This window comes from Melanostigma gelatinosum (assembly GCF_949748355.1).
Source record: "Melanostigma gelatinosum genome assembly, chromosome: 10".
NCBI classification, from domain to species: Eukaryota; Metazoa; Chordata; class Actinopteri; order Perciformes; family Zoarcidae; genus Melanostigma; species Melanostigma gelatinosum.
This window is the reverse complement of record NC_136643.1, coordinates 11052422-11174317: the sequence shown is the minus strand read 5'-3', so window position 1 is coordinate 11174317 and position 121896 is coordinate 11052422. Positions and strand designations below refer to the sequence as shown.

At 44.1% G+C, this 121896-nt stretch overlaps 10 protein-coding genes across 12 annotated transcripts; 5 read left to right on the top strand and 5 right to left on the bottom strand.

Annotated features, from left to right (window-relative positions):
• Positions 1-2931: 2931 nt before the first annotated feature.
• LOC306783292 (uncharacterized protein) lies at positions 2932-6757 on the bottom strand. Its single transcript, XM_079276878.1, has 4 exons — positions 6734-6757; positions 5686-5732; positions 4963-5534; positions 2932-4025 (listed from the first exon to the last, which is right to left on the bottom strand). The coding sequence occupies exons 3-4, from the start codon at positions 5370-5372 to the stop codon at positions 3986-3988; spliced, it is 450 nt and encodes a 149-aa protein (XP_079133004.1). The 5' UTR covers positions 5373-5534; positions 5686-5732; positions 6734-6757; the 3' UTR covers positions 2932-3985.
• A 3874-nt stretch (positions 6758-10631) lies between these two features.
• lss (lanosterol synthase (2,3-oxidosqualene-lanosterol cyclase)) lies at positions 10632-21079 on the bottom strand. The gene is made up of 22 exons (XM_079277042.1): positions 21036-21079; positions 19619-19796; positions 19147-19285; positions 18338-18446; positions 18038-18159; positions 17760-17856; positions 17193-17328; positions 16478-16586; positions 16026-16144; positions 15731-15828; positions 15543-15570; positions 15122-15178; positions 14573-14644; positions 14031-14081; positions 13747-13896; positions 13557-13653; positions 12539-12644; positions 12177-12242; positions 12010-12090; positions 11690-11860; positions 11341-11419; positions 10632-11184 (listed from the first exon to the last, which is right to left on the bottom strand). Exons 1-22 carry the CDS (start codon positions 21047-21049, stop codon positions 11047-11049), a joined length of 2217 nt encoding a protein of 738 aa, XP_079133168.1. The 5' UTR covers positions 21050-21079; the 3' UTR covers positions 10632-11046.
• A 2683-nt stretch (positions 21080-23762) lies between these two features.
• mcm3ap (minichromosome maintenance complex component 3 associated protein) lies at positions 23763-38080 on the bottom strand. Its single transcript, XM_079277605.1, has 28 exons — positions 36196-38080; positions 35538-35773; positions 35087-35168; positions 34758-34896; positions 34462-34655; positions 34108-34247; positions 33635-33832; positions 33133-33401; positions 32791-32953; positions 31950-32107; positions 31298-31521; positions 30719-30966; positions 29690-29790; positions 29406-29537; positions 28960-29073; positions 28662-28814; positions 27895-28092; positions 27734-27802; positions 27501-27635; positions 27182-27335; positions 26544-26808; positions 26211-26308; positions 25708-26098; positions 25287-25571; positions 25033-25162; positions 24706-24891; positions 24416-24551; positions 23763-24222 (listed from the first exon to the last, which is right to left on the bottom strand). The coding sequence occupies exons 1-28, from the start codon at positions 37751-37753 to the stop codon at positions 24055-24057; spliced, it is 6324 nt and encodes a 2107-aa protein (XP_079133731.1). The 5' UTR covers positions 37754-38080; the 3' UTR covers positions 23763-24054.
• Positions 38081-38200: 120 nt separating this feature from the next.
• Positions 38201-40370, top strand: ybey (ybeY metalloendoribonuclease). The gene is made up of 4 exons (XM_079277318.1): positions 38201-38773; positions 38957-39088; positions 39387-39455; positions 40072-40370. Exons 1-4 carry the CDS (start codon positions 38564-38566, stop codon positions 40165-40167), a joined length of 507 nt encoding a protein of 168 aa, XP_079133444.1. The 5' UTR covers positions 38201-38563; the 3' UTR covers positions 40168-40370.
• A 104-nt stretch (positions 40371-40474) lies between these two features.
• Positions 40475-52047, bottom strand: usp37 (ubiquitin specific peptidase 37). Of its 2 annotated transcripts, XM_079277314.1 has the most exons (24): positions 51912-52047; positions 50847-51058; positions 49931-50081; positions 49231-49319; positions 49028-49143; positions 48657-48734; positions 48094-48182; positions 47138-47231; positions 46818-46973; positions 46439-46570; positions 46187-46310; positions 45791-46038; positions 45541-45658; positions 45349-45428; positions 45000-45164; positions 44760-44813; positions 44110-44257; positions 43805-44024; positions 43512-43678; positions 43069-43129; positions 42749-42864; positions 42542-42611; positions 42075-42213; positions 40475-41976 (listed from the first exon to the last, which is right to left on the bottom strand). In XM_079277314.1, exons 2-24 carry the CDS (start codon positions 51018-51020, stop codon positions 41889-41891), a joined length of 2877 nt encoding a protein of 958 aa, XP_079133440.1. In that variant the 5' UTR covers positions 51021-51058; positions 51912-52047; the 3' UTR covers positions 40475-41888. The 2 variants fall into 2 exon arrangements, with proteins under 2 accessions (XP_079133440.1, XP_079133441.1); XM_079277315.1 differs by lacking the exon at positions 50847-51058 and having other exon boundaries at positions 51912-52034.
• Positions 52048-52162: 115 nt separating this feature from the next.
• cnot9 (CCR4-NOT transcription complex subunit 9) lies at positions 52163-57904 on the top strand. Of its 2 annotated transcripts, none has more exons than XM_079277317.1 (8): positions 52163-52528; positions 53250-53405; positions 53548-53663; positions 53954-54063; positions 54173-54282; positions 54566-54664; positions 54791-54882; positions 57140-57904. In XM_079277317.1, the coding sequence occupies exons 1-8, from the start codon at positions 52511-52513 to the stop codon at positions 57306-57308; spliced, it is 870 nt and encodes a 289-aa protein (XP_079133443.1). In that variant the 5' UTR covers positions 52163-52510; the 3' UTR covers positions 57309-57904. The 2 variants fall into 2 exon arrangements, with proteins under 2 accessions (XP_079133443.1, XP_079133442.1); XM_079277316.1 differs by having other exon boundaries at positions 53220-53405.
• Positions 57905-59173: 1269 nt separating this feature from the next.
• plcd4b (phospholipase C, delta 4b) lies at positions 59174-73635 on the top strand. The gene is made up of 16 exons (XM_079277306.1): positions 59174-59326; positions 62560-62651; positions 62884-63042; positions 63234-63462; positions 63580-63709; positions 63906-64137; positions 65230-65431; positions 65800-65944; positions 66652-66804; positions 67666-67836; positions 69092-69248; positions 69446-69562; positions 70793-70971; positions 71092-71224; positions 71320-71469; positions 71623-73635. The coding sequence occupies exons 2-16, from the start codon at positions 62633-62635 to the stop codon at positions 71712-71714; spliced, it is 2268 nt and encodes a 755-aa protein (XP_079133432.1). The 5' UTR covers positions 59174-59326; positions 62560-62632; the 3' UTR covers positions 71715-73635.
• A 176-nt stretch (positions 73636-73811) lies between these two features.
• Positions 73812-81904, bottom strand: znf142 (zinc finger protein 142). Its single transcript, XM_079277305.1, has 8 exons — positions 81897-81904; positions 81066-81557; positions 80729-80953; positions 79150-79974; positions 78857-79034; positions 75639-78588; positions 74858-74963; positions 73812-74365 (listed from the first exon to the last, which is right to left on the bottom strand). The coding sequence occupies exons 2-8, from the start codon at positions 81550-81552 to the stop codon at positions 73845-73847; spliced, it is 5292 nt and encodes a 1763-aa protein (XP_079133431.1). The 5' UTR covers positions 81553-81557; positions 81897-81904; the 3' UTR covers positions 73812-73844.
• Positions 81905-82383: 479 nt separating this feature from the next.
• bcs1l (BC1 (ubiquinol-cytochrome c reductase) synthesis-like) lies at positions 82384-87608 on the top strand. Its single transcript, XM_079277307.1, has 7 exons — positions 82384-82935; positions 83019-83158; positions 83287-83481; positions 83720-83783; positions 83901-84073; positions 84336-84453; positions 86931-87608. Exons 1-7 carry the CDS (start codon positions 82616-82618, stop codon positions 87178-87180), a joined length of 1260 nt encoding a protein of 419 aa, XP_079133433.1. The 5' UTR covers positions 82384-82615; the 3' UTR covers positions 87181-87608.
• Positions 87609-102902: 15294 nt separating this feature from the next.
• On the top strand, positions 102903-110704 carry cyp27a1.1 (cytochrome P450, family 27, subfamily A, polypeptide 1.1; the record flags this gene model as incomplete). Its single annotated transcript, XM_079277629.1, has 9 exons — positions 102903-103124; positions 103663-103844; positions 106337-106536; positions 107112-107309; positions 108029-108192; positions 108769-108935; positions 109144-109225; positions 109354-109554; positions 110502-110704. 9 exons carry the CDS (start codon positions 102903-102905, stop codon positions 110631-110633), a joined length of 1548 nt encoding a protein of 515 aa, XP_079133755.1. The 3' UTR covers positions 110634-110704.
• Positions 110705-121896: the final 11192 nt, after the last annotated feature.

Here is a 121896-nt window from a genome sequence, read left to right as displayed (position 1 = left end):
CCATACTATGCTATACCATACTATACTATACCATACTATACTATACAATACTATGCTTTCACTTGAGTAAAATTATGAATGCAGGGCTTTAAGTATTGTAATTTACGCATTGCTACTTTTACTTAAGTTGGGATCTGGATGCATCTTCCATCCCGAACTACAAATACTGTGCAGGTTTTTATTTTTTTTTATTCAATTCAATTTATTTTTGGATAGGCCAAAATCACAAATTAAAAATCTGTCCCGGAACCCTCACATCGGAACAGGAAAAACTCCCCCCAAAAAAACCTTTAACGGGGAGAAAAGAAGGAGAGACCTTAGGGAGAGTAACAGAGGAGGGATCCCTCTCCCAGGATGGACAGAAGTGCAATAGTTGTCATGTGTACAGAATGAACAACATAACAGAGCAACAGAGCAAATTCAAGAACAATAAATGGTGAACTTGTAAAAGGGTGGGTGTCGACATTAACAAGTGTTTGATTGCACAGGCTATCATAATGAGATTAGGGTACATGCACTGCTGTGACGGTGGTGTGGCTGAGCAAATGTACTCTCAGTGTACCTTCCCTGGGCAAATAGAGAGCACACCTTAGTGACATTAGCCGGAGTAATAAATAGGTGTATAAAGAAGAATGAAGACAAAATTAAATGGAGATCAATACAGTGCATTGTCACACATAGAAATCACTTTTATTTCATGTCATCATTAACACGATCATGGATCAAATAATGCCTGCAATGTGTCTTTCACACCAAAGTTATTACATGTTAATAAATGCTTGCATCAAACCAAGTCATAATATGGCTGACTTAAAATCATTTTCAAACATCCAGCATTGTTGGATGCTGGATGCCTGTCAGGTGAGAGTCAGAGACTCTGATTACATTTTTGTAAAAATACAGGTGCTCAATACCTATATGTTTGAGAGATTATATGTGAAGAAACATTTAGGCAGTGACATATTGATGATAACATTTGTTCGGAAGACGAAGGTTTCAAGGTCTTGTTCCCCCTATCCAGGAGTCAGAGTCTAGTCAGAGTCGCCGCTGCAGGAGGTGCTGGAGGACTACAGCAAGATGACACGACACACAAGCATCAGTCTATAGTTTCCAGAGCAAACATAAACAACACATCATATTTGAGAAAATGAGTCTTACCCCGTGACCGTCCTTTCCTTTCTTGTGGCACTCTTGTGCCATGTGTGTGACCATCCTTGTGCTTGTGCTTGTGTCCGTGGCACTGTCCATGCCCCTGTCCATGTCCCTGTCCGTGGCACTGTCCATGCCCCTCTCCGTGGCCCTGTCCGTGGCACTGTCCATGCCCCTCTCCGTGGCACTGTCCGTGGCCCTGTCCGTGGCCCTGTCCATGGCACTGTCCATGTCCCTCGCCGTGGCCCTGTCCGTGGCCCTGTCCATGGCACTGGCCATGCCCCTCTCCATGGCCCTGTCCGTGGCACTGTCCATGGCACTGTCCATGCCCCTCTCCGTGGCCCTGTCCGTGGCACTGTCCATGCCCCTCTCCGTGGCACTGTCCGTGGCCCTGTCCGTGGCCCTGTCCATGGCACTGTCCATGCCCCTCTCCGTGGCCCTGTCCGTGGCACTGTCCATGCCCCTCTCCGTGGCACTGTCCGTGGCCCTGTCCGTGGCCCTGTCCGTGGCCCTGTCCATGGCACTGGCCATGCCCCTCTCCATGGCCCTGTCCGTGGCACTGTCCATGCCCCTCTCCGTGGCACTGTCCGTGGCCCTGTCCGTGGCACTGTCCGTGGCCCTGTCCGTGGCCCTGTCCGTGGCCCTGTCCATGGCACTGTCCATGCCCCTCTCCGTGGCCCTGTCCGTGGCACTGGCCATGTCCTTCGCCGGGACCATGTCCTTGGCCAGGACCATAACCAGGTCCGGGTCCGTGTTGGCCTCCGTATGGACCCTGAGGCTGAGAAGGGTAGTTCATCGGTGGTGCAGTGCCTGGAGGGTGTTGAGGGTACCCCCCTGGCATCTGCTGAGGATGGTTTGGGTAACCAGGAGGGTGCTGGTTTCCTAAAGATAAGGAGGAAAAAAATAATATGCCATACAGTTAATACTTGTCAAAAATGATTATCAAGTCTGTAATGCATATTCATTCATTTAAAAGGGGTCGTGTTATTTACCTTGGTTGTCGAACATTTTGAAACCTCAGATGAATCTACAGATCCTGCAAGAAAAGGAAAAAAAAGCACAGTTCGTCTTTTAACACACATACACAACCATGTAAGAGAGCGGCAAATCCTGAGCAGAGTTTCAGAGGTGAACTTACCGTGTGCTGGAGAACAGACCCACAGTCGCAGCCGTCACCTGAGGCTCCTTTTTATGTGCAGTCCACTTCACATCACCAGGGGCAGGGCCTGAACTCCCATAAGAACAGTTTAGCTTTATGACCTACATGGGTGTGAGTGTGTGTAATCTTTAACGTACAGTCAGTATAAAGTGTATACAGTCTGAGATGTGGATACACACACCCATCAAAAACGATTGTGATTTTAAAAAATTGTTTTACAACTCGTATTTTTGTCTGGCAATGGAGGATGTTTTGATCATTTGAATCCATATCGATTTTAGTTTGGTTTATTTGGTATGGACATCACAGTATTAGAATAGTATTATTGCACAACGACCAGATACACTGTGTTTAGTAGCTATAACGCTGACTTACAACAACCTGTCCCCTTTAACAAAGAAGACTGATTGCCCAAATGAGACTTAGGGCCGTGCGTTGACTCTACTGGTGTCTTGTGACAGATTCATTAAGCAGGGAAGGAGCTTGACATTAAAAGTAGGCATCTAAAAACAAGCTCTAAGTTGGAATAGCACCTCATTGTTTTTAATCCATATTTTATTATTGTCCAGTTATACAGTGATACGATGGGGTTTTTAAAGTTGATTGTGAGACATGCGACCAGGTGGTGACACAGCATGATAAGTGTATGAATATCAGACATATGCAGACATTACGCACCCGATTATCAAATCTTAGATGTGAGTCTATGACGGTTCCTGAACATTGTCAACCTTGAGATCTTGTTTTTCAACACTGAAAAAGGATTAATCATTAATATGTGGATGACTGAAATCAGAGAGAACGCAATGTGTCTGAAGTTCAAACACGACATCAACTAATACTGGAATAATCACTGCACAGTACACTGCACTGCACAAACAGAGAACTCCACTGATTGGGGCTGGACCAGAAGCGTTTGGGTCCATAGAAGGCAGTGCAGTAGCAGAAGCAGCAGCCGCTCGCCCATCGAGAATTTGCAATATTTCATGGGGGCAGTTTACTTGGCTCGCCTTCCGGTTTACATTTCCACGGAAAGGCACCAGGCTACTGTGCCTTACTGTTTCCCACTGAAAAGAGGTGCTGCTAATCATATATTACACCAATATACAGTATGTGTCAAAGATCAAACGTGCTATTACAAGAACATAAATAGCATAAATGAAGGATTCGCAGTGATTAAGCAGGTGATTAGAGGATTCATGTGAATGTCCTGGGGAGCGGCAGGGTGTGTAGCTACTGGTGAAAAACACTGCTGGACAAAGCTCTTGTTCATTCAACGCTCCCTGGGTAAATACAGATAATATGAATACACACTGATAGATAACACACACACACACACACAGTGTAATGGTAAACTACAAGGTCAAGTGAACTAATAAGGCAGAGGCAGTGTAGGGATTACTTGCTTTTATGATAAACAGAAAGCAGTTTGATGTTGTTTCTCACAAGGGAACAATATGATCAGTGTCTAGTACATCAGAAGCAGACAATATGTCACACCGACTACTGTGAAATGTAGTGAAATGTATTGTCTTAACACTTCATAATATGTGACAGTTAAACCTGACTTTAACAGGTTCGATAAAAAACTAACTTTGAAATATAGGTGGTGAAAGAAACTGTGAGGTAACAGGATGAAGGTTTCCAGCAGCCTGTTCTTGTTTTTCTTTTCCATCTTCATCTAGTCCGAGTCGCTGCTGCAGGAGCTGCTGGAGGACTACATCAGGGACAAACATTGACATTTCATTTAGTGACGACGTGTCAATCAGTTAACGGAGTAAGTTATGAATTCATAATTGAATGATATAATCAGTAATAATCAGTTTCAGGAGTGTGTCTTTGGCTGATGAATATATTTGTGGATGTAGGATTCTATTAATATAATGATTCATTCTTGACTTACTTTATGCTTTGTATCTGTGGAATGACATTGTTTGCTGCTTTTGTATGTGTTTACGGTTTGGGCCACACTCAACCTTAAACCTACAGTTGGTTTTTTTTTACCCATTGTTACCATACAAATATTGATTGCTGTCCCTTCATGGTGATCTCTCATTATGTTCACCCAGGTGGTGTCTGAACTTCAGCAAACTTTAACCAGAGCGGTGGCATGAGGAAATTAGCCGTTTTTGTCAAATTTGCTTTGGAAGACAGACAGACATTATTTATTTTGTCAATTTAGACTGGGGAGTTGTTGGAAAACCGTCATGTCGTCATGGTAAGATTTTACTAAATATCAATAGAATGATCACCCAACTTCACAGCTCTCTTCAGCTTTAAACAACTGTGTACTTGTGGACAAATACAAATTGTGAGCCTAACAGTGACACTAGAGTCAATTCAGGTGACAGGTGTTTCTACTATTTTGTCCACCCAAGAGAGTTGAACCAACAACCAACTCTCTAAAACAGATTCACATTGCAACCTCAGGCTTGCTAAAGTTAAAAACTGGCAACCGAGTGAGTTAAAAATCTAAGAATGTGATATGTGAATAAACACATTTATTTATTAACATTTTCAACCAACATTTAAAATGAACTACCGGTACATAAGTGAGATTGGCTACTTATTACCAGTGGACTATGATACAGTTGGTAGAATAGAGACTCCATGATTTGCACTTTACAATGATCAATAAATCAAATGGATCTTACCCCATGACATTTATTTCCTTTCTTGTGGCAATGGGCATGCATGTGACCGTGGTTGTGTTTGTGGCCATGCCCATGCCCGTGATGACCATGCCCATGCCCATGTTCATGTCCATGTCCATGTCCATGTCCATGACCACGACCCCGACCACGTCCACGTCCACGTCCAAGCCCATGATCATGATCATGTCCATGCTCGTGACCATGTCCGTGTCCATGCCCATGCTCATGATCATGATCATGTCCATGTCCATGTCCATGCTCGTGGCCATGTCCGTGTCCATGCCCATGTTCATGATCATGTCCATGTCCATGCTCGTGACCATGGCCGTGTCCATGCCCATGATCATGATCATGATCATGTCCATGTCCATGCCCAGGACCAGGACCATGTCCGTGCCCATCATGACCATAGCTAGGTCCACACCCTCCAGAAGGTGGGGCAACAGGATAGTGCACAGGTGGCCAACATGGCTGAGGAGGGCAGGGTTGGGGTCGGGCAGTGCCTGGTGGACATTGAGGATAGTCTCCCCCTGGCGTTGGTTGAGGTTGACAGCCAGAGGGATACTGTTTTCCTAGTTAAACAGAAAAGGGTGGGGCTCATCATTTTCGCATTCAGTTTGTATACACTTGATGTTCAATGGAATAAAGAATGTTTCATATAAAGGACAGGGGTGGTGTTTTAGTAAAAGTGAAAAAGACAGTTGAGACAAGACAGTGATTTACCTCTGTTATTCCTGTACATCTCAAAATTCCAGATGCAAACCCTGAAACTGAAAGAAGACACTTCAATGCACACAAGTCCTCAAATTAAATAACTTTTAATGAAAATTCAGATATGAGCAGGTGTAAAACATAAGATGCGATATTGAGTGGAGACAAAGCAAATGCAAATTGTGTGTAGCTGGTTGAGAGGTGAGCAGCCAGGTTGGTAAAGCTGGTGTAGCCGGTCAGTTGATGGCAAACCAGATGGTTTCAGACCAGCATGGCCGTCTAGTCATATGAATGAACTCACAAATGAAGCATCTGAATCTGAATAATTGAATCTTGAATTTATACTTGTGCTTTCATCAAAAAATGTGAAAGTGTTTAGTTATGATAATCATAGTCTATTTGTGTGTCTTATGAGGACAGAAGAGACTGAAAAGCAGAATGAGCAGCAAGAAGAATTCTCCGACGTGCCAATTTAGTTGTAAAAGAAGGAGTAAAAAAACAACAACAAAACAGAAGCTTATCGAGCTTATAAGATCGTCTGTTTCTCCGCAATGCTAAACAGGGATGGTGGAAGTGCCAGAAGGGGAACCATAAATGTTTTTTAAAGGAGACATCCACTATACCTGGACATTGTTGTGACATAAATTGGATCTTAGCATTATAGTCATTGTTCAATCCATATGCTCAGATTTGTTTTCAATATTTGAATATCCTAAACATCTTTTTGAGAATCTGAGATAACAGCTGGTAAGATTAGGAGCTGTGTGATCAGTAAGAGCTTTCAAAAGCCGATACCTCAAACTGGTCAAGCTGGTTACCAGTTACCAGAACAAGGTGCAGTTTCAAGTGTTGCATTGTGCAGTTTTTAGTAAATAGCATAAAGCCATATCTTTACAAAGGTATGTCTTCATAGGTATGATAAAGACACGATTACAAAATAATGCAATACATTTAACAATGGAAATAGATGTAAGCAAGATGATCAACCGCACTTACACACACACACACACACACACACAAATAGTTTATGTTATTCCTAGACAGCTATTAATGAACTCACCGTGTGCTGGAGTTCAGATCCACAGCTGCAGCATTCAGCTGGCTCTGCCTTTTTACATGAAGCCCCGCCTGAAACAGTGCTAATGGCTGTCATCAGGGGCTGAGCCTAAACTCCCACCGACAATTCATTTTTTGTGGTGTGGAAACATTTTGAGATTGTGTTCCTATTCATGACATAACCGTTTATATGTTTGTGTCACCACCGAGCACCCTGGGTTCCCCCCAGGATTGTTTCAGTGTTTCACAAACTCCACCCGAATCATTTGAAGGGGTCTAAGGATAGAGGCTGTTGTATGCTGTACAGATTGTGAGGCATATTTGTGATATTGAGCTGTATCGATAAAATTGACTTGACTTGAAAGATACCCGAAAGAAAACGGAAACGTCCCACCAGACAGAATCAAGAACAACTGAAAGAAAGAATCTTCTCTGTTTTAACTCTCAACTTTAGTATCTTATATTTGGCACAAAGTCATGAAACCAGTGATGCAATAGTCAGTTTTGACATAATTTGTCAGGACATGCTTTTCAGTTGTTTTTGAGTTCCAAAGAACCTCTTCATTTCATTCGTAATTCTTGCCAAAGGTTTGCAGGTGGTAACTTGTCTCGCCTCTTTTCTGAGCCAGGAATCGTCATCTAGTCAGAATCACTGCTGCTGCTGCTGCTGCTGCTGCAGGAGCTGCTGGAATACTACAGCAGCGACAAACATACAAGAAAGAAAAGAAAAAAATGTAATAATTCAGTCAGCGACCACAGCTTATCATTCAGTCATCGACAAAAGTGTTTGTCTCTCGTTCATCAATCTTCCGTTTTGGAGCAGAGAGCAATTGTGTCTCCCAAGGTTCATGGGTTCACTCCCCAAGCAGCATACAGGTGTGACTGAATGTAACTGTGTGAAAGTGAAGGATGGTGTTCAGTTGCACTCCCTGTCCGAACCCTGAGAAAAGTATCCCTTCAAAAATAAAAACATTTCATTGACAAGCTTTCCTTACCCTCGAGTAGCCTAAATAGATAACTACACATTTGACACTATATCACAAAACAATACAGACTGGGATAATATTAAAAGAGTACGAAATCAATACAGAAACTCATTTTATACATCTGAACAATACAGAACACTCTGTATCAACAAAAAAACTAAATACCCCATATTCATATCAGATAACACTTTACATATGAACGGACAATTGGAACTGGAGCGGAATACGATATGGATGATGACGCCTGGGAAAACACATGTTAGATGTCACAGGAGTTTGGGAGGCAGCTATGGAAAGAACATGACTAGAAGGTCAAATTAGGTTATTTTGGCCCGCTGACAGCCATTTTGGCAAAACGTCAAAGAACAAATGGAGAAAAGAAGTGGACAGACTATTGTTCCTATTGGAAGAATCACCTGAACGCCGCTTTACCACAGGACGGTGTTATTGTACTGCATGTTTTGTTGATGGGAAAATAATAACTTCTAATTGGATGAAGCAACATCCTCCCACGATTGTTCAATCTAAATCTGCATGTATGTCAAGTGAAGCTCAATCTCAAGGTGATTCTTTTTTGGAATGTTAATTGCCTGTTAATGGGTGTTAATGGCAATAATAATAATAAAAAACATGTTTCAATTAATTCTGAGCAAAATCCGCGTTTTGTTGTGAATGAACTGAACACTGTTGAGTCTTACCCCGTGACAGTCCTTTCCCTTCTTGTGACACTTGCTATGCTTGTGACCTCCCTTGTGCCTGCGCTTGCAATCTTTCCCTGGCCCGTGTCCGTGCCCCTGTCCGTGCCCGTGTCCATGCCCGTGTCCATGCCCGTGGCCATGCCCGTGTCCGTCTCCATTTCCATCTCCGTGGCCACCATGGCCTCCTCGATGACAGCTCCCCTCTGTAATTTGTCAAAAATCTACATCTAGTAAATGGGAATGTCAGGTATGTAATATACATTCAATACATTTAGAAGAAAGAGGAGAGAATGAACCAAAGGTAACTGTTATTTACCTCGTCCAGACATCTCCCAAAGATCCCCTGCAGGCAATTAAATGTCTCCTCAAATGATAAATAAAAAAACTGGTTTACAAAAGATTCAAAAGTAATACCAAATGCAACTGTAAGGCCTGTTAAGGGTTGATATGTGCAACAATTAAAAATGATACAGAAAAAAGCAACACCGTCTGCATATATATATATACATATATATCAGCAAAGAGTTCGAGGTGAACTTACTGTGTGCTGGACAGCAGATCCGCAGACACAGCTGTTACCTGCTGCTCCTTTTATGTGAAGCCACACCTGAACGTGAAGCAGTCCATCAGGTCAGGGCACCGCCTTCCCTCTTATCAGAAAATATTTGCATTATGAGGGTACGATATGTGTGTGTATAATCTGTATCATAAGTACATCTAGCTATACGTACACCATAGGAATATTGCATGTGTGTTGAAATAGCAATTAGATGTTATTTGTAAATCTCATACTGGTGTTGTGAACATAATGAGATAACTACAGCTAGGGACATGTCACACACACACACACACACACACACACACACAGAAACACACATGTCACCCAATGTGCTATTTTTGTGTGATTTTGTCCTCTGCACAGCGTGTTTGCTAAGCATGCTTGTTTGGAACATTCTTCTCGTAGCGAAGCAGTGTGATATTATCAGGAGAGACAACTCCTCTGAAGAGTGATGATAGACTTTTAGTTTGGGCCGTCTGTTCACTTTGCGTGCTAACACACACGCAAGTATCTTGATTACAGAAAAAGAATGTGAAACATTTCAATGTATTTCAGTTCAAAGTCCGAATTCTGAGTTTAAGTTGAGTTTAAAGTTAGAACTCTGATGATAAAATACAAATTCAAGTCTGAATTCTAAGTTTAAAGACAGAATTTTTTGTTTAAATTAAAAAATCGGAGCTTTAATTCAGTATTCTGACTTCTTCGTTCACTGAATTTTTTATTTATTATACGATATAGATCCCTGAAGGGGAAATTTGTCTCTTCATTTGACCCATCCCTGTAGGGAGCAGTGGGCTGCCAATGACAGGCGCCCGGGGAGCTGTTAGGGGTTCAGTGTCTTGCTCAGGGACGCTTCGACACGTGACACAAGGATCGAGGATCGAACCGTTGACCCTGCGGTTACCAGACAACCCTCTTAACCCAGTGAGCCACGGTCGCCCCCAAGAAGAGAGGGGCAATTCAAGGTAACACGGGGTGAGTAATTGATATAGAAATTCACATGTTGTAGATGAAGTATTACTTTAAGAACTCAAGCCTTCAGACTTAAGTCAAGTCTTTCTTTAGGGAGTAAAGTCTCAGGTTTAGTCGAGTCTTAAAGCAGTCTCACATGTCAATCTATATATATACTGTATATACTGTGACTTGATATATGTGCTTGCAGTGTGACTGAATCACAATCTACAGAGTTTGCACGTTTTGAAACCCCGCTGCCACTTCCAATGTAGCGTCTGCTGGACTGTACGCTCAAGCTCATAGGAGAACAAATACCAATGCAGCAGGAGGCGGCACAAGGCATTGCTGAAAAAATGCATCTGCTCTGCCAACTTCCTCATGTTGCATAAAGGTTCAAACATCGTGGGACATGGCTGCTCATATACTGGATGTGTCAAAAAGAAGTCAACGTGTTCCTACTGTGAAGGTCTCATCAATACAATTAAAAATCCTGATTGATCAGGAACATGTATTTTGAGTTTTATTGTTTTTAATAGAGCACATTTCCACACGGTACGTGCTCTGTGTTTGATACTTAGCTGAGCACAAACCAATGTGAAGCAAGTACAAGAACAAGGCCAAGTACATTCATTGGAGATACATCCAGTCAAGATGACAGCATAGAAATATGATTGATCCTCAATGCAAATGGTAGCGAAGGGGCAAGGCAACATGGAGATAAATGTTTTAATACACTTAATGAACCAGAGCACATGAATTGGACGTCTTGGATAGCAACACGTTAGCACAAGATGTTTTGAGGGAGTAGCTCTGATGGATGAGCTGTCCTGGAATGTCAACACAGAAAGTAATTCGAAGAATGGAATGCTTGACTTTATCTGATGGATCCGACTCTGGAAACACAGCTGAAGTGTTCAAAAATCCACATGCAAAGAAATTGTGCGCAACTCGTAGGCTGACTGCATTTCAACACTCATCCCTCCCATAAGACAGTTTGTGTGCCACCCACAAAAAAAAAGATACACGTTCCATTGACAGCCCGAAACTGAACGTGGCTGTTGTATTTTGCTTCTGAGTTCTCATATCCTAGCACGTAGTCTGATGAACCCTTTAAAAGTCTTCACAGCTTGACCTTCCCAGCCGATGGACTGCTGGGGTAAAGCGCCGAGAAGCGACCGAGGGTCCAGACCGTGAAGACATTTCTGTAGGAGGTGTAGCTGATCGCACAGCTCTTGTTGAACACACCCGCAATATTCTCCTGAGGAGGGGAAGGAAAACAACAGCCGATATCAAAGCGCCACATAACATTTCATACTGTCATTGGATTCATTTCCTATTAGTTGTAATGTCGGCGGAGGGAGCTCAGTGTAATTTGAGTGTGGGACATGTGATTAATACGATCTATGGGAATCACCTGTGGCCAGTCTCCGTTGGGCAGCTGGCTGTCAATCAGCAGCTGCACTCCTCTCTCAATGGCCCGCCAGTCAGGATGCCTGGTACAAACACAAGAGATTTAAATTGAATTTATTTAGCTTGGATCCAATTCACTGTCAACAAGTGTCTTTTGTAGCCAGGTTGAATAAACTGGCGAAGGCAAATACATAATAATAATGTAAATACACAACTAATATCAACGGTAGAGCTTTACTCTGGTCTGGAACAACCCGAAGCCTATGCAAATTTGCCAAACCTGATCCCATTATACCCAGTTGCATTGTGGTCCAGCGTAAACACCGAGCCTTTTGAGTTGAGCCCTTCTTTACCTGACAGCCATGAGGCCTAACAAAGCCCAGCAGGTGTTGTGGATCTGAGCGCTGCTGCTCTGGACGTAGCGCCGCTGCTCGCAAGACTCAAAGTCCTCCCCCCAGCCTCCGTCCAGCATCTGCCGGTCCAGCAGGAACTGGCAGGCTCGCTGCACCTCGTCGCACACATCCCTGGGAACAAGAGGCACGGCAGTGTCATGAAGCACGTAGGCTCGGAGTTCATGGACATCCCCCTTTGACACGCACACTGTTGCTGTGGGTCAAAAGCGATGTTCGTGGTTCAGAGTGAAACTTCATTGATCCGTGTTCGGAACTCTTACCCATCCTTGTAGACGTGACCCATACAAGCAAAGGCTTCAAGGCCAAACCATATTCCATACGTGAAGCACACTCCCCAGGACCTGAGCATGAGCACACGCGGATTATTTGATTAATCACGACCGGTCCACCGGGGAGGGTATCAGGTGGTGAAATAGAGTGTTCTCACCCTTCCCAGGATCCGTCAGGCTTCTGCACCTTCCTGCAGTACTCCAGGCCTTCTCTTAGTGTGGACCTGAAAGTGAAAAACAAAAACGCATGAACAGAAAACCTCGGCCTCCTTCCTTCTAAAATTCATAGAGAACTGAGAAATGATTCAGGTAAGAATGTCGGTCAATGCTTTTTGTGGATCTCTCTGCCATCATTTATGTTCTTCCTTCAGACTTAAGTTATGAAACAAAACCAGGACGGCAACAAATGTGATCATAATACATGCTGTAAAAGCTAACTTAGTTTGAAGTTCTTTTGTTGAGGTTTATGAGATTCTCATTCATTCCATCAGATTAAAACTAATATACGAGTGTAGTATACCTTATCTCCTCGGCACGGTGTTCAGGGTAGGCCTTCTGGAAGTGCTTCAGAGCCTGCATTACTGCTGAGGTACACTCCACATAGGTATAATCTATCATGATGTCACCTGAGAGAGTGAGTCAGACAGACAGACAGACAGACAGACAGACAGACAGACAGACAGCCAGACAGCCAGACAGCCAGACAGACAGACAGACAGACAGACAGACAGACAGACAGACAGACAGACAGACAGACAGACAGACAGACAGAGATACTTACTCATAAAGATCACATTTCACAACACACACCACATTCTCTTTTTAAATCGAGAAACATGACCATCTTATTGACCTTTGATATTGAAAAGACAACGACATTGCAACATGTCCAGAGTGGAATGGAAAAAGTTTTCCAGCCTTTGAATGCTGCAAAAGGACACAGAAATGTCAAGTTTATATTTGGCTTATTCTTTGTTTCCCTTTTTCACATCTGCATATTTGCAGGTTAAGCAACACAGGCAGTCGTGGCAGCGAGAGCATCAATTTGATTCAATTCAATATTACTTGTACAGTCCAATATCACAAATCACAAATTTGCCTCAGACAGCTTTATAATCTGTATATAACATAAAATCTGACATCCTCTGTGCTGGGACCCCCTGTACTGTAAAGACCCTCCTCCCCCTCCAAGAAAAAGAAGAACAGAAAACTATAAAGGGGAAACTGAGCAGTGAACCGAGCTCCTTTACAAGGACTGCATGTTCCCTTATGCACCGACTTGCATCATGCTGTAATTATTGCATGAACATCTCTGGGATTCTCAGAGTCAATTCAGTGTCCTTTATGTCCCGCCCTTTTTGATAATTGTCAGCCATGGACTTATAATTATATCTAATGATAATAATGGATCTAATAATACCTCTATCTCCACAATGTTGTCTAATAACATACTGCAGATTGAAAGTAGTGTTAACGTTAAGACTGAACATATCTGCCATTGAAGTGCACTAAATGGATGCTGACACTCGCAGACCCACCGAACACCTCGGACGGGTTGAGCAGCTCCAGGAGTCTCCCTCCTCTCTTGGTCTCATATGTGGCAAATCCACCGTCACAGTTCCTCATGCTCAGCAACTACAAGGAGAAGATAAGGAAAGACTTAAGCCCAGGAGAGTATGAATCTTCATAAAAAGGTCTCTTCCAGTCATGTGTTCACTGCGGACCCACCACATTGACAGCATCGTACAGGCGCTCTGGGGTGACAGGCTGGCCGATTGAGGGACAAAGCTCCTGCAGCAGCATCACTGACTTCAGGCCCTCCGCTGTGCAGTCAGCCACGATCCAACCACAGTCCCGGGTACTGAAGGGGAAGCCTCCCTGACAAAAATAAATAAAGAGAGGACGTTTTTGTTTTGACATTTTTGCCTTCCATGTCAAAGGCATTTGAGCATTTTATTCCACAATCATTTGAAAAGTGTTAAAAAGTGGTTCTTGTGTGATATTCCTTTTACCTTGTTCATCTGCCTGTAGTACTTCTGGTACTCGGGAGGATTCTCAGGTATCTGTTAAAGAGGAAAAACTAGTCAGGCAGAAGAAAGCAGTTCACATTTCCCTCTCTTCATCTTCAGAACACCTGAACGTCTTTGTCAAAACGATCTCTGCGCAGAAGGAAGAGTGCATCTACTCATGGACGAGCTACAGACCCCCCTTTGGCTGGCTCAGTGGTGCCAGGTGAAGCTAACAGTATCTTTTAGCTGTGCACTCCTCATCCATGAGTGGACGCATGCTTCCTTCTGGAAAGAGACATTGCTGTTGAGTTTTCCAACACCACATTTAGAGCGCCATCTAGTTTCTTTATGTTCCAGGACAGGCAGACATCTTTTACGACCAATATACGCATCACTCTGTAACTCACACTGAAACAAATGATGATTAAAAAAAATAGCACTACAGGTAAGAGGAAAATATATTTGATCACAGCAGTAAAATACTTAGATGTATGTTTTATTCCTGCTCGATACTGACGGCCGTGTGGTTGGGATGTCGGTGGTACCTGTGCGATGGTGAGAAAGTGGTGGGCGTCTCGGAGGCACTCGGATAGTCTGGAGTTATCTTGTGCTCCTGCCTGAAAGACCCCAACAAACAACTCATTATAATCAGTTACTGCTATAAGATACTAGGACTTTCTAGCTCAGTACTTGCCTGGTCTGTATGTAAAGGGAAAGCAATGTTCGGTGTCTCTTAACAATTTGATATCTATGAAAGGTCCCACAGGGGTCTATACTGAGACCACTGCCTCTATAGGCCACATAATCTTAGTTCCAGGGTCACTTCATCCACATAGAAAATGAAAAAAACCCGTCTTTACTCATCTTAAAAAATATCCAGAGTAAGAATATTTTTGCCTCAGCCTGATGCAGAAAACCTAGTATCTGTTGTTGGTTCTGATCTGCCTAAAAAGACGGTGAACCGACTACAGCTAACATAAAATGCAGCAGCCAGAGACCCAACAACAAAGAACAAATTTGATCACATTACACCTGTTCTTATTTATTATTTATTAAATCCAAGCTGAAAACATGAGTGGCCATTTTTGCGTTACCTCAAGGAAAGCCTGGACAGCAAAACAAGTGTCCCAGAGTTGAGACCCATTGGTCCCCTGTGCACAACAACAAAAAAGGACAAAGTGGTCAAACACTGAGACTCTCACAGCAGGACAAGATACAAAGTATGGAACCAGCGAGTAGGCTAAGAGAATGTAACTGGAAGGTGAACAGTTAATCTAGCTTTAAGGGCGGTTTTAACTGTCTATCCATGACCAGCTCATTTCATTGTAAAAAGCAGTGTTTCTACTCAGAGCCCCTTCTTGATATCTCAGCCCCGCCGTCGTTTCTAAAATGTGAACCTTTAGGGGGAGAAACCCTCATGACCTAAAGTGATGCAGCATGAAAACCACTCGTGCATCTGCACAAGTGTGGTGTCACACACTCGACACACAAAAGGAGCAGAGAACTAATTCTCACCTGCATTTTCATGCCATCCAACCCCAACCTGGAACACAGAGAACTCATTGTTAGTTCATCTTTGACTCAATGGAATGAACAATTTAGACGTTTACATATTATATATCGGAATACATCAAATATGACAGCTAATTTCTGATCAGTGAGGGAACAGAAGTTTGGTTTGTTTTGTTAATAAGCCGACTGACCAGAGGTAGTCTGGGATCCTGGACACATGCTCCTGAAAGACCGGAGAGGAGGGGCCGTCCACATACCAGCGAACCAGCATGTTGATAGTCTTGGAGATCTGAGGAGAAAGGCCCACACTTCATGTTCTCACCCTATACTTCTTTCACTGCGTCAGTTTAAATAGGTGGATTTAAAAACCTTTGGAGATGAGAAGTAGTGTTTTTTTTAAATGTCAAGCATAAACCTCTTCACTCTATTTTAACCAGTGTTCTTTGTTTTTTGACATCTGTATATTTTGTATCGGTGGATACACACCGGTCCAATGCTGATGCATTTGGTGAAGCGATCGTCAGCCTGGATGTGTTCGTACAGTTCTTTGACAGCCTTTCCTCTCAGCGTGGCGCTGTGGTGGGCTTCGTACACATTCAACACCACTGCAGGGCAACAGGAACACAGTCACAAGGTTAGGGGAGTGATTTACAGGGCAACTTTTAGGGAAATTCCAATGAAAAACACTACTTTCTTTGTCATTGCAAAAAAACATCCTGTTGCCAGGGCTACGCCTCATGTTTTTCTTCTGTGTATTATGTCTCATTGCCAATCTTCGATGTACAAAGCATTTCTGCGTCATCGCCTTCACGCTCAAAAGGTGCTGGAATCTCAGTTACATAAAAGGTTTCTTGTAAACGTGCTGCTTGTTTTAAGGCAGCATGCTTGTGTAGGTGGTGGTTCATCATCATGGTGCCCAGGGCGTTGTGCATACTTACTGTAGGCGACGGTGAGCAGTGTGCTGTGCGGTGTGTACATGTCACATGCTGCCACATTGTTCCTCTGAGCGGGCCAGTCAATGATGGCATAGTCCTGGACATACAGCTCCTAGGGAAACAAAGAGCAGCACAACATTTGGTCATGCAAATGACTGAATAGTGTGTGTGTGTGTGTGTGTGTGTGTGTGTGTGTGTGTGTGTGTGTGTGTGTGTGTGTGTGTGTGTGTGTTTTATGTTGTGTTTATCTTCTATCTAATGAAGAAGTGGTTCAAATCCAGTTCCAGTCCAAAACTATCAAAATAAAGGAGAAACCGCATTGGGCTGCTCTGCATAGTTTAAAGGTGTATCACAGAAAAGTATAATTCCACCACCTGATCCTCCGACACATAATGATAATAACGCTGATACAATTAGTTGATAATTTAATAACTTAAATCACCCAGAGAGGAATTGGCAACAATTTTTGCTAATCGATTAAATATTCAAGTCCCTTACAGAGCAAGAATGCCGAACATAAGCTGGCTCCAGCTTCTAAAGAACGGCAGTTTGCACTCGACTCGGTTTTATTTCATTGTGAATCAAACATCTTTGGGTATTGGGCTACAGTCTCACTTCATAATGTCAGAAGATATTATCTGCAACAACAAAATACACCCAGGAATGAAACCAAAGGCTCTCCTCTGACGCGCCCTTGTGGGATGAGGTGGATCAGCACCTGTCTGAGGCTGAGGACCAGCGAGTCTTCCTCTGCAGCCAGTCTGACAGCATAACAGTAGCTCATGGGGAGGTACACCTGGCGGCAGTGACACCACAGGGTAGAGGGGTGGGCCGGCATCCAAGTGGGAAACAGCCTGGAACAGATACAAACAAACACATCATCCCTGAATCGACGCAGAAGACAAAATGTTTGACGACGAAATCCTCTGTTGCACAAAGCAGTGAGACCATTTATATTTCAAGGAAGACATTTTATGTGTTTTTCATCCCCGTTCATTTCTATAAAAGTTGCTCAGTGGTGCATGAAGCAAAAAAAGAAAAAGGTTCAAACTTCCGAGTATAAAATTCAGATATTACTTGGATCTTCCGGTGCTCCACTGAGCCTCCACTACCCCCCCCCCCCCCCACCAGCCCTTGTTCTCAGGCTCATTCACATGATCCGAGTCAGCATATATGATATTATATGACTTTACACACATTTCAGCTGAAATGCTAAAGCTTTTCGGTGCACTTAAAGCAGGACTAATGGACGGAAGAGGACATATATTGGGACGTTACGACTCACCACATCTCTGGGAGCAGTGTGTTCATTCCCTCCCAACTGTAGACATTTAGGATGGCCAACCAGAATTTACCCCATGAGGGAATCCCCACAGCGCCTCCTGCACAACATAAAATATTGTCAGTAATTAGTGCGAACTGTAATCATGTATGTGTGTAACGCACTGCAGATTTTACAATAATAATAATGGCAACATTTAATAATAACAATAATAATAATAAAACAATGAAACAACAACTGACGTGGCACTTTAGGGAGCATTTCAACCTATTTGTTCCCACCTTTGCTGTGCAGGTTGTTCCTGGCTCGGACCATATCCGGATCATCAGGCTCTAATCCCAGGATCCTTAATGAGATGTAACTCAGCGCTGTGCCAAAGACGGTCGACTTATCTTCAATATGTCTGAAGAAAAACACAAAAAACATCAACGGTGCTGCCGTAAGCAATGTTTCAGACAGGCACTGCTCCTTTGCTGAAACGATACTCTGCAAAGCGTAACCTGTTGCCTGTTACGTGACATGAAATCCTCTTATAGTAGAAGCACAATAGTGATGAGAGTGTGGATCTTCAGTTGACTTACAGACCCCAGCCTCCATCTGGCAGCTGTACGGAGCGCAGGTACCTCACCATCTCTTTCTTCCAGGCTTCAGCCAGGGGGATCTTAGCCATATGGCATGTGATCAGGAGACCTGAAACACACAAATGGACACCAATACAGTGACAGACAGACATGCAGGCACAGGAAAAAAAAGTCATGAAAAAGTCATGAAATCCTCCGCTGAATTCTGTTTGTTGTTTTCATCATCATCTGTCATGTACAGACGCACTGAGAGGCAAGCGAGAACAAAAACATTCAGGCGATTCTTTTTCTACGTCTCAATTGTTTTCTCTGCTGAGGTAATGACTGGTTTTGGTGGAAGATTTTTTATTTATTGAAGTGCTTGTTGTTGTAATACTCATTTCGGCCACAAGAGGGTGAAACGCACCACTACCACATGTTCTACACAGGACTAAAAGCATTAATGTTGTCTTCCAGGTAAGTTTTTTTCATGCACTCTAAACAGAAGGTGCATGTTGTGTGCTAGTAGTAATGGAACAGTACTGTCATGTTTTAATTATGGCTAGAAACGCATTTAAATCTGCACTAATCTGCCGTTAGGGAAAACATGACTGCTTTTTATGCTATTTGGGACATGGGGTAGTGGTGCACTTAAGCCTCTTATGGCCGAAATGAGTATTACGACAACAAACACTTCAATAAATAAAAAAAGCCTTTTTCTTTTCTCTCAACTTTAAATGAAACATATCCGTTACTTCAAAGGACAACAAATTGCGGCTGCAGATTACGGGTGTCACATATGAGAACATAGAGGAGGATGATTGGGCTACCTGGGAGCAGGAAGAGAGGTCCGCCGTAGTCCCCTGCCCAGTGACCGTCCTCGGCCTGGAGCTGGCTGTAGAAATGCATACCTTTCAGAGCTGCATCGACGGCCGTGTGGGCGGCTTCGGAGCCAGACACAAACACACTCTGTGGGGAGAATGAGAGATTAGAAATGAACTCCAGACATATGACATACAATGCAGGAGTCTACCAGCCACCTGGATTACCAATAACAGAAACAGCTTAAAGTTTCTGTTCTATATTCGTACATTAGAATTATATTATAATCATTCACCATTCACACACTTTATTCTCACTGTATACTAACAGGGTTATTGTGTCCGTTTTATAATGTTGTTCAAACGTTTCATAGAGAGTCCATATGAATCAGTGCAAAGTAAAATGTAGAGAATAAGTAACAATCACCAACCAAACTTTTTTCATTTGAAACAACATTTGACACAATTTTTAAAAGCCTACCGTGTCCAAGCCTAGCGAATGGGCCTCCAGCATCGTCTGCTCTCTGTCGGGGGTGTCCCAATCATCCCGATTGTCCACATAGCACCAGGTCTGCCTGCCCTCCACGTTACTCAGCCTCCAGCGGCTCAGGTCTGTGGCTGCCTCCGTCTTGTACGGCCCCCCTCGCCTCCGCAGGTGCCTATGAGAACAGCAAGTATTTTAATGTTAGAGACACAATACAAAACTGTCTTCAAGTGATGGAAATATAAATATATATTTAAAGGCAGCGTTTCCTCCCTGTCAAAATAAGTTTAAACTTCACTAAGACTTTTTTATTCACAGACATAACTTGAACTGTGCAGTATATTGCAACCTAATACCACTGTACCTTTGAGAAGCTTACAATGGGCCTATATTGTTAGCTGTCTGACTGAGGAGATCTTGTATTGCATTGTTAGAAGTAGGACATCCATAAACCATTTTAATAGTCAAACCTGTTGTGGGGGTGTATATATCTGGACGTCTATTTGTCAAACAATTTGTGTTGTTCTCTCAGGACAGTGGATTAAAATGCTGTTCAGACAGGCATTTGATTAGTAGACCTACAGAAGTATAATCAAAATGTACTTACATTGTCAAAAGTTAAAGTACTCATTTAGTAGCAGAATGGCTCCTGTCAGTTTCATCATTTGATTATAACAACTGATGCATCACCATGTAAGCAGCTATAATTGTGTACCTGGTTGGGCTGCTTTAACTATAATGATGCATTTTATGCTATACCATATATCATATAAATCTATATAATAGGGTTCTGTATGTAACATTTGAATCTACAAAGTAACAGCAGCTGTCACACTTTACATTGAAAACAATATTTCCCTCTGAAATAGACAGAAGAAGATGGTTAAATTTGAAAAACTTGGAAGCAATCAAGTAAACTTACTACTTCCCACAAGAGCATTTATTATATTCAGTAAATGTTACTACTGGCCGACAAGAAAAACACATTTATACGAGTTGTTTTCCACTCTGGTGGGTCTCTTCTACACAGCAGTGACCTAACAGTTAGCTTACCTTTCAAAATAAAGTTAATTGGTTGCGAGTTGTCCAATAAAACTCCGAGTCTGCTCACTTGATACATTAATGACCGAACCAACTTAACAGTTATATTTTTAAGCACATTTAACTAACTTTGTAGGGATCCATTTTTATAGACATTTCCCACTGGACAGAATGTCAAAACTCCCTAAAATTGTCAGTAGAGTGTCAAAATCCCAGATACACAACATTTGAAACTAAGTTAGTTTGGTTCAAATAGCTTAAGGTACCTAATTAGGCAACCTCCCTTCGCTTTCACGTCATTATTTCTGATGAAAAACACTGAAACCAAGTAGTTTTTTGCGACATTAGTCATGAAATTAAACAAAATACTTACGTTCCCTCAGTCATATTTGTGTTTGACAGATACAGAGCTGAATCCTCCGCTGAACCATATAAACGAGTTTCTTCTCTGGTGCCCTGAAAGCACTGCCCCTTCTGCTCTTTTCTTGGGAATTGTAGTTCTTTGAATAAAGTACAGGTTACGTTTCTGCACAGCACACACTTCATTTCCCAGCAGAACTTGCGGGGCCGTCCGACGAGTTCTCTACATGGAGAGACATGAGCAGAGACTCGGCTGTCCAATCACAAACCAGTTGGGCGGTGAAATGGGCGGGTCTACCACGAGGTCCTCCAATCAGAGCGCTCCTACGACAAACGCAACACGTGCTCAGAATTAAACAGAGAAGCCGTGGGCTGCACCAGTTTTTGCTCTCCCTGGAGAAAAAATCCATGCGATTAATCGCGATTAAATATTTTAATCGTTGCCCAGCACCAGTGTGTGTGTGTGTGTGTGTGTATGTGTATGTATGTATATACATTCATACATACATACATATATACACACACACACTAGTGCTGGGTAGTGATGGCGAGATGAAGCCTCATGAGGCATCGCAACACTTCAGCCAATTGGTTCGAGAAAGGGTTCATTACTCGAAGCTTCATGTGCACACGATATAATCACAGGCAGCTGTATCTGAACCACATAATGTGATGCATTGAATTTCTGTGTCTGTTATGGCTGTTGGGAATCACTGAATTACAAAAATGTATGACCAAATCATTTCTGTACATAAATTATGACATATGTGCATAATAAAATATTTTTTTAATGTATTCTGTGTGTGTACATTTTCCCAAAATGGTAGTATCATATGATATGGCAGGTTGTGTAATGATGTTATTATGTCACTTTAGGAAAATGGCATGGGCTTAAGCAGGCAGAGGATAGTGAAAGTGCTTGTGGAACTAGGAAGAGGGGACTGAATATGCTTGTGGAACTTGGACAGTGATGTACAGGACACGGGACATTTTATTCATTTTTATTCAGAAATAACAGTTTCTCAACAGTGTTTGGTTTTAAACGATTCCTTTTTTTTGACACAACCTCTCCGGCCTTTGAAAACACCCTTTCACAGGGTACAGAAGATGCTGGCGTGCACAAAAACGCAAGAGCAAGTCTATATAAATTTGCATACAGGAATTTTTGCCTCTCCCAGTACTCCAGAGGCTTTTCCAGCCTGCTTATATTTGGCTCGGAAAGGTAGCGCTGGACCTCCACAGTGGCATCTGCTGTTACATTTTGAGTCTTCCGTGCCTCCATGACGCTGGTGTCTAAACGATGCCACAGTTTGCTACCTAAGAGGAAACCACAGATCATGTTACTAAGTGTTCTCATCGGAATAATTGATCTCAAAATGTAAAATAATAGATTACCTCCTGTGACATCATGAGAGGTGGAAGCCTGGGGGATTTCCTCTCTGCTTTGTTTTGCCCGTATAATGGTGGCACACTCGGAGGTCAGTCGTTTTATTGCTTCGGTGGCTTTTGTTTGGCTGAAAAATCCTATTACTTTAAATCGGGATCCAGTTTGGACACAAACGCCCTGAATCCAACATCATCCACAATACTGAAGGGCTGTGTGTCCTTCACTATCATGGAGACGAGGGCTTCATCCAGCTCTTGTTTTCTGGTGGCTGGTTAAAAGAGAATAAATACAGTGTCTGTTACCTGTCTTTATTTGCACAATAAACAAAAGTGAACAGGGAAAAATTGTGATGGTGCATTTGTAATATTGTAATGACTTACAATGGCTGGGTGAAGCTCCAGTTTCCTCCTTATTCTCATGCAAGGCACGGTGATGCCTTAGCATGGATGAGGTGTTGTTATTGTACCGCAACTCCTTGGAGCACAATAAACACCTCACCTTTGAATAAAATAAGAAACTGTGAAAAATACAGTTCTTGATAAGCAAACCTAATGTGTCTGAAATAGAGTTAGATTTAGCTTACCTTATTAGGAGTTATCAAATCAAAGTGTTCCCACACAGGGGAAATCCTCCTCTTCCTAGCTGGCTCCATCTTATCACCTATCCTTCTCTCCTCACTCTCCTAGGAGGGGGCGTTTCCTCGAAGCGCGTATCGAGGCTTGCTTAATTTAGGGGAGGAGCCAAAAATGATGACGTCCGAAGCCTCGCTGCCCGGCTGTACCACGTGACTGCTTCGGGAAGTGGTTCAGATTTTGCCGAGAGGTTTGACAGCAATATAAACCCCTCAGGCTCCATTCAAAATGTGGGTTGTTGGTGGAGAGTTGTGAGTTTGGATAGTTTGGATGGCGTTTATATAGTTTGGAGAGTTTAGAGAGAGATAGTTTGGATAGCGTTTATATAGTTTGGAGAGTTTAGAGAGAGATAGTTTGGAGTCAGTGCTTTTAAAGATCTGGAAACTGCTCTGAAGAGAATTATACTTTGATTAACGATTTTTTTCTCTGTATTTTGGACCAAGAGACTACACTTTGATTTCAATGCAAATAAATAAGTAACGAATTAGTTTCTTCGACCAAATCCTTTTCTTCATATTTTCTTGAGAAGCCAGCCCAGAGAGGGGTTACGCCTCAGCAGATCCCCTTCAGCCCCTGAGGTAAGTTGTGTTTGATCCAGCTCGGTACATTACTGATTGCATTCTTTACATGCCCAAACCACACTGATACTTATTCTAATAATAAATAATAATAAAAATATATAAATTAATTAATTTTTCAATTTTTTTATTATCGAATTAAAAATCGTGAGGGGTCACCCCCCCAAATTCATGTAACAAGACTTTCAATGGATTGGTTTTACAAATACAATCTTAGTACATAAGTGTGTGTTAAAGACAGACAAGAAGAAGAGCAACCTTCCCAGAGATTTTAACACACTTTAAGGGTCAGGTTTATGCAAAAACCACTATGGTAGACACTGCACAAACAACATGCAAACAAACTGTCAGTCTCTCGTCCCAGGCAGAAGCTTTTTTTTCTTAAATTTTTTATTATTTGCATAGCGGCAGTTGTGATTTTCCGTCAACAGTTCATCAATCATCAACAATGCTCAGCAGACCACTCAGCTTCAGTCTGCAAGCCGATTCTTCCTCATGACTCGCCAAAATCTGCCGCTCGAGTTCCTTCAGCCGCCACGTCATAGACACGGGCATGGTTTGAGGGAGGTCTGCTTTGTCCGACAGATCATCAGACTTTGGCTCCTGGAAAGTCAAAACAATGCATGATTCGTGATTGCAACGTTTGCAACATTTTGTTGACGAATCTCTTATCATTTGCAGCCACACATAAGACACTTTCATCTAAGACGCCAACAATATTCCCAACACCAAGAATGGCCGTTTCAAAAAGGACATAACTCGGGATCACTGTGTGAGCTGAGGGGACTTGTCCTACCTGTGTGACGGCAGCTGTGGGTGCGTGCGTTATGGTTGCGTGCATCGACAACAGAGTTGAGGATGGAATGAAAAGCGGTGTGGACAAGTGGACCAAGGGGTCACCATCCAGCCAATGCTGAAGCTGCTCCATGGTCCTGTGGACAGCAGTGGGAATTAGACATGACTTACATGTTGTGGATATGGTATTCTTTTTTTATTCGCACACACCTCGTCCTTCAAAATGGCATATTCTTAAAGCAGAACTTCTGGATGCAATGAAAACTTTCAACAGCAGTGCTGTCGCTGTACCTTCTGCTTTCAGCCTTCTCCTCCTCCAAGCTCTTGAGGACTTTGTGGGCCAGGAGCTCTTGTGCTGTGGGAGTGTGCGTGATGTCCAGCGGGGCCGTCGGGGCCTCGAGAGGCTCGGCCAGACTGTTGAACAACCTCTGTCTGAGGGACAGAGTGCCGGGCGTGGCACAAGCAGCAGCATCCGCACTGAGGACGGAGTCAAGGAGAGAGCAGAGGATGAGTACTGTGATTGTAACTTGTACTTGCCAATGTATTCTTTCCAGCAGTTGTAATGTTAACATCTAAAAGACGGCCGCCTTTTTTTGACGGCTTTTTGTACTTTCTTACCCTTCCGTCTCTTGCTGCTTCTCTCGGTGCGTTCGTCTGATGGCCTGGGTCCATTCTTCAGGTGGCTGGAAACCCTTTAATGACTCCGTGGGGAGGTAAACCAGGATCTCCCCATCATCCGTCATGGCATCTAAAACAACAAAAACAAACAAATAATTACAAACTGTCATTCAGCATCGGTTTTACATAGAACATGTGCATTGGTTCTAATTCGAAATGACAGTAAAATAACATTCCCCGGAGAATGTGCTCACCTTCAGAGACAGGTGGTCCGGGGATCTGCCAGTCTTTCAGTTTGTGGTCTATGCAAATCACCAGCACGTCGTCCCAAGGAATCTGACTGAAGGCTGGACACGCATCCTCGTCGTCCCAGCTACTCGTGGCTAGCTTGGATGCCGGGGTTCGGGCACCGTGGCCCCTGAGCCTGACCCTTTCCAGAAGGTTTTCCAGCCGCGACATTAGGAGAGGCTGACTGCGCTGCGAGACCGGGATCTGAGCAGCGTAGCGAAAGATGGAGGAGCAGAGCGCGGACCACGAGTCTAGAGAGAAAGGGAGGGATAATAAATGCTGTATAATACATGCAGCATTAGCCTCTTGTTCACATCTCTCTTTTGTACTTGCATTAATAGAACATCTGCAGTAATAAGAAGCTAAATTAACATCTCCGTCACTGACCTGTAGCAGATAGTTGCTCCCACTGTGGCAGCTGCAGGCTGAGGATGACTTTGCGCAACCAGTCCAGGTGCTGGGCAGAGTTCCAATCCAGATGAGGGACAAAGTCACGGGTGTCATGCAAGCAGAACTCTCCTGGCGGCCACGAGAGTCTGCTGAGATCCTGGGACGACACTTTGTCAGCGATGTGAGCCAAGATGCCGTTGTACAGCTGGATGACAGGCACAGGGTCCTGGGAGGGAAGACGTGCAGCGACCCGCTCCTGGCAGTGAGCGTGAACTCGGGGGCTGAATTCACGACTCAAACTGGCCTCTACGAGCTGCACCAGGGTCTGACAGGAGAGCGGGAAGGGCGGTGGAGCACGGGCCAGAAGCCAACGGGTAGCCTGGCTCAGCTAGAGACACACAACAGGACGGAGGGGAGAGAAGATGTGGAAGATTTGGAAATCCCAGAAAGTGAAGATCATTACATAAAAAAAAAATTAAAAAAAAGAGTACGTGTAATACCTGCTTGGATCCCTGTAGGTCACTTGTGGTCTCTGGTATGAAGAAGAAGGTGTACTCCGATATCAGGCCCTCCTGGACCAGTGTGTGCAGCATCAGGGCTGAGGGACAAGGAGGCGCCATGAGAGGAGTAGTTCAGCGTTTAACACATTTTGTCCAGATTAATTCAGCTACTGTTACTCCACTACTGCCTGACATACAACACAAATACATAAAATATTGCAGTAAATGCAATCACCTTAATTCCATCAATGGCTATTTAAATGTCCCAGTACGGGTTTGTACCGAATCAGGGCAATCCCAAAATGATATTTCATTATCAGTGTTGTTACTGACCTTCTTCGAGTTTCTGTGAATCACCGCTGCCACACTCGGGCCCTGGCACCAGAATGGCCAGGGGCAGCGGGCAGTGCCAGGCGCTGGCCTGCTGTAGCTGTTTGAGCTGAAGCAGGGCTGACAGCAGAGCTAAATCCTGCTCGTCGTGCCCGGCCTCGGTGATGGGCATGGCGGGAAGCAACACAATCAGAGCCCCCGTCCCCTGGAGGTCACGGCACTCCTCCGTTTTGGACAGGCCGTCTTCGGTAAGAGGGCCTCGGGACGCCTGGGGGGACACCACCGAGAAGACTGGTCAGAAAACCTCATGTTACGCAGACCATAGTATTTTTTGTATCTAGCTAAATAGTACAAACTAATTTGTCAAAACCAACGTAGGTTAATAATAAGCCCCAATATATAGATAGGCATATATAGTGTTTGTGAAGAGTCAGTGGTATTCATCAACTGACATCCCTGTCTCTTTAAAAGCCACCTATTAGCATTGAACAACATCTAAACATGACTTTTATTCGGTCAATATAAAAGTTGTTGTGGAAGGACTTTCCTCAAGCACAGAATAATGTACAAATGAGAATAAATGCAGTCCAATCAGCAGACTTGCTGATCTCTTTGTTTTGTCAGTGTAAGCTGCAGTCTACCTTGACGCTGATGTGGACTTTGAAGGTGCGTTGTCCTTCGTCCCGGAGTGTGTTGGTGACACAGAGGGTCTGCAGTGTGCCATCTCGCTGCTCCTCGCTGACCTCTGACCCTTTGCCGCCACCGAGCTTCACCTCCAGCCAGTCTGACAGGATCCTGAGGACAGACGGACAGACGAGAGGACACGCTCAATGAATGGTTCAGTGAGATTCAATGAGAAGAAACTCAACTAAACCGTAAAAAGGTAATAAAACATCTACCCGTCACCACTGCCGTTACTGTCGGTGACCTTTTTTGTCATATTGAAGAGCTGCTGCTTACCCGTCTGCCAAGCTGGCTACACTCTCGTGGTCGCTCGGCAGGAGGAGAACAGCTTTCCAGAATATTCGGTCGGGCGGGTTTGGGATATTTTCTGTCACCAGTGCTGGCAGGTCGAGCGGCTCCCACACTCTCTCACTGAGAGAAACACCAAAAAAAAAAAGAAAGAAGAAGAAGAGGTCAAATGCTGCTTCGCGACGTGGACCACTGTCTGAATAAACATACGCATGACTTACTCGAGCAGCTGCTGATAGTAGTAGTGGACTCTCATCTGGTGGATTGCTTCTTCTCTCATTTTCAACAATCTTCACAAAGAAAAAAAAAAAAGTTTAAAATACATATATACATATTCTTAAGACACGATTGGGAAAACAACTGTACTTGGAGAAGAACATACCTGGTGCTGGAGAGGGCCAGGGTGCCGGCGTTTCCCAGGTTGACCAGACCACGGGCCAGATCGGCCATGCAGGGCCGCGCGGGGGCGCTGGGAGCCAGAGCCTTCAGTTTGAATCGAGGGTCCACACAGCACGGAGCGGCAGGGAAGCCTCTCATCTGTCGCTTCAGCTGCCGACGTACCGCTACCACATCACGCCACCTGGTGGTACGGATGAGAGAAGAAAAGACGCAAAAAAGATTAATCAACACGTGAACGAAAAAAAGAAAAGGAGTAAGGAGGAGGAAAAAATCAATATCAGTTAAAGTGTGAACTGAAGTTGTTACATCCATCTACGCTCTCTTCAAAGCCACAATACTCCTTTGACAAAAACAGTCCTGCAGAACACAAGCGTTGCTGGTCTACCGCTAACCTGGTTGGCTGATTTTTTGTGTTATTGTGTGACTTCGGTGTTTTAAAGGGTGAGTTTCGATTCACCAAAATCACGAAATAACACAACAAACAACCGAACGCGGTTAGCGGCAGACCAGCAACGCCTTAAATCACAGTTTTTCTCCCCAATGGAGTCTGGTAGCTTGGAGAGCCTAAATAAAGGTTCATGGTCGGAAAAGGTTATTTGATGGCAAGACAAAGCTGTGAACATATTCTAAATATAGCCGGCACTTAAACTGATATTGATTATTTTTAGGTGAGCCTTTCTTTTTCGGCGTCACAAATGCGTTTTTGCTGCAGGTTTCACATGAAGGTCTGCATATTTCTCAGCTTCTTACCTTTTGATATACTTGTGGATGCGTTGCAGCTCAGCTTCAAGGAGGTCTTCAACTAACAGAGCAATGTCTGCAGTCAAAGTCTCCTCAACTAGACTGGTGCAGACCTGCTCGGTGCATTTAGCTACTCGCTTTGCTTTCTCTTTCACCGCCTGTCTGAAAAATGAGGGGGGGAAAAAAGATTGAAGTTCATGATATTCCTCTTTAATGCGAGCACCTTATTGTCATTCTAAGTCGTCTTGGTAATCGTGTAACTTCACATCAGACCACATTGGAATCCGGTCGACTTTTAAAGCCTTACTGGATCTCGGAGGTGGCGGTCTCCTTGATCGTCTCATCTAGAGCTTCGTAGATGAGGTCTTTGCAGAGAGAGAAGCTTAACTGAACCAGGAAGACCTCGTGCTCCTGCCTCCTCCTGGCGCCGGACAGACATGGAAAAGGAAACGGAGTGGTGAGCTGTGGCCAATAAAGCTACTTTGATAGTCGCTATAAATTGGCAGGATACAGGCATCAAAATGATTGGCCATTTTTTTTGCACCTTTGATTTTCTTTTCTTTCATTTGACTATATCTAACCTACTTGATAATTGGTCTGATGCTGTGAAATGAAATCTAACAATTTACAAAAGATGATTTTGGGTCCTGTGTTTTGGGTCAGAGTAGAAGATGCTGCTCTCCTTTCATAACGGAGCCGAGTGTACTGATAAAACACAGTGTGCTTTAAATCGACAGGCTGCCCTAAACAGACCTGGCTTCGTCGAGCTTGCGTTCCTCGTCGGCGACACGCTCCTGTTCCAGCTTGATCTCGCTGGAGGACACCTCTTGAAGCATCTGTCCCAACACCTCACTCACCAGTGACTCCACCTGCACACCGCTCTCCCTGCAGAACCAAAAGGCAACAGCACAGGAAGTTAAGTCATATCAAGATCTCCAATGCATCTTCGCACTGTCATCAAATAATTAATGATACGGTAACTGTGAAGAAGTGACGTAAAAGGCAACACGTGGATGGATGAAATCCATTGAACTTACGCAAGAGCTGTTGCGGCATAGCTAGCACCAGCACCTGCTACCTCCCTCACTGCTGCTCCAACCACCTCCTCAATCACAACGTCTAGTACAGCCATGATGTCCTGCGGGGGGGGGGACAAAAACACTACAGTTACTGTCATACACATACTAAAATAATACTAATAATACAGACTTTAACTGTATTTTTGGATTACATTTTATTGCATCTTGTGTTTATTATCATTATCCAATAATCTGATTATTTTCTGTATTAATTGTTTGGTCTATGAAACGTCATATACTAGTTTAAAATGCCGGTCCGAATATCTGCTAAAGTACACGGTGCCATCTTCAGATTGCTTGTTTTGTTCGTCCAACACCGAAATATTTATTTTACAAGTAGACAAAACAAAGAAGAGCAGCATATCCCATCAATTAAGAAGCTGAGCTTTGGCATTTTTGCAAAAAAATGTTCCGTCTACGACGAAGCGATTAATACTTTCCACTCTTATAATATTTTGATTTCAGACTCAACCTTAAAATACGTATTGCAATTGACATTTGGTGGCTAAAACGCCAGGTAAGCGATAAGATTAGGTTTCACAGGCAGATACGGACATTTAAAACAGCTTAGAATAAAGACAATCACAGTGGTGAAAGAAGTATTCAGAGCCGTCTTTTTAGTAAAGTAACAATAACCTGATTACAAGACAGCGACATGTCTTTAGAAAGGCTGTTTTTTTTAGAGTGTGATAATATGTTTAACTGTTGGATTATTATTGCAGATTCATGAGGAAGTTGGTCTGCAAAGTAACTACAGGTGTCATAAAAATGTCGTGGAGTAAGTGGTTTACTCCACAAGTGCTCTGACAAGCAGTGGAGTACGAGTATAAAGAAGAATAAAAATGAAATGATTAAGAGCCTCGTGTACCTAGTTAATGTACCTAGTTGAACCCCCCACACCCCTGTTTCTCCATCACCGAAATGTACAAGACACCAGGTGGGCCATCTTATGTGGTCTGAGCTAAAGAGCCGAGAGATCTTGCCCACCTCATTGCTGTACGCCGGCTGAGGTTTGGGCGGAGGTGACGGCGCTTCGACGGGCTGCGGCTGAGGTATCGGCTGGAACAGCTGCTGGCCGTCTGCTGGGTGGGCCGAGCGGTCGTACCGATCGCTGCGCTCTCCCGTCTCTTCAGTAACAGCGGGAGGCAACCCGAACGCAGCGGGCATGTCTGGAACCACCTGCGACAGCAAATCAACGCCGGGTGGTGCCTTAACTTCGGCCTTGGCAGCGATAGCTGAGGCAATTAAAAAAACAAAAACATCGTTATTGTTATAGATGTGATGCGATTACATACTTATTTCCAGTGAAGTTGAGGAGTAACTAGGTAGATGGAACGGAGGTATGTGAATCAATTATAAAATAAATGTACCGGTAATTGCAACCAGTTACTGAGAAAAGGTATGTAGTTAAATTACAGTTACCAATCAGAATGTTACAAAGGGGTTACATCCAAATATATTCTTACATAACTTACCGTATTACATTTTAACAGGGTCATAAATAATATGTAATCTATTACATTTCAAAAGTAGTTGGGGTTACCATCAGGGAAAAGGAGCACTTACCTTTAAATTGGCTGGGAGTGGGCTCAGCCAGAGGGCCTTCACCGCGGTACCTGTCCTGGGAGTCAAAGCTGCAGACAGGGGTGTGCTGGTGAGGGCTGGGGGGGGGGCCTCCATTCACCACCTCTCCGATCAACATGGCTTTCTTTGCGAGGATGACCTCGGACTTCTTGTGGGACAGAGGCAGATCTGGCTCCTGATAGGCTATCCGACTCAGCTCCACCACACTGTGGACAAGATTAACGAAACACATTAACATATGCATTTCTGTTGGACATAAGCTATAACATGAGGTGGACATGGTTAACAGTCATTGTATCACTACCAGTGACTGAGGTGATTGCTAACTACATGTTAACCCGTAAGAACTTAAAGGGTTAAAATAGGTGTTTGAAACAACTTGAATAAATGACATTAAAGCGTGCAGAAAGAGCCACTACCACCATCATGTGGCCTTCTATGAACACATTGACATTTTTTGATCATGACTACTTAACTCTGAGGTACAAAACTCCCTGGGGACACATTATTTATATAATATAGAGATATATTATTCTGGGGCTGCAATCGGGTGTTGTCCAGTTACATTTATTCCAAAACTTTATTTTCAAATTTGACGGCTCACACATCCATCAGACCACCGGTAGACACTCACCCATCGTTGACATTGAGGCCGTACTGCTGGATGAAGTCAGAAGCTTCGTCGGTGTTGCGGAACATTAACATCCGAACAATGTCCTCAACTGGGAACGCAGTCGATCTCGGACCCACGGTGAGGGCTATGTTCAAGGTATTCAAGGCTTTAGCTCTAACCTGTATGCACACACACACGCACACACACACACACACACACACACACACACACACACACACACACACACACACACACATTAAACACAAACTTCTGCCTGGACCTGCAACATTGCCAAACATTATTCGCATCTCCTACTTTAATGAAAGCAGTTAGAACGCCCTGTGTGATTTTGGGCTCTTTTGCTACCAGAACAAGTCTGGAAAGAAAACATCCAAATACACATTTAGAAGTTAATTTTACGACGTTTGTCTGTTTGTATCTTTAGATTTTCCCTAAATTCCTCAGAGGTTAGTATTAGATAATGCCTCATTTGCATATAATGTATGTAATGAACTGGGAACGTTTCACGCTGATACCCATTATCTCTTTTCACCTGTTGTGTAAGAGTTATTTTTTTCCTCCAGAAATCCCCACTTCTGTAGCACTTACATACACCAAACTTTCCAGTTTCATACCTCTCTATACTCTGAATGTTCTTACAGAGGGGGTTTGTCCATTTATCATTCAAAGCCTGATTTATAACATTTTATTCCCAAAAACATGGCAGAAATTGATTTTTCTATGCTCATTTATTTCCTCATATTCCCAAAGTCATAGAGCATATCCAGATCAGTGAAAACTCTCTTGACAAGTTCACGGTTGTCTCAGTTTGAATGAATTAATGCAGGAAGGTATTTCTGACCTGATTGAAGTATCTGTGCAGGAGGCAGCTGGCGAGGTAGGAGGCTCCTTTCACCAGCTTGAAGAAGCGCACAAAGTTGTTGCTGTTGACTGCAGCGAATGCCTGCACGGCCAACTTCACCTCGGGGGACTTACGCACCTCGTCGCGGAATTGCTGAACTTCACTGCGTGGACAAGGGTGAGCAAGTATCTCTTTAGCGTATAGGGTGAGGTGAGGCACGAAATGCAGTGAATGCAAACAAACCAAGCCCCAAAACATGATGTCGAAGACGTAGAAAATAATTGAAATGTACCAATGACATTCCACCAATATATCGAATCATTTGCGTTGCCATGGACTGACCGGAGGATGTCACCGTCGTTGAGTTTCAGCAGCACGTTGTACTGGCGAAACTCCGCCTCCATGGGGCAGTACACCTGACGCATGGCCAGGTCCTGGTACATTTCTTTGAGGCTCTGCAGGCACTTCGTCATGTTCTCGTTGTTGATCTTGGCGTCGAAAGCTGACATATGCTCCTCGCAGAGGTGGTGGCCGCAGTGCACGTGGAAGCGCGTGCACTTCTCAATCAGTGACACCGTGTGAGGGCAGCACAGGTGCTGCTGGGTGATGTCCTGTGGGTGTAGCAGAGGAAGAAATCAGTACACTAAACACGTGTCACAACTCGTTAGCTCCTCCTTTCTGCAAAAATCACCACTGGGTCCCAGAAAGTGGGATGGGAAGTATTCAGAGGAGGAGTTGATGGCAAAAATGGTTGTCACTACACCACTCAGCCAAGCTTCCCAAAAAAACTGATTTTTACACAAATAAAACAATAAGAAATAAGAGATTGGAAGAGGGCCGTTACCTTGCGGATGGCGCGGGTCCTGTTCCAGACCAAGTCATACCAGTCCCGGTAGTTGTCATGGCCCTGGTCCATGATCTGAGTCACCAGATAGTCCATGGTCATGCTGAGCACAGGAAGGGGGCGCAACTCGTGGGGCAGGGGCTCTTCCTGGTCCGCTGATGAGCGGCTGTATTCCTTGATGGCTGCCAAGTGATCCACCTAGTCGGGGACAGGAGGTTACGGTTTCATTTATTTTGTCTACAGAGTCCGTCCCTCCAGTCTTTGACGTACTTGGAAGCACTTGCAGAAACATTATATATACACAATATGCCTGGAACGCACCTACAGTGTGATCTTATTCCACCAATGTATTAATATGTCAATGGATGAAAATAAACAACAGAACTAGATAAAAACGTAAATAATAAAAGCTAAGAATACCAGAGAAGAGTATATTCTTCTGAATGTGGAACATAAGCATTAAAGGACGTTACCATTTCACTGTTTGGGATGACCTCGAAAATGCTCAGCTGTTTCCTCGTTTCCCTCATGTACCGCTCCTTCTCTGGACACATGTCGGGACACGTCCCCACAAACACCTTGGACAGGTCCAGGTCCGTCCTCCTGGGCCGACCTGTGAGGACAGATTATGCACTCGGTTAGAATGTCTCTCGTGTTTTAGCCGTGTTAAAAAGGGACAGCTGAGATGTTCTGAAGTGGGGTTGTATGAGGTCCATAGCCAGTGTATTACTTTACAGTCGCGCTGTACCTCATACCACCTCAATTCAGAACATCCAAACTATCCCCTTAATGGCTGCAGTAGATTGGTGTGAGAGCGGTGGCTATACCTTGACGCAGGATCTTGTCTCTCTGCTCCAGGAGGCGGAACTTGTCCTCGGCTGTCTCGGCCGTCTGGCCGACGAGGTGGAGGAGGGAAGAGGGGACCGGGCGCTCCGAGCTCTGGGCCTCCGAGCGGCTCTCTCTCTGGGGTTCGGCGTCAAACTGCAGAGACTTGGCCGATGACGACTTCTTTACCGGAGAACTGAAAAAGACACGCGAAAGACAGTCACAGCACCACAGTAACGTTTTCAGCTGTTTTTAAGGGTAGGCACGGGTCCAGGCAGATGCAAGTGTTTACGTGTACCTGCGGCTGAAGCTCATCAAACTCCTCAGTGCAGGTTTTCTGAGTGGTGAGGAAGCAGCCTTGGACTCCGTGTCCTCATGACTTTGTCCCTCTGCCTCCTCCTTTCCTGCTGCAGCTCTGCTCCCTTTGTCCTCTGGACCTAATGCACAAAACAAGCAATACAGTGACTCACTGCAAAGAATGAAGAGGTAATATTAAAGTAACACAAAGTCCTGATTTATAGTCACATTTGCTTTTCTAAAACAGTCATATCAATACAACAGAACTGTGCCTGTTGGGTGCAAGCAATTATTTCTATATTAATTCAACCTTCACGGTAATGTACTTACTGTGCTTCTTCTTCTGCCACAAGAGAAGGAGCTCATGTTTATTTAGCTGTTTTCCTTTCTTCTTCGCCTTTAACGCTGACACCTGAAAGAGAGTCAAACAGTGACGGACTTAAAATGAGAAAAATATGCATCACGATTAGCGGCTAAGCTAGCTAACTGTTGGGGTCGTCCCCTGGCGGGAAACGGGCCGAGCTCAGAACTAGAAAAAGAAGTCCAAACAACTTGGAATAAAACCAAGGCTCCAATATGGCCACAGAGAACACACTATGAGTAAAGAAGAAAAATGTACTGTGGTGAACGGCGTTACCTGAAAAACCCTAAGCTACTAGGGGACCAGTGCTTGGAGCACGGTTATCATTAATTGCCAGATTTGGTGAAGCCAGAAAACTCAAAATAGCCAGAATATGGTGAACTTGCTTTCCCCGGAGTAAGTAGCATAGAATTAACTCACATGGTCATCAAAGTGCACTATGACCAGGTTGTTGCTAGGCCGGCAGTAGACCCGGATGACTTTGCCGAAACGACCGAAGTGCTTCTCGATCACGTCCTTCTTGTTGAGGGAGCGGGGCACATTCCTGCACTGGATGACGGTGCAGTCGGAGGCAGACATGCCACTCAGGCTCTCCGCGCTCTCCCTGCGTACGCCGCGTCTCACAGGGGTCGTGAGGCCGAGGTCCGAGGCTGAGTCTAGAGAGGGTGATGGGCCGGCAACAGGATGAGCATATTCTGATAATGCAATCCACTCTTTGAATTCATTGAAGATATGTACTTGAAATTCAGCAGGATGAAGATTTCTGTCTGTGTTTCATCAAAAGCAAACACTATTGAGAGTATCACAGAATCTGTTTAAAACAATGTGTTTTATGTTTTTTTCATAAATATCCCAGATTATTATTCCTACTAATTATAAAGGTGTGCAACGAGTAAAAACTGTCAAAAATATAAAACAAAAATAAAAATTCACAATTTATTCGGGTAGACAAGAGTCATTTAAGATTGATTTTTAATCACAGAGTTGCCTTTTATAGTGCTGATAGATTTCAGAAATTCATATACACCTTGATACAAAATGTAGGAAACACACTTTATGTATTATTTGTATGTCTCACCTGACTCTTCAGCTTTTTCCAGAGCAGCCCTGGTCAGTGGTTGCGCTGTGGGTGGTGTAGGAGGTACGTCATCCCCCTGAGATCGAACGTCTTCCTTCTCCGTTTCCGCCCACTTCGGTGGTTGCTGCTCAGGCTCCATTGTGGCCTCTCTCCGAAGACCACTTAATGCCCTACCGAACAAGCCTACTGGTGGGGCGTGGGACCTCATTAGGGGCCTCTTTGAAGGATGTCGTGGTGCATCTGATTCTGCTGGAACATCCTCCTCCTCCTCCTCCTCCTCATCTGCTGTGGCAGGCTTCTCTGGGACAGCGCTGGGGACCGTTGGATTCTCCTTTCGCTTGATGCCTTTACCGAGTCGTGCAAATACACTCTTCTCTCCTAGGCCCTCAGGATTGCTCCCCTTCTCCTCTGTGCTTGTCTCTGCTCTGGCTTTGATGTCACCATAAGCTGGGGGTGGACCAACATTGGGTCCTCCAAAAAGGGTTTTTGCCTGAGGCTGGAGGGCTGTGGTTGAAAAGCTGAAAGACGACGGGGTGGTGGGCTCGGCGGTAGATCCCTTGGTGCTGGAGCTGGAGGGGGCTGCTGGCTGGGAAAAGGTGAACTGCAGCGTGTTAGACGGAGTGCTGCTATTGCCAGTTGTTAGTGTATTGGTTTGAGAAGAGATAGAGGGGGCTGCAGCCGGCTGCGAGAAGCTGAAGCCCAGCTGGCCTGACGTAGCCCCCGTTGACAGAGAGAAGCCAGTGGCGGCGGTGCCGCTGCTACTCATGATGCTGGAGCTCGTCTGGGACCCATTGCTGCCAAAAGGTGAGCTGGACATTGAAGTAGTTTGAGGGTTAGCGGGCTCAGGGCTGGCATTGAAGATGGGTTTGAACAGCGCCTCATTGACTGGCTTGAAACTGTAATTGGACGTTCCGAAGCCTCTGCTCTGGGTCGCGCTCGGAGCTGTGCCAAATACACCGGTGGCGGCGGCGCTGGTAGATGACGGATGTCCAAACACAGACTGTCCAAAACCAAGTGGCTGAGGCTGCCCCAAAGCGGCGGCAGAGCCAGGAGCCATCTGGGAAGTTCCAAACCCAGAGGGCTGTTGGCCAAATCCTGGTGGTTGTTTGACAAATCCCGGGGCCGGCTGGCTAAAACCTGGAGCCTGCCCAAATGCTGAAGGCTGCCCAAATGAAGGGGTCTGGCCAAATACTGAACTTTTGTTGGGTTCACTAGTCTGTCCAAAAGCTGGTGCGGTGCTACTACCAAAGCCTGAGCTACTCATTGCTAATGATGACTGTCCAAATGCTGGAGCCTGGCTTATGGTAGGCAGTGAGGGGGGCTGTGTAGACGACTGTCCAAAAGCAGGAGTCTGTCCAAAGATGGTATTTGCATGAGGCGAGGGCTGATTTAAGACGGACGGCTGTCCAAACGCCGACGGTGGAAAAAAGCCCACAGTTTGGGGCTGATTGCTAGAACTTTGCTGTCCAAAGGACTGGAACAAACCAGGCTTCATAGCGTTGCTTGGGACTTGGAAAGCTCCACTTTGCGGACTGCCAAACGGATTGGAGGGATTCATGGCGCAAATATTAGCGGATGTTTCGAATCCTTAGTTACTTGTTTCTCATCCAGGAGTTCAAGTAGCGTACATATGTAACACCGATTCCGTCTCTCGAGTTTTTCAGTGTAGCACCATATTACGTAAAAGTCAAAACATTATGAAGACAGGAACGGACGCTAGCACGCGCTAACAACACAAACATTGTTGAAGTTTGCGTCGCAACGGTTGTTCCATTGCCCTTACAATTGTTGTACTGACACAACAACAAAAATCCTAAGAAATGCCGCAATGATGATACGACAAAAATCTCACCTTTCACAGTTTGCTATGTTGATATTTTTGCGCAGCTGAAACGATAACAAAATGATGTGTTCAAACACATTTCCTCACATCCGGTTCCGGTCCGACAGCTAATTAGGTCCCCGCTTGATGCTAAATCCTTTTCCGCTACTGCCAACGTTGCGACCGGTTCATTGAGCGAATGAATGGGCGAGGGACCATTTTCCTTCGACGACAAAATATGTTTAACTTCTCTCAACTTCACTGTCATATACAAACAACCCAGAGAAAGGGTAAATAATCCGTTTGGGGTCCTCCATGTTGCTACCGCGGTGTCACCTTGAATTTTGCCGGACCGGAATGGCTGAACATCGCTCGCGGCTAACGCGAAGCTGACCAACTCTTCTCGTGAACTGACTGCCACAGAATTACAAGTTAAATTTAATTACTAACCGTTGTCGGAGGTGGGTTATGTTTTCAGCATAAACCTATGTCTCCAATATATTTTTTTTAAATAGCCTGTTTTCTCTGTTTACGCCGGGTTTTAAAATGGGAGTAGTACTACGGAATCTCCAAAAGGTGGTGCCTCTTCGCCGCGCCAGACTGCGCAAGGATGTTGATACACTGAGGCACATACTGGGCATCCATAAGTTTGACCTAGGCATCGTTTGCGTGGATAACCACAGGATTCAGCAAATTAATAAAATTTACAGAAAGAAAAATGTGCCCACGGATGTCCTCTCATTTCCATTCTACGAGGTAAATATGACCAATTTACATGCAAATAGGACAGTATTGCTCTCATTGAGTATTAACTGGGCTGACGTTACATATTTCCCTCTTCCGTAAGAATAAACCAACTGGAATCTGGTGGGAGGGGGATTATTTTATTTGACTTATTGAAACAATCAGTTGAAATGGTACACTTTTTTTTTTTTGTAGGATCTGAGGCCTGGTAAACTGCCTTGCCCCCTTCATAGAGATGAACTGAACCTTGGGGACATTTTCTTGGGAGTAGAGTTTGTGATGAAGCAGTGTAACGAGGACTCCCTGGATCTGCACGGAGCCCTCGCTGTGAGTAGCTGCAGCACTGTATGCCATGTTTGATGTCGTCTAACAGTTTAGTTGTGGCACCTCTTAGAAAAGCAGCAAGACGTGTTTTGTATATATATGTATGTATGTATGTATGTATAATATATATATATATATATATATATATATATATATATTAGTGTTATTGAATTCCACCAACTGTCATGTGTTCAGATTTGCAGTGGCACTTTCTTTCATGATGCACAATACATTTAATAAATAATTCTATGTTTGTGTGCAGTGACATTAGCTGACATTAACTGTTCCTCTTCTGCCTTAGGTTATCACTGCACACGGTATCTGTCACCTGTTGGGCTACAGACATGAGACAGAGGAAGAATGGACTGAGGTTTGTATGGGAACTTTTTTTTTTTTTTTGCAATGTAACATTTCTCCCAAAGCTTCTCTAGTGTGTTATGTAGCCATGCAGATAGTTCTGGTTTTATGTGCCCAGATGCATTTGTGACATTTCTGCCTCCCCATATTATTCAGATTTCATTCTTAAAGATGAGAGAACCAAAAAAAAACATGTTTCATTGAATAGGGGTGGAGGCATACATCTTAGAGGCAGATCAGAACAAACAAACAGAAAAAATTGGCTAGATATCGATGGAGGTAATAAGGAAAGACGTTTTTTGTTTATTTATTTGGGTGTACTGGCCCTTTAACTGTAAAACATGAGCAAACCAGCTGGAGATGAGTCTCATTTGCCTCCTGTCCATCGATGAAATGCATTCTGTTTCATCTCTCAAGCATATAAAGCGCAACACACACGTTTAACTCTCCAACACTGTCAACATTATTGATGATCTGTGTGATATGACTGGCTTGCGTTTATGCTGCTTGCGTTTATGCTGCTTGGGTGCTACCCAGATGATTTTGTTGAATTTTATATATATATATGCTAATTAAAATCCGACTGGTTGGTCACACTGTGAAGAAATGACACCAAAATTTGTTTTCAGATGCTGCAGAAGGAGAGCTACATTCTAAATGAGTACAACAGACTCACGGGGAGACATCTGGAGCCACTGATGAAGCGATGCAGCCAGGACAGCTGACGGTGACGAGTACCTGCTCCCTTTACACTTGCACTGTGGCGCTCGATATTGTTGTTCGGTATCCTGACTGTATTCACCGCCGTGCTGCGTTCTACACAATCACAAATCTGCGGCCACTGCTTTTGAAGGACTTTAATCACCTGGCCGCAGAGTGAGCGTGGATGTCCTTTCAAACATCAAATTAAAAAGTCTGTGCACTTTCACTGTAGTATTTTATTAAAATCTGCTTTAGGAAGAGTCAGCTGTGTATGAAGGGTAGAAAAAGAAAGTGGTTCATTTTTACTTCACAAAGACATTTGACCCTCTTTACACGGCATTTGGAACGTTCAGGAGAGCGATGTTTCAGAAATGCTGACATTAAAAAAAATAAAAGGTGAATGAATTTGGAACTTTACCTGCTCTTACAACCAGGCGTGTGCACGTTCATCATGCAAGGAGTCCTAATAATGCACACTTCCTGAAACTGGGTGTCAATCTCAACTGGTCCATCCAGATTACTTTTTGTTACCCATGTTTTACAATGCTGTATCAGACTTTCTTCTGTTGAGTTCAGGAAATAATTTGAATATGACCAACAGATGGCATGCTCCAACACTGCACATTAGTCACGGTTTACTGAAATGTGATTTAATTTATTTTACAGCGGTAACAAAAGAAGCTGAACAACCAGTGTCAAGTACAGAAGCAAGCACGCCGGGTAGCTACTACTAGTTGAACAGGTTAGCAGAGGTTTAAAGTGCCAAATACTGAATACTGGCCGTGAATTTAAAGGCGACCGCTAGCTTTCCTGGTGCTCTAGTATAAATTACTCATTTTCGCCATGGCAGGTTGATGGGTTAATTAACATTAACCGTATGTTGCAATAAATAGAAAATCTGTTGGCTTTCTATAAAGGGAGAAAAAAAAACTTACTTGCACATTGTCGAGGATTGACAGACTTATCCAAAAGCAATAAGGTTGTACAACTTTCAAAGTAAAGCTTGTATACATATAAAAGTTCTTTGGGAGGCACAAAGTCAAAATCCCCAAAAGAATAAGGTAGGCTTTACTGAGAGAAGCTCAGTAAGAAACAGGCTTTGTTGTTAAGCATACAGATCTTCTTCAAATCTATAATATGGAAACTACACACGAGTTCATGTCACGCACAAAAAACAAGTTGGGGAAACATCCACACGCTCGGACAGAAAGCTCATTTGAATTGAGCCAGAACATAAATATTGCACCAAAATGTACCCGCTAAATACAACACCCCCGCTAACTCTAGAATAGCTTATACTCCAACATAGAATATATCTTTATTTAGTTTACATGGGAAATAAAGGGTCTGCAAAACATACAATCCATAAAGCACCAGTAGCATCTGGTGCTCGCTAGTTGCATTTTAAGTGAAAGCCAGAGTGAACGGCTTTAGAGTTGGAAGAAGTGTATCAAGAGACAAACGAAGAAAGGAAACTTTACAAAAGGGTTTGATAAAAATCATAGCAAAGTAAAACTCCAGCCTCCAAAAAGATGGAGGCAAAATTTGATCCACTGAACATTTTTAACTGCATTTTCTGGTTTCTTAAAGAGTCTTGACAGTTAAGCACCCGCGTCACGGGTGCTAAGTTAGCAGGGCGTTGAGCGTTCTTTGTAGAGGAGGAGAAGTGCCTGAAGATGGCCACAGAAGGACGGCAATCAGTAGTACTGGAGTTTGTTCAGAGGAGCGCTCCCACTACTGCGGTTCAGAGGGGCTGCAGGACGCTCCTTCCCGCCTCTGGAGCAGTGTTGACTCCAGATCGCTCCATTTCAGACAGCTGCTCAAACACATCCCTGAGGACACACAAGGTAAAAAAAAAAAAAAGTGTCAGGGGAAACACACACACAGCCAACTCGTGTAAGGCCCACCGGCTTCATTGTGAGACACTCACTTTTGCATGTAGAAGAAGATGTATCCACTGCGGTCCCGGTCTCGCTGTACGGCGGCTTCCTGTGTGCGCGACACATCCAGGTCGTTGTAGGTCAGCCACGACTGCTTCTTCATGTCGTACACGTCACTGATGTAGTGGCCTGTGGTGGGAAATAAAGAGCATTTGTGGCAGATGGAGGTTAGGACACACCAATCTAACCTTTCAGGCCCAATACAGAATACTGATCCGAGACCAGTGTTTAATAAGCTGTATGCCTCACTGTGTGGAAGTGACTGGGATCATTCTTTAATGTGTCAGGAAACATTAGGTATGTTTTTTTTTTAAAACAAAATCAAACAAATAAATACATCGATATCTCTGTATAGAATGTTATTTATTAAATTAATGGCACATCGGCCTGTTGTCTCCTATGTGAGGGAGTATTGGTGCGTCTCTCGGCCGCAGCAGACAAACACTTGAGTGCTCACCAGAGGAGGAGCTGCTCCCGATGTGACTGACGACACTGATGAGTCTGAAGGAGTTGGCCACGTCTCCGCTCTGTGGATCACAACATTCATAATCGGGTTACTGAGAATCAAAACGGCTCAGTGTTTCCCATCTATACTGTGTATTATGAATACAGCTAGAACAGTTAGCTACTTATGATAGACCAATGATAGGGCAGACGTTGGTACCTCAGCGTTCCTCTTCAGGTTCTCAACCTCTGCTTCAGTGTACTCCATGTCCAGCACGTCCTCGTTGCCAGAATCATCGTCTGAGCACAAGAGCTCAGGCAGAGAGTTGTTAAATTCTGTTGTGTGAGAAGGAGATATTGATAGTGGTCAGGCATTGTCCAAGCAATGACTCAAATATCTGCCAGAGACTAGTACTGCCGACACCTTAACAAAACATCGATGGTCCTTGGTCTGCCGAAGATGCTCAACAACAGCCAAAAAATGTCTGCGTTCGAGTGATTATGTCGGCTACTCAACATTCAGTCGCTCGTGGTTCATACCTTGCAAACTGAGCTCGGTGGCCTTCTTCAGATCATCATCCTCTCTCAGCTCCTGGGCCTCCTGTATGGGGTGAGGGGGAGACACCGTGTTACAATGACATTTAGGGCGAGAAGTTTCAACATGGCTCCTTCACTCAGGTAATGCATGCTGGGTGTTTGATGCCTGCTTGCTCATTCGATGATTGCCATGACATAAACTGATCCTTAAAGTAAACAAAAGAAAGCACTTTAATGTAACACCGGTTCAGCCTGGATAGTAACAACGTAGCGTTACTCGATAAGGATTTCTTACAAATGATGGTTTCCTCAAGTACCTCTAGTCGTACTTCTAGTTTACATATTTGACGCAGGTCATTTCATGGCATCGTGGCGCTACGATAGTATTTAGACGCGCCATCGCGCCGTTCCTAAAGGAAAGCCCTGCAGATGTCATGTAGTCTTACATGCTCCTGGAGGCTCTGAGCCAGAGCCTGTTGTAACTCCTGTTCCTCTCTCTCCTGATCCAGACTGTACTGCTGCACCCAGTCCAGTTCACCTTGCTGCTGCACGCTCTCTGGGGTCTGGTTCTCCTTGTTCTCATCCATGGTCAAGTCCAGGGAATCCAGCACATCTACACAAGATCGACCCGTACACAAGTCAGTTACCTACTGGTGATAGAACCCCTCTATTATACTGCGTTTCATTTTTAAAAGACTAAATTAAAACTGGACTGCCCCCTGTATAAACCCTAGACTACCTGAAGGCTGTTTGCTGTCTGTTTCCAGCAGATCTGTGTGATAGGCCAGGTCATGGGCATCTGTATCCCCAAAACCTGTGTCCGGGCTGCTGGTTGGCTCATCCTCCAGGGGGGGCGGATCCGAGAGCCCTGCCTCTTGACGACTCATCTCCAGCACGGCTGCCAGCATCTCATCGTCGTTTATGCCACCCAAGTCTGCAGAGTCTATCGCTGCTCCTCTCTGAGGACACACACAACGGTGTCCAAACAGCGACGGACACAACGGGAGGCTGAATCATAACCGACGTGGTCAGTATATTGCTCACCTCCTCCGGTCGGTCGTCATCGTCGGGCAGACAGCTGCTGAGGCGGCGCTTGCGGCTCGTGATCACCTTTCTGCTCAGCTCTTCTTCACAGTCGGAGTCCAAGAGAATAGAGGTGCAGCTGGAGTTGGACACCTTCCCTCCAATCCTTCTACACACACACACGCACATAAGCTCAGTGCTTGAATTTATAAGCAAATAGTAAAATCAAGTCTGGGCACAATTTAGGACATTTTCTTACTCATGCAATATGTGACAGATGACACTGTTTGTATAACTACCAATGGTTTGCTACACACAATTTATTAAGTCGGTGGAACAGAGAACAAGTTGCAGCACACTTAAGAGCGTTACTAAAGCTGTGGTCATGTGATCATTTTGGCTACGCCAATGTGTGGCATCGTTTTAAGATGGTCTGAGCTTTCTTTATTTATTTTCATTTTGGATGTTCAACCTCGGGTCCAGCAATAAACTGCGTAGCCAAAATACAAACACTTCAGGACAAAGATGTTCCTATTGAAACCCATTAAAACCATATTTCTTGATGCCATTTGAGGACAAAGTCATGCATTATATCATATATGGCTTTAAGGTCTAAAGACGTCAAAGCCATCTTAGAGGGATGCGTCATTGTTTGAACTGGCGGTACGTACCGGAGAGGTGCTGTGGAGGAGTTGACCATTTGAGATGTTTTGAGTGTTCTTGACCTTTGAGGAGAAACGTGAAAAAGTTTACAAACCTTTGTTCTCATCTCTCAGCCAAATGTAATGCATCAAAGTCAAAAAAAGAAAAAACTTTACTGAAAACCCTACTGAATCACCCAAAAGCTCAGGATGTAAATGTTTAAAGTTATTATTCATACATTTTATTTCACTGCGTTTAGGATTTCTTACATGGAGGTTTGGGAGCTCCAGCCGAGACTTAAGGGGGGTCGTGTGGACTCGGTGCAGTGGGACAGCAGGGTCAGGTATCGGGGGATCACCACCTGCTGGCCCAGCTTGCTGTTCATAGACAGTTGAGCGTTAAAGCTGTACCGCTTCAGGTGGAGGATAAGCACCCTGCGGGTAGAACACAGCCATCACACATCAGCAGTGATCGACGGATGCTTACAGGAAGTACCAGCTGTGGTGCTAATCTAACGTTTGAAATGCAGTGTGTGTGCGTGTCTGCTCGACACTGAAATATGTTCAACTGCAAGCATTTGAAGCTGAATGTGACATCTTTGCATTGTACCCCCAATACCTCGGCAGTTTGCTGAATTTATGCATAACAGTCGCTGATTTCCCATTGCACTTTTCACACGAGTACTCAATTTCCTCCATCTGCAACAGGAAAAAGTAACTTCTATCATGACACATTGAATAGTTATACATCTAGTTGCTCACTAAATGAATATAACAAGCTTTGAAGGTGGACAAAGAGGAATTTTCTTACCCTAAAAAAGAGATCCAGAGAATCTTGAATGGAGCGGAGCGGGAGGGTTTTCTTCCGCCGCGGGAGGTCGATGGACAAGTCGTTGAATTGCTCCCGCTTGGTAACGACCTCGCCACATCTGCAAAACACCATGAAAGCAGAAATGAACATTTATTTTCTCCAGAGCCACAATCACTTATTGTCAAATACATTACAAAAGACACATGGCAATGATAAACTCAGGTGATCAAGCAGGAGCCGGGCCTCTCACCCTTTGCAGGTGATGGTGTGCTGCACCTCAAACTCCATGTTGACCGCCACGGGGCAGGTGTAGAGGCGCGAGGTGTCCGTCTCCTCGCCGGGCTCCGCCTTGGCTGCCGGCGACGTCGCCTCCTGGCCATTCTCGCACGCCGCAGAGGACGACGAGGACGCCGCGGCTTCGTTTGTCCAGCTCTTGTTCATTTTCTCCACGTCGTCCTTTAACTGGTCCAAACACTGGCTCAGGAACTCGTGAGCATCCTGGGAAACAACGGGACACGCACGGAACTGAATTAAGCACAATTAATGGATGTAAGAGGAGGGTTATGTACCGACGGGACGTACAAAACTGAGACAGACCGATCTGCAACAACTGCTCTGAACCATTGATTCTAGAGGGACATCTTACATTCTGCATGTTTCCAGAGAAACGCTCAGCCGTGGAGGAGATGGCACTCTTCACTTTCCTCAAGAGGTCCTTTTTAGTCTCTGGACAGCCCACGTCCTTCTTCACCATAAGGTGAGCAAAACGCCTGCAGGCAGCGAAGACATCGCACAGAATAAAAGACTTTTAGGCAGGTTTTTTTTCAAAAGGAGTCCACTAACGAACGCATGAATGAAGGAATGATTCTTGCCGAGTCTACAGAGACTAGCGTCGTACCTCAGCAATGCATTGATGGGCAACTTCTTCCACGGGATGCTCTGCCTCAGCATGTCGCTGGAGAAGGACGGCAGGCTGAAGAGGGACTGCAGGATGGCGTTCATGTAGCAAGTGTTGCCCAGGTTGGAAAATCTGGCATAATTATGAACGACAGGATTTACACAATGGATGAAAGTGAAATGATGTATGGCCTTGAATTTGGATAACAGAATTTCCAACACAACTCCTTCCAGGGTGTACAGAGACATGGTTTTCATGGGAGACATTTTTTTCTCTCTCCCATAAACAGCTTTTTCTGATTTTCCTTGGTCATCCTTTGGGTTCACAGCATCCAAAATAAGTGCAGTCCAGTCTCTCTTCACATGTGGCTGATTCTTACCCTTGCAGCGGGGGCTGAGGCTGGGCCAGGGTGGAGGGCCGCTGCTTGTTCCAGCCACTGTAGTCCAGAGAGGTGCGCACCTTCTTGAAGGGAGTGGAGTGATTGGGCAGCATGAGGCTTCTCTTGGCTGTCGTGGTCTGAGCTGTGCTGGATGGCCTGGGGGGGGGGGGGGGGGGGGGGGGGGGATTAGACAGATGTGAATCTCTGGCCCCACAATGATTGGATGCTTCAACTTGACAATTACGTTGAAGTACAACTAACATTTCTCAATTCAATTTTGAGAACAACGCTAGCTTGTGCATTTTAGCTCAGAAACTCGCCTGTCCAAGAAGGAGTGGCTCTGGCTGTAGTCTTTCGTCACAGAGCGGCTCCCGTAGAACGACGTCGGCTGAAGGGGAGTTGAACCCAGCGGAGCTGAGGGTGAGCGAGGCACGAAGTCAGTTTTAGGTCTGAATTCACAGGTTGATGCTCTGTACATTCAAATTCTGTAAAGTTTCAAATAAAACACAAACTACAAAGACTTGTTTACTGTAACAAAGCTTTTATTCTGGTGATCTACCAGAAGGAATAACAGGAAACGACAGATACCTCCTGAAAATATTAACGGTAGCAGCAAAAAAAAGCTATTACTCGCAAGTGGCTACAAACCGACCCACCTTCAGTCGAAAATTGGATTGAAATCATGAAAGAAATTCACGATATGGAAAGACTGACTTTCCTACTGAGATTAAGGAAAGACGCATACATAGCAAGATGGACAAAATGGACCAAATATTTGTCAGAATAAGAACTTGGCTGGTGATTTGCCCTCCCTAACCTCACACAGGGTTTTTTTACTCTGTTCATTGCTGAAGCTGATATCTTTTAAGAAGACAGGTACTCGCTTCAAACAGGATGCTACTTTATCTGTGAAAATCTTGACCTTAACATAAATATTGCTGTGTATAGAACTCTTCCAATATATAATTTTGATATCTGATCCTGAAGTTATGGTTGACACGAGTGACGGACAATGTTGTTGGCATGCTGCGTGGTTGTTTTGATGTATTTTGTTTTTGTTTAATTTAATTATTTGTTTAAATGTATTTCCTCCTGGCCTTTTGCCAGGTGCATGAATTGTTAGTTTTATTTCTTACTTGTTTAGGATGTGTTTTTGTTTTTCTTTGCAAAAAAAAAAAAAAAAAAACCATAATAAAAATATTGAAGTATAAAAAAAAAGACATCAGCAGCAACATATAGAAAGTATTGCTGCAGAGTTGTGGATGTCGAGGTTTACCTGAGCTCCGGTTCTCTTCTGCCTGCTTCAGCTTCTCTTTGCAGCTCAGCAGAAACTTCCTGGATGGGTCCGAAGTGGCCTTGTTGTTGCTAAGGATATAAGTACGTCGATTGTTGGATGTTACCTGACTGTGGAATCTAAAACTCCATTCTGCCAATGAAAGCCATTGTTCATGCAAATAAAACACTTTACAGTCCTCTGTGTGTGTGTGTGTGTGTATGTATGTATGTATGTATGTATGTATGTATGTATGTATGTATGTATGTATGTGTGTATGTATATATATATATATATATATATATATATATATATATATATATATATATATATATATATATATATAGTGTGTAGTAACTACACAGTATCACAGTATCAGGAGTAGAAGGAGCAGGACATATATGTATATACATACATACATACATACATACATACATACATACATACATACTGGTGTCCTTGTTTTCACCAGAGACAGAGACAAAAGGTTTCTGAAGTCAGGTCATTGCATGCGTATCCACCACCCACTGGAGTTCAGTGTGGGCAGTGAGGCGTGTAGCTTTTACCTTGATGAGTCATTTTCCTTGGGGTAGTCCTCAGTCAGGTCACTTTCTGAGGTCAGGAGTCTCTTTCTCTTCTCGCTCCTGGAAAAACAGTGACACGGAACAATTCATGTTACTGACCTGAACCGACCAATCCTAAACTGGAAAGAAAGACAAAACCATGACAGCTAATGACAGGCATCAAAGTTCTCCATTAGGACATCGGTCATACACAGGAAGATCGTCACAAGGAATGCCTGCCAAGGGCCTGTTATCGGTAGAAAGAACACAACACAGGCTGAGCTCCATTGTAATGTTGCCCAGCTTCATCGCCTCATCAAATTGATCACATGACATAATTTGCATATTGACAGCAACATGGATTTCCACCATACCTGTTCTCAGCGAGTCCGGTGCGAGTGGGAGTGGAGACAGCTCTGCTCGGGCTGCCCAGGGGCTTCCGCGGTGTCGTGTCCTCTCTGCCTTCTGCACTCTGCCGCCTTGGCGTAGTCTGGAAGAGGTTAGGAAACTTCAGTCAAATGTCGGTGCACACGTCTCTTAATTTAAAGTTAAGAAAACGTGGCATTTTCTTGCTCACCTGTCTCTCCCCTGAGGGATTGGTGTCATTTTTCGCAGAGCGGTTCCCGAGCACACTGAAGTTTGCACTTCCATGGGATGATTTTAAAACTGCCAAGTTAAAAAAAGAACAAAGAAATCAGGTCAAAGCACGTGAAATACAACACTTTATATTACTCTATAACAACACTGAGACGATACCACGGCAATTATCTAAAATGTACTGGTGTTGTTATCTTTAGACGTACCCATGTTCTTTAAGAAGAGACTGGTTATCAAAATCAAAGGCAACTACACAGTATCACACAGTATCAGGAGTAGAAGGAGCAGGACAAACTCACATCAGAATCAAATGTAACAGGACTTAACAGTTTGATGCTTTATCTAATCTGGCAATTCTTTAATTAAGGATATGTCAAAGTCCAACTGAAAAAAAACAGTCATTATTTTTGTAATACTGTGTATGTGTATTTAAATGAATTGCTCATTGTTCATTATTAATAAGAGGAAGAAAAAGTAATGCCCCTCTTTGTCTCTGTACCAATTCAACATGACCATGAGAAATACAGCTAAAGCAAAGCTATGACTAAAATAATGACTTTGTACCCGGCTCAATCACAAACCATGATAGTCAATATCACAGACTTTCCTTTGGTTTCCATCGTGCTGCGGACCATCAACAAAGCTTTGCAACTTCTTAAAATGAGCAGTGGTGTAATTACTTGGCTTTCCCAGCTTCAGCTTTTCCAGGTATTCTTTAGTCTTCTGAAGCAAACTCGGAGGAATCTTGTCGAGCACGATGACACTGCTGTCCTTCAAAGTCAGCATGATTCGGCTCACATTCTGGTTCACAGTCTTCAAGTTCTGGCTCAGCTGAGGGCAAGAAAAGAAAACTAGATTAGTGTTTGCACGATCTCGTCTGCTTTGGGCCAGCGGATGAGTACGGGGGAATGAAGACACTCATTCTGCCGCATTCTATTTTTGTTGTTAAAAATTAACACTTCAGATATATTCTCCGGGCAAGCTCAGCTAAAAACAAAAAAACAACATCAACTTAGCTTCACCCGTCTCTCCTCAGCTGTTGTGACATGTTAGCAGCGGCGCTCATAATTCAGATATAATAAATATAGGACAAACACTGAATAGGGTCAAATTAATTGATTAATTATAGTTTTATTTATCCATCTCATACATTTTTCCAGAAATAATTACAATTGAATACTTTAGTAGTCTGTTAATGTTACGCTGAAATGAATTTACACTATGGTCTTTGAGGTGTGTTCCTTCCTAACTTGAGTTAGACGTTTCATTTTTGTACATTTTTCAGCATCAATGCTTCCAAACCCTTGAAATTGTATCTTAATGCTTGTTGTACAAGCGAGCCATTACTTAATCTTGCAGAGTAAAGTACAAGCATCAACAAACGGCTAGCATCCATATCACCGGATGTCCCTGAAGCCTCCGATATGTTTATCATAAAAGGGAGAAACAACCAAGACTGCTCTGAAGACGAGACTCTCAAATATTCAAGTGGTGGATCTCAAAATATCACAATGAAAAACGTAACAAATGCTTCAGAATCCAACCAATGTTTTCACAGCTGCACCCGTTATTGAGTATCTGCAAACTGAACAATACCTGGAAGGTTTTGGAAGCTCCGCCACAGCTGAATCGTATACACAGGTTGACTTTGCTGTCCTTTTCCAGAATCTCAAAAGTCCCCTCCTTCCATCTGGTGGTGCCCATGTCCATGCTGCTCAAGCGGATCTTTACAGCGCCACCGCTGGACAGTTTGGGCACTATGGTTGACATGGCTTACTATCCAGTTGGTGCACTTTTGGAGGCTGGGACTTGTGATCAAACAAATCCGATACAAGAGGGAAATTAAATAATCAATGTCATTACAACCACAAGTGTGTCATTTACAGCCCACCATCTGTGTCTAGTCTACATCGATTTAGATTGTAAATGTCGCGCTTTAACCACATCAGTGCCACCGATTTACCATACTCTCAATGATAAACTACACACATTTCTTTTTAAAACTCCCCAAAACACTTGTTATTCGCGATGTTTCTATTACTCAGCTGATGAAAAATATAAATAACTTAATTAAGCTAAGTTGCTACGTGCAGCGGTTTACTACTGAGCGCTTGTTTCAAGTCACAACAAACTCAACCACATGCAGCATAACGTTAGCACAACAGCTAAAACACAGCACACTTTAAAATAGACTGTACACTCGCAGCAACATGTTTGACTGACATGGGTGAACGTTTGACGAAGTGGAGGAACTCAAGCCACTTGTGTTAGCTGGCTAGCAGTTCCGTAAGAGTCAATGTAGCCCGGTCTGCGTTAGCCGTCAAACTAACCCGATGGCCACTCTGAACCGCGGCAGCAAAGACGAGCGAAGATGCGCGACACAGTGCGACCAGCGCTCCTCACTTCTTGCTTGGTTAACGTTTTTCTGACAAGACGAACCGTCACAAAAATAGTCAGCTAGGGTGACAAACGTTACAGACAAGCCGAATATATGGGATGTAGATGTCGTCCCCTCATCTACAGACGCTGAATGGAGGGGAGGCCGACATTAGCAAGTCGGCTAGTATGCTAGCGGGAACTAGCTAACTGGCTAATTTGCCTGATTGTAATTTGGTGATGAAAACACTCTCACAGTTTGATTAAATCGTCGCCGTTCTTTACCTGTCGATGATACGTGGTCGTCTTGAAACTTTAAAATCACAGTAATGTCTCCGTGGGTCCTCCGACGGCAGAAAGTTAGTTTTGCCGGCATTCACCTGCTCCCTAGTACGTATGTTGTTGACAGTGGACCCGCACACGACGCCTCGCAACACTGCGCGATGATGGCGGGAATGTGAAAATTGACAACGGAAATGATCACCGAGAGTGCGTCCGATCCTGCTCTCGCGATATCTTGGCGATTTGTATTTAGGTTGGTTGCCTCCATTGCCAACTAAAACTACCCGCTGGATAATGTTATTTGGTCAATAGCCGTCAATCGATCGAAGCCGTTATCGATACGGAATATATTAACCTTTTGTTATGCTGATATTTATGTGAAGTTATGTTGTTTGTGATGTTGATGTTCGCGCGTAGCTACTGGATTCCGTTTGACGAGACATTTAGCGCTAACGTCAGCAGCTAGCTTGGGCTAGCTGCCCGTGCTGTGTGTTGGTTTCGCCAAGTTTGTTTCATTGCAGCCACGTTAGTTTGCTGCTACACCACACTTCAGCTGATACAGTCATTTAAACGACACATCGGGACCACACAACGCTCAGAGAATGCTGGCCACGGGAGCAGTGAGTATCTTAATATCAGTGTAATGTGCGCTATCAGCTGCCTTAACATACTTTTACAATCTTTTCTACAGTTATATTTTGCTTTTGATTGTAAACTACGATGTCCAACACTGTCTGATAGTATTAGCTACATATATGGAGTATCATGTTTCAACTCTTAATTTAAGTTGTATCATTGTTTTATATCGAGGGAAATATGTAACTCCCAGGACTCCATGGTTGTTGTTTTTTATGGTTACACCATTTCATCAAATGGAAATATTGTAGATGTCTTCTGCACCACGTATTCGTATTTCCCCAAATTCACATTTGGTATCTTTTGAAGCTTAAAATAGCTTGTGGCTTTGGACCGTGTTTGGCTGCACAGCTTGCAATGGTTGGGTCTGTGACGAAATACATACCGGTACTTTATCTGACATAACTAGGTGATGGCATCATAATAATTTACGTAGATCTCAGAAAACAACTGTCAATTAATTCACAGAGGCGCCAGGATGAAGCTGATATAGTTGAATATATTGATTTCAATAATGTGTAGCTGTAACACGTATAAGATATGTAAAGATAAGTATTGTTATGATAAGCAAAATGGCAGATACTGTCTTTTCTCACACCTTCATATTGACTGTATCCAAAGTGTAACTGCATGGCGATAATGGATGCGTTTGACTGTTTTCCCGTCCTTAAACAGGCTGTTACTAACGTCACAGCTCTGGCCCAGGTAGACCGGGAGAAGATCTACCAATGGATCAATGAGCTGTCCAGTCCGGAGACCAGAGAGAATGCCTTGCTGGAGCTGAGCAAGAAGCGCGAGTCTGTGCCAGACCTGGCCCCAATGCTCTGGCACTCCTGTGGCACGATTGCTGCCCTGTTGCAGGTATGACCCCCCCCCCCCCATGTCCCATCCCTAGCTGTGCTACCTAGTATACATGGGTGTTCATTATATCTGCTGTTGCGTGGCCTTTTTAAAGATGTGTTTAACTGATTTCTGTCATCTTATTTCTTTCTCTTTTTATTAGGAAATAGTGAACATCTATCCATCTATAAACCCACCCACGCTTACAGCTCACCAGTCTAACAGAGTGTGCAATGCCCTGGCACTGCTGCAGTGTGTTGCCTCACACCCAGAAACACGGTAATAGGGAGTTCTTTAAATGGAAAAAATGACAGTGGTTTTTGTGGCATTTACTTTGTTAAATATGTCTTTTTTTTATTGACACAGGAATTCGTCTCACATCCAAGAACTGGGGCTTTTAATCCCTGTTCAGTTAATTGCTTGTAATGTTACTGTAGATACTTTACTTTTGTCTCCTTTGTCAGTAAAATCCATGTCGGTATAAAGGGACCTTGCTGCTTACCTCTGATATATAAGAGTCTGGTCACGTTGATTCTAAAAATACTTTTACTTCTTTGTCCCTTCACCAGGTCGGCCTTTCTTGCTGCTCACATCCCTCTTTTCCTTTATCCCTTTCTGCACACTGTGAGCAAAACACGTCCGTTTGAGTACCTGCGACTTACCAGCCTCGGAGTTATAGGTAACGCTCCCCTCCTGCTTTATGGGTTTTGTTTCTTAAATGATGTTTTTTTCCATTAAATCGGTGTCGTCGTCGTTCTCACCGAGCTGTGTTTCTGTGTTTACGGCAGGTGCTCTGGTCAAAACGGACGAACAAGAAGTGATTAACTTCCTCCTCACCACCGAAATCATCCCGCTGTGTCTCCGCATCATGGAATCAGGGAGTGAGCTCTCCAAGACGGTACTGAAACTGTTCCAGCTTCTTTTCATACGGTCCTCTAACTGACCTGAACCCTAACTTGACTGTTTGTATGCAGTAATCGATAAAACGCTGTGTCATCTCTCCTAACCTGCTGCTTTTTATTTATAAATATGAGCTCTTACAACCGCTGTCGTGCTCATTTTACTGTCTGTCTTTTTCTAGTCTTTTCAGTTCCAGAAACATAAATCATATGTTTCTATGTTCCTGTGCCTCATGGGGTTGTACGGTCGGCTAACATTCTTCCCTTCCTTTTGTCTGGCAGGTTGCTACTTTTATACTGCAGAAGATCTTGTTGGATGACACAGGGCTGGCCTATATATGTCAGACCTATGAACGCTTCTCCCATGTGGCCATGATCCTCGTAAGTGGTTTGAGAAACATCTGAATTGTGATTGAGTTTTGAGGCTCTCTGCACAGTGCAACATTGGCCCCAGCAGTCCCCATTGCACATTTATTTATACATATATATTTTATTTATTTTTTGCAGGGCAAAATGGTGCTCCAGCTCTCTAAAGAACCATCAGCTCGCCTGTTGAAGCACGTCGTCCGCTGCTACCTTCGCCTCTCAGACAATCTCAGGTAGAGCAAAGTTGAACCGATGCGATACGCCGCATGTGCTCACCTGTTTTACCTTTGCCTCTTGATTGGCTGGTCATTTGTGTACGGTAGGTTCAAGTCCCTCATAGGGACGTCACGATATCAGATTTTCACCATAGTTTTACTCCACAAATTATAGTGGCCAAAATAAATATATATTTGTGTCTTTTTGTCTCTTTTCTGGGCAAATGAATCACACTAAAAATACAAGTCTATAACCATGACTGTAGATGTCAAATGATTTAACAGGCGCTAGATTATTTACACAATATTATCAAATGTTTATTATTAACATGTCTATATCATTTTTTTTTTTAGATATCACTGTTATCAACACTAGTATACCATGATACCCCTACTCCCTTTATGACTCTGGAACCTTCAGACAGGACTGAGAATATGACTGAAGAATGTAACTGTCGGTACTTGCCACTAGGAGGAGCCATTACACAAATCCAGTGTTTAGTGACATGTCAGCCTGGGATCAGAACCTAATGTCTATACACAAATTATTGATGAGATAATGATTTGAACAAACTAATACGAATACAATAAGTGCTAAGTGGAAGGCTCAGGGTAGTACTTCTTGAAGAGGTGAGTTTTCAGCCTGCGCCGAAAGATGGGCAGCGACTCTGCGATCAGGTGATTTATACGCTGATCAAAAACACAGATATTATACTTGTATTTCAGTCCTGCTACTAGTTCCCCAGAAATGCTACACACTGGGCTTTTTTAAGTCCGCCAATATTTAGTATATCAACCTAATAGGTGAGATATATCCCTTTAAGTCAGCGGTTCCCAAACTTTTTAGGCCGCGCACCCCCTTCTACATCCCGACCGGGTTCGCGCACCCCCCCCCCCCCCTTTTAAGCCTTTTAAGCCTTCATAGCCGCATAAGAATCGGATCAATGAGAGAACAGTTTGCTCGCGCGTGGCATTTGTTTACAAGATTTAGTCCGCTGTTAAATGTTGCAGTGTGAACACAAACCGAACAAAGGCAACTGCAACATTGTATCATATTAATCCCTGAATCAGAACAAAGCAAATGAACTGAAGGTGTGAAAACGCCCTGAAACACTGCAACAAAGTTTCAATAACTTTCAGTGACACAAGGCGTCACTTTTAAAGAGCAATACGGATGCGAGGACACACGCACAGGCTCAGAGGCAGATTATCACATTTAATTTACAATTAATGAGCGACTAATGTAGCCAGGATGTCTTCGGACAAAGCATCGATGCGGCGCGACACACTGTTGTTGGACACCGGGATCATGTCCAACTTTTTTGCTTCTTTCTCCCCAATCATACATTCCACCATCTCTCTGGCAGCTGGCGAGCTCACGTCTTCGGCGATTGTGTGCGGTAGCCCCTTTCTCGCTATTCTGTGACCAGATATGAAGCCCGTAGTGCGTCATTTATAGACCCAACACATGAATGAGACTCCAGTTGTTTTTGGCTGTTTTGTAACTCCTCCAATTTCGATTTAAAATATGTAAGGGGCTTTTGGCTTGCACTGGCATGCTTGGTGTTCAGGTGGCGACGTAAATAAGAGCTTCAGACTGTTAGCCAGAACCTCACTGCACACCACGTACTGTGGCTTTGGGGAATCTGCGTTGCCAATCCAAGTGAAGCCCAGACACAGATACTTTTCATCATATTTCCTCTTTTTTCCCAGTCTGATGCTCACTCTCGTTTCCTCTTTTTCACCTTGACTCCGCGATGGGCCGATGTGCTCCCGATTTGTCTGTGCTGCACCTCTCCGTTCCCCTCGCCTCCGATTCCTCTCTCTCTCTCTGTCCCTCTCCTCTTTTACGACTGATAGCTTCAGATGTCCCACCTGACAGCTTTTAAATTAAAATTACATTTTTTTTTAATATTTAATATTATTACACCATCAGACCGCCATTACACTTTTCCTCTCGCGCACCCCCTAGAGGCAGCTCGCGCACCCCCAGGGGTGCGCGCACCCCACTTTGGGAATCCCTGCTTTAAGTAGTATTAATAATGCATGTCAGGAAATCATATCGCAGAAGAAAGGTTATAGCTGAAATATAGATCTGTGATAATAAGCAGGAGAACCTCCAAAAAAGCTTCTTTTTTAATATATTTTTTTAAGACGGTGTACCTCTCACTTCCATTTGGAGCCATGCAACATGAGAAGCTGTCTCTTTTAGAGCCAGACGTTGACAGAGAAGTATGTGGGTATTTTTTGTGACACGTGGTATTCGTTTCCTCAGGGCCAGAGAAGCCCTGCGTCAGTGTCTGCCAGACCAGCTGAAAGACAGCACCTTTGCCCAGGTGCTGAAGGACGACACCACCACCAAGCGCTGGCTGGCACAGCTGGTGAAGAACCTGCAGGAGGGCCAAGTCACCGACGCCAGAGGCATCCCGCTGGCTCCGCAGTGATGAGGACGGAGTGTTTGCAGCCGACACAGGAGGACTCTCATCACCGTCTAGATTTTGTATTTTTGCCCAACGTGGCAGTAAGACAAAGGGGAAGGACATAATGGAGAAAGATTTGCTTTTTGGATAACACCAGTTGTTGTTGTTTTTTTCTGCCAGTATGTCACTTCCACACACGGTCACTTCTTCACAGCTGAAAATCTTTTCTTTCTTTTTTTTGAGAGCCGGACTGATCGTAGATTTTCAAAGCCGATACTAATAACTGATATTTGAGGAAAAATGAAAACCAATAATGATATATTTGCTGGTATTTGTTTATGACATTCATGTCGTAACATGAAAGATATGTCCGAGTATGACATTCTCTCTGTTTAACAAAATTTCACCACACTGCAGTTTGTATCTGGATGTCTGTCAGCATATCAGTACTGATGTCTCACGGATAGGCTAGTGTCGGTTGTTAATATCAGCTCTACCAATATATCGGTCAGCTCTCTCCTTTCCCCGTTTATCACTGTAACTTTCTGTAACATTCCACTTCACAGTAGGAACTGTTATTTTTTTGCTTCTCTCATTTCAAATAAGACTTTTTAATCTTCTGACTAGTTGTCTCTTTTTGTTCTTCTTTGGTCTGTTTACATGCAGCTGTTTAGCAAACCTGATTTCTTTGATGAGTTCATTGTGTTAACTGGCTGTGTACGGCAGGCCAGCAATGATTAAAACTACTTTTCATTGATTAATTAGTTGTCGCATTAGCTCAGCTGAGCCGTTATAGTCACTAGTGATGTAAATAAAGAACCGCTGTTTTTTAAAAGTTGAAGGATATTGCAGTAAACGTTCTGAAGTAATTTGTTTGAGACTGGGTCCATCATTCTTTATCAGTCAGAAGAGAAAGTGGCACACCTGCGCTCACCGAGTGCTCACTCAGAACACTGACGAGCTTTCACCAGTACATTAACAGACCCCCTCCGCTCAATCCTTCCATTTGTGAGCAAATCCGATCCCCGTAGGTCGGAGAAGCTCCTAAGTGCGTTGTGTTTCTGTCTGTTTACCGTTCATGAGGAAAGTATCTGAAGCCATTCCTTTCACACGGAGGAGTGCATTAGTACGACTGGTTGGAGGGAAAGTGACGTCTACGTTGCTATTTGCGAGTCAGACATTGTCCATATTCACCTATGATTTATTTGCATATTAAAACTTATCAATGCAGTTTCACGTGCATGTTGGACCGCAGAGATATATATCAAAAGTAACTCAAAGAATGTCGACCAATCAAGGCTCTGCTCTGCAGGATGTGGCATACTGCCAAGATCTACAGGACAGCCCTTTATCATCCCTGACGCAGACTGTTGCAATCTTCTGAGATCAGATTTCAGGATATTAGTTGTTTTTTTCATGCACTAAAGGTATTTCTCATTGTTTTATGATTGGGCTTCTTTCCAAGAATTGTATTACTCTGTTATCAGCGCTGATACAGGAACACAAGTCCCTCTGCAGAGCATCAGCGATTACCCAGAGGATGAGGGAGAAAGAATGAGGGGAAGCAGGCTGAGGGGAGTGACCCCCACCAGATGCAGTAAAGGGGGTCTGCGGATGGCGGAGTGAGGGAGTGGCAGGAAAGGAAGGAAGGCTGTGGGGGGGGGAGGAGGAGGAGGAGGGGGGAGGAGGAGGAGGGGCGGGAGCAGAGCGTACCAGCGTGCTGCAGCAGTGACTATAGGGAATCAGGTTTCCTAGACCCGGCAGTGAGGGGAGGAGGCTGAGCCAGATTTGCCTGAAGACACTCCCAGTCTTTTAAGGCCCTGAGCTCAGCTAACAGTCTCTGGACTCTCCTCGACTCTGGATCTCAGCGCACAGGGCAACACACACACACACACACACACATCCCTGAGCCTTCTCTCAGGCCGGCCATCCAGGGTCCTACCCGTCAGTACCTGAGGCCCTCTCTGGGAGAGCCGTCTCCTGAAGAGTACCCACCTCTGGAGGTCTGACTTACAATATCCCCAGAGAGATCTTCACTTTTGGTAAGTAAGGAAAATATATATATGTATTGTAGTTTGACTGACTCATTCTTTCTTTCTTCAGCTGCGATTACATATGGGCTTTGCTGAAGTGAGGCTTTTATGTCTCATATTTCTGCCTCTGGTTCTAATTTCCTGTGCACAGTCCTCCTCCTAGCCAGAGTTATATATGGATTTTTACTGGACCGACACTGCCTGTTCACTTGTGTGTGAAATTCTTCACATAATTGTGTGCAGGAAGAGGGAAAAAAAGCAGTCATGAGTTAATATCAGGACACGGATCCCACTGTACAGGGGAAGTGGAACGTTACGATGTTGGATAAAACGGATTTAAACCTAGACTACACACAGATGTACACAAGATAAAAGCATGAAGCTGTTGGTCTTCATGACTGACTTGTTTATTCCCAATGCGCCCGTTACTCATGTACTTTGTGTGCGTGTGTGTGTGTGTGTGTGTGTGTGTGTGTGTGTGTGTGTGTGTGTGTGTGTGTGTGTGTGTGTGTGTGTGTGTGTGTGTGTGTGTGTGGTCAGTGACTTCCCTGAAGAAGTGGCCTTGTGTGACTCATCTCACCTAATGAGAGAGTGCTCCCCATCCAAAACGCATGGCCCCAAAAATAAAACAACACAATGTGACCTAATTGCAGCTCAAAGGTCTGCACGTTAAGTATGACGGAGGGTGTGTTGAACTTTCAGCAAGTGAAATAGAATCTGAAAGATCTCGGATGGGAAATAAAAACGTCTTTGACGTGGCCCTGCAGTGAAAGCACAACAAGTTTATGGAGCAAATAGCTGTGGAAAATAAGCCTCACTGGTCTGTGAGTCACTGGTCAGGCAGTCAGTCGGTTGTTTTTTTCAGTAGGAGTGTGATAATGAAGTGTGTGTAACTGCAAAAGCATTCCTTGCATCGCATCAGTCATGTTGTGGTGAGGGGGGGGGGCTGCACAGTGGGTTGTGAAGCATATGGACCCAAGACTAGATCTTGTTGTTTCAGGAGACAATGGAAGGAAAGGATCGCTGTCAGACAGGCATACAGATATACAGACTTTAGAAAACCTTCCCTTTCCGGAAGTGTTTCATCCACATTTATCAGCGAGCACCAGAGATAGCAGGAGTTTATCGGTTTTGAACGATAAGCATTTGTCTCATTCGGTTTGGTACTCCCTCTGTTTTCTGATGCGACACATTATGAAGGAGTAAGTATACAAGAGGCTGTGTGATGGTCAGATTGCAAAACACTCAATGTTATGATTTTGGGCTGAAAGATGACCTGACCTGTTTCACAATGGTTTTGTGTGTTTATTTAGGGTTGATTCAGTCTAAAAGTTAGGTAACATTTTCTGTGACGCCATGTTTGTAATGCATTTCTTTACAAACATACTTATAATGCTTTATAATCAGCTTGTGGCACAATTGCAGTTCTAAGCACTCCTAAAGATCCATAATGCTTTATAACAACAATCATAGCACATTATATAATGACAAGTGTTGAATACTTGAAAATTGTTGGTCGCTCAGACATTTATGTTTTCATAGTAATCTTTTTTATGATGGATTATAATCATTACACCACATTACAGTCATTTAGCAGGTCGCTTTTATCCACAGCGACTTACATTTCAGATTCTATCCGTGCACCGTAGGCACAGCTATGGGAGCAAGTTTGGTCTCGCTCAAGGACACCTCGACATGCGACTGGCGGAGCTGGGGATCGAACCGCCGACCTTCTGATTGAAGGCCGGCCCTGCTCTCCACTTAGCCACAGTCGCCCCGATGATAATAACCACTCGTATAATGCAATTTATAATGTGATTATAAGTTACTGTAATGGGTCATTGTTTGGTTTAAGTGACCTGAAAAAGGTAATAGGTCATAACCATAGGCTGTGGATTAGCATGAATTGAGTTCTCCGAGTTGATACAACCTTTTGAGGATTCACAAGTGATTGATGGACATTTACATTTCACGAATGTGATGCCCCCCCCCCCCCCGCAAAACAATATCTAAAGTCTCAATTGACTCAAAATATAGATAATTCCTGAAACAATTTCTACTTTACCTGTAGCTGGATATAAAGGGCCATAACAGACACTTTTTTTTTAACTTTTGTTGATCAAACCTTCATAATGTATTACAACTGTGGGAATTATACTGATCCTGGCAAAAAAGAGAGTTCAGTAAGTGACCAGGAATTATGAAGTATTATGATACCTGACAGTATAAGTCATATAAAGTGCTTTATGATGTGTTATGATTATTGCTATAAAGCATTATGACTATATTTATGAGTGTTTATGACTATAATGCAGCACCATAAAACAGCCAGGCGCTTTGAATCTCACAACATAACGTGGTGACCTGGTCACAATGACAATGCTGATGTTAAGCGGGTGTCATATTCACCATGTTAGTTTACTGAGTTATCATGTTAAAATGCTGAGTAGGATGGGAATCTTGTTAGTTTTGCAGGTATTTGGTCATAAACCAAAGTGTTGGACAATATGAATTTATTTGCCGGATGAAGGCGGTAGATGAAAGTTAAGGGAATCACCAAAGGCATTCTGAGGGGAACACAACCATCTGTATCTTGTATCAACCTCATTGTGGCGCTGGATTAAAAATCACAGGATACATCCTCAGGAAACCATGAACCACATCATTGTCTCAGAACGATTGCAGTACATTCACATGCAGTTACATTAAATGAAAAATAAAATCTCTCTTGATGTCTGCTATTGATTGCACAGACTGCTGAGTGGGTGTGATTTCTCTTTGTCAGCACACAGACTGCAGGAGTTGCTATGCAAAATCTGCTTGCACACCATGAATGATTGAAGATGGTGTGAGTGGATTAAGATTTAAATGCTGACTCGCCCTAAAAATACCTTGGCAGTTAGGGCCCATGGTCTACTAAATCCTTGCAGATTGTATCCTCTTGTTTTTTAATGTTCTTTTGAGGGTTTCATGTGAGCAGAGATGGAGCTGGTAGGGATTCAGTATTTTACTCAGGGACACTTTGGCAGAGCAGTCACTTGCCGACTCAGGGGTTTGAGCCCAGATCTTACAGTTAAAAATAACAGCAATAGATTCCCTTCACCACCCGACTACCCAACTGATCAGCAAGGAAGTCCTGTATCATTAAAGGGAACCATGTCCTTCCTAAATAACAACTTCTCTACAGTAAGGTTGCAGCAGGTGTACTGAGGTTTTGTATAACTGTTTCAATTTGAAAACAGGGTGTTGCTGAGCAAACATCTGGAACCCGCATTTCTGGAGCCACATTTCCATTGGCATGAGTCAAGAATAGCAATGGATCCTGAAGGTTCACGTGAGTAAATGTTATCCACTGAGAATGAGTAAAGAGAAATTGTGATGATTTTGCAATTTGAATGAAGGTTTAGGATCTAATAGAAGTTGAACTCAGTGTTAGGTCTGTATCTCCTAAATAAATCGGTAATAACAGAACAATGAGTCTAATATCGGAGGTATGACATGATCATGACCTTTTTACATTACATATTTTACATACATATACTAACCCTAACCATGACTCGGCGCAGGTATCCAAGATGACCCAGATGTGAAGGTGATGATAGCGGGGTCGACTCTGAGAAAAGTCAAGTCAAAATCGTGGAAGAAGCAGCGCCATTTCCGCCTGCTGGAGGACGGCCTGACGATCTGGTACAAGTCCAGATGGGCGGGGAAAGGCCACTCCACGTGTGAGTACCGAAACAGATATAAACCGATATAAACCGACATAAACCGGCCTTAAAGGTCCACAACAACAATGCTTCCTGACCCAACCCAAGCTCAATAAAACCTAAAAACAGAAGCGTATGAAATGCATAATAAAAATAGCGTAATCCTCCAAACACTGAACTATTACTTTAACCGTCCATACATGTCTCAGTCTCAGTTACCGAGGTGGAGGCTGTGCGTGAGGGCCACCAGTCGGAGGTCCTGCTGAGCATCGCTGAGGAGTTCCCCGCTGACGTCTGCTTCACCTTGGTGTTTCACGGCCGCCAAGGCAACCTGGACCTTGTGGCCGACTCGCCGCAGGAAGCCAAGGCCTGGATCCAGGGAGTGCGCAAGCTGATTCACAAGGCTCAAACGATGGATGAGAAGGAGAGGCTGGACCAGTATCCTTTCAGTAGTACATCACTCTCTCAGCTGATTGTAACGATTTTGAATGAAGTTCTTTCAATTTGAACTATTCGTCCACTTGTGAGCTGGCGTTTCCCTCAGCGTCTTCTCAGGTGGGTCTGGGACTGGTTTCAGAAAGCTGACAAAAACAAAGACGGGAAGATGAATTTCAAAGAGGTGCGGACACTGCTGAAGATGATGAACGTCGACATGAATGAGGAACACGCTCTGCATCTCTTCACGGTGGGCTGTCGTTGCTTCTTGGTGAACGCGTTGGTTGCTGCAGGGATTGAACCTGTGACTCACTGACCATTAGACCTCCTTCATTCCTTTTTGCCTGATGTTGCATTTTGGTCTGACTAGGTTGTGGAACAGAATTGAGTGTTGCTCAACTCAGTACTTTTCCCCGACTGTTTCCAAACCACCTTTATTTCCACAGATGGCTGACAAGTCGAAGAGTGGCTCTTTGGAAATCGAGCAGTTCGTCCATTTCTATAGGATGCTGACTCAGAGGGATGAAGTGTGGAAGGTGTTCCAGGACTACTCGGGAGATGGAGAGAAGTTAATGTTGGACGAGCTGGAGAACTTCCTGAGCATAGATCAGCAGGAGGGAGAGCAGGGTTCCCAGCATGCCCAGGAGCTGATTGACCGCTACGAACCATCTGAATCAGGTGACGATGGCTGTGGCTGACAGCAGTGCGTCTTCATGCACGTCACACATGTTACCTGAGGGGGGGGGGGGGGGGGGGCTGGAGCTCAAGAGGAGTTGCCCAGTTGCACAACTGTTATAAAATACACCCACGCATGATTGATGCAATATTAGGAATATGCACGAGGTGTTCTCGTGTTAAATATTTATTTCGCGTTAGATCTTGACTTTTCCAATATCTATGTCATAAATCAACACATACACAATAGCCTATAGCTAGAGTAGTGAGTATGACGTATTTTTGTCAGCCAATCCCGGAAGTTAGCATCGCACTGGTTCCCCTCGACACAAAGCCAGTGGGATTTTTCAATTGGATTATAGATTCTTGCAGAAAATAAGCTCTGTGGCATACACAAGTTTATAATACGTATGTTCAGTCAGATAATATTCACGAATGAACCACTTTCATCATTTTTGAAGCATGAATGCAATCGGTAGCAGTGAAAAGCGAACATTAGGCTACTAACAAACTACACCATGGCCACATGAGCACGAGTATACACAACGAGGCTGTGATGACATTCTGTGGTCTCATGTAGACTCTTAAAAGCTACTTATTTTATATCCAAGAACAAAATGTTGAAATCTCTTCAGCTTGTGTTAACCTCAGACCTCATTTCAGTCATCTAACCAAAAACCCATAAAAAATATATATATTTGACTTTGAGACAAGGGAAACGGAAGTTGAAAAATGCCGACTGATTTCCTGGTTTCAGGAGTTTTCCTGCAGCACTCTATGTCTGTCTGGACAAAAGTAGTGGACTGTCCAACCCACCAAAAGCCTGTCATCGCTGGAGCCATACCACTAGCAGAGACTTAAAACCTCATTGAACATTTGCAACACACACATCATTTGAGCGTGTGGATGCCTTTCTTTCCAGTCTGCTAATATGTATTAAACTCCTACACCTCAGCAAAGATCTTCTTGATCTGAGAATAGTACTGAAGTCAATAGCCTTTTATCTAGAGTCCTGGTAGATTTGGAAATTTGTTTGGAACTTCATATAACCCTGGATTGTGCTCTTGTGCAAACACCCATCTTTCTGATACACAGCCAAGAAGCAGGGCTCCATGTCATTGGATGGCTTCCAGATGTACCTGTGCTCACGGGAGGGCTCTGTATTTAAACCCGAGCATCGGCAGCTTCACCAGGACATGAGCCAGCCGCTTAGCCACTACTTCATCTCCTCCTCACACAACACCTACCTCCTGGAGGACCAGCTGCGAGGACAGAGCAGCCGGGAGGCATACATCCAGTGAGGACTGCTGCACACACACAACACAGTTTAGACTTGGTACTTGTTTAATGGAACCGGAGGTTTGACAATCAAAAGAAAGTATACAGACATGAATTGAATGTACTGATCAGAGATCAGGGAGTTGAACTTTTTAGCTAGACCTTTAACAAACCTAGACCTGATCACTTCCAAACATGTTCTATCAGGAAGGGTGACACAGAGGGTTTCAGTATTTCATTATTTAATTCTAAAAGTTTGTCCAAGTCCTTATTTACATTTACATGCAACATACATGTTTACCTGAAACAAAACAATGCAGTTTACTTATGTGTGTGCGTGTGTGTGTGTGTGTGTGTGTGTGTGTGTGTGTGTGTGTGTGTGTGTAGAGCCCTGAAGAGAGGCTGTCGTTGTGTAGAGGTGGACTGCTGGGACGGCAGTGACGGGGAACCCGTCGTGTATCATGGTCACACTTTGACTTCTAAGATTCTTTTCAGAGACGTCATTTCGACGCTGAAGGAATACGCCTTCAAGGTGAGAAAACATCTATCATCACTTACACTTGGCGGTGTCCAGCCGTGCAGCCCGCTCAGGTTTTCATTTTAAATTCAAAAAATGTCTTGCCAGAATCCATTTTCCAGTTACAGACCAAACTGTGAACAGTTTGCCTATGAACAGAAGAAATAGTCCCTGTAAAAACTTGGTAGTGTGGTCTGTGGGTTTACCAGAATAAATCTTACTAAAAGAAAATTTGCTGTTGATATTCTTCAATGTTGTGAGCAGCACAAACTAAATAAAAGTCAAATAAAATGAAAAGTATCTCCATGGCTACATGGTGCTGAAAGTAATCTTTAAAAAAATGTGTTTTCTCCAACCAATGCGAGCAGTTAATAAACCCACTGACAGGACGGTCTGTGTGCCCAGAAACGTGTGAGGCACACATGGAGCAGTTGGTAACCCTCCGTGTCCCTGGAATCAAATGTAGCCCTGCTGACTGACCGACATGGAAAACTACCAGCAACTCCTCACGAGTCTCCACCTCTCTATTTCATCCCGCTGGAACTTTCCTGCTCAACTTCAGGAAGACATGATGCAGGAACTGTCCTGGCTTAATGGAAACTCAATACAGTGCTTTTACCACTGAGTTTGCTGTAGCTGATCAAACTGCAACGTAAATAAGACAGAAAACAGACACGATTTTAAAAAAGCCACTACTGTGTCTTCTCTCTCCTGTTTGATAGGCATCGGACTTCCCAGTCATCCTGTCTCTTGAGAATCACTGTGGCGTGGAGCAGCAGACAGTCATGGCCAAGCACCTAAGTCAAATCTTGGGTGACACACTACTGACCACCCTGCTGGATGGGCAGGTCCCTCAACAGCTTCCTTCTCCACAGGTGAGAATCTGTTTGGGGCTCAAGCCCCGAATCTTTTCTCAAAATCCCAGAATCTTTCAGGTTTTTAAACTTTGTTGGGGTCCCTTCCCCTCAGTCTCTCTGATCGGACCGGCAAATAAAGAGTATTTTGTTTTGAGCTGATAGATGTTACTACAGAGGTGTTAGCATGGCTGTCTTTGTGTTTCATCTTGAAATAGCGATGCTGTTACATTCTTGTTTGATTCAACATTTTAAAGTGTGATATGAAGCTTCGGTGAACATTCTGCTTTGAGTCAGTGATTCACTTTTAGGAACGGAATGTTGTCAGACCATGCCTGATCTGGGGGAAACTTAGGTATCATTAACAATTCAGAGAGTTTCAGCGGCTCCGTGTGTGCCTTACTATCCATCTTCCACTCACCCTGAAAGCACAGCCATGGTATAACTTACAATCTATTTTCCATTAGAGCACTCAGGACAATCAATGCTAACGTGGAGTAATGGCAGATACATGCTACGAGGAATTCCAGTGAGGATTTCGGCAATCTAGAAATGGTGCATTGCTTCATTTTGTTCGGAGACGACAAAGTGCAGGAAGATGGACCACCTTTAGGAGTAGTCTGGGTACCGAAGACAACAAGTACTCAATAACTGTGACATTTGAGTTCATTGTCAATATGTCATGCTAGTCTTTCCCGCGTTGCATCCCTCACTCGGCACATTCAGATGACATTAATGGATTTCTTCATTTAATCAAGTCCTCAGATCTACTTCGAAACTAACAGCAAAATGCCGCAAATGAAGTGGAGGCGGATTATCACATCCAGCATTGAGACAAACTGCTCTCACCAATCTGTGCCTGTGTTGGTGTTCATCGTATAGGAACTGAGGGGGAGAATTCTGCTGAAGGCCAAGAAGATTAGCGGTCCAGGAGACTGTGTCGATGAAACCCTGAATGATGAAATAAGTGATGAGGAAGAGATGGCCAACGATGATGCTGAGAGCCTGTCACCAGGGGACCCACCTGCTGAGTGTTTGAATGAAACGGGGAAGGTACATACATTTGATACTTTATGATGTTTCTGTAAGATCTCACATCTCAATGTTTTTTTTAAATTCAAGAAACGTGATTTATTTTAGCACGATTTGACCATGCCTAGACATTTTCCTTATAGTGGAAGTGAAGACGACAGAGGATTATATCAAGAGTGATAGTATATCACATCAAGACTGATGTGAAAGGAGCTTGATTGGAGAGAGAGAGAGAGAGAGAGAGAGAGAGAGACAGGAAGCTGAGGCGGGAAATAAGAGACAGTGAGGCGAGACTGGAGCAGAAGGAGGGAGATAGTGAAATGAAACAGGAAACAGGGATATTTAAAAGAAGACAGATAAAGAAAACAGCATCCATTGTGCGTCTCCTTATTTGTTGGGAAAAACCTCTGTGTCAGCATTTCCCTGCTGGGCAGAGAGAGATTAACTGGAAGCATTTGTGGCTTTAATGATTTAATTAGAGGTGATGGAGGAGAGAGAGGGAATTGTAGTTGTTTCACACAGATTTATTCGCTGCTTTAAAGCTTTGATTCAGCATTATTTAAGGGGACATATTATTATTTTTTGTTTCATACTTGTATTTGAGTTGTCTGCTAGAACATGCTGACATGCTTTAATGTTGAAAAAACACATTCTCTTTCTCATACTGTCTGAATGAATACACCTGTATTCACACTCTGTCTGAAACGCTCCATTTGAACACCTGTCTCTTTAAGACCTCCTCACGAACAAGCCCAGTCCGCTCTGATTGGCTTGTGGGTCAAATATGCTGCATCTTTACAGAGGTGCTTTTTAAGCCATGGGTGATATATTCTAATGAGCCAGCATAAAAAACACTGACTGGGTTGTCTAATTTAACAGTTTGTGGGCACTCCAACTCACAAACGGAATTACTATAAAGACTCAATATTTGTATGGCAAATATATAAATAATATATAGGGCTAAATGTAGACATAGTTGTGTAATAATTGCTCATACTGAGGGAAACAACTCAAGACTTTACTTTAAGAATTACAAATTATTTGTTTTTTTAATGTATTTCGTTTGGTATTTTGTTGAACATTTTTTATCCTAATAAGTTGCAATTTCATTTTAGCAGTAAAGAAATACCCAGGTAACTCTTATTTAATCACTGACCTCTAAATTACAGAGTTACATCTGAACCAAATGGCCACTTCTCACCATAGGTGCTATTAAAGTGATGGGAATATGATTCGATTGTTGACTCATTTTTCTTTTTATTCTCCACTTTTGCAGAAATCCAAGTCCAAACTGTCCAGGGAGCTGTCAGACCTGGTGGTTTACTGCAAGAGTGTGCACTTCCATGGCTTTGAGCATGCTCGTTCACACGCCGAATGCTGTGAGATATCCTCATTCTCTGAGTCCAAGACCAAGAGGCTTGCTAAGGAAGCAGGTGAACAAAAACACTAGGGAACAATTACATATTTTTTTATGATTATGATATGTTATCTACGTGTAACAAAATGTATCTTTCTTTTTACATTATTATATTATTTATAATTATGTCTGAGTCGATGGAGGAAGAGTATATTTCTCTGTGTTCCTGCTATAGACATTTAGTGGCCTAATTCTCTGCAAACCTCTCTTCAGGGACAGATTTTGTGCAGTACAACACACGGCAGCTGAGCAGGATCTACCCCGGTGGTCTCAGGACTGAATCCTCCAACTACAACCCGCAGGAGATGTGGAATGTGGGCTGCCAGATAGGTGAGAGGAAGATCGCACCCTGCTGGTTCAATGTAAACATTGCCTCTAAAATCACCAATGTCTCCTGTTTCCAATCTTAATATTTCAGTGTTCTGACGTCCACAGCCTCTCCAACACTTCAGCATGAGGCAGAAAACGTGATTGCATGTAACATTTCAGCGACTTGAGTTGAAGCACTTTCAGGATCAGAAATTCAATCATTTGGAATAAATGCCCTATAGTACATGACAACTTCGGACCCTGGGCATGGATATAGATTTAGTCAGTAATAATTGGCACAGTTTAATTTGCCAAATATAAATAGCACTTGCAACTGCAACATTAAATAATACTGTCGGTGTGTTTTGAACATCAAAGGATTCATTTTTAAACCCGATTAAATCATCGTTTGACTTTAAATCATGTTGGAAGCTTTGAAACTATTAAGAAAGAAAGATTACTTTTTAACTTAACGTAACTTAATGTCACTTTAGTTTTTACTATAAACCCAGCTTTTATTCAATTGTGTTCCAGCACTAACTGTAAACTGACACTGAAGGAGATTTAAAAAGTACAAAAGTATGAGCATTAAAATAAACCTAAAGTACCAAAAGTAAAAGTGCTCATCATACAAAATGACCCATTTCTGAATAATGTATATTTTGTTATTTGATTATAATTATTGATGCATTAATGTGTTCATTCCTGTAATGTTGCTACTGATAAAGGTGGAGCTAATTCTAATTACTTTATATACCACTAGGCAGTTTAATCTTCAAACAAACGTCATCATTTATTAGTTGAACTGTATTTTGTATTATTAATCGAGTCTGCGAGTGACTAAAGTTATCAAATAAATGTAGTGGAGTAAAAATAACAATATTTGCCTCCAAAATGCAGAAGAGTAGAAGTATAGTGTAGCATAAAGTGGTACTTAAATACTCAAGTACAGTACAATTACCTCAAAATGTTACTTAGGTGAAGTACTTGAGTAAATATACGTAGTTATAATTTCGGAGGTCTGGGTCAGACAGAGCATCACCCAGCAGCTGGAGGAGTTTAACGTGACAGATGCTTCCTATCATGAGGCCTTAAACTGACGCCATCTGCTCTAGACTTCCCACATGAACTTTGATGGCGAGATTGTAGACTCTGGTTCTGGGAAATCATGTGATGCAGCCAACCAAAAGAAAAAAAATCACAGTTAATTACATTATCTCCCTTCTGTTTTTTTTTTCTCTCTTCCAAAAGTGGCTCTGAACTTCCAGACAGCAGGTCTGGAAATGGATCTGAATGACGGGCTGTTCGGGCAGAACGGCTGCTGCGGCTACGTCCTCAAGCCTGACTTCATGAGAGACGGCAGCACTCAGTTCAGTCCGGAGAAACCCAAGGAGCGGCAAGGCTACAAACCACTCCGCTTATCCATACAGGTTCAAAACTGCTTGTTGGTTTGAGGTTGCAAACTAAAAAAAAAGCTATATTCTTCTGTGTGAGAGTACAGGGCAGTGGTGTCTGTATCTAATACGTTGATCTGCTTGTGTGTTTATCAGGTGATCAGTGGGCAGCAGCTCCCAAAGGTGAATCAGAAAGAGGGCTCTATTGTAGACCCCCTGGTCAGAGTGGAGATCTATGGGGTGCCACAGGACCAGGCCAAGGAAGAGACCAGTCACATTAACAACAATGGTGAGAGCATGTCCAGTACTATAAGAATGTGGAGATTCATAAAAAGTTGCCTCCCTGTTGGTCATACTCACTCATCTACTGCCCTCTACCTGCAGGTTTTAACCCAGTGTGGAATGAAACTTTAAATTTTGTCGTCCACACCCCTGAGCTGGCCCTGGTACGCTTCGAGGTGGAGGACCACGATAAGGCGTCCAGGAACGACTTCATTGGACAGTTCACTCTTCCGTTTACGTGCATCCAAGCAGGTGAGCAGAGAGTACAGCACAGTGACAGCCCACTGCAGTATTTATTAAATATGTAGATTCAATCATATGTTGCCTCAGATGCAGGAGAACTCCTGCCACTCAGTTTGAAAGCTTTCTCTTATCCAAATTCCTGCCGACGTCTTTACTTTCCAGGATATCGTCACATTCACCTGCTCTCCAAGGATGGAACAGCTATCCCTCCCGCCTCCCTCTTTGTCAACGTCAGCATCTCAGAGCTCACATGAGGAAGTCACACGTGAGGAGACGAGGCCAGAGGTGGACCACAGTCCTGTGTCCTCATTTGCCTGACGAAGGATGAGAACAGTATGGAAGCCATCAGAAAAAACAAAAAAACAAAATTTCAATTTTGAATTATGAATTTTTCGGACGAAATGATGTGATAGAAAGTTGAAATTATGAGATACTTTCAAACAACAGTCATAGAAGCAGCTCTTCATAGGTTACCCTACATTGACATATAAATGGATTGTGAGTCAGTGGTGGGCAGTCAGGGCCTGCACGGCCTTCTCTGCTGGCCTGAACAGAATCACAAAGTTATAGCTATTTTATAATTTAATAATTTTTGTGAAATACACTACATGTATTATAATTTATAAAAATATTTTTCCCATTATCTTATTTTCTCACTGCACAGCTACTGTCTTCCTGTGTAGCAGAATGCGTGTTGCTGCTGTTGTTTTCCCGTTAAGCTAGTTAGCGTAGCCTCCCAGAACACGTGCAGTGCCTCAACGTTTTTTTTTTTTTTTTTTTTTTTTCTGGTTCAGAGGTCACGCAGGCCGCTGTCTCCTACGTAAGCGCAGAAAACATTATATTTCCTACAATTTAAGTTTCTGCATTTTCCAAATGCACTAGTATTATTCAAACGTATTGTTCGGTTTGTAAGCCTCGTACCGAACGGTTTAATACGAATACGTGTATTCAGCTGCAGGACAGCAGTGAAGGCCCAGGTATAAAATGCACGGCCCGCCACTGTTGTGAGTAGATGGAAGACTGCTTTAAACGTGGCTTTACAACACATGAAATACTTCAATTGCTTGCTGTTTCACATGGATTGTACTGAGCAAACGCACCCTTGAAAGGATTTTAAGCAAGAAGCAGCTCTGGAGAAGAAAGAATAAAACCGATGTGGCTGAGGTGGCAACCTTCATTAAACGGAAACTGGAAACATCTGGTCTGTGTCATGGTTACAGATGGATGCAGCAAAAGAGTTGGTGCATTTTTAAAAAAAACTTTGACTTTTTCTTTTTTCTTTGCTGACGGAAATGGGCTTCCACAGAACAGCATGTATATCAAGAAGCAAAACAACACTAAACATTGGCGTGGCTTTCCATAAAACATACCGAAAAACATTCCAAACAGATTTTGCTATGGTTTTTATGTGGTTTTCTTGCTACTACAGTCTTGCTAAAACTGAGCAAAGCAAGCTATGTAAATGTTACGATTATAAGATAACAGTGTTTATTTTGACCGTCTCTCAAGAGTTTCATCAGTTCGGCCAAATTTTGGATGTACACATTGCACCTCTAAAATAGCAATCAGCGGGTAATGTGTCAGAAATCAGTTATTTGTTTTTCAGCATTATTCACTTCAACAAGATATTTACTTTTTGTAATCGAGGACTCTTTTCAACTAGATTGAATCAGTTAAAGAGTCATTATGAAATGAGGTTGATGCATGTCCTTTACCAAGAAACTAGACTAAATTAAACTTTTCATAGAGATATTGCCCTCAAGTTTTTTGAATTGTCTGGGCAATGAGGGAACATGGAGGATAACTGCATGTCTAGAATGTAAAAATATACCCGTCTGCCTTTAAATATATTGTATATGTGGAAGTTACAGTACCCGATACAACTGAAAGTGTAATAACGGAACGTGAAAAAACCAAATACCAGTATTATAAACCTGCTATTATGAATTACTCAGAACTTTGCATTATGATGGTTATCTACGATTAAGTGACTGCTTGAGTTATTTCTAACAACTAATGCACTAATTACACACGGTAATGTGTATTATGTACATGTATGTATATGGGTCTGTAAATACATGCATTTTCTGAAAGGATCAACATTCAGTCATTCCAAAACATTTGACTCATTGAAGTTAATTTATTCACTTTAAATATTAAAGTTTTTTTAATCACAACCAATATCAAAATACTTTTTCACAGAACACCTTCCTTTCAATCCACACTCCCTCATTTAACAGCATGCACTGATGTGTTTTATGAGCCTTTTACAGTGTAAAAGTCAAGTGGTCAGTTCTACATATTGATATTTATTTCACTGTTCCTTTTGGCAATGATTGCCATCTACAATCTGAATTGACCACTGCATCTGTTGTGCCCTCTCTTCAGCGTTTTGTCTCTCTTTGCACAACCTCCTCATTTACTGCCTGTGCTTCGTCGGCCGTTCCTTCCTCCTCCTCCTCCACTTCTGCTGCTCTCTCGTCAAGCGTTCCCTGCAAGGCCTCCTTCAGGGTCAGGCTAACCGCTTCAGAGTCCCTCACCACGCCCTGCTCCACTGACATCTCCGGGTGGTGCCTCCGCAAATGCTTGACCACCTGGAACTTCTGCTTGGCTCGGTAGGAGCAGTGGCGACAGCAGAAAGGCCGCTGCTTGGTGTGCGAGAGGTAGTGATGTCTGAGACCTGCCGGCCAGCGGAAGGCCTTGTGGCACAGGCCACACGAGTACGGCCGATCGTCGCTGTGCTGCCGCTGATGGGTCTTCAGTATGAAGCTAGTCTTGAAGGCTTTGCCGCATTTCTCGCAGACATAAGGCCGCAGCTCGCAGTGCTGCGTGTCCCGGTGGGCGCGGAGAGCATCCGCTCTGTTAGTGCGGTAGTCACACTCGTCACAGGCGAATGGCTTGTCCCCTGCACAAGACAAAATAAATGTTGCAATTACAATTCAGTACTAAATCTGTAAACCTCACTTACAAAACCAAAATCCGGATGAGTGTTCGTAGCTTGCTAACAGGGGAAAATCATGCAATAAAAATATGTAAGCTAAAATATTATTTGTTACAAATCTTGGGAAGTTTGGCTGAGCATTAAAGATGCTAAATTCAAAATTCAGAGCAAGTGAATGATTGAGGGATTGCCTCCACACGGCTCTCAACATGGCGACGGCTGAGCCGGCTGCTGGAAGCTAAACGGTGCTAATAGCACAAACGGTGCAAACAACGGCTACAGTGCTGACGGTATCCTGCCTCACACTAATAACATGGCAGTATTTGGGGAGTGAGACACTGATGATAGAGGCAATGAGGCAAAAAGAAAAAAATCATTGTTCAGGTAGTTATCTAATGTTGAAAAGTCACAAAGTATTATAATCATCAAGCTTTATGCCTTCATGCTGATTGATACCTGTGTGCTTGGTCATATGGTACTTCAGCTGAGTCGCCCACTTGCATTTGTAGCCGCAATCTGGACAAAGGTACTTCTTCTCTTCTTGGTGAACCCTCATGTGAAGCTTTGGTAGACGTTATTATAAAACATAGAAAAAGAAAATGTAGCATTATTATTTCGCTTTGGTTTGTGTAAATACATCAAATATCAGTATAGGACCTATACTATATATAAATATATATAAGATAAATATATATAACATATATTTATAATATATATACATATTAATAAATAATGATGAAACACTAAACAGAGACATTTTTGAGTTGTGTCAGAACAAATTAAAAGTCGTCCTTGCTGTCAGTTGATGGAAGTTTTTGGAAACATGCTTTGCTTTTGTGCCAAAAGTTAGATGAGAAGATCCACACCACTCTTATGTCTGTCCACCACCGCAAGCAGCTGGTTAGCTTCGCTTAGCATAAAAGCTGGGGACAGTGGGAAACAGCTAAGAAAAGCACGTCACTAAAAACACGTTATATTGCATTTGTTTAAATCTGTACAAAGTTTAAAAACGGGATGTTGTGGTTTCATACTTTATCGATCGATGGTATAGTGGTTTCAACCGTCTCTTTTTTTAAAAACATTTGTCCTATGTGGTTATTTAACAATTGTGACAAAGATACGTGCTGGCGTTCCTGTAAAGAAATAAATGGCCTAATCGTATAAAGTTCCGTACAAAACAGCACTCTTAATGACCTTTTTAATCTTACACACAACAAGCTATAAACTATGAGCTTACCTTCAACCTCGACGGATCAGTGCAGGTGTAACTGCACTGCTCGCAGCTGTAAGGCTTCTCTCCGGTGTGTATGCGAATGTGCCACGTGATCTTCTGCTTGTTCCGGGTTGAATACTCGCAGTCTGTGCATTTGTACAGGCGCTTGCCTCCGTGTGAACGGAAGTGCTGCTCCAACACCAGCTGATGCCGACACGCAAACTGACAAGAGCTGCACTTGAAAGGCTTGTCCTCTGGAGATCCCTCCTCGTGTTCGCTCAGAAGGTGTTGCGCTAACAGCTGCCTTGTTTTGGTCCCGAAGGGGCACAGCTGGCAAAGATGTGCCAGGTGGGTTCTCTGATGAATCTCAAGGCCCTCCTTCGTCTTGAAAGACTCCTGGCAGGTGTTGCACTTCACCTGAGGGTGCTTGCGCTCCTTGTGGGTCTTCAGCGAGACCTCGCTGCCACACGAGTAGTCGCACTGCTTGCACGGGAAACGCACCTGGAGCTGGTGTGCGCGTTTACAGTGGTTTCTCAGCGCAACTTCTGAACTGAACCTCGCCTCGCAATGCGTGCAAGCGTGCTGCAACTCCCCCGTGTGGCACCTGAGATTGTGCCGTCTCACATCGTCGAGCGTGTAGCCGCTGAAGTCACAGAGCGGGCAGAAGTGCGTCGGCCGTTTGTCGTGGATGCGCATCTTGTGCTGCCGCAATTTGGTCACGGCCCCGAAGGTCTTGTCGCACACGTCGCAGCTGTGACGACCGATTCCCGTGTGGAGAGACTCGTGCTCTTCCAAGCGATAGCGCCTTGCGGTGCTAAAAGGGCAATATCGACAACGGTGAGGTGGCGCACCTTTGTGTTTGAGCGCGACATGCAGCGCCATGCATCGTTCTTGTTTACAGGTGAAAGTACAGTGCTGGCAATGCACACGTTTAGCAAGAGCAACTTTTTTTCCGCTGTGGACACACAAGATGTGACGGGTCAAAGAAATGTGGGATTTGGCTACAAGTGAACACATGGTGCATTGGACCTCATCTGGCTTCAAGCAGCCTCTCTTTCCATGACTGTCTAATGCCCTTTTCTGACTGCACTTAAATGCACAGCTTGGACAAGAGAAGAGTTTGTGTTTTTCTGAAACTTTCCCAGTTCTGTCATTGTGCTCTTCGGCCGAGTCCTCTCTTTCGTTGGCCGACTCAGGACCACACTCATCCTCCACTTCTGGAATGATCCGATTCCCTCTTTTCTTTGAGATCTTTCTGCAGTGTGAGAGGTGTCGCTCAACCGTTGTGAGCCGGAGTGAAGAAAAATTGCACAGCTTGCATTTGAATTTCCCATCTTGTTTAGCGGAAAGGGACGTCTGCAGTGGAATATTTCGTTGCTTGCCATTGGATAATAACTGCTTCTTTGTCAGTTTAACTTTCAAAAGCTTTTTTGTCAGGATTTTACTTGGCTTCTGTCCTGATTCACTGGCTGTAAAAACGTTATGAACAAAACCTTTACATTTTGTTAAATGAGATGTACGTTCTTCCTCTTCTTGCTCATTAAATTCCTGATCGTTTGAATCTGTGGAATTCTGATGAAGAAGTTCTGTCTGATCGGCATTTGTTCCCTCATCAACTTGTTTGGATCCTCCCTGGCCTACAGTAGAGTTGTCTTCTGCTGTATTTGAAATGCCTACAAATGCCCTTGTTTTTCGTGGAAGTGCTGGGCACTTCTTTGCAAGGTGGCTATCAAGGCCTCGCCTCTGTTTGAATTGCGCGCCACAACCCTGGCACTTGTGTCCCTTTGTTCTACCGCGGCACAAAGCCCGGCAGTGGTACTTCAAAGCGCTCGCCTTGCTGGTTACATAGGAACACTTGTCGCAACGATGGACGTCTTTGGTTGGAACCACAAGCATCTGAACCCTTCCCTCCAAAACCATGGCATCTGCTTGGTCCTTGTCGTGCTTCTTCATAGCTTTCAGTCGGATCTCAGATTCCAATGCCTTATTCTGCTCGGATGGAAACGTGGAACCGATTGATCCCCCATCATTCTCCACCTCAGATGTTCGACACTCCCTAGGTTCAACTGGTTGACTTGTATTATTCCGAGGCACACAGTTGTCATCTAAGTCACTTTGTTCACGTTCTGCATCTGCCATTGCTACGTTGTCTTCCTCTGATGAAGATGTAGAGGAGTCTGCCTTCCCTTGGGATATGTCAAAGCCATTACAATTTAAATTGGCTGTGCTTGGAGTTTGATTTGTGCAGTGTCCTTCCTGACTCTGCAAAGAGGAGGTCTGATAGTCTGTGGTTGATAGTGTCGTTAGGACGAGAGTACAGTACTCCTCCGGGCTGTTCACAGGTGAAGGATTGTCAGAAACACCTTCATAAACAACCTCTTGAGAAACAACATCAAAAGCATCCACAGTTTCTGAACCAGCTAGGGACCCTTTGCTGGCACTGTGATCTGCTGAGCCAGGAAGATCAGACTGTTCTCTTTGAGAAGGTGGAAGTCCTTCAGAAGTGGATGGTTCAGACTGCTCGTGAACTGCTGAGGGCTTTTCGTAAAACTCCTGCAAGAACCCGGTTGAGTTCCTCTCCTTCTCCTTTGCAGCGTAGTTCTCTAGCCACACTTTGTCCCCGGGGACGTAGCCATGAGCTTTCCTCTTGTGCAGAAAGAGGCTGATGCTGCTGAAAGAGGAATAGAAGCAGAGGGCACACCGGAACTCTTTCAGCTTGGTGTGTTTGCAGTTCTCATGGTTTTGAAGGGCTTGTCTGTAGCAGGTAGTGTACGTGCAGTATTTGCACTTCAGGACAGACGGTGGTTTCTCCTCACCAGAGTGTTTGGCCAACATGTGGTTGCGGAGCTCATATTTGCGCTTGCAGGCATACGCGCAGATCTCGCACATAAGTGATTTGGCCTGATGTCGTAACTTGTGGCTATTGAGCTGGTCCATGCGGTGACAGCGGTAGGGGCACTGGTCACACTTATACCTAGGACAGGAGACAGGAAGTTTGGTCATAACAACAGAACACTGAAACCATTTGGGATTCCGGAGAATAGGCATGGGCACTGCACTAATCAGGCTAAATAAGTGAAAACACCTGTGTGGGTGTATCAAGGGTGTGTTGGGGCTTCAAACTAAATTCAGTGAAAACACATCATCGATTTTTGATAACTGTGTGTACTCAGCAGTGCAGTAACAATGCCAAAAATGAAAAACATAACCAATGGTTGCATCAAACCTACTGAGGTATCTACCTGAGGTCTCCAGCATGTTTCCTCATATGGACATTCAGATAGTGCTTCCATTTAGTGACGTATCCACATTCAGCGCACATAAAGTTCTTGTCGTCGGAGTGAGTGAGCATATGTTTAGAGAGGTACGACTCATCTCGGCATCTGAAGTCACACAGGCTACACTTGTGGGGCTTCTCACCTATTCGAGAGAAAAAGATTAAATCAGGAAATGTGAAGAAAACACAAAGGCCAAACGTAAGGCGAGAATCAGATGAGAAAACCATCGGAGCATTAAAAATCGATTCACTCCTCACCGCTGTGCATCAGCATGTGGCGCTTCATGCCCCGTTTGTGCGAGGTCACGTAGCTGCACTGAGAGCAGCGGTGGATCTTCTCGTTGGCGTGCAAATGTCCAATGTGCTGCTCGAACTCCACGGGGTTAAATGTGGCGAAGGAGCAAAAGTCACAGCAAAGCTCGTCGTTTCCTGGGTGACCGTGCCGCCGGTGCTGGAGGAAGACGGTCTTATTGGAACAAGAGAAATCACACTGTGAGCAGTGGTAGGCGAGGTGCGTCCGATAATGAGCCTCCATGTCCGTCTCGCTTTGGAAGACGGCGCCACAGGCGTGATGACGACACCCTACAGCCCTGACCCCGTGCACCTCGGCAGTGTGTCGAAGAAGTTCTTTGCGCAAAGAACTCTTGAAAGAACAGCCCCCTTGGAAGCAGGCCACTGGCTTGCTGCCCGACAGGATGTTGTGCGTCTTCATGTGGGCCTTAAGCGACCTGCTTTGGCGAAAGCTTTGACCACAAGTCGGGCAGGGATAGCTGTGACCGCTCACGCCATCCTCTGCCTCATCGGCATGCACGCTGGCAAGGTGGCGGCGGATGGCGTTCCGCTCCACGGCAGAATATTCACACAAGTGGCAACGGTGAACCTTGTCGCCCGCCTCACGGAGACTGTGTATGCGTAGCTTGCTCTTGCTGGTGAAGTAGCGCTTGCAGTTGGGACACTGGAGGTTGGGGTCGGGAAAATGTAAATGGAGGTGCTCCTGCAGGTGGGAGCGCATCTTGAAGCAGCGTCGACACTTGGGGCAGGTGTGGGTGCGATAGGTATGCTCTGATCCCTCCGCAAGGTACTCTGATGGACAAGAACATAGGAAATTCATTTCAAAGTCTGTGATAAAAGTGAGTATATTTTCAATTGACATGTTGGAAAAATCTAAACGAGAACAAAGCATAGTAGCTTCTGTGATAGACTATTACACTGCCAACTGTAACTTTCTGCACTATTGTCTTGCATCATAAGACACTCACTTGGCACACTTTTGCTGCTACAGGTGCAATAACAGTATTTGCTAACATGGCTATTTGCAATACCTGCTGTTTTGGCCACTTGTTGGCTGTGTAAACTAGTTATGAACACAAGATTGACACTTTATCACCTTTTAAGTTGATATGGAAAACCTGAGCCAACCCTGGCTTTTTGACACATCCAGCAGTCATAGAGCAACACCATCCTGAATTTTGAGTCGTGTTGGTGTCCATGCGATGATTGTTCGTCCAATGTTCACTTTCTTTTTTATCTCTGTTTTTGGTCTCCACCAACTCGTGAGGGGAATGTCCGGCTCTCTAATTGCTCCACGGTGTTCCCCAGCTAGTTCGTTTGGCGGAATGGGTTGTAGTTCATCTAATTACTGTCCTGCTAAGTGTAATAACACTGCCATTGGACTTTGTGGTCTGGAGCAATCACACGTCACTAACTGGCACCCTAATTGATCACTTGTGTGTTTTAATATCACTGGAAAATCTCACGTTTTTGTGACTTCTGTGTGCTTTATTATTTGATACAACCTTAACTCACCATAACATACCAGGCAGGTTGGTGTACGTACCTTTGGATGGTGCCGATGCAGCATCCACCGCTGGTGGTTTGTCTCTTTCCACTGCCTTTCTCACTCTTTTAATATTGCGCCTTTGCTGCTCAGGCGGTTCCTCATTCCCATCTTCTGTTAACGATGATGCATAAACTGGTTTAGGGATTAGCTTTCTCTTCGGCCTGCCGGACGCCTGAGGCTGGTTGCTTCCATTTGTGCATACCGTGGCCGCTGTCTCGTTCTCTATGAACAGATGCGGCAAAATGTTCATTTAAATCTACTTTTTATTTTTGAAAACCAAGCACATGTTTAATGGATTTCTGCACGTGTATAACATAACACCAACTCTGTTTACCTTGAGCGCAAGGTGGCTGATGGTTGTGCTCCACCAGGTGGTCATTCAGGTCTTCAACATTTAGAGTGACAAACTGACACCGAAAGCAGCCGAAGGGCATGTGGCCCCGCAGGTGTCTCTCCATCTCATCCTGTGTGAGGAAAGACACTTTGCAGGACCGGATGTGGCAAGGAACAAGAGTGAGACCATGTGTGGACATCAAGTGGGCTTGATATTCGTGACGGCCTGCGCTGCTGAACTGACAGCCTTGCTCAGCGCAGGGGAATGGGCCTTCAGGGTCGTGCCCACTGTGGGTGATTTTGAAGTGGCGCTTCAGGACGCCCAACTCAGAACAAACCTCACTGCACTGAGAACATTTGTAGTTCCCCACCTTTAATTTGCTGGATGGAGTGATTGGCCTTTCTGAACAGGGGTGCGAGGTAAACAAGCCACTGTCTGAGAAACTCTGCCCACATTTTTCACATCCATGAGGTTCCACGGTCTCCATTGTGTCTGGAAAAAAACAGCATTTATTTACAATTGGACAGATTTAAAAACAGCATGCTAAACATTTTTTTTAAATGTTAACATTTTTCAAAACATTGAATTGATGGTTCACGAAACACTGCGATTCCTCTCAATGCATACAAATAGACATCATCGCACTGAGCCGACTACAATATATACAGTAACTTAGCTTCGAACAATACATTGTGTTTTCATTATATTAGGGCCTAATTTACTCTCTGTTGCTTTGTATTTTCTTTACTAGTTAGGTGATGAACATTAGATCAGCTCTATTCTTGCAGGACAAACCACAGAGTGTAAGGTACAAACAGAATATCAACCTACTGCCTGGGTTTCCGCGGTCCGTTTCTATCTGAAACACAGAATACCAACCATTATCAGGTTGACAGCATCCAACGCGTAAAATTCATCTTTATCTGCCAAGGCTGTCTTTATTAATTCTGAGTGATAGTAGACGACGTTTCACTTACATGATGGTATAAAATGGTATCAATACGCCAACAGCAGCCCCGATAACTGCGCTATCGTTAGCTTCTTGTTAATTTGGTCGCTAACCGCTAACAGATCCTGCTAGCAATTCATTTCGCCTTTGCGGTCCGCACAGTCTACAGTAACATGCACACACTATGCTAGTCGCCAACACATTTATCTTTATGTGTTTAGTTGAGTTGGCTTCTTAGCTTACGAGCAAAAATAATGTGAAGATAACACGAGCTAGGAACAGACGATTGAGGTCAGGCGCACAGTCGGACAGTTATTTGTCAAACACAGGAAGTGTAGTAGAGGTCGCTATCACTACTGCGCACCACAACCATACATTGCGCGCATGTGGATTTTAGTAGGTTGAACAAATGTTGTTTTCAAAGAAAATGTGTACACCGGAAACGACAGCATCCAAGACAGCCGTATGAGATGGAGACAAAGAGGGCAAGCCAGTGGAATATTCGCTAATTTCTTAACATGGCAGGATGTATCGCTTGAAACTAGTGTATAATAACTACATAGTCTGATTCCACTGGGGGGTTGCGCACATATCAGCAACAATGCCCCTGTCGGACTTTCTGGACAGCCTGAAGGACAACCCGTACTTCGGGGCTGGGTTTGGACTGGTTGGGATCGGGACAGCCTTGGCAGTGGCCAGGAAAGGTGCCCAGGTGGGAATGATCTTCTTCCGCAGGCACTACATGATCACCCTGGAGGTCCCCAGCAGGGATAAGAGCTACCACTGGCTGCTGAGCTGGATCACCAAGCACAGCAAACACACTCAGCACCTGAGCGTGCAGACCTCCTACCTGGCACACGAGAGCGGGCGGGTTCACACACAGTTTGACTTCCACCCAAGCCCTGGGAACCACATCATCTGGTCAGAGATATGATACCTACAGTTACCGTTGTCCTGGGCAGTACAGTACATCCTCTGACGCTGTCATCTGTTGTGGTATGCAGGTACGGGAGGAAGTGGATCCGGGTGGAGAGGACCAGAGAGAAGCAGATGGTGGACCTGAACACTGGAACCCCGTGGGAGTCCGTAACCTTCACTGCTTTAGGCAGAGACAGACAGATTTTCTTTAATATCTTACAAGAAGGTAAAAGTTTACGCATGTCCACAGTACATCCCCACCCCCCACACACCTCGCTGCAACACACTTGACTCGTGTTGCATCCATTTGCCATTTAGAATCCATTTGGTGCAGATTTCAATTATGTTTTGCAGCAAGAGAACTGGCCCTGAAGCAGGAAGAGGGAAGGACAGTGATGTACACCGCCATGGGCGGCGACTGGAGACCCTTCGGCTTTCCACGGCGACGCAGACCCCTCAGCTCCGTGGTGCTGGAGGGAGGCTTGACCGAAAGGATCGTAGATGATGTGAAGGAATTCATTGGGAACCCCAAGTGGTACATGGACAGAGGTAGAATATCCTGGTGTTTAACTCATTCACTCAATGCGCAACAAGTTGCGTTTAACTGTTTTATTTTTTTATATTAGAGTGTTATATAACTTGTGTCTGCATATCATGACCGTTACTGTTGTGAGGTGTTGTGCCTGCCAGCAGTGTCAAAACCTTAATATATTTTTGTGTCTTTTTTTGTGAATTTCCAGTTGTTCTGTGTGACCATGTTGATATTTATTTATTTCTGTCAACGCAGGCATACCCTACAGAAGAGGATACCTGCTGTATGGCCCCCCAGGGTGTGGAAAAAGCAGCTTTATGTGAGAGTGCTTTTGGATTTGAGCCCTTACCCTTCTTGTTTTAGAGTCTGTGTGATCAAAAGACTGTCACGGCTTGTGCTTTGGATCAATTTCACTCATTGGCTCCTTGTGTTCCAGCACGGCTCTGGCAGGCGAGCTGGGCTACAGCATCTGTCTGATGAGTCTGAGCGACCAAAGCCTTTCAGACGACCGTCTCAACCACCTCCTGAGCGTGGCACCGCAGCAAAGCATCATACTGCTGGAGGATGTAGATGCAGCCTTTGTCAGCCGAGAGCTGCTTTCCACAGACAGTGAGTGACAGGGAACGGCCGGCGGTTTGGGAGTTTGTTGTCAGAAACGTCACACAAAGAAGAGGTTGAACTATACCAATATTACTAGAACATGTTAGTCCCTCTGTTTACATTGACTCATGAGATGTTTTCATTTATGTCTCAGGTAGAATTAACTACTGTGTTCACTTCTAAAGCTGTGATTGTTCAGACGGACCCGTCTTTGTGTTTCATTCTCTTTTGAGGGTGAATTTCAAATCTCTTTTTTGCTTTTGCTTCCCAGACCCGGTGGCCTACCAGGGAATGGGGAGACTGACCTTCAGTGGCCTGCTTAACGCTCTGGATGGAGTGGCTTCATCTGAGGCCAGAATAGTTTTTATGACCACCAACTTCATTGACAGGTACTGCTTGAATAAAATGTGTGAACACAGTATTCGTTTTACAAAGACAGTATTGTCTTTAAATGTTGCTGATATTAGTAATCATGAAGTTTAAAATAAGTCAAGTCATCCACAAATGATCCTCAACGACCTGACATAAGTTCAGCAGTTATTTTTATACCTTTTGTAACTCATACAAAAAAACTAAAACATTCTGCTGAAACGACTACGGTAATCTAATAAATATAACTAAAAGAAAACAAACACTTAAAGCTGCACCAGTAGATCTTTTTTTTGAAATATTAACAAAGAATGAAATGATTGTGTATGATGTGACAAATGTCAATCGTAGTGATGAACCCTCAGAGAACAATTAACTGACTGCAGTTAGCCTCTAATGAATCCAGTACTCGCCGCCTGCCCAGCATGCACTGGTGGACAGACATAGTGGAGTGTTTAGCAGTTAACGAGACATGTATTTATCAGGAGTTGATGCACACCAAAACAGAGCCAAGAGGACACTAAATATTGGACTTCAATGCTAATATTGCTCTGCTGGGTGGATGTATAAACAAGCAGCAGTTAGCTAATACAGCTTTATATGGTGACAATATGCCCCATTGTTGTGTTTTCAGCTTGTTATGCATGTTAGTGGCTAAAAAATATCAAATAATATAAGTTTAGAATATTTAAACTGTTTTAAATTACTATAAACTAGAATTCAAACTATGATATTTACCCAGTTACATTGATATATTTTCACAATGCACACTACAAGCTATTTTATGGCCGTTATGTTATGGCTATTGTGTTTTTTTGACATTTCACGGGTGAGTTTTACATACATTTTCATAAAAATAAATATAACTGAACGGTTTTAAAGTCATTCAGCATTTCATTAGACTATCTTTTGTACATTATTTTTGTGAAACACAAGTTAAATGTAATAAAATTTAAATTGAGAGTCCGCATTTCTGCACACGTAGCTCAAGGGATTTACCCACAATTCATAGCAATGTGACGTTAAACACGGGGTTACCGGTGGAAGCATGGCGACGTAAAAACAAAGGGGAAGGCACACGGGTGTTCAGCCAATTACATTTACTCTGAAACATTAAGGATTAAAGTCACTAAGTCCCTGAGGGTTCTGGGTTTAAGGCCTTAGGGCAGCGGTTCCCAAACTTTTTAGGCCGCGCACCCCCTTCTACATCCCGACCGGGTTCGCGCACCCCCCCCCCCCCCTTAATAAAAAAAAAAAAAAAGAAGCAACAGAGCCTTTTAAGCCTTCATAGCCGCATAAGAATCGGACCAATGAGAGAACAGTTTGCTCGCGCGTGGCATTTGTTTACAAGATTTAGTCCGCTGTTAAATGTTGCAGTGTGAACACAAACCGAACAAAGGAGCAACTGCAACAAAGCAAACGAACTGAAGGTGTGAAAACGCCCTGAAACACTGCAACAAAGTTTCAATAACTTTCAGTGACACAAGGCGTCACTTTTAAAGAGCAATACGGATGCGAGCACACACGCACAGGCTCAGAGGCAGATTATCACATTTAATTTACAATTAATGAGCGACTAATGTAGCCAGGATGTCTTCGGACAAAGCATCGATGCGGCGCGACACAGTGTTGTTGGACACCGGGATCATGTCCAACTTTTTTGCTTCTTTCTCCCCAATCATACATTCCACCATCTCTCTGGCAGCTGGCAAGCTCACGTCTTCGGCGATTGTGTGCGGTAGCCCCTTTCTCGCTATTCTGTAACCAGATATGAAGCCCGTAGTGCGTCATTTATAGACCAACACATGAATGAGACTCCAGTTGTTTTTGGCTGTTTTGTAACTCCTCCAATTTCGATATAAACAATGTAAGGGGCTTTTGACTTGCACTGGCATGCTTGGTGTTCAGGTGGCGACGTAAATAAGAGCTTCAGACTGTTAGCCAGAACCTCACTGCACACCACGCACTGTGGCTTTGGGGAATCTGCGTTGCCAATCCAAGTGAAGCCCAGACACAGATACTTTTCATCATATTTCCTCTTTTTTTCCCAGTCTGCGCCGTCTCATCTTCCTCTGACTCTGGCTCGATTTCTTCTCCCGGTCTCTCCTCAACGCACCTCTCCGTTCCCCTCGCCTCCGATTCCTCTCTCTCTCTCTGTCCCTCTCCTCTTTTACGACTGATAGCTTCAGATGTCCCACCTGACAGTTTTTAAATTAAAATTACATTTTTTTTTATATTTAATATTATTACACCATCAGACCGCCATTACACTTTTCCTCTCGCGCACCCCCTAGAGGCAGCTCGCGCACCCCACTTTGGGAATCCCTGCCTTAGGGTGTGTGGGGGGGGGGGGCATTGGGATTGGGCCACACGGCCGACACGTTCCTTCACTTTTTACCTGTAAACAAACCACACACCTGTTGCCGATGCATCGGTGCGTCCCTGGTAATTTCAGTGACATTAACTCCCCGCTCTTGCTTGTAATCTCTACCCACAGGTTAGACCCGGCACTGATCCGACCCGGCCGCGTTGACCTGAAGCAGTACATCGGCAATTGCACGCACTGGCAGCTTACGCAGATGTTCCGGCGGTTCTACCCAGATGAGCCTGCCTCCGAAGGAGAGCGGTTTGCGGAGCGTGCGTTGGCCGTCCACGCTGAGATCAGCGCCGCCCTGGTGCAAGGACACTTTCTGCTGCACAAAATGGACCCCGCAGGATCGATAGACAATGTTGCGCAAATGAAATAATGACAGGACTGCTGAGTGTTTGAAGACTGATGACTTCTTAAAGAGAGATTTGAGAAATATTGTTTTTAGATTTCCAGTTGAAGTAATGGTATTATTAAGACAGATGAGCGCCGATGCCATAGACTGTATATGCAGTTTATGATTGATACCAAATAAATACATTTCTGCTGAGTGAATTCCATCGTGTGAAAGGCCCGTACCTACTCCCCATCTCAGACTATCAAGGGGCCGAGGCTCTCTAGCTGCTTCGGTGGAGTTGTTCAACGGGCAGCAGTAAAGTTAATCATCCTGCAAAAATGTTCTGAAAACACAACTCCTCTAATCTTCAATCTGCAACCAGCACACCATGGCTCTTTGTCCACATGCCTAGTAGGCACAGTCCGTAACCCACATGTAAACAAAACCCGACACAGGACAAGGTCCTGCTACATGTCCCAAAGTTAATGTCCGGTCTTGATTGCACAGGCGGATGTGTGACAACAGCTAAATCTAACGTGTTTGTGTTTATTTATAGTCAAATACAACTACAACATACTGTAGATGGTCAGAAATGCATTTCTCTGTTTAACCTTTATTTATACGTGGTTGATTGGCTGCGAGTCAAACTGAAAATTGAAAGTAATCCAGGCACAGGCTCAGTGAAAGCAATCGCAGGCAGGCAGAGAATGGACATTAAGAATGGCACTAATGTCACAGAGAGATGTAAGTGTTTTGATTTTTAAGTGACATTGCAAATGATTCCATGAGACTGCTGCAGCAAAGGCAGTGTTTCCTAGCTCAGGGTTGGCTCAGCGCTCATTTCAACTGCTTTCTGCACTATCACCTGAAGAATATATCAAGGATTAGAGGACTTATGTCTCAACAGGATTTGGAAAAACTTGTCCACGCATTTATCTTCAGCAGACTGGACTACTGTAACGGTGTGTTTACAGGTCTCTGTAAAAAGTCTGTCAGAAAGCTGCAGCTGATTCAGAACGCTGCAGCTCGAGTCCTCACTAAGACCAGGAGGGTGGATCATATCACCCCAGTTCTGAGGTCTTTGCACTGGCTTCCTGTCCAACAAAGAATTGACTTTAAAATCCTGCTGTTGGTTTACAAAGCACTGAATGGTTTGGGACCAAAATACATCTCTGATCTGCTGCTACCTTATGAACCATCCCGACCCCTCAGGTCGTCTGGGACCGGTCTACTTTCTGTTCCCAGAGTCAGAACTAAACATGGAGAAGCAGCGTTCAGTATTTCTGCTCCACATATCTGGAACAAAGTCCCAGAAAGCTGCAGGTCTGCTGAGACCCTCAGCTCATTTAAATCAAGATTGAAGACCTTTCTGTTTGCTGCTGCCTTTAATTGAACCACGTTCAATTCATATATTAATCAATTTCCTGCATTTCTGCATTTTACAACTGTATTTTATTTTTTACACTTTTTTAATTGTTTTTGCAATCTCCTTTTCTTTTGCCTTGTGTTTTGATGCTTTTAATGGTTTTATGTGAAGCACTTTGAATTACCTTGTTGTTGAAATGTGCTATACAAATAAACTTGCCTTGCCTTTCATCTTTGACACTTCAACTGACGGTTCAACTGCTTTTATTTCCTGCTCTTCAACATTCCTTCCTCCAACTTCTTTCAGCACTTCCATTTGAACTGCAGTTGTACCACAGCTTCAACTGTTTCATCTGCAACATTTCAGCAGCAAGCACATTTTGTGCAGAAAATATAGCCTTTTCCAGTTATTATTGTTACTGTCAGGCCAAAAGTCTTCAAGTACACGTAGCAGATGCTACAAGACCTTTCCTGTATATGCGCTTTGGGAGTACCACACATGTTGGAAGCAGGAAAACTTAAGTACTTCCAAGAAGAACCACGAGCATTGCTCAAGAGTTATGTAATAAAGAGAAAGCCCACAAACAAAACCCGACACAGGACAAGGTCCTGCTACATGTCCCAAAGTTAATGTCCGGTCTTGATTGCACAGGCGGATGTGTGACAACAGCTAAATCTAACGTGTTTGTGTTTATTTATAGTCAAATACAACTACAACATACTGTAGATGGTCAGAAATGCATTTCTCTGTTTAACCTTTATTTATACGTGGTTGATTGGCTGCGAGTCAAACTGAAAATTGAAAGTAATCCAGGCACAGGCTCAGTGAAAGCAATCGCAGGCAGGCAGAGAATGGACATTAAGAATGGCACTAATGTCACAGAGAGATGTAAGTGTTTTGATTTTTAAGTGACATTGCAAATGATTCCATGAGACTGCTGCAGCAAAGGCAGTGTTTCCTAGCTCAGGGTTGGCTCAGCGCTCATTTCAACTGCTTTCTGCACTAGCACCTGAAGAATATATCAAGGATTAGAGGACTTATGTCTCAACAGGATTTGGAAAAACTTGTCCACGCATTTATCTTCAGCAGACTGGACTACTGTAACGGCGTGTTTACAGGTCTCTGTAAAAAATCCGTCAGAAAGCTGCAGCTGATTCAGAACGCTGCAGCTCGAGTCCTCACTAAGACCAGGAGGGTGGATCATATCACCCCAGTTCTGAGGTCTTTGCACTGGCTTCCTGTCCAACAAAGAATTGACTTTAAAATCCTGCTGTTGGTTTACAAAGCACTGAATGGTTTGGGACCAAAATACATCTCTGATCTGCTGCTACCTTATGAACCATCCCGACCCCTCAGGTCGTCTGGGACCGGTCTACTTTCTGTTCCCAGAGTCAGAACTAAACATGGAGAAGCAGCGTTCAGTATTTCTGCTCCACATATCTGGAACAAAGTCCCAGAAAGCTGCAGGTCTGCTGAGACCCTCAGCTCATTTAAATCAAGATTGAAGACCTTTCTGTTTGCTGCTGCCTTTAATTGAACCACGTTCAATTAATATATTGTAGGGGACGACCGAATTCACGGGGCCCCTTTAAGGAAAGGGGCGTAACCCTGGTGACAGAGGGGGTTAAAGGGTGACAGGAAGTGAATGTGTGGAATGTTTGTATGGATGGAAATAAACGGCCACATGGTGCAGCCAAAGGGAATACTCGACTCCTTGTTTGTTTCCACACACCTACATTGGTGACCCTGACACTCCTGGACGTTTCCAGAAGAAAGAATGACGACGCACGCAGTTTCGCTGAAACTGCGTGAAACTGCGTGGGAGACGCAAGCGGCGGTGTGGTTCGCTTAAACTGAGGCACAGTTTGCCCTCAGAGACATTACAGCGGACGCGACAAGATATTATTATGTTGTGGCGGCTCTCGGCAGTTCGACAGCAGGCAGAGTGGTGAGCATTCTGGAAAATCCGCCAGAGAGGGATAAGTACAATACCCTGAAAGACCGGCTGTTGAACATTTTCGGGCTTTCGGACTCTGAGCGGGCTCGCCGGTTGCTTGCTCTGAATGGCCTCGGTGGATTGGTGGATTGGACTGAAGAGAGGGAACTTGCGTTTGTTGATGCGAAAACAGCTCTGGCAAACGCAACAATGCTGGCACACCCGTCACCTAAGGCTCCGATTGCAATCACCACGGACGCTTCGGACTACGCGGTGGGCGCGGTACACGAGCAGTGGGTGAAAGGGGCGTGGCAACCGCTGGCCTTCTTCAGTCGACAGTTGCGGCCTAATGAGCGGAAATACAGCACGTTCGATCGGGAGCTCCTCGGCCTCTTTCTGGCCATTCGGCATTTCCGGTTCCTGCTGGAGGCTCGGCCGTTCACTGCGTTTGTGGATCACAAACCACTGACGTTTGCCATGAGTAAGAGCACCGAACCATGGTCTGCACGCCAGCAGCGCCAGCTCTCCTTCATATCAGAGTTTACCACGGATCTGCAGCATGTAGCGGGCAAGGAAAACCTGGTCGCAGACTGTCTCTCCAGGGCTGTCACCGGGGCTGTCCAGTTAGGCTTGGACTATAACAAGATGGCAGAGGATCAAGTTACAGACCCGGGCATCCAGGAGTTGAGGACGGCAGTCACGGGACTGCGGTTGGAGGAGGTCCCGTTTGGCGAAACTGGCGTTACGCTCCTGTGCGACGTCTCCACAGGCCAGCCGCGGCCAGTTGTTCCCGACGAATGGAGACAGCAGGTTTTCAATGCTATTCATGGTCTGTCCCACCCGGGCAAGAGGCCGTCTCAGAAGTTGATCTCAGCAAAATTTGTCTGGCACGGGCTGAAAAAGGATATACGGAAGTGGGCCGGGACTTGTGTGGTGTGCCAGCTCTCCAAGGTGCACCGTCACATAAAGGCCCCGTTAGCACAGTTCTCTGTGCCAGAAAGGAGGTTCGATCATGTGAATGTGGACTTGGTAGGACCTTTGCCCCCATCCCGTGGGTTCACACATCTCCTCACGATGGTAGACCGAACCACTCATTGGCCAGAAGCTGTCCCGTTGTCATCAAAAACGGCGGATGAGGTGGCTCGGGCATTTATTCAGGCTTGGGTCGCCAGGTTTGGAGCCCCAGCTGACGTTTCCTCGGACCGAGGCCCACAGTTTACATCAGAGCTGTGGAATGCAGTTGCAGGAAGCCTAGGGGTGAAGCTCCATCGCACTACCGCCTACCACCCGCAGGCTAATGGCTTATGCGAGCGGTTCCACCGGTCGATGAAAGCTGCTCTCCGTGCCAGCCTCAAAGACAGCAGTTGGGTGGACAGGCTCCCGTGGGTCATGTTGGGGCTCAGGACAGCCCCCAAAGATGATCTGCAAGCTTCATCGGCTGAGCTGGTCTATGTAGAGCCACTGCGGGTCCCGGGGGAGTTTATCCCCAAAGTCACAGACCCTTGGTCTGCAACCCAGCAGCGGGAAACGCTCCTGGAAAAAGCCAGGCTGTTTAAACCAGTGCCCACGTCGCAGCACGGCCTTCCGCAGTCATATGTCCCGTCCAGCCTCAGGTCAGCGGAGTATGTGTTTGTTCGCCAGGACGGCCACCGTGGACCCTTTCAACCCCCCTACGTCGGGCCGTTTCGGGTGCTGGAGACCGGAGACAAAACCTGCAAGGTCGACATGGGCGGCAAGCTGGAGAACGTGTCGGTTGACCGCCTTAAACCAGCACATCTGGACCTGGACCAACCTGTACGGTTGGCTGAACCCCCACGGCGGGGGCGGCCTCGTGCCCTCCCACCTCAGCACGACAGGACCCGGAGGGGGCCTTCAACGGTGGTTCTGCCTCCGGCCCCAGAGACACGGAGTCGGGCTGGTCGGTTGATCCGGGCCCCCAAACATTAATGGTTGGGACTAATCTCGGGAGTTGGTGAATTCTGGGGGGAGGCATGTAGGGGACGACCGAATTCACGGGGCCCCTTTAAGGAAAGGGGCGTAACCCTGGTGACAGAGGGGGTTAAAGGGTGACAGGAAGTGAATGTGTGGAATGTTTGTATGGATGGAAATAAACGGCCACATGGTGCAGCCAAAGGGAATACTCGACTCCTTGTTTGTTTCCACACACCTACAATATTAATCAATTTCCTGCATTTCTGCATTTTACCACTGAATTTTATTTTTTACGCTGTTTTTAAATTGTTTTTGCGATCTCCTTTTCTTTTGCCTTGTGTTTTGATGCTTTTAATGGTTTCATGTGAATCACTTTGAATTACCTTGTTGTTGAAATGTGCTATACCAGGGATTCCCAAAGTGGGGGTGCGCGAGCTGCCTCTAGGGGGTGCGCGAGAGGAAAAGTGTAATGGCGGTCTGATGGTGTAATACTATTAAATATTTAAAAAAAATGTAATTTTAATTTAAAAACTGTCAGGTGGGACATCTGAAGCTATCAGTCGTAAAAGAGGAGAGGGACAGAGAGAGAGAGGAATCGGAGGCGAGGGGAACGGAGAGGTGCAGCACAGACAAATCGGGAGCACATCGGCCCATCGCGGAGTCAAGGTGAAAAAGAGGAAACGAGAGTGAGCATCAGACTGGGAAATATGATGAAAAGTATCTGTGTCTGGGCTTCACTTGGATTGGCAACGCAGATTGCCCAAAGCCACAGTGCGTGGTGTGCAGTGAGGTTCTGGCTAACAGTCTGAAGCTCTTATTTACGTCGCCACCTGAACACCAAGCATGCCAGTGCAAGTCAAAAGCCCCTTACATTGTTTATATCGAAATTGGAGGAGTTACAAAACAGCCAAAAACAACTGCAGTCTCATTCATGTGTTGGTCTATAAATGACGCACTACGGGCTTCATATCTGGTTACAGAATAGCGAGAAAGGGGCTACCGCACACAATCGCCGAAGACGTGAGCTTGCCAGCTGCCAGAGAGATGGTGGAATGTATGATTGGGGAGAAAGAAGCAAAAAAGTTGGACATGATCCCGGTGTCCAACAACACTGTGTCGCGCCGCATCGATGCTTTGTCTGAAGACATCCTGGCTACATTAGTCGCTCATTAATTGTAAATTAAATGTGACAATCTGCCTCTGAGCCTGTGCGTGTCCTCGCATCCGTATTGCTCTTTAAAAGTGACGCCTTGTGTCACTGAAAGATATTGAAACTTTGTTGCAGTGTTTCAGGGCGTTTTCACACCTTCAGTTTGTTTGCTTTGTTGCAGTTGCTCCTTTGTTCGGTTTGTGTTCACACTGCAACATTTAACAGCGGACTAAATCTTGTAAACAAATGCCACGCGCGAGCAAACTGTTCTCTCATTGGTCCGATTCTTATGCGGCAATGAAGGCTTAAAAGGCTCTGTTGCTTCTTTTTTTTAATTTTTATTAAGGGGGGGGGGGGGGGTGCGCGAACCCAGTCGGGATGTAGAAGGGGGTGCGCGGCCTAAAAAGTTTGGGAACCGCTGTGCTATACAAATAAACTTGCCTTGCCTTTCATCTTTGACACTTCAACTGACAGTTCAACTGCTTTTATTTCCTGCTCTTCAGCATTCCTTCCTCCAACTTCTTTCAGCACTTCCATTTGAACTGCAGTTGTACCACAGCTTCAACTGTTTCATCTGCAACATTTCAGCAGCAAGCACATTTTGTGCAGAAAATATAGCCTTTTCCAGTTATTATTGTTACTGTCAGGCCAAAAGTCTTCAAGTACACGTAGCAGATGCTACAAGACCTTTCCTGTATATGCGCTTTGGGAGTACCACACATGTTGGAAGCAGGAAAACTTAAGTACTTCCAAGAAGAACCACGAGCATTGCTCAAGAGTTATGTAATAAAGAGAAAGCCCACAAACAAAACCCGACACAGGACAAGGTCCTGCTACATGTCCCAAAGTTAATGTCCGGTCTTGATTGCACAGGCGGATGTGTGACAACAGCTAAATCTAACGTGTTTGTGTTTATTTATAGTCAAATACAACTACAACATACTGTAGATGGTCAGAAATGCATTTCTCTGTTTAACCTTTATTTATACGTGGTTGATTGGCTGCGAGTCAAACTGAAAATTGAAAGTAATCCAGGCACAGGCTCAGTGAAAGCAATCGCAGGCAGGCAGAGAATGGACATTAAGAATGGCACTAATGTCACAGAGAGATGTAAGTGTTTTGATTTTTAAGTGACATTGCAAATGATTCCATGAGACTGCTGCAGCAAAGGCAGTGTTTCCTAGCTCAGGGTTGGCTCAGCGCTCATTTCAACTGCTTTCTGCACTATCACCTGAAGAATATATCAAGGATTAGAGGACTTATGTCTCAACAGGATTTGGAAAAACTTGTCCACGCATTTATCTTCAGCAGACTGGACTACTGTAACGGTGTGTTTACAGGTCTCTGTAAAAAGTCTGTCAGAAAGCTGCAGCTGATTCAGAACGCTGCAGCTCGAGTCCTCACTAAGACCAGGAGGGTGGATCATATCACCCCAGTTCTGAGGTCTTTGCACTGGCTTCCTGTCCAACAAAGAATTGACTTTAAAATCCTGCTGTTGGTTTACAAAGCACTGAATGGTTTGGGACCAAAATACATCTCTGATCTGCTGCTACCTTATGAACCATCCCGACCCCTCAGGTCGTCTGGGACCGGTCTACTTTCTGTTCCCAGAGTCAGAACTAAACATGGAGAAGCAGCGTTCAGTATTTCTGCTCCACATATCTGGAACAAAGTCCCAGAAAGCTGCAGGTCTGCTGAGACCCTCAGCTCATTTAAATCAAGATTGAAGACCTTTCTGTTTGCTGCTGCCTTTAATTGAACCACGTTCAATTCATATATTAATCAATTTCCTGCATTTCTGCATTTTACAACTGTATTTTATTTTTTACACTTTTTTAATTGTTTTTGCAATCTCCTTTTCTTTTGCCTTGTGTTTTGATGCTTTTAATGGTTTTATGTGAAGCACTTTGAATTACCTTGTTGTTGAAATGTGCTATACAAATAAACTTGCCTTGCCTTTCATCTTTGACACTTCAACTGACGGTTCAACTGCTTTTATTTCCTACTCTTCAACATTCCTTCCTCCAACTTCTTTCAGCACTTCCATTTGAACTGCAGTTGTACCACAGCTTCAACTGTTTCATCTGCAACATTTCAGCAGCAAGCACATTTTGTGCAGAAAATATAGCCTTTTCCAGTTATTATTGTTACTGTCAGGCCAAAAGTCTTCAAGTACACGTAGCAGATGCTACAAGACCTTTCCTGTATATGCGCTTTGGGAGTACCACACATGTTGGAAGCAGGAAAACTTAAGTACTTCCAAGAAGAACCACGAGCATTGCTCAAGAGTTATGTAATAAAGAGAAAGCCCACAAACAAAACCCGACACAGGACAAGGTCCTGCTACATGTCCCAAAGTTAATGTCCGGTCTTGATTGCACAGGCGGATGTGTGACAACAGCTAAATCTAACGTGTTTGTGTTTATTTATAGTCAAATACAACTACAACATACTGTAGATGGTCAGAAATGCATTTCTCTGTTTAACCTTTATTTATACGTGGTTGATTGGCTGCGAGTCAAACTGAAAATTGAAAGTAATCCAGGCACAGGCTCAGTGAAAGCAATCGCAGGCAGGCAGAGAATGGACATTAAGAATGGCACTAATGTCACAGAGAGATGTAAGTGTTTTGATTTTTAAGTGACATTGCAAATGATTCCATGAGACTGCTGCAGCAAAGGCAGTGTTTCCTAGCTCAGGGTTGGCTCAGCGCTCATTTCAACTGCTTTCTGCACTATCACCTGAAGAATATATCAAGGATTAGAGGACTTATGTCTCAACAGGATTTGGAAAAACTTGTCCACGCATTTATCTTCAGCAGACTGGACTACTGTAACGGCGTGTTTACAGGTCTCTGTAAAAAATCCGTCAGAAAGCTGCAGCTGATTCAGAACGCTGCAGCTCGAGTCCTCACTAAGACCAGGAGGGTGGATCACATCACTCCAGTTCTGAGGTCTTTGCACTGGCTTCCTGTCCAACAAAGAATTTACTTTAAAATCCTGCTGTTGGTTTACAAAGCACTGAATGGTTTGGGACCAAAATACATCTCTGATCTGCTGCTACCTTATGAACCATCCCGACCCCTCAGGTCGTCTGGGACCGGTCTACTTTCTGTTCCCAGAGTCAGAACTAAACATGGAGAAGCAGCGTTCAGTTTTTCTGCTCCACATATCTGGAACAAAGTCCCAGAAAGCTGCAGGTCTGTTGAGACCCTCAGCTCATTTAAATCAAGATTGAAGACCTTTCTGTTTGCTGCTGCCTTTAATTGAACCACGTTCAATTAATATATTGTAGGGGACGACCGAATTCACGGGGCCCCTTTAAGGAAAGGGGCGTAACCCTGGTGACAGAGGGGGTTAAAGGGTGACAGGAAGTGAATGTGTGGAATGTTTGTATGGATGGAAATAAACGGCCACATGGTGCAGCCAAAGGGAATACTCGACTCCTTGTTTGTTTCCACACACCTACATTGGTGACCCTGACACTCCTGGACGTTTCCAGAAGAAAGAATGACGACGCACGCAGTTTCGCTGAAACTGCGTGAAACTGCGTGGGAGACGCAAGCGGCGGTGTGGTTCGCTTAAACTGAGGCACAGTTTGCCCTCAGAGACATTACAGCGGACGCGACAAGATATTATTATGTTGTGGCGGCTCTCGGCAGTTCGACAGCAGGCAGAGTGGTGAGCATTCTGGAAAATCCGCCAGAGAGGGATAAGTACAATACCCTGAAAGACCGGCTGTTGAACATTTTCGGGCTTTCGGACTCTGAGCGGGCTCGCCGGTTGCTTGCTCTGAATGGCCTCGGTGGATTGGTGGATTGGACTGAAGAGAGGGAACTTGCGTTTGTTGATGCGAAAACAGCTCTGGCAAACGCAACAATGCTGGCACACCCGTCACCTAAGGCTCCGATTGCAATCACCACGGACGCTTCGGACTACGCGGTGGGCGCGGTACACGAGCAGTGGGTGAAAGGGGCGTGGCAACCGCTGGCCTTCTTCAGTCGACAGTTGCGGCCTAATGAGCGGAAATACAGCACGTTCGATCGGGAGCTCCTCGGCCTCTTTCTGGCCATTCGGCATTTCCGGTTCCTGCTGGAGGCTCGGCCGTTCACTGCGTTTGTGGATCACAAACCACTGACGTTTGCCATGAGTAAGAGCACCGAACCATGGTCTGCACGCCAGCAGCGCCAGCTCTCCTTCATATCAGAGTTTACCACGGATCTGCAGCATGTAGCGGGCAAGGAAAACCTGGTCGCAGACTGTCTCTCCAGGGCTGTCACCGGGGCTGTCCAGTTAGGCTTGGACTATAACAAGATGGCAGAGGATCAAGTTACAGACCCGGGCATCCAGGAGTTGAGGACGGCAGTCACGGGACTGCGGTTGGAGGAGGTCCCGTTTGGCGAAACTGGCGTTACGCTCCTGTGCGACGTCTCCACAGGCCAGCCGCGGCCAGTTGTTCCCGACGAATGGAGACAGCAGGTTTTCAATGCTATTCATGGTCTGTCCCACCCGGGCAAGAGGCCGTCTCAGAAGTTGATCTCAGCAAAATTTGTCTGGCACGGGCTGAAAAAGGATATACGGAAGTGGGCCGGGACTTGTGTGGTGTGCCAGCTCTCCAAGGTGCACCGTCACATAAAGGCCCCGTTAGCACAGTTCTCTGTGCCAGAAAGGAGGTTCGATCATGTGAATGTGGACTTGGTAGGACCTTTGCCCCCATCCCGTGGGTTCACACATCTCCTCACGATGGTAGACCGAACCACTCATTGGCCAGAAGCTGTCCCGTTGTCATCAAAAACGGCGGATGAGGTGGCTCGGGCATTTATTCAGGCTTGGGTCGCCAGGTTTGGAGCCCCAGCTGACGTTTCCTCGGACCGAGGCCCACAGTTTACATCAGAGCTGTGGAATGCAGTTGCAGGAAGCCTAGGGGTGAAGCTCCATCGCACTACCGCCTACCACCCGCAGGCTAATGGCTTATGCGAGCGGTTCCACCGGTCGATGAAAGCTGCTCTCCGTGCCAGCCTCAAAGACAGCAGTTGGGTGGACAGGCTCCCGTGGGTCATGTTGGGGCTCAGGACAGCCCCCAAAGATGATCTGCAAGCTTCATCGGCTGAGCTGGTCTATGTAGAGCCACTGCGGGTCCCGGGGGAGTTTATCCCCAAAGTCACAGACCCTTGGTCTGCAACCCAGCAGCGGGAAACGCTCCTGGAAAAAGCCAGGCTGTTTAAACCAGTGCCCACGTCGCAGCACGGCCTTCCGCAGTCATATGTCCCGTCCAGCCTCAGGTCAGCGGAGTATGTGTTTGTTCGCCAGGACGGCCACCGTGGACCCTTTCAACCCCCCTACGTCGGGCCGTTTCGGGTGCTGGAGACCGGAGACAAAACCTGCAAGGTCGACATGGGCGGCAAGCTGGAGAACGTGTCGGTTGACCGCCTTAAACCAGCACATCTGGACCTGGACCAACCTGTACGGTTGGCTGAACCCCCACGGCGGGGGCGGCCTCGTGCCCTCCCACCTCAGCACGACAGGACCCGGAGGGGGCCTTCAACGGTGGTTCTGCCTCCGGCCCCAGAGACACGGAGTCGGGCTGGTCGGTTGATCCGGGCCCCCAAACATTAATGGTTGGGACTAATCTCGGGAGTTGGTGAATTCTGGGGGGAGGCATGTAGGGGACGACCGAATTCACGGGGCCCCTTTAAGGAAAGGGGCGTAACCCTGGTGACAGAGGGGGTTAAAGGGTGACAGGAAGTGAATGTGTGGAATGTTTGTATGGATGGAAATAAACGGCCACATGGTGCAGCCAAAGGGAATACTCGACTCCTTGTTTGTTTCCACACACCTACAATATTAATCAATTTCCTGCATTTCTGCATTTTACCACTGAATTTTTTTAATTGTTTTTGCAATCTCCTTTTATTTTGCCTTGTGTTTTGATGCTTTTAATGGTTTTATGTGAATCACTTTGAATTACCTTGTTGTTGAAATGTGCTATACCAGGGATTCCCAAAGTGGGGGTGCGCGAGCTGCCTCTAGGGGGTGCGCGAGAGGAAAAGTGTAATGGCGGTCTGATGGTGTAATACTATTAAATATTTAAAAAAAATGTAATTTTAATTTAAAAACTGTCAGGTGGGACATCTGAAGCTATCAGTCGTAAAAGAGGAGAGGGACAGAGAGAGAGAGGAATCGGAGGCGAGGGGAACGGAGAGGTGCAGCACAGACAAATCGGGAGCACATCGGCCCATCGCGGAGTCAAGGTGAAAAAGAGGAAACGAGAGTGAGCATCAGACTGGGAAAAAAAGAGGAAATATGATGAAAAGTATCTGTGTCTGGGCTTCACTTGGATTGGCAACGCAGATTGCCCAAAGCCACAGTGCGTGGTGTGCAGTGAGGTTCTGGCTAACAGTCTGAAGCTCTTATTTACGTCGCCACCTGAACACCAAGCATGCCAGTGCAAGTCAAAAGCCCCTTACATTGTTTATATCGAAATTGGAGGAGTTACAAAACAGCCAAAAACAACTGCAGTCTCATTCATGTGTTGGTCTATAAATGACGCACTACGGGCTTCATATCTGGTTACAGAATAGCGAGAAAGGGGCTACCGCACACAATCGCCGAAGACGTGAGCTTGCCAGCTGCCAGAGAGATGGTGGAATGTATGATTGGGGAGAAAGAAGCAAAAAAGTTGGACATGATCCCGGTGTCCAACAACACTGTGTCGCGCCGCATCGATGCTTTGTCTGAAGACATCCTGGCTACATTAGTCGCTCATTAATTGTAAATTAAATGTGACAATCTGCCTCTGAGCCTGTGCGTGTCCTCGCATCCGTATTGCTCTTTAAAAGTGACGCCTTGTGTAACTGAAAGATATTGAAACTTTGTTGCAGTGTTTCAGGGCATTTTCACACCTTCAGTTCGTTTGCTTTGTTGCAGTTGCTCCTTTGTTCGGTTTGTGTTCACACTGCAACATTTAACAGCGGACTAAATCTTGTAAACAAATGCCACGCGCGAGCAAACTGTTCTCTCATTGGTCCGATTCTTATGCGGCTATGAAGGCTTAAAAGGCTCTGTTGCTTCTTTTTTTTTTTTTTTATTAAGGGGGGGGGGGGGGGGGGGTGCGCGAACCCAGTCGGGATGTAGAAGGGGGTGCGCGGCCTAAAAAGTTTGGGAACCGCTGTGCTATACAAATAAACTTGCCTTGCCTTTCATCTTTGACACTTCAACTGACAGTTCAACTGCTTTTATTTCCTGCTCTTCAGCATTCCTTCCTCCAACTTCTTTCAGCACTTCCATTTGAACTGCAGTTGTACCACAGCTTCAACTGTTTCATCTGCAACATTTCAGCAGCAAGCACATTTTGTGCAGAAAATATAGCCTTTTCCAGTTATTATTGTTACTGTCAGGCCAAAAGTCTTCAAGTACACGTAGCAGATGCTACAAGACCTTTCCTGTATATGCGCTTTGGGAGTACCACACATGTTGGAAGCAGGAAAACTTAAGTACTTCCAAGAAGAACCACGAGCATTGCTCAAGAGTTATGTAATAAAGAGAAAGCCCACAAACAAAACCCGACACAGGACAAGGTCCTGCTACATGTCCCAAAGTTAATGTCCGGTCTTGATTGCACAGGCGGATGTGTGACAACAGCTAAATCGAACGTGTTTGTGTTTATTTATAGTCAAATACAACTACAACATACTGTAGATGGTCAGAAATGCATTTCTCTGTTTAACCTTTATTTATACGTGGTTGATTGGCTGCGAGTCAAACTGAAAATTGAAAGTAATCCAGGCACAGGCTCAGTGAAAGCAATCGCAGGCAGGCAGAGAATGGACATGAAGAATGGCACTAATGTCACAGAGAGATGTAAGTGTTTTGATTTTTAAGTGACATTGCAAATGATTCCATGAGACTGCTGCAGCAAAGGCAGTGTTTCCTAGCTCAGGGTTGGCTCAGCGCTCATTTCAACTGCTTTCTGCACTATCACCTGAAGAATATATCAAGGATTAGAGGACTTATGTCTCAACAGGATTTGGAAAAACTTGTCCACGCATTTATCTTCAGCAGACTGGACTACTGTAACGGTGTGTTTACAGGTCTCTGTAAAAAGTCTGTCAGAAAGCTGCAGCTGATTCAGAACGCTGCAGCTCGAGTCCTCACTAAGACCAGGAGGGTGGATCATATCACCCCAGTTCTGATGTCTTTGCACTGGCTTCCTGTCCAACAAAGAATTTACTTTAAAATCCTGCTGTTGGTTTACAAAGCACTGAATGGTTTGGGACCAAAATACATCTCTGATCTGCTGCTACCTTATGAACCATCCCGACCCCTCAGGTCGTCTGGGACCGGTCTACTTTCTGTTCCCAGAGTCAGAACTAAACATGGAGAAGCAGCGTTCAGTATTTCTGCTCCACATATCTGGAACAAAGTCCCAGAAAGCTGCAGGTCTGCTGAGACCCTCAGCTCATTTAAATCAAGATTGAAGACCTTTCTGTTTGCTGCTGCCTTTAATTGAACCACGTTCAATTAATATATTAATCAATTTCCTGCATTTCTGCATTTTACAACTGTATTTTATTTTTTACACTTTTTTAATTGTTTTTGCAATCTCCTTTTCTTTTGCCTTGTGTTTTGATGCTTTTAATGGTTTTATGTGAAGCACTTTGAATTACCTTGTTGTTGAAATGTGCTATACAAATAAACTTGCCTTGCCTTTCATCTTTGACACTTCAACTGACGGTTCAACTGCTTTTATTTCCTACTCTTCAACATTCCTTCCTCCAACTTCTTTCAGCACTTCCATTTGAACTGCAGTTGTACCACAGCTTCAACTGTTTCATCTGCAACATTTCAGCAGCAAGCACATTTTGTGCAGAAAATATAGCCTTTTCCAGTTATTATTGTTACTGTCAGGCCAAAAGTCTTCAAGTACACGTAGCAGATGCTACAAGACCTTTCCTGTATATGCGCTTTGGGAGTACCACACATGTTGGAAGCAGGAAAACTTATGTACTTCCAAGAAGAACCACGAGCATTGCTCAAGAGTTATGTAATAAAGAGAAAGCCCACAAACAAAAGTGTTGCTGTTATGCTTTCTAATAATGTGCACTGATTTGGCTTCTCTGAGACCTTGAGGGAGGCTGTCTTTGTTGCCCTCGAGTGAGATATTGTTTCTCAGAACTCCATAGTTTGCTACTTGTCCAATACACTTAAAATGGGTTACCGACATTTGAGTTACAAATGTATGGGTGGACTGACCCTTGGCCTTCGCTGATCCTTGAGAGCCTGTGCTGGAAGGGTTAAACATTGTGGAAGACATGGCCCCTCCCTGCTCAGCTAGTCTCTTGGATGTAACAGGACCCCTGTACTTTACATTCTGCTCTCACTATGGCTGCATGGCTGTCTCGGACTGTGGTGGGAAGGAATGGGCGCTGGCTGCTGCCGTACCCTAATGCCGTGGCCCGTGTCTGCTCCAGGGGGGTGGGAGGCCCGTCCTCTGCGTTCCAGGACAAGCCTCGGACAGTGGACGACCTCCCACATGTCAGCTTCTTGGAGCTAATTTACAGGATGGTGTGTCAGGGTTTCTACAACCGTTTGCACGAACTACAGGTAAGCCAGGCTTCAGTGCACTGCATGGTTTCTGGATGCCACGGATACATATTCAGCAGGTCTGTGCCACAGTGATGATGCACCATTGTTTTAATCTACATGCGTTTCCAGAAAATCCGTGATGAGGAATCTTGGGTGCAACTTTGCTTTCTGCAAAAAATCTTGATTTACTTCAGGGATTAGGGTGTGCTATGAGTGACTGTATTTCCCAATACAATACATCACACAAACTGTCAGGCTGGTTCTATTACCTTTGTTCCCACTTTCAGATAACAATAGCCAGTCTCGGCTGACCCTCACAGACAAGAGGATTGTTTGCAGGACTACTTTTCGCGAAAAGACCGGCATTTAGTCACACAGAACATTTGATTAATGGGACTGCTATTCAAAGATTGATTGATTCTGACGTGTTGTAAGCCTTCATGGAGCAGCAGCTCAAGTTGTTTCCTTCTTCTTACCTCCTGCGTTATTAGATTGCTAAAACACAGGTTTCTCTGTTTACTCACCTTTCTTGCATTCACTTTGCCTATACCTTCAGATCTATGAGAAGCAGCTATATGGGCCCATATACAGAGATGGACTGAAGTCAATTTCCGTGAACACTCCAAAGCTGCTGGAGGAAGTCCTGAGGAACGAGGAGAAGTTCCCTATACGAGGAGACATGTCGGTGTGGAAAGAGTATCGTGATATGAGAGGATTCGGCTATGGGCCTTTCACGGAGTGAGACTGCTAAATACCGTACTTTCCGGACTATAGAGCGCACCGGTATATAGGCCGCACCAGCCGATTTTTAAAAGAAAAAAAGAATTTGTACACAGATAAGCCGCACTGGCATATAAGCCGCAGGTGTCCCCGTTGAACAGCAAGATGCTTTCAACAGTACTAAAGTTGTCTTCTATGAACATCATAACATGTCGCTAGCTTCTAAGCTAATTTTAACATTACGGCCAATGGGGAAATGCTAACCGCGATTAGCATTAGCGAATATATAATATATCTTTGTACATCTTTTCATGCAGACATACTTGTATTACAGACTAAGGTCTCTCAAGGCTACCAAACAAAAAGCAATGAGGCAATAACTGTTGTTGCGCATAGCTCTGAATAGCTGTTGTGCTAGCAGCAACTGGCCAAGCCAGTTAGACGTAAATGCTATTCAGAGCTATGAGCAGAGAAGATCAGCTTTTTCTCAAGTCTGCCAGTGGATCCTAACAGCCCGGAACAGTGTGAAAGAATCCACCTTCACCAATGGGTTCTGAAAGGCTGGGATACTATGAGATTAAGGGGACAGCGCAATGAGGACGACAACACAAGCTCAAGGGCGGATTTGCCCCGGTTCCTGATGTGGTGTGTTCAAGGACCCAAATGCAGAATCGTTTTTTTTTTTGTTTTACAAGTCTACAAAACTTCTTCTACAAAACATTTATTTCTCTCACTCAAAAACACGCACACAAAAAAACTCTTGAACAAGTTTTGTAGAACTGGGAAAAAAACAGGAAAAAAAAACGTACTGTTAAAAGCATCTTGCCGTTCAACCTTTTTTGTTAACAGTCCTAGTGCGAGGTAGGTCAAAGGTACTTCATCCATATATTGTAGCGACCCTGTCAGTAACAGCTGGTAGCAGAGGGGTTGCTGGTTGCAACTGTTCTGTGTCGGGAGCTAGTAAATGTTGTGTTAGACCGGAACCGGAAGTTGCGGTTGTTGTGGCGGAGAAAAGCTACGGAAAAATCCGTATATAAAGCGCACCAGACTATAAGCCGAGTGGGGTAAAAAGTAGCGGCTTATAGTCCGAAAAGTACGGTACTGTATTATGTGCTCAGAAATGCTCTTTCACCATTTTTCCTTGTCTAAACAAGAACTTGAAGAACTTACATAAAGGCTTTCCAGGGCAAAGTCCTGTCATGTGAGAGGGGCGTATCAATGGTGACCTGCTAGAGACTGCTCTCAGACTGTAAAGTTGATGTTTGCATCACCAACAGTCATTGCCTATACTAGGGTTTGGTTAAGTGAACAAATACATTTCATACATTAACACATTTAAAATCAAATTATGTTTACAAAGTCGAGTCAGTATGGCAGGGAACTAGAGCATGCCCGATAAGTCAAACGTGGTTTCCTGTCCTGTTTGCCCCGAAAACTAGACTAAACTGAAGTTTACATCCAGCCAAATAGCGAAAAGGTTACTGCAGGTAGCCTCCCGGGACGAGTAGGGAGGGAAATACCCATGGATCTTTGCTGCCTCCTGAGATCCAAACAAAGCGTTTTGCATAGTCAAGAATGCTACAATAATTATTACTACTGTTTCTTGACGCAGCATGTCAAGACTGGAGGCCACGATCATCCCCAACCCCACTATCCCAAATTTCATATGTTCTCATCTGATCAGATGTGGGACAAAATAATCTCAACTAAATGTCCACTTTGTCCCTTTTTCTGGGCTTTCAAGCAAATAACCATGTTTTTTTAAGATGTCAAACTATTCCTTTAAAATCTTGAATATCTGTCTTTATTTTTTCAAAACCCCAGCATCTGTCAGGCTATAGAGGCTTGATGAACTTTAACTTACTGGTTAGTTACACTTTGCTGACATTTGGCTTTCCTTCCCAAATTTACAAGCCAAAAAGTTGTGAATAAACACTGGTTCAACCATTTTTCTACAGGAAAATGTTTTTTTGAAAAAAGCAATATGTTACACAATTATTTGCTTATGTATGTTTATCTAGAATCATAAACTACAAATATTTTAGATAGCCGATACTAAATTAATGAATCAATTACCGGTAGTTTCTTATTTAAATTACTCTGCTGCTATATTAAGGCCCTGAATTTGGAATTTAACACCTTTAATGTTATAACCTTTTCCTACTATTACAGGTCAAAACATCTGTGTACAAAAAGGACCATTCAAGTAGTGTTTCAGTTCATTTCCCCTCAGTTGATTGTTGCTCTATTTGTGTCCACATCACCTGAGATCAACAGGAAGAAATGGTACAACATGTCAGAAAGACACGTACCATTTCCCTGTACACTTTCTACAGTTTATCTTATATACATTTTCTTTTAATTGAAGAGACACCAACTTTTGCACTTTACTGTAACATTACCAACACAACACATTCATTGAAAACACAAGGCTAATACAAATCTCACTTGTTTGGAAACCTGATTAGCGTTGGTTTTGTTTCTCATTGTGACTGTATATCTGTTCCCAGGGAGGGGGAGAAGTGGTACAAACTGAGGGTGATGCTGAATAAGCGCATGCTGCAGTCGAAAGACGCTGCACAATATGATGGTGTTATCAACGACGTGGTTACGGACTTCATCAAAAGGATCTACTTCCTGCGTCAGCGCAGCCCGACGGGAGATTTGGTGACAGATGTGGCCAATGAGCTGTATCACTTCTCACTAGAGGGTATGTAGACAACTTGTACGTGGTGCATGCTCATTTAAATATTGTGCACTTATTAAAGTGAATGGTGAAATCATTCAAATCAAACCGTATGTATGCTGGCATTGATGAATTAAATGGCCAGCTTGTAGGATTTGGCGGCATCTCGCGGCGAGTTTGCAGATTGCAACCAACTGAAACTTCTCCCGTGTGCCAAGGGTGCAGTGGAACTACAGTGGTTGACGCGAATGGCCCTATCTAGAGTCAGTGTATGGTTTGTCCCTTCTGGGCTACTGTAGAAATGAGGCGGACTCTGTCAAGAGGACCCGCTCTCATTCTAAGGTAACTAAAACGTAACGCGTCCAGGTGATTACACACACAAACAAAAAACATACTTAATCGTCCATCTCTGCAAATAGGTGTGTCCCCATAAATGCTACACACTGACCCTTTTAATATTACAATTTAATTGACACGATTTCATTCCGACGTCTGTTTTGTTACTTGTTGTTGTTTGAGTTCTTGTATTGAAGGAGAGCAATTTAGCAGACAGGTTCTCTGATCATTTCTTATCCTAAATCTGAACCTTTGCCACTCAGGTATCGCCTCCATACTGTTAGAGACGAGGCTTGGGTGTCTGGAGAAGGAAATCCCTGCCGGTACACAAGACTTCATCAATGCCATAGCCCAGATGTTCTCCAACCACGTGGCTGCGTTAGCGGCACCCAAGTGGAGCCGCAGTCTGCTACCCTACTGGGGGCGCTACATTGCAGGCTGGGAGGGTATCTTCTGCTTTGGTGAGTTGATTTCTGTTGCTGCATAGCACTTTTACAAGCAAAGTGTATTATGAAATAAAGTGTGACAAAACTGTGGACATAATGCACAATTGTGTTCTTGTTACTGAAATAAGTTAATTGGTCAATATTATAGGATCAATACCAGTATCAGTATTGATCAACTCTCTTTTAGAGCAATGGTTAAAGATTTTGGGAAATACGATACCGTTCAAGGGTTTGGAACGGACGCCAACCTCTCGGGTCTGAAAAGTGAAGCCAATGCTGAAATGCCGTAAACATGCATTCTTTCTAATGGCCATTAGGGGGCGACTGCTCTGGTTGTAAAAATAACTTTATGGTCCCAATCGCTAGTTTTGAGTCTTCTTCAAAACAGCGTATTGATTTCGTAAATTATGGTCCCATTTAGAGTAAAATAGACCATAAAGCAAGGTATGCTTTAGGGTGTGTCATGCTCTAGGTATGCTCTACTCATGTGTCATGTCTGGTTTCACCTCCTGTCTTTGTGTGTTTTCCCGCCTTTGACCCACCCTGATATATTCCACCTGTGTCTAATCCTCCCGCTCTCCTTGTCTATTTTGTCTGTGTGCTTTCCATAACCACAACATTACCTTTTATTTTACCTATAAAATCAAATAGAAACGGTTTTAATTTTCAATTTTGAAAGAGTTTATTTTTGAGAATGCTAAAATGCAGCACTTCCATTTCTGCACTTATTTTAGCTAAAGAGTTGATTGACAAGAAGATGGAGGTCATTCAGCAGCGTGTGGACAACAACCATGATGTGGAGGGCGAATACCTAACATACCTCCTCGCAAGCAGTCAGATGAGCACGAAAGATGTGTATGGCAGCATCACTGAGCTTCTACTAGCTGGAATGGACACGGTGAATGTGATACTCAACTATGTTTAATTTATGGGCCTGCTTCGGATTGTTAGAAAAATTTCCTCGGACCTCCTTCCCAAATGAAAAATGTGTGACAAATATGTTATTCCTCCGTTAACTGTAATGACCAAAATCAATATTCTGCTTACCCTAACCCAGCATCATATCCGAATTGAGAGCGCCACCAAATTTTAAGTACATTGTGCTGATAATGCTTCTCTTTTACTCTGTACTTGAAGTAAACATTGAATTGCAGGACTTTTACTTTGCGGTATCAATAGTTTTACCATTAATAGTTACGAGTTCTACTTCAGAAATAAAATTGTATGTATGGCTTCTTCTATTTCCACTGCCAAAGCTAGAGAAAGGGTGAACGCTGTAGAATATGGTGACTCATTTTGAATACATCTGATGCTATTCCTGGTTTCTCAAAAATGACATTTTGAAAATGCATCATCGTAAAAAAATGTCAAAATATAAGCTGGACCGCCACTCAAATTCCAACATTTCTCTTATATGCATGTATGGTATGCATCTCTCTGCCTGTTTATTTAATGACGTGTTTTTGCTGTCAAGACCTCAAACACCCTCACGTGGACTTTGCACCTGCTGTCCAAGTACCCTCAAACCCAGGACAGACTTTACCAAGAAGTGTCCACATCGATGTCAGCGGACCGGATCCCCTCCGCTGCCGAGGTCGCCCGGATGCAGTATTTAAAGGCTGTTATCAAGGAGGCCCTGAGGTGAGGCCGGTTAGAGAGGTTATGGTGTTCAACTTCCACAGAAGCCATCAGTGTTGTCAAAGCATGGCCCGAGATTTAATGGCCCACTTTTTTCCGTATCGAAACATTTCACACGTTATCTTCTGTTTACATCTCTTACTTGTCCTGCATCAGTCTGCAACAAAAAACCAGCCTGAACCAAATGAAATGATCTATTCTTGTGTCTCAGGATGTACCCTGTGGTTTCTATGAACGCACGGATCATTGCAGAAAAGAATGTTGCCATTGGTGGATATCAATTCTCCAAGAACGTGGGTCCGCTTTTTTTTCTTTCTTTTCATTAGACTTGTTCTACTGGTTTTGTGTCTACGTTTGTCTCGTCATTTTATTGCAAAGATCAGAGTTTCAGCATTTCGTCTCTTGACTGTTGTTTCCCCAGACCGCTTTCACGTTTTGTCACTATGCCATCAGTCATGATGAGGACACATTCCCAGAGCCGTTCACGTTTAAGCCAGAGAGATGGCTCCGTGACCGCCGTGAGAGGCCAAACCCCTTTGCCTCCATCCCCTTTGGCTTCGGAGTGAGAGGCTGTGTCGGTCGCCGGATTGCTGAGCTTGAGATGCACCTGGTTCTGTTTCGGGTAAGCGACAAGTGGGAAAACCTCTTGCAGCATCTACGTACTGTAATACACATGATCTGATGTAAAACTTCATGCCATCAAACAACAGTAAAACACTGCTTTGAAAGTAGGCATACTGCGATTCGAGGCTCTAGCAAGCTATGATATCAGTGAAGCATTTCAGAGATTGCGAGAAAATGTTGCTAAAATGCTCTGTAGATCTGCGGGGAACTGGGGTTTCACTAACAAGGACCACACCAATAACAGTATAAGTTTTGAGCGTTTTTATTGGGTAATGATAGTTAGGTTTAGGAAGCAGAAGGGGTCGAGTGATGAAGGGCTGTAAGGTAGGGGTAGAGGTAGAGGGATGTAGGGTAGGGGTAGGGGTAAAGAGATGAAGGGATGTAGGGTAGAGGGATGAAGGGATATAGGGTAGGGATCGAGGTAGAGAGATGAAAGGAGGTAGGGTAGGGATAGAGGTAGAGGGATGATGGGAAGTGATGGAGGGCCATTGGTGTCCGGCGGCTGGTGGGAACGGAGACTGTTGAGTGGGGCCATCTCTGGGAAGCTCTAGCGGTGCAGAGTCCCCTGTCGTTCCTGTAATCCTGCAAGAGAGAGAGAATAGGAAAACAAAAAATGGGGTCGAATAGGAAGTGAACAGGTTCGCTGAGCTTAAATACTTGTGCAGGGGAAATGAGCCGTGTTCTGGGCGTGGTTCCGTTCCTGAACTAAGTTTATTAAACTCAATTTGTCACTACGAGTGACCGCTTTCACTTCTTTCATTACACATTCACAATGTCATTTGAACCATTGTTGACATGAAAATATTGTTTAGTGCAGCTTTAAAGTCAAAAGTGTACGGCCATTGCTGTGTTATTAATGCAACAAAAAGGCCAGTGTGTTGATATGGCCTTCAGTCAGGTCTAATAATAAAATGACTTCAATAACATCATTGTTTTCCCCTGCAGGTCATCAGGCAGTTTGAGATCAAACCAGACCCCAACATGGGAGAGTTGAAATGCATCAACCGCGTTGTTCTGATACCAGACCAACCACTAAACCTGCACTTTGTGGAGCGAGGATGTGGAAACGCAGCTTGATTTGCAGATTTCTTTCAATGAAAATGTTGCAAATTAATGAAAAGCATTGCCTCACTTCAATAAAGACGACGTGATGTATCCAAAGAGCAATCTCTTCTTCTGTCTGTATGTAAGAACAAATGAATGGAATTATTTTTTTTTAATGCCAAATTTGTGAAACTGTGCACGATCTAGTTACAGATAATACGGGAAAATGAGAACAGATCTGGTTCAGGTTCAGATGGCTGGAAAGCAAAGGCATAAGTCTCATTGACAATGTGTCAGGACATGAGTGGAAATGTGTGAGTAATACTGCATGGCTGATTGGGGAAAGTGGACACAGGAGACCAGTGGATGACAGTCAGGTGGCTGGGACATGTGGAGGAGTCTGAGGGCATCTGGTGGATGGATGGAGAGTGGCGATGCAGGAAAGCTGCGGTAGAGAGAAGTGGCTGGAGGCAGAGCGGGTGAAATAAACACAACTACGACAAGCATTGTGACACTAACACTATGTCTTTTTGAATTTTTTAATGTTGTACTTTTTTACTCCAGTACATGTATTACAAGCTTTAGTATAGTCACTGTTCAGATTACAATTGTACATAAAACATATTGATCCGCTTGAAAATTTCCATGCATGACTGAAGATTACACCAGTGGTTCCCATTCTTTTTTTCTAACCAATTACCAACACAGCAGTGTCTCATTGTGGCTCTTCACATTTCAGATGTTTCCATATTGTGAGCAGTTCCACAGAAAGAGACATTTTCCATAGTTGGTCAAGGTGGGAAAAGTGTCCACAAGACAAAAACTGATTTGTGGAGCAGAACTCTCATTAATCATCTCCCAGCCCCCTCAGATGTACCTTGGGATCATCTAAAGGGGCCGGACCCCTATGTTGGGAACAAAGTAGTTCGCTCCAACAGTAAAATGCTGCTTAAACAACGATGCATCAGTATTAACGTTGGAATGACATCATACAATAATACATAAGTCGCAGAAAGCATTTTTCCTGCAGAATTAAATATAGACAACATGTCACTCAGCAGGGGGCAGCATAATTGCATGAAAAGAAGAAAATAACCCACAGGGATCCCTGCACAGTGTGCAAGAACTGATCTCAGTCCAGTTTTTTCTTTGACACGCTGGGAATGGAGGTCACCTGTCTGAGTAGGCTGCGCAGTATTTTGTTGTATTTTAGGGGGTTAAACTGTTGGCACTTGTGTCGATACCTTTGAGTGACAGCCTGGACCACCAATCACAAAGCCACATGAAAACACAAACGTAAAGGTGTGTGGGAGAGAGAGAGAGAGAGAGAGAGAGAGAGAGAGAGAGAGAGAGAGAGAGAGAGAGAGAGAGAGAGAGAGAGAGAGAGAGAGAGAGAGAGAGAGAGAGAGAGAGAGAGAGAGAGAGAGCGAGAGAGAGAGAGAGAGAGCGAGAGGGAGAGAGAGAGGGAGGGAGAGAGAGAGAGAGAGAGAGAGAGAGAGAGAGAGAGAGAGAGAGAGAGAGAGAGAGAGAGAGAGAGAGAGAGAGAGAGAGAGAGAGAGAGAGAGCGAGAGAGAGAGAGAGAGAGAGAGAGAGAGAGAGACGCCAAAAGCGCTGCGGTCTACATTCGCATGGTGGCTAGAAACAAGAGCGGGAAACTCATCCAAACTTATTCAAATAAATAAATGAATAAACGTATGACTAGACGTCGCCTGTCTGAGCGGAATAAAGTCGCAGTGAGCGCCCGCAGAGGAGGACCGAGGCGGTGAGGGTTTGTTTAGTTTGAATGGGTTTGGACGTGTGCGCTCTGGGTTTGCTCGGATGGGATGCACCGTGAGCTTCATCTGCTGTGAAGAGGACTTTCTGCAAATGCCTCTTTGCCAATATGAGGAGAAGAAGAATAAGAAGAAGAAGGAGGAGGAGGATTGCCCGATAAAGGTAAGAAGAACGAACTGCTGGCAGAACCTCGAAAGTGGAAGCGCGTGCAGACACGAGTGGGCGTCAAAACACGGAGCTGACAATAGAGTGATGCACCATTGTTTTAATCCATTTTTATTTGCATGTTTATGCTTTATAATTCAACTGACTATCTTTGTGTCGGACATGGATTCAGATAAGAACTTTCGACATTTGGTCCCACTTGACAAACTCAACATAAAGAGTTTATTGAGTCCTCTAAATAAACATTCTGTGGGTGAATGAGAAGAAATGCTGAAGAAAGTAGGACTGGTGGAACGCACTTCATAATCAGAATGTTGTCATGCTGATACTTGTGTCGGAGGTGTGCTCAGGTGCAGATTGAAATGCTTCCTGTCATAATTGATCCTTGTATATGTGTGATGCTTGTGGTTTGTGTCCCAGAAGAAGAAGAAGAAGAAGAAGAGACTTTGGCTGCTCCTGTCAGCAGCGCTCAGGGAGGCCCAATGGCGCAGAACTTTTGAAGAGCGACAACAATCGGCCAGAAAGTAGAACCCTCATGTAAAACCAAAGTTCACAGCCAAGTCTTTGAACCAGATGAGGGGGCCTTGAATACGCTTCAGAAAGAATGTGCGCTTTGTGTTTTACATCTCAGGGTTGTTATATAATGGCAGTACATGGGCTGACAGACGGAACCCAATCGGACTGCAAAGACACTTTTGCAAGAATGGCATTAAATAAGGATAATGCATTGAGCTGTTGGTGCTGGCACGGTTTGCAAACCAGGTCAGGGACACCATGGAGAACTACCCTCTAACAGCCATGTTCAGTTCATTGTTTTAGTTCTCTTCTTCTGCATGACCGAGTCCCAAAAGCCTTTGCTAACCGCCCGATATGAAACCTTGAGCAGCCGCTCCCAGCACGAGCGCAATGTAGCTGACGGTGTTCCCAGTGTCAAGTGATGAGTAGCTCATGTAAAAACAAAGTAGCTGGTCAGCGTTTGTCTCGACGTGAAATGGTCACTTGTGTCTATTCGTTGACTTTGTATGCCATCGCGCAGAGCACACCCTAGAGTTCAGATATTCGGCAGTAGGATGGCTGGTATAAATTAAGAGTTGATTGGGTTTATACTAAGCACGTGTTGAGAAATGTTACACCCCATTGCAATTCCCGTGTTGCAATGTCTGCCCTGGTGTGAGTAGGAAATAGCTTTCCAACATGCTGGCCACATGAACCTGATAAGTGGACAGTATAGCTAACACACTAAACTAAGATGGTAAACATTATGCCGGAAAATCACCTGGACGCTAGTATTATTATTGTGAGCATGTTAGCATGCTGATGTTAGCATTGCGCTCAAAGCACTGTTGTGCTTATGTGCCGCTGGCGGAGCCACTTTGATGGTCGTGACTCTTCTTAATATGAGACCAATGGCAAAGCGACGCAGACTTCATGAGCTACTTTATCCCAAAGCCAGTAAAATGGATTTAAAATGCTGCAAAGTACAATGTAAAGTTGTACAAGTAAATCGGTTTTTAAATGAGAAATACATTTTTAATGCTTACATAAAAGCTGTATACACAAGTACAATCATGCTTATTGTTTACACATGCATGTATTATATCCAGTCTAGGGTATGTATCTTTTTGCCAGCCCTCAGCGGGAGCCAAGTACCCGGCAGACCAAACTGTCAACATAAGTAACACCGCCGACTATCCCTCCTCGAGAAATGAATCCTCATTTCAGTGTGATGCCTGTCACGTCCAGCTCTCTTACTGCCCCGTAGCTGAATTCCCACCAAAGTGTCAGACGGCAGGCGGGGGCTTTCCTGGGGATTTGAAGATTTCTGATAAAAGGTATGCGGCGAACTGAAAGTTACCTGCCTGCCGCCCCATATTGCATTCCAGCGGATGCTTTAGCTGCGGGGAAACAGTGCGCCCTCTGTGCTGTGTCTCAGGGGAGGCCTATCATTTCAGTCCGACCTGCCGGCACTGACCTGCACATGGGCCGCAGAACAAGACCCTCTCTGTGTGTTCCTCTGTGGAAAGGTGCCCGGTGTGTGCTTGACCCGGTGAGAGAGGGTTGTGATGCCTCAGCAAGGTTTAACCCCAGTCATTTTACCTTTTACTGCCCGTGCGCACAGGAATTTAACTTCCGGGGGACATTTGTGCATTTTGTTTCAAGAGTAGGAAGCTTCTTTGAATAGACCCATTCTTCACATGACTGGGCAGAATTTTCTCACTGGATTTTACTTGGTGGCGTTCTGTGGAGGAACCAGATAATAAGCGAAGGTATCAAAGACACTGCGGGTTAAGTTATTGTACCTTACCCTGCATCTGTGTCTTGATGTGGTAAACCTCTCCCACACGCTGCTCCCAGCAGGTTAAACCAGCTCTGACCAGCGAATATCATTCGCATTATTCTCCTCCAAACTTCCCAGTCACTGGATCATTTGATCTAATGACTTAATGAGAAACATGTGCACAATCATGGAAGTAAAAAAATAAAAAATAATAACCTATTAACATGAATCATTTAGATTCATATGTAAAGATTTCTGCTCCTGTTCAAAACTTTTTGCACTTTCAAAATACATCCCACTTATCTGTGGTCTCTAATTCATGATATTTTGAGAATGAAATTGATAATAAAGATTCGAGGATATTGAAGTCAAAACATTTGAAGATAAAATCAGCTTGCCCCGTAGTCTACTGTGCACTTTGTTGTTGCGCTGACCTCTGCTGCTATGGTAGTATCCCCCTCAGACCGTTGTGTCTGCTGCAGGGCAGGCAGTAGACGAACGGATCGGAAGTATCGTGAAACGCCACAATATGCAGCTGTTCACACCAATGAGCTGAGGAGTCTTACATCTGAGGAAAGAAGCTGCTCTGTCGTCTGGTGGTACGACAGAGGATACATTTGTATCGCTTGCCAGGCGGCAGCAGGGTGACTGGGGTGGGTGTTGTCTCTTAATATCTTTTGGGCTCTGCGCAGGCACCTCACCTCACCGATATCAAAGCAATATTTACGCATTGCTATTTGAAAAGTTATTTCAACTCTTTAAGATGAAAAAATACCATTCAAATGTAATGTAAGAGACAAATTAAGAGAAACTGAGATTTTCAGTTTATTTGAATCTCAGTCACTTTCTTTTCTTCTCAGTTTGTTGACATGAGCGCCAGATAATGACCTACACATCCAGACCATTAACAATTCAAATATCAAATGGTGTGTAAATATACATAAGTTTATTTGTGTTGAGTTTTCCAAAATGCTGTCCAGGAATGTAGATGTGTGTTAAATTACAACATTTGAGAAGAAATCCTTGACAACAGCTAGCGTGCAATTATGTGACAATTTGAGCCTTTTTGTCCATTTTGGAAGTCAACGCCTCTACTTTCAAGGCCTCGTGGTGAAAGGATGTGTGAATCCGATGAGCGGATATGTCTTTTCCAAACAGCCTTTCAAGACATTACCGATGTAGTGATGCGTAACGTTGCCCACAAAGCCTGTGGAACCAGAAGATCATGGGATACAAAAGGCGTTCATTGAGCTTCTTAAAGTGTCTTTAATTCACTTGGCAGTGCACAGTGAATGACAGTCAGAATGATAGATTAAGGCACAAGGCAACTGTATTTCCCCCCCCCCCCCCCAGAGTCACGGTGGTGCGCCGCTTTTCTTGGAATGTAAAGCAGAGGCCTAACTTCCACCTCTGCCTCAGACCTTGCGGCATCTGTGCAACATAATACACTCCGTTTAGCCCCATACCATACAGCCTCTGTGGCTTTGTGCGCCCGTGAATGTGAGCCTTTATGCTGCAGTTTTGTTGATATTTCTCTACGTGTGGGGGGGGGGGATTTTCTTGTCTTCTCCCTAATACTTCGCAAGCTGATGTGGCATTTGCTCTTGGCAACGTCGAAATCTCACAAAGTCTCACTCTGGGGGCCTTTGTAGCCATTCACAACACTTCCGAGTGATGGACAGGGAGCTCGGCTCTCCCAGGTCGCATCCCTTTCGCCTCAAAATGCGTCTTTGTGGCCCTTCTCTTTTGACGGGGCCTTTTTCACCAAGGTCGGATGCCACAGGGCTCCGAGAGTAATTACTGTGACAGTGGAGCAGAAGTTAGGCTGGGCTACGCAGGTCGCCCAATCATGTTTTCATCATCGGGAGAATGTTTTTCTTTGCGGACGTAATAAATCCCCCCTTTGACATGCTGCATTTACTCTGAATACACACCGGAAGAAAGACCCCTGTTTTTTTTGTTCTCCCTCCTCTCCCTCTATTTTTTCACCAATGCCTGTAACAAGCTGAGGCAGATCATTGTTGCTAGTTCGCCTTCACTGCTTTTTAAAAGGATAGGTTTGCACACTTAGACATTCCGCTGTGGAGGAATTTCAGAGGTATTTGCACTGGAATGTGAATTCTCACCGGACTGGGAGGGGAAACGGGATGAACATTATGAATTGCAACCATAAAGCGTCTGATAAACACTGTCACAGGCAAAGCTGTGTAGATAGCAAAGCATTCACTGGATTGCGTAACATTTGTCTGTGACCAAGGCATTGTGAACACATTAATATATACTTCTTTATTAGTGTTTTGGGGAAACAGAACTCTTCTGTATTTTGTCGTCTCCAGTGTCTTAAATACAACACAGGGGGACGCAACAGTTGATTGTTAAAGTTTGCCATGCCGTTATTATTAGTAGAACAGGAGCAGAAACTCGATAGCCCTCCATAAAAAGAAAGACAAAGAAAAACAGAACAGCACATGTTGCCGTCCTGATCCCTGTTAATGAGAGCGGGTGTGTCCCATCCTAAGCACCAGGCTAAGGAATCTTTAATTAAATCACACTCTCGGACCCAATGCTGCACATGTGTTGCACCCGCCTGAAATCCCACACGAGCATCACCGGCACGTTAATATCGTATACAAGGGTTGGGAGTTTATTTACGGTACCCCCCCCCCCCCCAAGGCTGTCTTCACACTGAAAATATACATATTCTATTTTATTCCCACGTGTATATAAGGCGATAAAATGATATGTAACATGAGATGATGGGACTTTTTCTCCAGATTTAGTTATATCTTTTTATACTTAGATGGTGATCCCTGCAATCTGGTTGCATTAGCCCATTAGGCAACGCTGTAAATCTGTGGGCAGGGCTGCTTTAGGAACATATTGGATTTAGCTTACAAGTTTTTAGGATCAATGTGAGGAGGAATCGTGATTTTTCAGGTATTTTAATGTTCGTCTTATCAGTGTGTTGAAAAAATCTTGCATTAGTTTTCTTTCACTTCTAATCTATACCTCATGGTTTTGAGGTATGAAATCAGTATATACCCCAAAACCCGCCGGCGGGATGGAAAAGCATGTTTTCTTTACAATCGCCAAAGCTACACAGTTTATAGCCAGAAGATGCACAATTTCATCTTTCCGACGTTCCTTGAACATATAACGTGTGATGAACGCTTCCGTCAGAAAACACAACCGTTAAAATTGTGATGTTTCATTAAAAACATTTTGTTCTACATGTCTCATTCAAAATTTGGGCCCAGATAAACCGTTTACTCTAAACAGATGCGTAAAAAGCTTGAAATGCTGCACTCCTATGCGTAAATAGGAAGCCATGATTGATTCGGCTAAGACCAACAGCCACTTGACAAAAATTCGGTGAAATTTCGAGTGAACTGCGGGCTGCTGAACACAGTGCATGGAGGAGAGGACAGGAGAGGCTGTAAGTCGAGGTTGTAAAAATGTGGAAAGGTTAATATATATAACACGTGGAGCCTCTATTTTGTTCCCCATTTAAAAAAAAAAAGTTGGATTTATAGATTCCATTGTAGCCAATTATTGTAAAAGAAATTATCAAAGAAATTCAACTTGCATTCATTTTCTTTTTTATGATTTATGGCATTGTAACTGTGTTGTACTGCACAAAGGACATTTTTGAGTTTGCTCTACTTCTCACCATGATTGTGCTGTTTCCAAAGAGGACCTTATACATCACAGTGAAAATCAAGGCTACAGAGAGAGAAATGTGACAGGAACGAAAGGTCAAAGGTGTATGCCTTTTAAAAGTACAGGTTTGTCTTAAAGATAGGATGAGTAATGCATTTTCTAAACTTTTTTTGTTATATTTGTAACTACAAATTACAACCAACAGTAACTTCCATTCAACATGCACATGGGGCATGTGTGCACAGTTTTAAGAAAGAAAAATTATTTAAATATTGTATCACTCACCATGGATCACAGACATAACTTGTATTCATTCAACACAAGTGACAAAAATATGATTATTTATATCGTTTACATTCATTTACACAATTTGTCATTTATACTATGCCCATGAACCATTGAAAAATGAAGTTGTCACCGCTTTTTGGTGGACAAACTGTCATTTCCTGTTACTCATCTGCTGACATATATACCAATAACAATGTATCAGCAAAGATATTGGTTGGTTTATCAGTATAGCTCTTGTGTCATGCTGTTTTCACTCTGTACAGTTGTGCATGGGACATAGTCAACCGTATGTAACAGCCTCATTATAAACACTCCCCAAAGATAAGCAGCAAGCAGGATTGAATTACAGCAGCAACAGGGTATCGGGCATCAACAGACCTAGTTTCTGAGGTTCTCCATGGACCTTCCCAGACTGTAAGAATAGCATATTGGATTACCTAAATTGAGGGGTTTTACCCTTTAATGTCTAGAAATGAATAGCCAAGGAAACATTAGCCTCAAAGCTAAGTTGCTACACAGTTATAAACAGACACTGACAACACAATACAGTGATGCGGAGGTATTCAGGCTATTTTCAGAGTCATGTCATGAAGGCTTGCCAAGGCAGACAGGCACGCAGAAGGCAAAGACGTAGCAGATTATGTCCTCAGAGCTTCTATGACAGCTCTAATGTAAAAAAGAAAAAGTGGGTTTAAGACATACAAGCCTTTAATTAGACGCAGTATTTGCATTGTAAATTGTATTTAATCCCGGCGTTGAGCATACGCAGAATGTTTTCACTGCTATGCTTTATCTGTCTTGAACGTTTGGGCTCCTTTCATCAGAGATTACAGGAATGGATTCAACAGTCTGTGGTGAGATAAAGTGCCTGCCTTCAAACAGTATTAGATGAAAGCTGTTTTTAAAGGCGGCATTATCAGTTAGCAGCTCCATCTACTGCAACACTGTTACTTTGACTTCACTGGATAACGTTCCTTTCTCTGCACTTCCACTTTTGTCGCACATTCCTGGGATCTCTTTGTCATTTTGGGAGGTTGTCTTGTGTCTTGTATTACCGCTCAGCCCTACTGTAGCCAATCCTTTAACACCTGCCATCTGCATTGTTAAGTTTGGACTCTGAAATTCGTATTCACAGGAGGCCATATAGTCGGCAAACTCATTCAGATGACCCAAAATATAATCTAAGCTGTCGTAGAAAGGCCTGAATTGTTTTTGCATATTTGTTTAATAGCAGAAAAGAGGTTTTATTAATTTAGTAGAAACATTTTTAATGTCACGCATCCATATGTTCTGCATCTGCTGAAAGATGAAATTAGTAAAATCCTTGACACAATATGAACAACATCAATTTTTTTTTTCAATTCAAAAACAACTGCTAAGATTTTTGTCAAAACACCCAATTCTGTTTCAAACCCCTTTACGGGTGTGTTACAGTTTACATTGAGGTTATTAAGGGCTTATACCATGATGGGTTTAGCAGCATTTTCAAATATTTTTTTCAAATTAAAAGTATTGATAGCTGTTTCAGCCTTCTTAGGTATGAAACACTGGAGGTCTTCATGTGTCCAAATCTGAAAGGGGACCTGACCTGTTCTCATTTAAAGGGGACATATAAGGCTCATTTTCAGGTTCATACTTGTATTTTGGGTTTCTACTAGAACATGTTTACCTGCTTTAATGTTCAAAAAAGACATTATTTTTCTCATACTGTCTGTCTGAATATACCTATATTCACCGTCTGTCTGAAACACTCCGTTTTAGCGCCTGTCTATTTAAGCCACCCGAAAAAGCCCGGTTAAGAATAATATGGTCCACCTTTGCAAAGGTAGTTGTCAAACCGTGGGCAGTATCTTCTAATGAGCCTGCATGTCACATAGGAAGGGGAGACAAATGTAAATGGCTTGTTGAATCACATGTTTTCTGTTCTAGGCAGCTCACAAAAAAGTGAGTGGGTTGTCTCATTTGACAGTTTGTGGGTTGGTACGCACTCCAGATCCCCAAATGTATGTGCACAAGCACCGACAAAATTAGTTTTTCAAGACATGTCCCCTTTAAATAAATCAATCCAAGTCGAAAGGAATTCAAGCTGACACAGAATTTTGAATTTAATTTGAATCCAACCAATGAAGCCAGTTGTATCCTAAACATCATTGTGGAATTAACGTTGTCCTGCTGCCTCATGCTAATATTAACATAGGGCCAATACGTTTTATCAAGTCAGAAAAACAGCTTTACCTCAATCCACACATTTTCCATCAACATCTGTATGTGCAAAATTCTGAATTGATTTCAGAGCGAATATATTTTGTAATTTTTCCTGCACTGGCAACACTGAAATGTTTCAAAGAGATCTTCAACTTAAAGATCTGTAAGTTTAAAATTTTCTGAAATGTCCCAAAACAGTAAATCCCACATTTATGATCGATGATATATTGGCTCTAGTTATTTGCAAATGCTGTTTGAGGTCAAATAACAAGCAAAACTAAGCACCATAAATCACTCGCTGTTTAATTAAAGTCCGCTCAAATCTGTAAGTCTACAAAAATCCAAACACGTCAAGGTGACGGAAAACTGGTTTGCTTCACATTCGCTCAGAAACTGGCCAAACATTTGCATTTTCCATGACTCTTTTATCTGCTGGGGAAAACCACCTGACACTGTTTGCTTGGTGTTTGGTTTGGTCTCTGCCATTTTGACTGGGGACAAGCAGACATGAAAGAAGAAGGAAGACAACCAATATAAAGTGAACATAGTCCGTCTTTCAAACGGTGGCTTGTAGTCAAAACAATGCCAGAGTTTTTTATTTTATCTGAAGCCAGTTGTCCAAACAGGCACTTCAAAGTGGTTCATGAGTACAGTATGGTACAGTATGAGTTTAATGAAGCTGTGCTTTTTAACCAGCAGATGGGGACATTGCCATTAACCTTTCCCACCTTTTAAACTGATATACTTGCCCACAAATACCCATGGACTTAAATAATGAGTCCATTATAAATGTAAATTTATGTTAAGTTATGTATCCTGTGGTTCTTGTCTTCATTTCAATATATGTGTGTTGCAATGGTCCTCTCTGTACATTGTTGCCAAGACATGTTTCCAATGGCAATGTAAGCGCACCTCAAAACAACCCAC

Coding starts and splice junctions, on each gene's coding strand:
- znf142 (XM_079277305.1), bottom strand. CDS start 81,552: ATGGAGACCGTGGAACCTCATGGATGTGAAAAATGTGGGCAGAGTTTC. Junction 78,589..78,856: donor AAACATGCTGGAGACCTCAG/GTAGATACCTCA, acceptor CTCCTGTCCTAG/GTATAAGTGTGACCAGTGCC. Junction 74,366..74,857: donor CCATATGACCAAGCACACAG/GTATCAATCAGC, acceptor TGTCTTGTGCAG/GGGACAAGCCATTCGCCTGT.
- LOC306783292 (XM_079276878.1), bottom strand. CDS start 5,372: ATGGTCATGATGGGCACGGACATGGTCCTGGTCCTGGGCATGGACATG. Junction 4,026..4,962: donor AAGGAAATAAATGTCATGGG/GTAAGATCCATT, acceptor TCCCTGATGTAG/TCCTCCAGCAGCTCCTGCAG.
- bcs1l (XM_079277307.1), top strand. CDS start 82,616: ATGCCCCTGTCGGACTTTCTGGACAGCCTGAAGGACAACCCGTACTTC. Junction 83,159..83,286: donor CTTTAATATCTTACAAGAAG/GTAAAAGTTTAC, acceptor TATGTTTTGCAG/CAAGAGAACTGGCCCTGAAG. Junction 83,784..83,900: donor TGTGGAAAAAGCAGCTTTAT/GTGAGAGTGCTT, acceptor CTTGTGTTCCAG/CACGGCTCTGGCAGGCGAGC.
- mcm3ap (XM_079277605.1), bottom strand. CDS start 37,753: ATGAATCCCTCCAATCCGTTTGGCAGTCCGCAAAGTGGAGCTTTCCAA. Junction 33,833..34,107: donor TCATCCCAAACAGTGAAATG/GTAACGTCCTTT, acceptor GTCCCCGACTAG/GTGGATCACTTGGCAGCCAT. Junction 29,791..30,718: donor AGCCGGCGTACAGCAATGAG/GTGGGCAAGATC, acceptor CCCCCCCCGCAG/GACATCATGGCTGTACTAGA.
- plcd4b (XM_079277306.1), top strand. Junction 63,043..63,233: donor GGGGAAAGGCCACTCCACGT/GTGAGTACCGAA, acceptor TACATGTCTCAG/TCTCAGTTACCGAGGTGGAG. Junction 63,710..63,905: donor ACGCTCTGCATCTCTTCACG/GTGGGCTGTCGT, acceptor TTATTTCCACAG/ATGGCTGACAAGTCGAAGAG.
- usp37 (XM_079277314.1), bottom strand. CDS start 51,020: ATGTCAACCATAGTGCCCAAACTGTCCAGCGGTGGCGCTGTAAAGATC. Junction 46,311..46,438: donor CCCATCAATGCATTGCTGAG/GTACGACGCTAG, acceptor CGCTGCCTGCAG/GCGTTTTGCTCACCTTATGG. Junction 43,679..43,804: donor AGACAGCAAACAGCCTTCAG/GTAGTCTAGGGT, acceptor GATCTTGTGTAG/ATGTGCTGGATTCCCTGGAC.
- lss (XM_079277042.1), bottom strand. Junction 17,857..18,037: donor GAACAACCTGCACAGCAAAG/GTGGGAACAAAT, acceptor TATGTTGTGCAG/GAGGCGCTGTGGGGATTCCC. Junction 15,571..15,730: donor AGGATCCCAGACTACCTCTG/GTCAGTCGGCTT, acceptor TCTGTGTTCCAG/GTTGGGGTTGGATGGCATGA.
- cnot9 (XM_079277316.1), top strand. Junction 53,406..53,547: donor CGATTGCTGCCCTGTTGCAG/GTATGACCCCCC, acceptor TCTTTTTATTAG/GAAATAGTGAACATCTATCC. Junction 53,664..53,953: donor GCCTCACACCCAGAAACACG/GTAATAGGGAGT, acceptor TCCCTTCACCAG/GTCGGCCTTTCTTGCTGCTC.
- ybey (XM_079277318.1), top strand. CDS start 38,564: ATGGGAGTAGTACTACGGAATCTCCAAAAGGTGGTGCCTCTTCGCCGC. Junction 39,089..39,386: donor ATCTGCACGGAGCCCTCGCT/GTGAGTAGCTGC, acceptor CTTCTGCCTTAG/GTTATCACTGCACACGGTAT. Junction 39,456..40,071: donor CAGAGGAAGAATGGACTGAG/GTTTGTATGGGA, acceptor ATTTGTTTTCAG/ATGCTGCAGAAGGAGAGCTA.